The 144,179-nt window shown below is 41.6% G+C and overlaps 1 protein-coding gene across 5 annotated transcripts; it reads left to right on the top strand.

Annotated features, from left to right (window-relative positions):
- Positions 1 to 27,445: 27,445 nt before the first annotated feature.
- MED30 (mediator complex subunit 30) lies at positions 27,446 to 89,413 on the top strand. 5 transcript variants are annotated; one of them, XM_087706756.1, is made up of 5 exons: positions 27,446 to 27,506; positions 28,941 to 29,115; positions 31,845 to 32,003; positions 33,193 to 33,303; positions 53,682 to 54,723. In XM_087706756.1, exons 2-5 carry the CDS (start codon positions 28,942 to 28,944, stop codon positions 53,775 to 53,777), a joined length of 540 nt encoding a protein of 179 aa, XP_087562882.1. In that variant the 5' UTR covers positions 27,446 to 27,506; position 28,941; the 3' UTR covers positions 53,778 to 54,723. The 5 variants fall into 5 exon arrangements, with proteins under 5 accessions (XP_087562882.1, XP_087562881.1, XP_087562883.1 ...); XM_087706755.1 differs by having other exon boundaries at positions 27,454 to 27,506; positions 28,920 to 29,115; XM_087706757.1 differs by lacking the exon at positions 53,682 to 54,723 and adding an exon at positions 89,217 to 89,413 and having other exon boundaries at positions 27,466 to 27,535.
- The last annotated feature ends 54,766 nt before the right edge of the window (positions 89,414 to 144,179 follow it).

Genomic DNA, 144,179 nt, shown 5'->3' with positions numbered 1-144,179 from the left:
TACCGCCCGTGACACTGCAGCTGCTTGGCGCAGGGTTGCGTAGGCGCTGTATGCTCCATGCACATGCGCGGAATTCCTGAACAGCTCAAATACAGGTAAGGAGCACTGGTGGGCGGGTGGGTCCTCCAGAGCACCGTACCAGAACGGTACCTGGTGCTCCCAGCAGGCACCAATATGCCCATTCTGGGGCGTACCGGTCGTATCCCACCACTGCTGCCGGCTCTATGCTGTCCTATTTAGGCACTTTTTGAGGCCAGGTGCTTGCGCAGGAGGCAAGCGTGTGAGCAAAGCGAATACGCAGAAGACCAGACACATGCTCGGAAGAGGAACTGGTGATAATAAAATGTGAAACCCATCACTGATGGAGAAATGTCCCTCTGAATTAAGTGTTACTCAAGAACAGACTTATTCTTGCATCAAAAACAAAACAAAAATGAAATCAGAGACCTTTCGTTGACCTTGTTGGTTGCACAAATGATTTGTTACCTTACTAGGTAACATCATCAGTGCTAGACAATGATGATGTTACCTAGTTAGGGTAATGAAACATCTGCAAGAAAACAAGCCAGCTCAGAGAGCACCTTCATTTCAACCCAAAATATTCTCCTTTATTGTTAAAAACAAAATCATTTGTGTAACCAACAAAGTCCATCCGTGCAGTAGTTTGCTGGTTCTTCTGGGTGTAGCTCCCCAGTTGGACTGGCATGAAAATGTCCAAAAGATTTGAAATTCCTTTATCCCTTTAAACAAATTAGGGCATTAATTATAGCATCTAACATTATATCAAGGGAGGCAGGAGGCACACAGTTCACAGCTGTCTTCTTTAACAACCTGAAACCATTTTTTTCAGTGTTGGCCTACAGGAGGAAGTCTTCTCTCTATGCCTGATGCTTGGGTTGGCCATTTCTGAATCTTGATTTATGGCTTAAAGATCTTGCCAGCTTCCTATGTCTCCACATAGACTTCTCAATTAGCAGAGCAAACGTAGGTCTGTTCAGAAGAAAATCCCTTTAGATTCGTGCACGAATCAGTATGGGATTGGAACCTAAAACTTAAATATTTAATCAAAGCGAAGCACACAGTGAGTCAAATAGCAGGTATGATGTGCATATTTAATACAAGCGCATGGGAATAAGTGTTCCCATAGAGCGTTGCTCATTTTTCTCTCATCTCTCTAAAATCTGCGGCAACATTATCCCAAAACAAAGAAACTCTGTTTCTTGGTTCAGATTTTTTTTTAACCAATATGCAAATGTAATTAATAAACGTATTGCTCCATCAGTCAAAAGTCAACTGGTTAATTGATTAAAATGCCTGTGTTTGCAGTCTACAAATGTGTGAAAACCAAAAGCTTCTTTTTTTCTTTCTTTTTTCTTCCATCACAGATGTGTAAGCTTAGAAGAAAAATTCCTCAGGAGTAGAAGGCAAGTACGGACACTGCATGAAGGAAATAAAATGAAAAAAGGTGAAAGGATGCTGTAGGAAGTTAGCACCCACCCGCCTCCTAGGAAAATGAGTTGTTTTAGGAAATATTAAAAGGGCAGAATATTTCCCCTAAAAGGGAGGTAGGAACTCAACACCCCCACCCCCACTTTTGTTAATGGGCCATTAAGGCCTGGGCCAGTCTATTCTACATAACAAAGATCTACCTTCTTCAGGCAGAGCCATAGTAGGAATTGCCCAAAGCCCTTTCATTACATCATCACCCAGCAAGGCTCAACCAAGCTTGGGACTCAAAAGACAACTTATAAAGTTATCTCTACATTCCCCCTGGGAGTCTGACAACCGATCAAATTCAAACCCCAACAGGAGGCATAAAACCCAGGCACTCTCAGCATCTCTGCCCTTTTTCCCCCCAGGATCTCAAGCCATGTGATCCTGTTCATCATTAACCTTCTTTCCAAGCAACTTCCATAAATCCAGTGTCTTTTTCCCCACTTGGAACTGAACCCAGATGGAAATTTCTTCCAACATTGCAATAAAAGGAGAGTTAGTACAGTCTTGGTGAAAAGATCAAAAGAAGGAATCTTTTAAGTTACCAGGCCTTTTGAAAGCATCCCTTCTAAAGCATTCTTTGTTAGAGCTCTTTGAAGAGAGTGGGATCTTTAAGAATCGGGACTGGGAGAAAGATGTTACATTCAAAAAGGAAGGCTGGTGAAGGCACACTGAAAGTCTTCCTCTAAGAACCAATGTCTTCATGTCTGAAAATGATTCATGTAGCAGATAAGGTTGAAGTTTGGACAATGAGAAGCAAAATAGCAGATTATCAACGGGCAAACATTTTTCCCAGCTGCAAAGAAGGTCTGGATTCTGCAGAGATTTTGTGTTATCTGAGTGAATCTTGGCTTTTTTGTCAATGTGTCATTTGAGAGAGATTTCAATCATCTGCTCGCCTCAGTGAATAAGAGGAGAAAATGTGCTTCAAAGCCAAACAACAGAGGTAAAGAAATATTTTAGTATTATTATATTTTCACTCATGGAATTCATCGCGTTGAACAAAATAGGGATGGGCCGTTATCAGCACAAACAACTCAAAAGTTGCGTCCAACTTCCAAAGCAGTTGGATTTTTTTTTTTAGGTAGACTTATCAAATTGCAAACACATTGGTAGCGACAGTTAATAGAAGGCCCTGATCCAAGTTAATTTGCAAGGAAATACAATTAGTCCTCCATTTACTCTCATAATGGTACCTGTAACCATAATGGTCACACAGGTTGTAATAGCCATAAAATAGGTCAGTCGGATGTCTAAATGGATAGGAGAAGGGAAGGTTAGAAATATCTTTGGACTATATATAAAGGCTCTTAATCACAATAATAATTATTATAAAAAAATAAAATAAAACTATATCTATATACAGTTAAATCTTAACTAATAGGGGGGAAATGCTATGATATGGGATATAACTAAATAAAGAAAGGAGAATGATAATAAATTATATACATGGAGGATGAAATTCTTGGTATTAAATATTATGGATGTTTAGCTAAAACAGGATATGAGGATTTGATGTTAATGGAGGATTTTATAAATAAGTAAATGAAATGCCAGCATGTGGTTATGGATTAAATCTTTGGTAGAATTAAGGATGAAGGATGTTTAAATAACTGTAGTCAATTAAAAGTGGAGGTATGATGTTGTTAATATAGTAAACATTTGAGTTAAGATATTTGAATTAATATGAATTACCGTATTTTCACCCATATAACCCGCCCACGCAAATAACCCGCACACGCATATAACCCGCGGGTTTTCCGGATCGTGTAAAATGTTTCCCGTATACCCCGCCCACGCATATAACCCGCCCACGCATATAACCCGCCCACGCATATAACCCGCGGCGAGTAAAAGAGAAGGGAAACAGCTGAGATGGGGGGGGAAGAAACGGAGAAAGAAGCCTGCGCACGCTGGGGAAGAGGAAAGGAACGAAGGAGAAGGAAACAGCTGAGATCGGGGTGGGGGAAGAAACGGAGAAAGAAGCCTGCGCACGCTGGGGAAGAGGAAAGGAACGGAGGAGAAGGAAACAGCTGAGATCGGGGTGGGGGAAGAAACGGAGAAAGAAGCCTGCGCACGCTGGGGAAGAGGAAAGGAACGGAGGAGAAGGAAACAGCTGAGATCGGGGTGGGGGAAGAAACGGAGAAAGAAGCAAGCCTCCGATCGTGTAAGCCTCCGATCGTGTAAAATATTTTCTGTATACCCCGCCCACGCATATAACCCGCAGGGGGGCGCTGTGCATGTAAAAACCGCATATAACCCGCGGGTTATATGGGTGAAAATACGGTAATGGAAGAGATGCACAAAAACTTGTTGTAACCAGCTGATATACTTTTTTTATCACATACTTGTTGTGTTTTTTCCCCCCTTTATTGCTGTGAGTGTGTGTTTTTCTTTTGTAATTGCTGTGTATATACCAAGTATGTATGTGGGGGGAAATATAGTTAGGATAAACTAGTAAAGGTTTTTTATTCTTTTATTATGCCCCCCACAAAAGGCATTAAGAGAATCACTGCTGTCATTAAGTGAATTCACAATTGTTACATGAATGCTGCAGTCTTTAAGCAAACTAATGGTTTCCTATGGGCAGAGTTTGGCTGAAAACTGAAAGCACGTGCCACTTCTTGAGAAAACCATCATAAAATGTTGTCACGTGACCAGTGGTGGGTTACAACCGGTACGCCCCGGTATGGGTGTACTGGTGCCTGCCGGGAGCACCAGGTACCGTTCCGGTATGGTGCTCCGGAGGGCTCCCCCGCCAAAGCTCCTTACCGGTATTTGTGGGTTTTGCGGCTTCCTTGCATGTGCACGGAACGCACGACACCTTCGCAACGCTCTGCCAAGCAGCCGGAGCATCGCAGAGGCATTGCGGAGCATCGGGGGCGGTAAGTACGCATGCACGCACTGCGTGCGTTCATGTGGTGGACACCTGGCCCCATTGCACCGTACTGGTTGCACCGGGATCCGGAACCCACCATTGCAAGTGACCCCAGAATGCTGCAAATGGCCAAAAAGGAGCCATCTTGCCGAATGCCCAAAGTGCAGTCATGTGACTGTGCATGAAGGGGCAACCATCAGAACTTTGGATCCAGTTCATAAGTCCTCATTTTCAGATCTATCATAACTCCAAATGGTAAAGTTGTAAGTCAAGGACTACCTGCAGGGGTAGGCTGCTACGGATTTGTCCGGGTTTGGGAGAATCCATAGCTAACTTTATGGCCAGTTCCAAATTCCACCCCTGGATGGCCCCGCCCCATTCACCCCTCCCTGCTCCTCTCCTCCCAGGAGTCTCCACGTGGCCTGTTTTGGATGCGAGGTAAGTGTAGGGGCCGCCTGGAGGCTCGAGGAGAGGGGAAAATGGGCTTCCCTGAAGTTCTGGAAGGCCAGAAATGGGCCCGTTCCCAGCCTCCAGAGGACCTCTGGGGGGAGGAAGTTTTCGTCGCTCAAGGAAAGCCTTCAGAGCCTGGGAAGTGTGGAAATGCTGCTCCCCCCGCCATAGTGCAGGATGCCAGCTAGGCCACACCCACCATGGCCACACCCACCCAGCAACCAGGCAGAGAACCCGTTGCTGAAATTTTTGAAGCCCACCCCTGACTACCTATAAGAGTGATGGTATCGCCTTGCAGGAAACAACTGAAATATATTCTCGTTCTGTTTTTCTAGGATTCTTTTAAAAAGTGATGATCTAACACGCAAGAGAAGCTTTGGGATAACACTAGTGAAGAAAATTCAAACTGGGTTTTCCTGTCAAAGGGCTGGGCGCTGCGTAGGAGCTTATGAACACTTCGCTTCATGAGTTTTGAAATCAATGTATGGCTTGTATGCCTCTCTTAGGGCCTCTCGCCTAAACTTCAGTGTGCCTCAGGTGGAGTTGTCCAAGGTTTTGCAAAACAAAACTTGGCAAGCCTTCAGAATCAACTGGCAGTGAATTTGTAGGGCAACAGAGACTTTTGATCTTCCTTTTTTTTCTCCTCCCTCCCTCCCTCTCCTCCTCCTCCTCCTCCTCCTCCTCCTCCTCCTCCTCCCCCTCCCCCTCCCCCTCCTCCTCCTCCTCCTCCTCCTTTTCTCCTAAGGGGTTCAAAACTTCCAATTCAGCAAGCCAAGAGAAATCATGACAAATAATATCTGGTACAATGAATAATAATAAAGCCCAAGAAAGAGATTTAGGTCTAGGGGAGAATGGGGGGGAGGGAGTCTATAAAGTCAGTGATGATTCAGCAGGGCTGAAAAGCTGCTGAGCACGCAACCTGCAAGGGTGATAGATGGGCACATGGCAGCATGGATCAGCTGGTGCTTTAAAAGAATTGTCTGAATTCCGATTCCCTCGGCCTCCTCCTCGTGCTTTTTCATAGAAATTGCCTGTCAGGGCTGAGATCTGTAGAAGGAGATATATGGCATGTTCCCAGTGCTGCCTTTCCCAAAAGTAACCCCACTGCATTCAGAGGGGCGACTCTGGAGGAAACGGTGCAGTGGGGCTCCACAGACTTTGCTGGGTTGTGCTGTCAATCTGCCAGGTCTGGCCCGACAATCATAAAAGAGCTCCACGTGGACAGGATAAATGCTGCTCCAGATCGGCTTGTTAAAATGCATTGGAAGCTTCTTTGTGGTTGATTCATTTCTGTCCCAAGGCTCCCTGAGACCATCATCCCCCCACCACAAAAAGGCAATTTATAACAAGCGGTGAAATCCAGCCAAGATTTTACTGGACTGAAAGAGCTGAAAGGGATTCAAAGCTGGCAGAATCTTTCAGATGCTGCTACATGTTATAAACATCTTGCAGAATTCATCTGGTGTCTCGGGCTAAATTGGAACAGAAATTCAGGAAGGAACACCAGCAGAGAGTAAGTTACAAATTAATTTCATGTCTAAAGAGATGGTGAAATGCTTATTCTTCCTTTTATTGCATACTTGTTGAAAGCGGAGGATCCGAAATCGGGCTTGTCAAACCTACGCTGCTTTTTTTTTTATAGCACACCCAAGGTTTATTAACAAGAGCCAAATGCAAAAGCAGTACATTTTATATGAAAGATCAAGCTGATTTAGAGCATGAATTGGAAGTAGAATAGAATAGAATAGAATAAATAAATATTGGAGAGTAGAATAGAATAGAATAATTATTGGAGAATAGAATAATTATTGGAGAATAGAATAAATATTGGAGAATAGAATAAAATAAAATAAATATTGGAAAATGGAAGGGAATAGAATAGAATAAATATTGGAGAATAGAATAGAATAGAATAAACATTGGAGAAAAGAATGGAATGGAATAGAATAGAATAGAATAAATATTGGAGAATGGAATGGAATAGAATAAATATTGGAGAATAGAATAGAATAAATATTGGAGAATAGAATAAAATAAAATAAATATTGGAGAATGGAATGGAGGGGAATGGAATAGAATAGAATAAATATTGGAGAATAGAATGGAATGGAATAGAATAGAATAAACATTGGAGAAAGGAATGGAATGGAATAGAATAGAATAGAATAAATATTGGAGAATGAAATGGAATAGAATAGAATAAATATTGGAGAATGGAATGGAATGGAATAGAATAGAATAGAATAGAATAGAATAACAGAGTTGAAAGGGACCCTCAAGGTCTTCTTGTCCAACCCCCTGCTTGGGCAGGAAACCCTACACAACTTCAAAGAAATGGTTATCCAACAGCTTAAAAACCTCCGGTGTTGGAGAATTCACAACTTCTGGAGGCAAGTTGTTCCATGGATTAATTGTTCTAATGGTCAGGAAATTTCTCCTCAGTTCTAGGTTGCTTCTCTCCTTGATTACCATAGTTTCCACCCGTTGCTTCTTATCTTCATTGCTGGTTATGTTCATACCATACCTTGACCCCTGCTTAAAAAAAAACCATAGTATCTCTGTTCTGGTCAAACCCCACCCAGAATATATGAGGCACAATTATTCAAAACAGTAACAAATAGGAGCAGGTCCAGGGGTGGGTTTTCAAGATGGTGAAGGTTTTGGAAATCAGTCTTATGAGGAACAGTTCAAGAAGTGGGAATCTTTCGTCTGCAGAAAAGACTACTGAGGGCAGATGTGGCATCTAAAGACCCCTCAACAGGAGGAATGAACTCATTCTCTATTGCCCCGAAGGGCAAGATCAGAAAAAATAGCTTACAATCTCAAGGGAGAAGGTGAAAAGGAGATAACAGGAGGAACTTTCAGATTGTCAAACTGTCAATCAGTGTACAAGGCAGCAGGGGTGAGCTTCAAAAATTGTAGCAATGGGTTCCCTGCCCTGTTGCTGGGTGGGCGTGGCCATGGTGGGCATGGCCTAGTCGGCCTCTTGCACTATGGAGGTATGTGTGTGTTTGTTTTGTCCTCCCCAGGCTCTTGAGGCTTTTCTTGAGCCTCCGGGAGGGTAAAAACTGCTTCCCACAGGCTCCGGAGACCGGAAATAGGCCCATTTTTGGATTTGCGGAACCTCTGTTACAGAAGTGGGTTCCTACCAGTTCAGATTGGTTCACCGAGTAGGTAGTAACTCGGCCGGCCATGCCCCCAAACCAGTTCTATTGGTGGTGCCATAGGAGCTGCCATGTTGTTTTTTGCTTCTGCGTATGTGCAGAAGCAATTTTTCTACTACTGCACATGCGCATGTAGTGCACATCAAGCGCATGCATGCACATGCACACCCAAAGTGCGTCCCTGCGCGAACTGGCAGTAACAGAAGCCGGAACCCACCCCTGCTCCATTAGGCCCATTTCCCCCCTTCCTCGAGCCTCCGCATGGGCCCTGCATTTACCTGGCATGATGAACAGCACGCGTGGAGACTCCTGGGAGAGGTGGATGTGGCCAACCAGGGGTGGCATTTAGGGGTTCAGCAAACTGGACAGAATCCTAGTGTCAGCATTCCAAATATCATGCAGAATTAAATCAAAGTCCACGGCAGAGGTATCCTTAAAGTTCCAATTTAATAAGACAGACATGTTGGCATTGTACTGTGGAATCCCAATTCTGGAAGTTACATCGGATTCCCAACCAGTTGAAAGTTCATGATCTTGTCCCCTTACCCACAAATCCATCACATGGTCCAATCTTCTTCTTCCACACTGGCATCTCCACCCAGCTGCTTCGGGTCAGGTGCAGGGGTGCGGAGACAAAAAATGACCTTGGGCTTCTAGAAAAGAATGACAACAACGCATTCCACAATTCTACTCCTTTCTATTCCCCCCTCCCAACTACTACACTAATGAAACAGCATAATGAAATAAGAGAGAGTGTGGCAGGCCAAAGATCCTAAAAGGGATATAACTGCAGGCCTGACACCTAGCTAGAGGATTGCCCGAACCTGTGCGAACTCCCAGCAGCCCACCCCTGCAAGGCAGCCATATGAAGCCGCGTGTTCCCCTTCAAGAGAGGTCTTCAAAGGAAGGCTGAATGCTCATCTGTCAGCAGTGCTATACTTTGGGTATAGTGCTTGACAAACCTGAGGAAATGACCCAAAAGTGATTAAAAGAGTAAAAGTGATTTTTCTTTGGATAACAACACATGAAGTCCATCACGACAGGGGCATTTAAATTGACTTAAAGGTTACTGCACATAAAATACATTTTGAAAATTTCCCGAATATTCCTAATAACACACAAATAGATGAAATTAGCAATGGCAATTTGTTTAAAGGACATAAGGATCATTCAAAAATGTGAATGATGTCTTTCAATGAATGAATTCAAATTCACTCTGTAGGAAGTTAAAACCCACCCCTTGCCCAGAAATATGAAATATGCTGGGAAATATTAAGAAGGCGGAATATTATATTTCCCTGGATAAAAAATGGAGAAATATCTTTTAGGCAGGAAAGAGACTCTCTCATAATAGTCCCACCTTTGTCAATGGGCCATTAAAATGCCTGAGCCAGTCTATTCTACATAACAAAGATCTCCCCCTTCAGCTCCAGGGTGATGGGGTTAAAAATGATAGTATTAGCCCTTTACCCATCTCACCACACGGTACCTGGAAATACAACCAAGCTTGGAACTCAGAAGACACATAACCTACAAAGTTAACCAAGACCCCACCCTCACCCCTGGGAGTCTGACAACCAGTCAGAATACATTTCTTACACAGGAACAGGAAACAGAGAGGTAGGGCTGAACAGAGAGTAAAAAAACCTCAGGAACTCTCAGCAAGCCCCTTCTTAGGACCTGAAGCCATGTGGTCCTGTCCACCATTAAAACCATCTTTCCAAGCATTTTTCCATGTTTCCAGTGTCTTTTTCCCCCACTTGGAACTGAATCCAGAAGACATTTCTTCCAACAATTCAAACATGCTCCACCACTGGAGGATATCAAACAGAGCCTGGACAAACATTGGTCTGAAATGGTGTAATAACACTAGAATAATAACACTAGGTTGCACTAGAAGACCTCCAATGTCCCTTCCAGCTCTATTATTCAGGGCTCCCTGAAGTGCTGGGTCGTAGCCTCTTTGGAACTGGGCTGCAGAAGTTTATGTTAAGTTTAAGTAAAGGTAAAAGTTCCCCTCGCACATTTGTGCTAATCTTTCCTGATTCTAGGGGGCGGTGCTCATCTCCATTTCAAAGCCGAAGAGCCAGCACTGTCCGAAGACGTCTCCGTGGTCATGTGGCCAGCATGACTAAACGCCGAAGGCGCACGGAACACTGTTACTTTCCCACCAAAGTGGTTCCTATTTTTCTACTTGCATTTTTACATGCTTTCGAACTGCTAGGCTGGCAGAAGCTGGGACAAGTAACAGGAGCTCACTCCATTACACGGTGTTAGGGATTCGAACCGCCGAACTGCCGACCTTTCTGATAGACAAGCTCAGCGTCTTAGCCACTGAGCCACCACGTCCCTTCATTAAGTTTACTTAATTATTAAGTTTTCATTAAATTCATTAAACATTAAGTTTACATTGCATTCAATTAAAATTAAGACAATATGATACCCTAATCTATCCATCATGGCTCAGTGCCAACCACATACAAAACCACAAGTTATCAGTCCCATTCTAGCTCAACTAATGTATTATGCAAATCCAATAATTGACTGAAGGGATTTCCCCCCCCCCCCCAGTACTGTAACTAAATTCAGTTTACAGTCCTTTCACACAAAAATTCATTTTTGGGTATTCTGACCTTTCATTTTTCATTTTACTGAGATGAGAAAAATCATTTGTAGCTCCGATCATTAAGCAATTGAGAATTGGAATTTTTTCCTCATCTACTGAGAATTACATGGGCGTCTATACCGATAGATTCTGATCTATATTCTGTTCACACAGACTAAACGTGCTGTAAGCAGCCCAGCGGCTTTGCTATAGGCTGAATGAGCATTTAAGATAGGTCTTTGAACAGATATTTAAAATAAATGGGGATGCAATGTAGCATGGAATAATGTAATAATATAATCAATTAAAACAATTTTAGTTCATGTTGATAAAACAAACAGTGGGGCTTTTTTAAAATAAAAAAGTCAATTACTTTTAAGTCAAAAACTCATAAAAAATGCAAGTTTTTTTTATGGTTCAGTGTATAATTAGCCAAATGCTTAGACTGGATTTGGCATTTTTATCCACCTGTGGAGTCTCTTCCCAAGGACCTGTAATAGGCAGATGCTAGTCAATGATGTTAAAGATATCATCACAGGATCTAACCTGTTCCAAGTAGAGCTTACAGATAATTTACAGATTAAGAGAGTTGGAAGGGGCGTTGGAGGTCATCCAGTCGAACCCCCCCCACCCAAACAGGAGACCCTGCACCATTTCTGACCAATGGCAGTCCAATCTCTTCTTGAAAGCCTCCAGTGATGAAGCCCCCACAACTTACGAAGGCAACTTCTGTTCCATTGGTTGATTGTTTTCACTGTCAGAAAAATTCTCCTTATTTCCAGGTTGAATCTCTCCTTGCTCAGTTTCCAGCCATTATTCCTTGTCTGGCCTTCAGGTGTCTTGGAAAATAGCTTGGCCCTTTCCTCTCTGTGGCAAATATTGGAAGACTGCTATCATGTCTCCCCTGGTCCTTCTCTTCACTAGACTAGCCATGCCCAGTTCCTGTAACCGTTCTTCATATGGTTTAGTCTCCAGTCCCCTAATCCAGTGTTTTTCAACCTTGGCAACTTGAAGATGTCCGGACTTCAACTCCCAGAATTCTGGGAGTTGAAGTCCAGACATCTTCAAGTTGCCAAGGTTGAAAAACACTGCCCTAATCATCCTGGTTGTCTCCTCTGCACTTTTTCTAGAATCTCAACATCTTTTTTATGGTGTGTTGACCAAAACTGGATGCAGTATACTAGGTGTGGGACAGGGGTGGGTTCCTGCCAGTTCTCACCTCTTCTATAGAAGAGGTTCCACAAATCTACAGTGCCTTTAAAACCAGTTCTAGCTCCCTCCCCCCACCCACCCGCACATCATCAAGATGAAGAGTGAGAGGAGGAATTCTGGGAGTTGAAGTCCACAAGTCTTAAAGCTTTCAAGTGTGAACACCCCTGGGGTGTTTTTTTTTCTAAAGGGTTAGGGGTGCAAGGGTCTTGTAACTTGACAGCTTCAAGACTTGCATGCTTCAAATGCCAGTTTCTGAACCAACATTTTGGTTGCTAAGCAAGAACGTTGTTAAAGTGAGTTCCACCACATTTTACAAGTTGGCCACACCCACCCAGTCACATGGCTGGCAAGCCACTCCCATCCGGTCACATGACCAGCAAGCCACTCCCACAAAGCAGGCTACACTTACAGAAGAGGTTTTAAAAAAAATTGAAACCCACCACTGCCGTGAGGTTACTAAGGCTTGATAGAGTGGTATTAGTATGTCACTTGATCTTGATTGTATCCCTCTGTTAATGCAACTTAGGATTGCGTTGGCTGTTTTGGCTGCCGCTGCACATTGCTGATTCATATTTAGCTGGTTGTCCACTAAGACTCCAAGATCCCTCTCAGAGTTACTGCTATTAAGCCTGGTTTCACCCAGTCTATATGTGTACTTTTGGGGGTATATTTTGCCACAGCTACGTTTTGCAATTGACCAATGGTGAATTTGTCACTGCCAATGATGATCACATGCTGCTCCAGTAGTTCTGGGATCTCACCCAAAGTGCCTATTACTATTTGTACTATTACTGGTAGTCCTCCACTTACAACAGTTCATTTAGTGACCATTCGAAGCTACAACTGAAAATTGTGACTTATGACCATTTTTCACACTTATAACCATTGCAGCATCCCTATGGTCACGTAAGTTACATTCGGATGCTTGACAACTGACTCATATTTATGACGGTTGCAGTGTTCAGGAGTCATTCTGCGACTTTCTGGCAAACAAAGTCAAGGGAAAGCCCAGATTCATTTAACAACCATGTTTCTAATTCAACAACTGCAGCGATTCACTTAAGAAATGTGGAAAGAAAAGTCATAAAATGGGACAAATTCACTTAACAAATTTTTCAGTTAACAACCTACATTTTGAGCTCAATTGTGGCCATAAGTTAAGGCCTTCCTGTACCACTAGAACCAGTAAGTGTACCATTATCAGTAAATGTAGCAGCAACATAAAATTAATAGCAGTACTACAGTACTAATTGGTACTACTGGTACTACTACTAGTAGTAGTAATATAAAATTAATATCTTTTTTAACTTAATACCTGTTACAACAAATGTACACATAATAATAAAAAGCGGACATTCTCCAGATTTTCTGGGACTACAACTATATTGATTGAAGAATCCTGGGAGCCATAGTTCACAGATGTGGATGCATGGAATATTCCAGAAAGGCTGGTTTGTCATACACTTTTGTGCTTTGGTAATAATTTTGCTTTTTTACACATTCCTAGTGCAGTTTCTGATACATTTACCTGGTAGTAAATCTTATTAAATGGATCTTAATGGCCAATGACTGGTATATCAGAAGCTTAAAGCTCACTTATTGTTTTAATTGGCAGGGTAAATGAATCATTAAATTTATGAGATTCTTTAGACAGCAAGTGGGATATCAAGGTTTCAGATAAACAAATCTATTAACTAAAGCCATTTCACATAATAGCACAGGTGTTTGTAGGTGGTTAGGATTGGTTAGGGAAAAATGAGATTAGAGTAAGTCTAACCAAGATGGAATTCCTATTTGTAAACATCTGCCCATTTCTTAACATCACCCCCAGCAATTATTCTAGATGGAGACACATGTGTGGTAACCCCCACACCCACCCCAAAGATCTTAACAATCCCAAGCCACTGATAGAAGCCAGATCAATGGGATCATCACTTACCTTGGGCTGATGTTTTATTTACAGCCCAACCTGGACGAAGCAGTCTAGTGATAGTAACTGCTGCCTTGATCACTTCTTCAGCACTCTCTGGAGTCAGTTTTGAAGATGACTTGCAAGCTGCACATTTGTGGTGGAATCAACAGCTGAAAGGAAGGAGATCCCGGTAGGAGAAGTTAAGGCATATTCCAGCTTGGACTGCACAAGGAAGAGGAAGCATGTGGGATGATCAAACATTTAGGTCATATCAGGTCATATCTCAAGGAAAGACAGACAACCCGATGAGATTCTTGTGAACGGTTGAATCAACAATAAAGAAACCTCTTGACCAAAACCTTAGACTAGTAGTGAAATTCATTTTTTTTTTACTACCAGTTCTGTGAGTGTGACTTGGTGGGAAGGATACTGTAAAATCTCCATTCCCACCCCACTCCAGGGGAAGAATACTGCAAAATCTCCATTCCTTCCCCATTCCTGGGGGAAGGATCTTGCAAAATCTCCATTCCCACCCTATTCTGGGACCAGCCAAAGATGGTATTTGCTTGTTCTCCAAACTACTCAAAATTTCTGCTACTGGTTCTCCAGAACCTGTCAGAACCTGCTGAATTTCATCCCTGCCTTAGACTGTTGTGTTGTTTGGGTTTGACAAGGTGGAAAAAGTGACAGCCATGATTGCTAATAGCCCACTCTTGCAGAGTAACACCTATTTGGCATGTTGCATTGGCTGCCAGTAGTCTTCTGGACTCAAAGCACTGGTTATCATCTACAAAGCCCTATATCAGGGGTGTCAAAGTCAAGGCCTGGAGGCTGGATCCAGCCCGCGGAGTACTTAGATCTGGCCTGTGGGAAACAGTGAAGGACCGACCTGTGGTGCCTCTGCCAGTAAAAATGGAGCTTGGGAGAGCCACACTTTCCGTTTCTTACCACGATGGCCTCCTGCAGCCCTCTGCCAGCAAAAATGGAGCTCAGGGAGGATGTGCATGGCCTGCCTGGACTCTGTTTCTGACCACAGCAGCCTCCTGCAGCTCTCTACCAGCAAAAATGGAGCCCAGGGAGGCCGTCGTGGCAAAAAACGAAGCCCTGGCAGGCCACACTCCGTTTTGGCTGGCAGAGGGCTGCAGAAGACCATTGCAGCAGAAAACATAACCTCAATGAATGACGTCAAGCTGGCCACGCTCACCCTGGCCACGCCCATCCCTTCCCAGCCATGCCCATCCTGGCCATGCCCCCCCCCAGATGTCAAATACAACCTTGATGCAGCCCTCAATGAAATCGAGTTTGACACCCCTGCCCTATATGATACTGGACTGAAATATATCAGGAAATGACTTGCCAAAAGTGTTAGTCTTCATGACATGTGCAAAGAGCGTTAACCAAATGACAGTCCTTTCGGTGGGTAAATGACACACTGTGAAATACTCTGCATGGCTCTAGCTATGCTAGCATTTTACCAGACTGTGATGATCTGCTCCAGCTTGCTTTTGACCTTGGTTCCCCTCAGGAGAGAACCGTCAATAACTATATTGTAATTATGGATTTTTGCTTTTGATACTAGCTTTGTTTTGGATATCCTTGATGGGTTCTGCACTTTCTGTGAGGGCAGTGCAAATGAAATCAATCAATCAATAAATGTCTTGTGGAGGACAAAAATAGTATGGTAGTGGTGTCCGGTCAATACCCCAACCTACATTTATGTAAGAGTATAAAAAGAACTGTTACCAGTGAGATACACCACATCGTTTCCAAGTTCTGAAGAGCACTAACTTCAGATGCTTCAACACTCTCTCTGCAATTTTGGAAGCCCAATACAAAAAAAGTTCCCTATAAACTGAGATGGTATCCTTGTAAACAAGGGGCTATTGAAACTGCAGCTTGTGTCTTGTTCGATGGTGGGTTTCTATTTTTTTTACTACTGGTTTGCTCGTGCGCGCGACACTTCTGCACATGTGCAGAAGCATCCAGGTGGGTGGGCAGAGCCTCCCACTGCTGCCATTACCAGTTTACCCGATCCAGGCTAAACTGGGAGCAACCCACCTCTGGTCCTGTTATATTGTATCCTCTTAACAATTCAAGAACCTGCTTTATAAAAATCCAACCTGGTAAAACACTTGGGAAATTCTAATCTTTGTTATGTACAGTTTTGGTTATCGGATTGGTATGAAAACAATCAAGTAGATCAGTCTCTTTCAACATAGCTACATTTTGTTATATTGCCCGTCAAATTAGACAGACTTTGATCATTCACTGATGAACCCATCACCAATTTCAATATTTGATCTTGATTTTTTTTTAAAGTGGATTTTTTTTTTTGTAATTCTAGTCAGCGATCGTAATAAAAAATCTACTCTATCCTAAGAACAGCTGTCCTGGATCAGGTTCTTGGTCCAATAGTCTACCATTCTATTTCATACAATGACCTGCTGGATGCTTGGCTGCACAATGATATCCATGAGCCATGGTGGCACAGTGGTTAGAGTGCAGTACTGCAAGCTACTTCTGCTGACTGCCAGCTGCCAGCAATTTGGCAGTTTGACTCTCACCAGGCTCAAGGTTGACTCAGCCTTCCATCCTTCCGAGGTCAGTAAAATGAGGACCCAGATTGTTGGGGACAATAGGCTGACTCTGTAAACCAACTTAGGGGGGGGGGCTACAAAGCATTGTAAAGCAGTATACGGTATAAGTCTAAGTGCTATTGCTATTTCACTGATCTTTGATCCTGTGTCTGTGATCCTGACCTACACACCCAGCCTTCCAAACTACCAAAACATTAGTGCCAGAAGACAGAAATAGAAGAATGTCAGATTTGTGGAGTCAATCACTCAGAATAGAGTTGGAAGGGACCTTGGAGATCTATCTAGTCCAACACCCTGTTCAACCAGGAGACCCTGTAGGTCAGGGATGGTGAACCTTTTCGGCACTGAGTGCAAAAAAGGGAGTGTGCATGCGCACTTCTCAGGGCACAACCTGGAAGAAGAGCCGCCGGAAAATTAACTTTGCATGCATACGCACCACCTAGCTAGTCTTCCGGTTACTGGCATGCATGCAGGTGCGACAATCAGCTGGCTGGCACACATGCTCATGCCAGAAAATGGAAGACTAGCTCTTCCAGTTTCTGGCACTGCCACATGCACAATAAAAACACGCGTGCCAGGCGACATGACTCCTCATACCACTTCGGGCAGACGTGCCATAGGTTCACCATCACGGCTATAGGTTATCTTGCTTGAGCAGGGGGTTAGATAGATGCTATTTTTCAGACAGGTGGATGTCCAATCTTCTCTTAGAAACATCCAGTGATGGAGCACCCACAATTTCTGAAGTCAAGTTGTTTGACTGGTTAATTGTCTTCACTCTTGGGAAGTTTCTCCTTAATTTCAGGTTGCTTCTCTCCTTGATTAGTTTCCCTTGTTTCTTGTCTTGCCTTCTGGTGCTTATAGAAAATAAGTTGACTTCCTCTTCTTTATGACAGCCCCTCAAATAATAGAATACTGCTAGGATGTCGCCAAGAGTCTTTGATGCTCTCTGTGCTTCACAAGAAAAGAACCAAGCATTATTTTCAGGGATATGGATTTCAGTACCATGATTCCCAGCCAGCATGCCTGCTGTTGAGAATTCCAGAAGTTGAATACATCTGGAGAAAGTTTTCATTGGGAAGGCTGCTTGTTAGGATTACAGTTCCTCTTCCTTCTGGAAAAATTGCAGAGGGGATTTTAACTGGGAAAACAGTATGGATGGCACATATTCACCGCCATTTGATGTAAATATACCATTTGATTTTGTTTATAGCTGCAAACAACCAATTCACACACTGTTTTGGATATCATCTCCAGTTTATTTGAGAGATATCAAGTTTTCATCCCATGGTGTCCTTTTTCTTTTAGTGTGTAACTTTTATGGAGCACGGGTTAACTAGACAATGGGATTCCTTTCTAGCTAAAAACCAGATTCTGCCAGAAAGCCATGAAATAAATCTGATACAGTAGCCTTCCCATCATGCAGTTGGAGAATTTGGCTTGGCAACATAAACATAATTTCCATCAGATGAGAAAAACATTAACATTTTTCCCTTCCTTGGGTGCCAAATGGTTAAGCTCTTATGTGTCTTCCAGACTCACAGTTATGTGTCATTTGAGAAAAGCTATAGAAGGCCTTCTTCTAATGTCATAATATATTACTGTGTATTAGAAAAGTAATTGCCCACAGTGAAGGAAAAAAGATTATGGAGTAAGGTTTACACTTCGTACTTAGAATTTAACATCTGGTTGGTGAGAAGATCAGGATCATTTCCATGCTCCATATTTTTTTTCTTTTATTCAGAAATCAGTACCAAACATTTTCTTTTCTTTTCTTTCTTTCTCTTTCTTTTTTCTTGTTTTCTTTCTTTTTCTTTCTTATCTTCCTTCCATCCTTTCCTTTCCTTCTTTCCTGTGTGATTGTCTGTCCTTCCCTTCTCTTCCCTCTCCTTCCCTCCATTCCCTTCCCTCCTTCCCTCATTTCACTGTCAGGAAATTCCTCCTTATTTCCAGGTGGATCTCTGACAAGCTTCCACCCATTGCTTCATTTCTTGCCTTCAGGGGTTTGGGAGAATAAGTCGACCCTCTCCTGGGAGCCTGTCAAGTATTGGAAGATAGTGATGATGCGTTATCTAAGTGTTATCTTTGTTAGACTAAACATATCAAGTTCCTTTAGCTGTTGTTTTTAGGATTTAGCCTCCAGACCAGTTACCATCTTTGTTATTTTTAAGGTCTCTACATCTTTCTTGTATCATGGTGACCAGAAGTGGAAGCAGTCTTTCAAGTGTGGCCTCACCAATGTGGTATAGAGTAGTACTATTATTTATTGTGTTCTTGTTGCTGTCCCTCTGTTGCTGCAGCCCAAGACTTCATTGACTTTTTAATAAACAATGATCATGAAACCACAGAACACCTTCAGACCAGCTCTAGGTGTAAAAGCATTAACCCCTTAGAGTTGAAAGGGGCCATTGATGCTATCAAGTCAAACCTCTTCTTCAATTTAGGAATCTGAATTAAGGTTCCTACACAGAAGGAAGCATGGTGGCCCAGCAGTTATAATGCTGGACTTATCAACTGGAAGGTCAGAAGTTCAAGACCCAAGCACTACATAATTGGGAGAATTCCTGTTCTTACCCCAGCTCCTGCCCATGTAGAAGTTTGAAAGTATGCAAACGGGTGTAGATGAATAGGTATCACTTTGGTGGGAAAGTAAGTGTCCCTTGGCCTATAGTCATGCTGGCCACATAAACAACCATGGAAGTGTCTTCGGACAATGCTGACTTCCTTGGCTAGGAAGCAGAGATGAGCAGCAACCCCTAGAGTCAGACGCAAAAGGACTGGGGAATTGTTTACCTTGACTTTGTTTTTTTACCTAGATGACTTCCTAGCCACCTCTTGAAAACATGCTTGAAAAGAAAGCACACAACTCATTGTTTCCATCATCAAATAGTATACAATACTGTCAGCACTTTTGTTTTCTTAATTATATTTTTTTTCCTAATGATATTTCTAATATTTCATTGAAATCTGCCTTCCTGTAACTTAAAGTCATTACTCATTATCCTGAACTTTAGAAAAACAAGAGGACTATTTCCTGTGAGACATGCTTTCAGGTATTTGAAGAATAGAAGCAAAAACAAAACACAAAGTGATTTTGATGGATGAGGCAACTGGATCTGAAAATAAAATTGAACAAAATTAAAGTTCTCCCCTAAGGTAGCAAGTCTTTGTCATCTACAAATTTGATAAGGATCCTCTCCACCTCTTCATCCAAGTCATTAGCAAAAATAGTAAAAGGCCTAGGGCTGAACTTTGTAGAACTCCAAGATATAAGGATATTTTTTTCAAAAGTAACAAAAAACCCTCCCAATGAGGAATACTTTTTAATAATGATTTTCAGCCATTTATGTACCCATATAATTATGCCATCCAGTCCACATTCTATTGTTTACTGCCCATTATATATGTTGTGGCCTGCCCATGGCCAGCAGAGCTGGCAGCAAAGTCGGACAGTGAGGCGGTTGGGGAGGAACTCGGGCCAGTCCTGGAGGCTGGGGAAGGCTCTGACAAGGGCTCTGCATCAGAGGCAGAAGTGGGGCCAAGGCAGTCTGGCAGTTTTCAGCTGCCTTTGGAGTTAGACAGCAGTGAGGCAGAGGAACAGCTGGAGCCTGTTGCCAGTGTGTGCATGTGCAGAGCTGCCAAAAGAAAAGAACAAAGAAGCTAAGAAATCAGGGTTGACTTGGGAGTAAAGTCACAGGTATTTGAGCACACAGTGATGGCTAAACTTTTTGTTGTTGGGTGCCAATCTTGTGAGCATATGTGTGTGATAGCACGTGCTGGCACCCGTAATGCAAAGCATTCTTCCACATGTGCATGAACACACCACCACCCCACACTCCCCCCCCCATTCGCACCGCACTGCTCACCTCCAAGCTGAGCTTGGTATTTCTTCCGGTGGGGGCAGAGGAGTCTGTTTTCGCCCTCCCCAGGCTCCAGAAAAGCCTCTGGAGTTTGGGGAGGGCAAAAAAGCCTGGTAGGTCCATTTTTTGCCCTCCCAGGGCTCTGGAGGCTTTCCTGGGGAGGGAGAAAATGGCCTCCCTCAGCCCTCTGCAGAGGCCGAAAATCACCTGGCCAGCACACGCATGTGCGTGCTGGAGCTAACACCGGGCAATGGCTTGTGTGCCAGCAGAGATGGTCCATGTGCCACCTGTGGCACATGTGCTATATGTTCGCCATCACGGGTCTTGTCTCTTCTTAAAAATCTTCAGGGATGGAGTGCCCATGATTTCTGAAGGCAAGTTTTCCCCCTGCAACGGCAGTGATTCATGTAACTTAACTAGGGAGAGCAAGGCTGTAAAATGGGCCAAAATTCACTTAAGAACTGTCTCGCTTAGAAACAGAAATTTTGGGCTCCATTGTGGTTGTAAGTCAAAGAGTACCTGTACTATTTAAAAGATTTATAGCCACAATAGTGGCCCACCTTTTGCTTGAGTTGATTAATATCTACCTTCCTAAAATCCCAAGGATAGAACTGATTACTTCCACCTTTGCTGCCCTCCCTAAATGTTCCTCATTCCCAAACAATGAAAAAAGGATTGAAATGAGGTCAAGGTGTAGAGCTATCAGGCAAGGAAAACCAGACACTAATCCAATCAAGGCATGAGATATTTTAGCATCTTTCAGAGTAAGATGTGAAGGCTGAAACTGCCAAGGCTGTTTCGTCTGGTATCAGAAATATTTATGGTTACAGCTTCTTCACTTCTTCTTTTTTTATTGGATTTCAAGATAGAACACATGTGCGTTGCCTCTTGTTTTATCCACAAAATGACTCACAATTGTGAATTATTTGGGGCTGAGAGATACTGAAAGGCCTAAAGTCGTCAGCCAGTCAGCTTCATAGACATGCACATATTTGAACTTAGGAAACTTCTCATAGAAAAAGAACTGGAGAAAGAAATTGGAACTTTGGTACTATATATGTTGACAGCAGCAAGAGTATTGTAGGCAGAAAAATAGGAGGACACTTCGATTCCTAGTATGGAAGAATGGTTGCAGAAGTTGGTGGGGTGGGTGAAAACGGCAAAACTGATTACCTCAATTAAAGAAAAGAACATAAGTAGTTTTGTTTCCATGTGGAAACCACTTCTGAACTTCGTGCTTGATGTGGAAAAGAATGCAACTCTGACATTGAGTTTTATAGATTAGATTGATAGATCAGTGATGGCTAATCTTTTTGTCCTCATGTGCCAAAGCCATGCAGGTATGCCCAACAGCTCATGTGAGTGCCCACACCCACAGTGCACTGTGCCTCACCTCACTGCATATGCGTAAGGTGACCAGACGTCCCGCTTTTGGCGGGACAGTCATAATTTTTCAAAATTTGTCCCGTGTCCCACAGCATGTTCAAAAAGTCTTGATTTTCCAAAAGAAAGAAAAGACGCCAAATCATCAATTTTAAAAAGGACACCATTAAAAAAAAGTTTTTATTTCTCTGAAGTGTCGTTCCTGATGTGGCCTTTAGAAGGCAGTGGTTTCCCTCCCTCCGCTCGGCTCGCTCGCAGCGCCCAACGAGGGCAAGGCTCCCTCCCCTCCTACACGTCTGCGGATTTTATGTTAATGCCTTACGTAAGAGAGAGTTGGAAGTCAATGCTTCGTTCCCCCCCATCTTTCCTCACTTCACTTCTCCCTTCCCCCTCCTCTCCTCCATTGCTCTTTACTTTTGTATTTTATAATACTCTATAATTTAATTTAAAAAATTGTTTAGGCCTGCTTAGTTCCAGTCCAACTGTCTGTTATACCATGATAGTTTCAATTAAATTGATTTACTACTAAAAGCCTATGCACAGGAATATTCTCAACTAATTGTTGGCACCTGCGTAGAGTTAGATAAGGGTCAATGGCATTCAAGGGGGTGGGGGGAACTGGGCTTTGTCCCCTTGTGGCTATGTAGGGATTCTAGGCAGATCCCTCTTTTTACTTCACCCCCAGGTTCTACCATTCCTTCTCCTACACCAACTTCCTAGCCCCTAGGCTACCCTGGCTCTCCCACTACTCTTGGTATTTATTAAATTTATATGCTACCGATCTCACTATTGAAGCAACTCTGGGCAGCTTACAACACAATAAAATAGAATAGCCTGAGGCAAACTATTCAGGTGTTCTCCACATCCAGGACCAAGACAGAAAGCAGAAGTCTGAATTCTTCTGAATTGGTTTTGGGTCGTCTTTCAGCAGTCTTTTAAAGTTTGGCTTAGTCCAGTGGTTAGTTTATATAGGAAAGGGCAAGGGTAGACTGCTGTTGTAAGCTAGAATATGCAAAAGTGGCCTAGGAAGAAATAATACACTTTTCTAAATATGAAACAAAAGCATAATAATTATATATGCCTAAATACAGCTGCATGGCAACAAGATCAAATGTGCAACTCTAAAGGGAACTCACTGATTCTGGAAAAGATAAGAGATATAAGATTTCCATCCAAGACCTGATGTATTTTAACAAGCCGGGTTGCTGTATCTTATAGCAGCCGACCTTCAATATTAGGACTTTGATTCATCCTTGATTCTTCCGCCATCTCTACAACTGGCTGACAGTTGTAGAGATTTATTGTCTTGCTCTGGGGCAAATCTTTGAATGCAGGCTGGGTCGTCCCCAGAGCTAAAGGTTCTAGTTTGATATGCCCCAGCCTTCCTCTTTCAAGGACTAAGGGCACCTGCTTTGTCAGAATAGAATGAATTGAGTTGGAAGGGACCTTGGAGGTCTTCCAGTCCAAGCAGGAAAACCTATACTATTTCAGATAATTGACCGTCTAGACTCTTCTTAAAAACATCCAGTGATGGAGTGCCCGATATTTCTGGAGGCAAGCTGTTCCACTCGTTAATTGTCCTTAATGTTAGGAAGTTTCTCCTTAATTTCAGGTTGCTTCTCTCTTTGATTAGTTTCCAACCATTGTTTCATGTCCTGCATTCCGGGGATTTGGAGAATAATTTGACCCCGTCCTTTGTGGAATAGTGCTATTATGTCACCCTACCCCCAATTCTTCTTTTCTTTAGACTAGCTAAACCCAAATCCCACAGTCGTTCTTTCATTCAATCAAATTCAAATCATTCAAAATGATTGCCAAACAATCATTTGGCAAGAATGCAAGACACCCAGTATCCAAGATCTTCACGCATTCCAGGTGAATTTAAAAATACTTTTTCTGCAGAAGTAATAACAGGACACAAGCTTTTGCTTGCAAGTTTGGTTTCAAAACCAGAATTTTGGTTTTCTAAAGCAGGACAGTTAAAAAAAAAAGAGTTTGGCAGCTATGTTTTTAAGTCCTTTTGATATTTATAGATGCTTTTTAATGTTATAATAATATGAGATCTTTACCAGCAAAATGCATCACAGGTAAAAAGTAGTGTTCCCTATTTCTAGATATGCACATTAAGAACTGCTCAAGAATTACCTAAAAATTAAGGTTTATGAGTGAAATAGCCTGTTCTGCAGGGCATCACTAATGAAATAAATTATTCTACACAGCATGGATTTAATTTTGTATCTCAAATCTGGCACACACCCATGGTTTTCAAAGTTTGTAATTCAATAGGAAAGGCTTTGTATCTGTCATGAATTAATCTTGTGCTCAAATCCATCCTCCATTTTTCTGGGAAGTGTGTTCCTTTGAAGAGAATTTTTTTTAAAAAAAAAAAAAGGAAAGAAACCTCTCATTCTCAGGGTCCTCTTGAATCTTTTAGTTTGATTACACTACAAACTCCATCATCCATAAAAAGGTGTCTGAGGATGTCCCATGCACACAAACCAGGGATATAAATAGAGATAATAAATAAGGAGCACATGTGGAAGGCTTTTAGTGGGAGCAGAATGAACTATAGAGCTATCTGTAAGTATCAAAAATAGACCTCTTATGAAAACATGGAACATAAACAATGCATTATTCTTTAAAAAGGATGGATGAGAACTAAATAATTGATTCCTAGGATAGGCATACACGATTGCACATTCTACATCCTGTTAGTGTCAAAATCCTTGAAGTTGGGTCATTCCAGCTGGAGACTTCATCTGAGTTCATTCGAGTTAAGCAAGACACCATCAGTAGCAAACTGCAAGCATCGCCATGATACCAAGTGCCCAGGATACAGTTATTGGCATCTAATGCTTGTTAGCATTGTTTATTCTTAGATGCAGAAGGGGATCTAGTTCAGATTGCTAATTATATGTTGTATTTCTTCAAGCATCTCTGCCTCTGACAATGACGAATGTGCAAGCTTTAGCAGGGCCCAGTTTTCCAGGTACATCAGACAAGTTGAGCAGATCACGGTTAAACTTATATTCATGTTATATTTATACCTGCCTGTCCTATCTATCTATCTATCATCTATCTATCTATCTCTATCTATCTATATTATCTATCTATCTATCTATCTATCTATCTATCTATCTATCTATCTATCTATCTATATTATCTATCTATCTATCTATCTATCTATCTATCTATCTATCTATCTATCTATCATCTATCTATCTATCTCTATCTATATTATCTATCTATCTATCATCTATCTATCTATCTATCTATCTATCTATCTATCTATCTATCTATCTATCTATCTATCCATGTATCTTCTATTTTCTATAAACTCTCTCTGTCTATATATCATCTATGTCTCTTTCAACTATTTACCACTCTATCAGTCTATATTATCTAATCTATCAGTTTATCTCTCTATTTATTTTATTTTAATGATCCCATAATCGGTTGCATCTGGGTAGAGTCAGGGCAACTGAATAGAGCTGAGTGTTTGCTGGCTGGATGCCTTTCCTGTCATCAATGCGGAGTTATACTTGATTAATTATTTATCAGCTATATTCTCATTACGCCCAGAGAGAAAAATATCTACTTCTACCTAGGCTCGAACTCACAGCCTCTTGATTGTGAGGTGAACGCTCCATCTCTAGGCCACCACACCACTCAAGAGTCTCTCCCTCTCTCTCTCTCTCTCTGTCTGTCTGTCTGTCTGTCTATCAGTCCACCAAAACAATAGTACTGGGGAACAAAGAGAGTCTCTGGAGCACTGCCTGTTTACTGAATATCTAGCCATTGGTCATATATATATTTCCAAGTATTTCAATCTGGACTTAATTTTAATTGAACTGCGCATGCACGTGCACTGCGCATCCAACGCACACGAGCGAACCGGCAGTAAAGTCGTGCAGAACCCACCCCTGGAGGCAAACTGTCCTGAACAAATTGAAGAACCACCTGGATCACATCTCTGACTTGGCACATGCCAGATGTATTGAACTTCATCACCACAGGCCAACATCACGTGCATTCAAACAGAGTTTTTAAAAAAGTCATTTCACGATTCCTATTGCGGAACACAATGAATATATTAAACATAATTCCTGTATTCAAGCTTAGAATATAGGACATAGAATAATAGAGCTGTAAGGGACCTCGGAGGTCTCCTAACCCACCCATCCACCCCTCCTGCTCGAGCAGGAGACCCTAAATCATTTCATACACATGGTTGTCCAGTCTCTTTTTGAAAGCCTTCAGTAATGGAGCACCCACAACTGCCCGAGGCAAGCTAATCCTTTGATTATTTTGTATTTTGCTTCACAGGGGCAAGGCAATACTGTATATTCCCCATCTGAACCAACTCAAGGAATATACATTCTTCAAATCATTTTCTTCCCGTCCTGAGTATATTTTAAAAACTATGGTATCTCTTCAACTAAATGGACCCAGTTCACCTCCTATCCAGAAACTTTTCTGCATCTCATTCAGTGTATGGCCATCACTGCCAGGAGTTTGATTCCTTTGAGGCTCACCGGCTCAAGGTTGACTCATTTTCCCAAGATCAGTAAAATGAGTACCCAGATTGTTGGGGGCAATCGTGACCCGTCAAAAGCGCGGACGACAAAAGCGCGATCGACAAAATCGCGCCTTTGACGTCATCACAGCGCGACGAAAAAGATCGAAAAATTCAAATAAAAATTAATAAAAATTAAATTAAAGCAAGCCGATTCACATAAAGGTAAGGGTTAGGGTTAGGGTTAGGGTAAGGGTAAGGGTTAGGGTTAGCTTTAGAGCGTTAGCGTTAGCGTTAGGGTTAGGATAAGGGTTAGCGTTACGTTTTTCGTTACTTTAACGGTTAGGTTTAGGGTTAGGTTTAGGGTTAGGTTAAGAGTTAGGGTTAGGGTTAGGTTTGGGGGGGTTAGGGGAAGGTTTTAGCTTTATTTTTACATTTTTTCGATCTTTTTCGTCGCGCTGTGATGACGTCACAGCGCGCTTTTGTCGAGCGCGATTTTGTCCTACGCGCTTTTGTGGTGGAACCGGGGGCAATATGCTGACTCTGAAAACCGCTTATAGTGGGCTGTAAAACACTATGAAGTGGAATATAAGTCTTGAGTTCTATTGCTATTTCTCAAGTCTGCTTTAAGATGGGTGGAGTTCAACTATTTAAATTGGTTTTGTATATGTTTAATCCATGCATAAGCCAGAAAAAATTGGCATTGAACTTCCCCAAATATCTAACTAGTACTGGGTTAGCAAAGCTGGGTCTTAGCATTATTAACGTAGTAGTATGTTATATAGGAAAAGATCTTTATATACAAAAGCAAATCAAAGATAAGGCTTATTCCCCAAGCTGGCTTGGGAATTCTGGAAGTTGAAGTCCACCCATCTTAAAGCAGCCAAATTTAAGCAGCACTGAATTAAAGGCAACAGAATTAAACCTGCTGAGTCGTCGCCTCCCCCCCCCCCCAATTCTTCAGCTTCTAATCCAGCCTCTACAACAAAAAAGCTGCATTTTGCGTACAAGCTATAGAACAAAACTAAAAAAAAAAAAAACGTATTTTTTCCTCTTGATTTTGCGCTGTTCTTCGCCATGGAGGGAGAACCGGCAGCAAAGGAGAAACGGGGGGGGGGGAATGAAAGGGAACCCGTTTACATTATATTGCCTGGGGACAATGGGGACTGTAGTCCTCCCCATCAAAACGCAAAACGAAACGCCGAGGAAAATGACTCGATGCTGGGGGGTGGAGAGGGGGTGTGTCTGAAAAGGAGTCCCTGTACGGATGGGGGGGGGGGAATGGCCACGCCCTGCCGATGCACAAAAAGCGTCCATCGCCACAAGTCCGTACCGCGTGACGTCATCACGTCCCGCCGTTCGACGTCCGCCGCACGGTTTGCGCGCCGGGAGGAGGGACGACGCCGGCCACGGGGAGAGTCGACTACATCAAAAGGTGGTTGTTACTCGGACAACGACGGCTAGGTATCCGCGTGTCTATCGTCCTCTTTCCCTCCCGGGGACCTCCGGAGATAGTTGGACTACATACTTTATTAGTCCAGTGGCTGGGCATGATGGACCCTGTAGTCCAGGGCGAAAGAAGGAAGGAAGGAAGGCAGGCAGGCAGGCAGGCAGGCAGGCTGAGATTATAAATGTTATGAACGTTGTAAAGACCTGTTCCTGTGCCTGAGACTGGGGACGTTTGGCAGGCTGCCCCAATAAATGGCTGGTTTCATTTCTGGGAGTTTTGGGTTGGTTTGATTTTTGTAAAGGAAAATCTGGACTTGATGGGCAGAGATATTTCAGGGTTCTGTCCCTTTGGAGCTGAGAGCAAATCAAGGGCCCTGAGTGCCTGTCTTAAGTCTTTCTTTATTTGGTCTTTGGGATGCCACATGAAGTTGTGGATGCTCAACCGAGAAAGTTATTTATCCAGAATGGAAGATTCCTGCCCTGTCGGGGGTGGAGTTGGGGGGGGGGGTGGACTAGAAGTCCACTCCAAATCTTTATCCTTAAACTGTCTACCGTGGACCTCACCCCATTCCTAAGAGGTCTGTAAGAGGGCATGCATAAGTGCACCAGCGTGCCTACCATCCCTGTCCTACTGTCCCCATTTATTTGTACTCATTTCTTATGTATATACGTATATCTGCTTATACTTACATGTTTTTATGTTATATTCATACTTGTTTTCTCATACATGCTTGACAAACCAAAATAAATAAAATAAATAAGTCCTTCAGGATCCCTTTCAACCCTGGCTTTAGGGGAACGTAAAGGAAGCAGAACCAAGAATAGGTTACCAACAAAGCAGAGGTTTTAGGAAGCAAGGATGTTTTGGAAAGTCAGCTCCCAACACCTTCAAGACTAAAAGGTGTTGGTTCTTCTGAATTGGTTGTGGGTCGTCTTTGAGCAGTCTTTTAAAGTTTGGCTTAGTTCAGTGGTTAGTTTATATAGGAAAGGGCAAGGGTAGACTGCTGTTGTAAGATAGAATATGCAAAAGTGGCCTAGGGCGAAAGAAACAAAAGCATAACAATTATATATGCCTAAATATAGCTGCATGGCGACATGATCAAATGTGCAACTCTAAAGGGAACTCACTATGTTTAAGCAGAAATTGGACATGCTGTCTTTGTTTCTTCAAGGACTCCTGCACTGATCAGTTATATGCCCAAAATGAACTCTTCTGCCTCTGTAGTCTTACAAATCTGTGAAATGTAAGGTTTTGAGCGTGATAATTAATTTGTAGGTGGGGGACTTCAATGTAATTTAACTTTAATATGTCACTAGAAAACCATTAATATATTAAACATCTGTATCCAACAGATTTGTGTCCTCTTTGACACCCATTTTCCTTTTTCTACCTTAATAGTTTCATTCTCTTGCACTTCAGGATGTCTACACCGCCTTTAGCAGGGCCAGGATTGCCTCCTGGTTCATTTTCTGGGCCTCAGGGTCAGGCTGCACGGGAAGTGAACACAGCTTCATTGTGTCGCATTGGCCAAGAGACTGTGCAGGACATTGTATTCCGCACAATGGAAATCTTCCAGCTGTTAAGAAATATGCAGGTAAGTAATCACCTGTCCGAATAATGTTATTCTATTTTCTTCTCTTGTAGAAAACCTGAATTAAATTGAAAAAAAGTGCACAGTGAAAAACATCAGCAAAACAACTTTGGTATTCAGAAAAGGAAATCTTTGCCTCCTACATATTTTCATTTTAAAAAACGGCTTTTAACGATTTATCTGCCTTTCTCCCCAGATAATTTACTTTTAAAATTGGAGAATCTTAGCTTCACTAAGAATGTAGTAAAGGAGGCAGATAATTCTTTTCTAATTAATCTACTTTTGGAGAGAATTCATTTTGAGTTCAAGATTTTTTTTAGACAAAATAGGCTGCTGAAAACAGACCAATTACATATTCTAGTTAAAATATAGGTAAATGATTTATAAATTGATAACAGCAGGCATGTAAGTTTTCTCTGTTTTTTTTTACTTAATGTAGTATATAACCTTCTTGCTTCTACTTATTTTCATGTACCTTAATTGTAGCTTTACCAGATAGTAAATGTCACTTTATTATTTTATAGAAACATAGAATAACAGAGTTGGAAGGAACCTTGGAGTTCTTCTAGTCCAACCCCCTGCTTAGGCAGGAAACCCTACACCACTTCAGTCAAATGGTTATCCAACATCTTAAAAATTTCCAGTGTTGGACATTCACAACTTCTGGAAGCAAGTTGTTCTATTGATTAATTGTTCTAACTGTCAGGAAATTTCTCCTTAGTTCTAAGTTGCTTCTCTCCTTGATTAGTTTGCACCCATTGCTTCTTGTCCTACCCTCATGTGCTTTGGAGAATAGTTTGACTTCCTCTTCTTTGTGGCAGTATTCCAAGTGCAGTATTCCAAGTGTGGCCTTACCAAGGCATTATAAAGTGTTAATAGCACTTCATGTGATCTTGATTCTATCCCTTTGTTTATGCAGCTTAGAACAGTGTTGGCTTTTTTGGCAGCTGATGCATACTGCTGGCTATAGTTGATAGATTTGTAGGATTTTCCCCATATTCACTTTTATTTCTAAGAATAATTCTGCCCCAGTTTTTAATCTTTAAATTTTATTAAAATAATTACCCTAACTTTTCTTGTTTTATTTTGATTACCTAGGATTATTTTTAATATAATTCATATTTCCACTGAATTTGTTGAGAATGTCTATGTATTCAGCCAGTATTCTTTTAGCAATCTAGAGTTTTTATATGGACTGTTTTAAAAACATAGTTTACAGTTCTCCAGTTGCAGAATAATATTCTTTATTCAAAATTTAAGAAAAAAAATATCAAAGAAAATTGTTTTGATGTGCCCCTTGAATTTAACATGTATACATACATACATACATACATACATACATACATACATACATGTTCAACTGATTGCTATCAGATTCTCTTAATGCAGAAATTTTGAAGACGAAGTCTATGATCCCCTTCTGCTTTTCAGGACTTTGCGAGCAAACCTAAGGGGAATCACAAATTTGGTGGTGCCTTTGCATAAAAACATAACATTGGTGTCAGAACTTGCTCATAATATGCTTGGACAAGCTAACGACAAGATCAGAATTTTCTTTAACTCCTGTTATAAGGCAGAAATATTGATCCAGAATAAATATGAAAAGTGGCAGTGGTCATTTTAAAAATAGAATCCCAGAGTTTAGGAATAATGCAGAATTTTGCAGTCCCACATATCCCATTAAAATCTGTTTTAAATGTTCTTGTTTTATTATTACACTGTTTCAGTAACAAAACTGCCTTCCTAGGATATTACATAATAACTTTGGCATTACAGCAACCGATCCCTATCGACTTCCAAGGATCAATGGGACTACCCATAATTGTTATTTATTTGTTTGTTTGTTTGTTTGTTTATTCATTTTCTATGACTACCCATCTCAGTCAAGAGATGCTACATAATTCTTAATTCTATTAGCTAAAATAGTATTTATTAAATTATTTTCATAAAATAACTTTGGGTGTCAAAGAACACTGAAGTTTCATGAAGGCATCAATGAGCTGAAGAGCTTCAAAAGTTGTGTGTTGCCTTCAAAAGTTGTGGGTGCTTCATCACTAGAGGTTTTTAAAAAGAAACTAGACAGCCACTTGTCTCAAAATGCATAGGGTTTCCTTCTTGATGAGGGGGTTAGACTAGAAGACCTCCAAGGTCCCTTCCAGCTCTATTCTGACTACGACTAGATTGTGGACCTCTGTATTAGAGGCTTCTGGAACTATTTTTAGAAAATAGGAGTGGGAACGTGCTAATAATCAAAGTGCTACTTGCAGACTTACTATCAGCCTATATGATATGATATATAATATGATATATGGTATATTATTCTACTTCTAAATTGCCTTTGATGATTCTGACTTCTCTGATCTATCATAATATATGCAAAAATGTTCTTAAAATAAGAGGAAAATGCTTCTAGTAGGATCTTCTCAAAAGTAGCTCTGGCTATGGAATTCTTTTCCAGAAGAAATTCAACCAATATTCAAAAACATATTTTGTAGGCAAGTCAGATAATTTAATGGTGATGTTTTAATTTTTGATTATTATTTTCTATTTTGTTACATGCTTCAATGAAAGGAAGGTAGGAAGTATAGACTCAGGTAGCTTTGGAAACTAACAAAGTTTTTGTCAAAAACTTTTCATGCTTGTGGAAGAAATGAGTGAGGTTTTCTTTTGTCGTATATTCTCAAGGATGGCTAAAATTTGATTTCTTGCTATTAAATGTTCAAATATTCCAGCTTCCAAATGGTGTCACCTACCATACGGGCACATATCAAGATAGATTGGGAAAGCTGCAAGAACATCTGCGCCAACTCTCAATACTGTTTCGGAAACTGAGATTGGTGTACGATAAGTGCAATGAGAATTGTGCAGGACTTGAAGCCATTCCAATAGAAGTAAGTGAAATGGAGAGGGGAGACAGACACAAATATCTAGACCAGTGGTGGGATTCAAATATTTTTACTACCGTTTCTGTGGGCGTGGCTTGGTGGGCGTGGTGTGGCTTGGTGGGCGTGGCAGGGGAAGGATACTGTAAAATCTCCATTCCCCATCCCCACTCCAGGGGAAGGTTACTACAAAATCCCTATTTCCTCCCAATCAGGTGGGACTAGGGAGGCAGAGAATAGATGGGGGTGGGGCCAGTCAGAGGTGGCTACCCACCCAAACTACCCAAAATTTTCACTACTGGTTCTCCAGAACTGGTCAGAACCTGCTGAATACCACCTCTCATCCAGAACTGAAGAAGAGGGAAGCTGATTTGTTTCCAAATCTCATTTATTCTAAAATCCCAAAATTCTCCATGTGAAACCTGGATTAAAATGGATACACCCAAATGCTAGTAATAAGGACTGAAAAAATCTTGACTTAATGGCTCATTGGGAAAGGAGGGTTCCATTAAATACAAATGTCTGTAAAGTTCAAATTTATCTTGTTTATATCCATTTATATTGTTTGCATAATTACCTAACTGATGCAAATAGCACCATTAGCACTAAAACTTCAATTTAGTAGACAAATCCTCAATTTAATAGACATTTGTCTGCTAAATGGGATGAAGCCCAAATGAAATCTTTGTCCACTATATCTGAAGTCCACTCAGCTGAGGTCCATTAAACCAAGAGTTTAGAAATAATTCTCTCTGCAAAAATACTCTCCTGCTTTACCTCAATTCTCACAACAAAGAGAAGGGAAATGATTGTATTGCTCTTACTGTAACACTACTGAGAGCTAATGTACTGAAGATCACTGAAGGATCTGCCAGAAGATCCAGATCAGCTTACATACGGTATCCATCATGATTTCCAGAGGGTGAAACTTAATGTATTTTCTGCTTATGGCTTTGATCGTGGTTGAAAAAAAGATTTAGGGAGTTTGCAAGTTGGTAAAAGGCAAAGTATGTATTTATCGCTTGGAGACATCTGACATCCAAATAAGAGATTGTATAATATAAATGCAGTTAGGAACAAAAAACATTTTTGTAATTTCATATTTACCATAATTAACATTGTTATGACATAGCTTCTCACACCAGATTCCTCCAGATATTCTCTGTCTTAATATACGGTTTCCCCCCCATATTTATAGCAACTCATTCCTTACGTGGAAGAGGATGGATTTAAACATGATGACCGAGGAGCCACCAACCAGCTACTCTTTGCTAGTGAAGAAAGACGGGAAATCATGGAAGTTATCAAGGTAGACCATATTCTATTTTTGGGTATCTTTTTGTGTAATTGTAAGCTAAATATGAGAGGGATGCGGTGGTTCAGTGACACTGAGCTTGTCGATCAGAAAGGTCCTCAGTTCGGCAGTTCGAATCCCTAGCACTGAGTAACAGAGTGAGCTCCCGTTACTTGTCCCAGCTTCTGCTAACCTAGCAGTTCGAAAGCATGTAAAAATGCAAGTAGAAAAATAGGAACCACCTTTGGTGAGAAGGTAACACTGTTCCGTGCACCTTCGGCATTTAGTCATGCCGATCACATGACCACAAAGACATCTTCAGACAGCGCTGGCTCTTTGGCTTTGAAATGGAGATGAGCACCGCCCCCAAGAGTCAGGAACGACTAGCCCATATATGCGAGGGGAACCTTTACCTTAAGCCAAATATATATTTTTGACTCATTGAAAACAGAGATTAGTAAGAAGAGCCCAGGGCACAAATGTTGGTTTATAGTCATGAAAAAGAAATAGAACAGAATATAGAACAGAATATTCTTTATTGGCCAAGTGTGATTGGACACACAAGGGATTTGTCTCTGGTGCATAAGCTCTACGTATACAAATAAGCAACAAAGCGATAAATCATAGTATACAATCATAAATCATAAGATGCAACCAATGAAGTATAGTCATATTATACCAATAGGAGTAGGTAATAGGAAAGATGGGTAGCATAATAGTAATACAGTCCTGCTACATAGTTAGATATCCTTAGGCATAGACAGTGCTGTGGGAATTAGGTGTTTAGCAGAGTGATGGCATGGGGAAAGAAACTGTCTTTGTGTCTAATTGTTTTGGCATGCAATGTCCTATAGCGGTATTTTGAGGGGAGAAATTGAAACAGTTTATGTCCAGTTTATGGGAGGGGTCTGTAGATCTATCTATCTATCTATCTATCTATCTATCTATCTATCTATCTATCTATCTATCTATCTATTATCTATCCATCCATTCATCCATCCATCTATCTTTTTTGAACAACTGTCATTGAAGGTGCTTATACAGAGATTCTGTAGCAAACATTTCAGAACATTCCAGAACTTTTAATTTTTCATTCAATTGTTTTAATGTGCAAAGTAGCCAAGTTGGCTTATCAAGCATATTGATAAACAAATTAAAACAATTTATAAATAAATTTAGAATCCTAGAATGTTCTGAAATGTTTGCTACACGGTCTCAGCCAGTTTGGTCTAATGGTTAAGGCACCAGGCTAGAAAGCAGGAGACTTTGAGTTCAAGTCCCAACACAGCCATGAAATCCAGCTGGATGAGTTTGGACCAGTCACCATCTCTTAGCCCAACCCACCTCACATAATCGTTAATTGTGAGGATAATAGAAGGAAGAAGTATGTTGGATACATTTGCTGCCTCAAGTTATTTCTAAAAATAATAAAGGCAAGATACAAAGAAATTTCATTTTTCTCTTTCAGTTATATATTAATTATCCAGGATATTACATTACACTTTTATTTATTTAAAGGTTACATTAGAAAAATATATTCCTTCTTCTAGGGCCATATATGGCAATTCTGTATTTTTACATTTTGAGATGATGATATTCTGGATATCCTTAACTGATCATGAATTAATATTTGTTGCCAATTTTTATTAAACGCTAATTCTTGTAGGACACTATCATTTTATGTTTTGAAAATTAATTATGTGGCTGGGGAAATCAATCAAACCTTAGAAATTCTACTTAAGTCCCAAATGCTCCTCTTGTAAGTCTTTCTGGTTCTGTGCCCTCATTGTACATGCTCAGTCCTTGTAGCCATTTCATTCATTACCCATGGTCTGGATTTGTATTAATTAAAAATATTAAAATTACCCTCTTTTTTCTGTTTAAGTTGATTTGTTGGGACTCCTGGCTTATAATGGTTTGATAAATTTTGTTAGGTGCTTTATTCGTAAATTTACTGTGTGATAACCATTCAGTCATTTGCTTGGTCTTTCTATTTGTATGAGGATGGGGCTGTTTATAGCAATTAGATTTATATACCGCTTCATAGGGCTTTCAGCCCTCTCTAAGTGGTTTACAGAGTCAGCATATTGCCCCCAACAATCTGGGTCCTCATTTTACCCACCTCGGAAGGATGGAAGGCTGAGTCAACCTTGAGCCGGTGAGATTTGAACCGCCGAACTGCTGAACTAGCAGTCAGCTGGTGGCTTGCAGTACTGCACTCTACCCACTGCGCCACCTCGGCTCTTGTTTATTCATTCATGGAACACTAATTGAAAAAAAAGAGTGGATTCTTCTAAAAAGACCCATTTTCTTTCTTCAACTGGACTCTTCTATCAAATGTCCTACATTATTCTCCCTTGAATTCCTATTGTCCATTGATAGTTACTTTTTATTAGAGTAAACTATGCAGTTCTTGGTACTCTCCAAGCTTGATTGTTTGCTTGCCGACATTTTATTACCCAACCAGGCAACATCATCAATGCAAGCGGGTGTAGAGTTTTGCTGCCTGTTTATATGCAGTAGCTTATAAGAATTTCTATTTGGAACTTCAAATATCCGTATTTGTTAAGTACATATAATCCGCTAATGAGGTGGCTGGATGGATTCACTGAAGCAGTAGGGCTGAGCTTAAATGGACTCCAGGGGGTGGTAGAGGACAGGAAGGCCTGGAAGAACGTTGTCCATGGGGTTGCAATGGGTCGGACACGATTTCGCAACTAACAACAAATCTGCTAATTTGAAGATAGATTCATTTTGGGCAGAAAGTCTACAGCTTCCTCCAAAATTAACATCTGACCCTGAGGTTCGACCATCCATAAATACGTCTCTATTCCTGACATTTAAAGAAGGTCATGGATGTGCTCAATCATTTAACAACATAGATCGATTTAGAGCATTCTATTTTTTTTCCCCAGACACTATTTGTTTCCTTCAAAGGATTATCAGTTTTTACTTTTTGGAGAGAAATTGCATGTCATTTTTTTAAAAAAAAAACAGTAACAGTTGATGGGATCAAATATCTGCAGGTAAATATTTGTCCAGGGAGAGCAAGTGATTGTTAGCTTTGCATTGGTATGTTTTGCTGTAAAAGGAGGCTGTAGAGGAGAGATAAGTAGAAAGATAGGGATAGAGAGAGATATTTTCCACTTGGTATTTAAAAGATGAAAAAGAGCTTGTATGTTTCTTTAAAATAATAAGCCACGCTGAGCTGTATTCAACTGGTACCCTTGAATAAAATTCTTTATCCCCTGAAGGGAAAGCTTTTATCTCAGGAACAATTTTTTTTTATCTCCCTGTCACCTCTCTAACTTACTTAGTTTCCCCCCAGTGTTTGTTCTAAAGGACCTGAATAATTGGGTGTTGTTGCATGGAGAAGAGAAGGATAACCATTTAGGCACATCCCAATATTTATTTCCATCTCTCTGCTACCGTCAGAAGCTGCCATAAGATCAAAAAGCCATTGTCAGCAGAAGGAAGCCAGCTGTTTATAATCCAGTATATATTCAGTTTAACCTACATAGGCCTAAAATTAATTGTCGCAGTGGGCAGAGTTTTCCTTGGCTCACTGATTTAACTCGCAGAACAAAGTTTGTAGGCATAAGCATACATAAATGTTAGGCTTGCAGGGAGCAGTCATTTATGGCAGGCTTGTGCAGTGGCATGATGAACCTATAATAGAAGTAAGAAAAGCTTCAGGAACCAAGGATGATAGAAGGCCAGACAGAATAGCGTAAGAGCCCTGTTTCCCTCTTCTTGTCCATCTCTGGATAAGCAATAGCAATAGCAATAGCAGTAGACTTATATACCGCTTCATAGGCCTTTCAGGCCTCTCTAAGCGGTTTACAGAGAGTCAGCATATTGCCCCCAACAATCTGGGTCCTCATTTTACCCACCTCGGAAGGATGGAAGGCTGAGTCAACCCTGAGCCGGTGAGATTTGAACCGCTGACCTGCTGATCTAGCAGTAGCCTGCAGTGCTGCATTTAACCACTGTGCCACCTTGGCTCTTTTTAAGGCTTTGATTTCAGAGACCTTGGGAGTTGGTTGTTGAATGGTGAGGATACAGGAAAGACGATAGGAATGAAAAACTCTGTCTCTGCCCCTGAACTATTTTCTGCCAAGTGACGTGCAGTTTTGCACGGAGGGGGATTGTGTGAGTCTTTGTCATAATTTCTTCATGGCAGGAGGGAGGGGGACACACGCTTTTTATGCTAAAGATGGAATCAAATTTTCAGCTTTGGTGTTAAAATCTACAGTTGCAAATTAACTTCCAAGTTAATGCAGCTGTCAAATTAGCATTTATGATTAAGGTACTTGAAGTGTGATGTCTTTTAGCCATTTGTCTGCAAAACTGATCCTTGAGTTGACAAAGATAAATGCACAAGTAAGATGAGGTAAGGTCTTGTGATACAAAAATCATTGAATGAAAAATGGGAAATTGGGGTCCAGAGGATTTTGGCTGCAATCCGTCAAGGCAGAGCAGTAGTTTTCAGCCTTGGCAACTTTTAAGATGTGTGGGCTTCATCTCCCAGAATGCCCATCCAACATCCTAAAGTAGCCAAGGTTGAAAAATATTGGGATAGAGCAGGGTTTGGCAATCTTAAACATTCAAAGAGCCATTTGGACCTGTTTCCCATAGAAAAGAAAACACAAAATCCTTCCCATGCCTGACTATTTCCTGAGCAGCCACAAAACTAGCATATGTAGTTGAATTAAAAGTTCTGTCTTTTCTTTTGTTGGATTTATCCATGGTTGGCCTTCCGGGGTCAAAGAGCTCAATAAATCACCTTCTGGCGGGTGTCGCACATTGGCAGTTGTGACACATATTTTGAACGACAAGGAGCCACAGCAGAGGGATGAAAGAGCCACATGCGGCTCCAGAGCCGCAATTTGCTCACCCCTGGGATAGAGCAAAGATATGGATCCTTTTATGTGATTCTGTCAGCCATAATCCAGAATGGTTAACATGGAATAGCTACCCTGTGGGCGATGGCCAGGGACAAAACAATCATTTACTTGCAGAGAAAAAGGGACAGATTAGCTGTGTCATTTATCTCCGATGCCTTAAATATTCTCACTCAGTGCTCTGGGTAAGCATACATATATAAAAATGAACGGTAAATAGGAAGTCTAAAAAGCTCTGGGCTCCAGCAGTCTTATTTGCAACATCCCTGTGCAAAACTAATTTGAGTGTTCATATGGAAATGCCAGACTACAGCCCTAATTCAAGTTTGATTAGAAATGCATAGAATAAAAGGTGACTGCATTGGCTAGTTCAGCCTTGCTTTCTGCCATTTGGCCTTCCATGTAGTAATATAGACAGACACCCTGCGTGATTAAGAACCCTGATTGCATTGAATTCTAAATTGCATTGGAAACCTTCAAATTTATGGAGAATAATGGGCCAGGCAACCCAGGTATAGCATAGTCAATGAAGCCCAAAGCCACATCCCTATTCTGTACTCATGCAATTCTAACCCTGAGGAAATTTAATGCTTGAATACATCTTGGGCTGTCGGCATTTTTGTTGTTGTTGTTCATTGTTTCCTTTCTTCCAGCATAAAGATATAATTCATGCATTATATATAGTCGTCTTTTGACTGCAGACTTTTTTTTTGCCACAATAAAGCTACAAATCCCCATGCTTTTAAAAAAAATAATAATAATATTTCAGTCATTAAAATATCTCAGAAAGGTGAAAAATTGCTTTCAAAAGAACCAGTCTGACATTTCAGTTTCTGTCATTGCCAATTAGTGAGAAAAAGGGATGCGAGGAAGCATTGGATTTCAATATAAAGGAGTGCCTAAAAAAAGGGGGGAAAAAAGGGGGGGGAAAAAAAGCCAAATAGCACAGTGTGGATTTGGAAAAGCAAAGTATTAGACTAAACTAATAATGTAACGTTACATAGGATTTTACTGTAATATAAATTTATGTGAGTGCTTTGCGTTCCTTAACTGTTAATATATTTTACAATCTCTTTTGGGGAGGTTATACATTTTGCCCTTGTAGACAAATGCTGATTTGTTTATCATCCTCCTTGGAGTGATCTTGTATGAGGAATTTCATAAATGTTTATGATATAATTTAATCGCTTCTTTAAAAAGTACAGTGGTATCACTGCATTATGATTTTTGCCTTGAAACCTTACCAGCAAACCTCTTTTTGCCCTTCAAAAAAAATTGCAATATATTCTCCTGGTTTTAAAAATATATATTTTGGAAGGGCACTTTTTCAAAATAATGGGATACATATTTATTAGTTTCTACAGAGCAATCCTGCTTAAAATAAACACCCTAACTGATACCACATGAAAACCACATAAACGAGCAAAACATTTCAGAGCTCATATGTGCTGCTTTGGCTTCGGCTTTATAGTTCTATGGCTCAGTCAGTTGCATTGAGCTTAGCAGAACCTAAAACTGAATAGACATGCAAGGGCCCGTATCATCAAGCCTAAAGCAGCTTCGTATTACCTTAGGGGTCCTCAACTGTTGTGGACCTGTGCTGGGCTGCAGCATGCCAGAAACCGGGCCACTCACACAAGTGAAGTATGCAGTGGGATGCAGACCGCTTGAGAAACCACATCCACTCCACGGAAAAACCTCTTTCCATGTAACCTGTCCTCGGCATCCAAAATGTGTTATATGTTGCCACTCTTTGTAATATTTTCCAGCATAAAACCAAAGGGAAAGAAGAAAGTTGCTGCCCTGTTCTCAGAGCAGTGCTCTACCATCCTGCTCCCTCAGATAGCAATAGCATTTAGACTTATATACCGCTTCGCAGTGCTTTACAGCTCTCTCTGTGCGGTTTACAGAGTCAGCCTATTGCCCCCAACAATCTGGGTCCTCATTTTACCCACCTCAAAAGGATGGAAGGCTGAGTCAACCTTGAGCCTGGTGAGATCCGAACTGCCAAATTGCAGACAGCTGGCAGTCAGCAGAAGTAGCCTGCAGTACTGCACTTTAACCACTGCTCTACCATGGCTCTGACATTGCTGGCCTTGAAGAACCAGCTCAAGGTAGAGCTTTTCTGGAACACTTTTTAAAATTAATTGGATAACATCATAGGAATTCCTATAGATTGCTCCACTTGTAAGTTAATATTGATTTGATTGGTCCTGTTCTTTTCCATTATATTAATTATACCGTGATTATTTGTATACGCCAAGAGTCACACGATTGTAGTAACATAAAAATCCAATAAATAAATAGCGACTGTCAGATAAGGAACAGCTTCCCCATTGACTTTGCTGGGAAGATGGCAAATTAGAATCACAGAAATCTGCAACCACAATAAATGCCAGCTGGCTGCCACGTGCCTGAATTGCGATCATGTGACTGTGAGGGTAGTGCGATGGTCATAACTTTGAGGATGGTCCGCAGGTCACTTTTTTCAGTGCTGTTGTAACTTTTCATTGTAACCTGGGAAGATGTCAAACAATTTTGGCTCTCTCCGGAGAAAATAGGGCTACTCTGGGGTACCATTTTCTCCTTTGGCACCAATTATTTATTAACGTTCAATAATCCTCAAATTCCAACCACAATTGGGACCGGAAACATTATCTTTAGGCAGTACTGTCATAAAGTGAAGCATCATGTAACCATACCCAACCTATTTTGCCTCGATCATTAAGGGAATTACTGCAGTCACTGAGTGAAATATCTGAATTTCAGGACTATTGAAAGCTAATAAATAATTGGTGCCAGAGGAAGGAATGGTACCCCACAGTAGCCATATTTTCTAGGGAGAGAGCCAAGATTGTTTGACATCCTCCCAGGTTACAATGAAAATTAGGAATAGCTTTCTTACGTTTAGTTTATTTTGGATAAGTATAACAGGCAGATGGATTCAGCACATCAAACACATGACTTTTGCATTGCTTTGAAGAAAATGCAGTGCTTAAACTTGTGAATGGCATAAATTCTTAACAGATGTAAATCACCCCCTTTGTTCCTTACCTGACAGTCGCTATTTATTTATTGGATTTTTATGCTACCACAATCGTGTCACTCTTGGCGCTACACAAATAATCACGGTATAATTAATATAATGGAAAAGAACAGGGCCAATCAAATCAATATTAACTTACAAGCGGAGCAATCTATAGGAATTCCTATGAAGTTATCCAATTAATTTTAAAAAGTGTTCCAGAAAAGCTCTACCTTGAGCTGGTTCTTCAAGGCCAGCAATGCCAGAGCAAAATTTTATTCCCACGGAAAGGCTGCTCCATGATGAAGGAGCACATCTTCTTGTGAGTCATCTGAGCACCCTCCATTTCCCAGTTCTGGTCATAAATTGCTGTATTCCAGGATATTAGTATCAGACAGGACGCCGTGATGGCTCACGTGGTAAGAATCGCTGGGCCTACGCACTGCTGAGGTTGGCGGCTCGATTCCTGTGAGCAAATGAACCACGTAGGGATAAGAAAGGAGCCCCACCCCCCGATTGCCTAACACCATTCAGGCATCCCGTGGGTGAAGATAACACCGCCTGAAAAAATTCCTTTCACGGGCAGCCAGCCACCTCTGTGATTCCTGGCTAACACATGCCATGTACTAAAAAAAATTATATATCAGACAAATGTAATTGAAATAGAAGGTTATGAAAGTCCTATACAGCAGGGGTCACCAACCTCGTGGCATGCCAGAAACTGGGCCGCACAAACAAGCGAAACCCCTTCCGCAGGATGCACGCAGCACACGAAACTATACCCCCCCTCGACCATGAAAAAACCTCCCCTGGAATTGGTCCCTGGTGCCCAAAAGGTTGGGTGGGGGGAGCTACTATACAGGTAGTTCTCGTTTGGCATCTGCTCTGTTTAGTGACTTCAAAATCATGTTGGTGCTGAATAAGCAACTTTACAACCAGTCCTCGTGCTTGCAACCATGGCAGCATCCCCAAGTCACATGGTAGTTATCTGGACATTTCACAGCCAGCTTCTGACAAGTGAATCTGACTCTGAAATTGCATGTCTTGCTTAACAACTGCAAGTGGTTTGCTTGATGACTGCAATGGAAGCAAGGGCGTAAGTCTATCATAATCACATGACATCTTGCTTAATACCTTGGTGATGAAATTGCCAATCCCAGTTGTGGTCTTTAAGCAAGGACTACCTGTAAAGGATTTCATTAAGTAAAACCGAAGAGCCAGCGCTGTCCAAAGACATCTGCATGGTCATGTGGCTGGCATGACTAAACGCCAAAGGCGCACGAAACACTGTTACCATCCCACCAAAGGTGTTTCCTATTTTTTTACTTGCATTTTTACATGCTTTCAAACTGCTAGGTTGGCAGAAGCTGGGACAAGTAACAGGAGCTCACTCCGTTACGCGACACTAGGGATTTGAACTGCCAACCTTTCTGATCAACAAGCTATTTCCTGAAATAGATGTCATGGTCCCATTTCTATCAAGTCCAGTCTAAATCCGACATTCTTCTCAAGTTATGCCAGGAAAACTTTGGGGAACAATGAATGAAACCGGGTAACTTTCCCTGATTGTCTTCAAACATTCTTCAAAAAAATGGTTTTTGAACCTGTGAAGTACAACACCTAAGGGATCTGTCACTAGCAATAGTGAACACCTTTTTCCCAGCTCACCTGTAACTTGCTCACTGGGATTGAAGTGTTGAACGGATAGAGCGCTTTCCCTTGATTCTTGAATGATAATTAAAACTTCCAAAGCTGCTTTGTTGTTCCCCACACAGAGAATTTCATTTCTTCCTTAGTATTAGCTTGCACTATTATCTCTTTTGACAACCTTTTAAACTGGGATTGCTAACTTGAGCTTTGGTTGAACTAAGGCTCACCTTAGCCACAATCTGAATGGAAACTTTTCTGGGTCAGCATTTGATTCTTTGAAGGGCACTGAGGCTCTCTCTGTTCGTTGCCCTCTATGGAGGGCCAGCCGAAGTAGGCGGCATGAACCGTGTGTACCATTTCTGAATCAATATTTAATTTGCACTTCCCTGTCAATGATGCAGACATATATTGAAGTGAATTAAATTGGCTGGAAGTCAAGGCTGCTTTTCACTGTAACCTACGCAGTCCGAAGCTGATATTTTATCAGCCTTTTAGTATTTGTGCTACATTTCAAACCAGGTCACCTTAAACCAGCTTCCTCAACCTGTGGCAATCTAGATGGTTGGATCTGAACTCCCATCAAATCTCAGCCAGCTTTTTGGCAGAGGTGGCCGAGTGTGATGCGAGTTGAACCTCAGGACATTTGGAAGGTGCCAACCTGGGAAAAGCTGCACAATTAGTTGCATAATCATAGCAAATTTCATACATAAGAATTCTGTGTAAGACTATCTTTTCTTCTCCTTCCCTTTTCTCCTTTTTTGTTCAATGGCTTAGGGAAGGTCACCTTGATTCCAAGAACATTATGCACTTGTGCTAGCACTTTTCACGCGTTGTTACTGATGAGTAGGCTGTTGTTTTTGTTTCGTTGCGGGGGGAAAAAAGCAAACTTACTTCGCAATACCAAATATTCATGAGCAAATCTCTTCCCTCTCCACACCCCATTTATAATCCGAAAAGAAATCTGGAAGCCACTGAGATATTCTTGCCATCTGAATAATTTAAAATGTGTCAAGTTTCTTTTGCCGAAAGGACTTACTATTTAAATTAAAGAGCCAGATTCAGGGGAGCTGAATGGTTTTTTGGCGGTGTTGTTCTTTTTGTACAAATTACATTCTGGATGCATTTCCCTCTTACGCTTATGATATTTCTGGAATTCCAATCTATGGCATTTTTAAAAATATGTGTATGTACTTGCGCTTAAGGCGTCTCTTTTATACTACGCTGCTTGCCTTTTGCTGCAGCTCCTAAGATTTATTTTGCCCTTTCCTCCTTTCACTTTTTAGAGAACCAAGGCCAAGTTGTAGGGGTGATCTTTCATAGTATAGAAATGGGTTTGACACAGTATATAATGTTGTCAGTGACCTGGCTTTTCTCTTTGGCTAGCCTGTTGTTGATGCCTGAGTAGCATTGATGACAGCCTATATACTTAGCCAGAACTAGCTGCAGGATCTTCCACACTGCTCTTCACCTGTCTTTTTTCCTGACTGCATGGCCCTGGATTTTAACTAACTTTTACATACCAACTGTATGCAAAAGCATTTTGAATTCAGAGTATCTTGAGTTCTGAATGAGCTGGTCCAATCTTGGGTCCCTTCAAGATTGGACCAGCTCATTCAGAACTGTTTTAAGCTCTAAATGATCCTCAACTTGAAACATGGTTGATCTGAAATCAATATACTTCTGATATTTTGAACATCCTGTAACCATTTCATACCAACTAGGTCTTACACATTTACACAGAAATTTCCTACAGATTATATATCTTGTGGGTCTAAGCACAATTTTTAATTCTGTGTAATCAAAGTCTGGCTCAGCTGGTAATGACTACATGGCACTTAGACTTAGATACTGCTTCACAATGCTTTACAGCCCTCTCTAAGCAGTTTACAGAGTCAGCGTATTGCCCCCAACAATCTGGGTCCTTAGTTGACCGACCTTGGAAGGATGGAAGGCTGAGTCAACCTTGAGCCTGGTGACATTTGAACTGCCAAATTGCAGGCAGCCGATAGGCAGCAGAAGTAGCATACAGTTCTGCACTCTAACCACTGTGCTATCACGGCTCATGGGGAAGGGATTGTCATCTTGAACTATCTCCAGCAATTAGATTTTTAAGGGCAGTTTTGTAATCTACTTTGGCTCACTCACTATCAGTTGTGAATCGCTCCACGTTTTCTAAATCAGTTATTACAGTAGGTTCTTGTTAAGTGCTTTAAGGAACTATTATAACAAGATATTCTTTTAACTTAGCCAAAAGATCTGATATTTCTCTACATAATGCAAAGCTAGATACCTAGAGGTAAGGTAAAAGGTGTGTCTAACTTGCATACTTGCATTCAGTGTCAGAAAGCAGGTACAAAACGGCAGTTGTGATTTCATGCCACACTTTTGTCATTGTTGTGATTTGTTGTGAATCCCTGTAGTTTAATATGTTAAAATGCATTATATATTTGGATAGGGTCTAAACAAAAGCTTTGGTGAAGGTAATTATAGGAAGGTAAACCTCTTTCTCATATTCGCTATCCTGTCCATTACACATTTTTATATAATGTTAATTTTCATACTCTTTTTTAATTTCATTTCCATTTCTTGGTACAAGTATGTCTATTAATCTTTTCCAATCTAGGCTACACATTTTTGTTCCATATTTGTGGCAATAGAGCTGTTAGTACTTTTACTGATCTACTATTTGTCCAAGTTGCTTTCCTGTTTAATTCTAGATGTTTCTATATGTATTCCTTCTCTGCAGTGTTTCTGTTCTATTTTAAAAAAGATCTTCCTACAGTCTTTCCGTCTTTCTTCAGCTTTATTTGCCCCCATTAAGTCTCTTCCACAGTTACTTTTCACTACTTTCATCTAAAAATTGTCTTATTTTTCCTTTCTTGTTGTTTTATTTGTTAGCGTCCTTCATTAGTTTCCTCATGTTTTCTTCTTTGTGTCCATACTCAATCATCAATCCCTTCTTTGTTTTTTAAGATTTTCATATTCCTTTTTTTCTTTTTGGTGATCATGTTAACTTGTTTTAAAAACAACTTGGATATTTTTCCCTTTGAAATTTTCCACTTCCCTTCACGGATCTTGTCTCTTCAGTAGCTCTCTCTTTTTTCCACATAAATTAAGCACCCCGAATCTGTTCTCTACTTTGATTTTATATTCTGGAGAAGTACGCCCTGCAAGTCAAATCTTGCTGGTAGATTTACTTTTTTATTTTTGTTTTAATTTAACCTGTACATTTCTCTCTCTCCAGAATTATGCATGGCCTCAAACTTGTTAGCATTTCATAAGCAGACCATTACTCTAATTTGCATTTGACTTCCCATGTCTCTTTTTGGGCCAATTTTATATTCCAGTTGCCTATTGTATTGCAATATATTTTCTTGCATTTAACATCTCTTAAATGTTCATAGAATTTTTCAGTTCTTCTACAATGATATCTGCAGCAAGCAAGTATTCTTTCTAACATTGATGTTCATTGGCTGTTCGCCAATTCTAATGGATACTATCCCATTGGATTGTAAAGAGCATGGTGGCTCACATGGTTAGGATGCTGGTTTGACAAGCAGCAAGCCTGCGTTTGAGACCCAAGTTCTGCCACGGAGCAGCGTGAGCTCTCATCCTTTGCTCCAGCTGCTAATAGGGACATGAAAGGAGGCCGCAACTGGGCATGTCGTGGGCAATGGTGACATCACCGGCTAATCCCTTCCACCCAGAAACACCTTGGTGCTTCTGACACGAGTGCAATGCAATTGGCTTGTAACCAAGCACATATTCAGCTATTATGGCTTTTCAGATGTTATTTTCCCAAAGGTGCTTTGGAGTTCAGAAGAGTTCAAACATTAGCAATTGTCTATAAAGCAGCTGGGTCTTTTCCTGGGATTGCATGGCTGCCTGCCATAGCTGTTCTGAAATGCCAGGAAAAGATGCATCTGCTTCAAAAGATTGCAGACACTTTGCAACTTGTACTCTCTGAAATCAACTCAGAATTACTCATACAGTCAAATTAGTAACGCCCTTTGGAACATCATTCTTTTGGCAGTGGCCTTAATGCTTTGCACAACCACCTGATTTAAAAGGCTTCCACTTCTCCGAGTTTCCCTTACTTCTAAAACATCCACTGCGCTTTGCATCAGCTATTACAATTTATCTTTGCTTCGGTCTTTTTTACATCCCCTGTTCTCTGTCCTTTTGAGATGTAAAAACTCCTCTGGCATAATCACTACTGGTAGCTATTAAAGTTGGCAATATCGCCTCCAAACCTACTTGTGAAAAATTCAGCATTCTTCTCTGGTAATTAGAGAAGTCCTTTCAGCTTTCGTCACCTACTTGTGTAGATATTTCAGCCATGCCCATAGTGGATATTTCTTTGTCTGCAACCTTAGTTATTTCTGGGTTCCAAATAGCATCCAAAAGTAAATCAGAGTCTGAGGCAAAGGATTCTTCAAAGTTCCAATTTATTAAGAGAGCCACGTTGGTCATCTGGGAAACCCCAAATCTGAAAGCTTCCCAGTTTTCCCCACCCAGTTGAAAGTTCAAGATCCTGCCCCAACATCCCCAAGTCCATCACATGGTCCAATCTTCCACTGCCACGCTGGCACCTTCCACCCATCCAGTTCCGGCCAGGTGCAGAGACAAAGGATGACCTTGGCTTTCTAGAAATAATTTTGTTATAGCTACATATCACCCAACTCTGTATAATCCCCCCTCCTATTTTCCCACAATAGAAACTGCATAGTAGAATAATAGAAAGCCTGGCAGGCCTGAAGTCCAAAAAAGAAAAGATGGCTTGTAGGCCTGACAGTTATATGAGTTGCAGTTGCCTTCTTCTAGATTTGGTTTTGAAGTTTCTGGTGTATTGGTTTCTTTCATCCCTGCAAAGACCTCTTCTCCTCTCCCTTCTTGAACTATACTTCACTTCGGTCCTCTCCTTTTTACCTTATTGTCAGTGATGACCTCAGGTTTAAATCTACCTTGCTCTCAAGAAGCTGCTGGAGCTACTGAGCGCTCCCACCATATAAAGTCCTGATCTTCTGGGAGAGCACACGCCCTTCTAAAGTGTCTTGAGCTACTAACACTCTTTAAAGTGAGAGAACATTTAATGGTATGTTAATCAACTAGCAAAGTTAGCACTTGAGGTTGAGAAATTATACATTTGATCAGTGGAGTTTTAAAAAGCATTCTTTTCAGGTCCTAGCAAGAGGGGAAGGAATGTTTGGGCATCGAAACCTGGTATCGATCCCTCCCTCTTTCTGAATCCAAATCTTTGGATTTTTTTTTTAAAGGCCTGCTATTTGAAACAAGAGGAACACAAGATGGTGTCAGGGTTAGGGTTAGGGTTCCCCCACTTTCCCACTTTGCATTTTCCCACAGTAGAAAGTGTGGCAGGCCTGAAATCCAAAAAGAAAATATGACTTCCAGGCCTGACAGATGGATGAGTTCCTGTTTATCTGGACGGGACCTTAATGACTGCTTTGCTTATTTTTTTTTGTTTGTTTATTACTTCTCCCCTCAAAAAGATGCTATAGGGCTGTGATGGCAAACCTATGGCCCGCGTGCCAGAGGTAGCACACAGAGCTCTCTCTGAGGGCACGGGTGCCATCACCAGCTGCTCTTCCGGGTTCCGGTGCGCGCATGCTGTCATCTTTCCTATTACCTATCTCCTTTTCTACTTATGACTATAACTTTGTTGCTTGTATCTTTACGTTTTATATCGTTTTATTTAGTTTCCTAGTATGATTTGTGTTGATTCTATCACTAAGTGTTGTATCTTATGATTTATGATGAATGTATTTTTATGATGATTATGATCATGATTTATCACTTATAGCTTTTATGCACCAAAGACAAATTCCTTGTGTGTCCAACCACTCTTGGCCAATAAAGAATATTCTATTCTATTTCTTTTCTATTCTATTCTGCCATTTGTTTATTATTCATTTATTTTAGGAACTGCCCATCTCCTTCACAAAGAAACACACAGAGGCAGTGTGGAAGTAAAATGTAAAAGTGTGTGTGTGTGTGTGTGTGTGTATGTATGTATGTATGTATGTGTGTGTGTGTGTATGTATGTAGGTATATGTGTGTGTGTGTGTGTGTGTGTGTGTGTGTGTATATATATATATATAGATATAGATATAGATATAGATATAGATTTTTATTAGATTTTTACAACTCCTGGTAAGCCCCAATTATGGGAGGAAGCTAACTGCTTCCATCATCTGTCCTTCGGCTCGTCACAAGAGTCCATCACGACAGAAACCCAATATTTTTACTGTTGCCTTTGTTATATTTGTGGTTTTTTTTTATTTGTGCTGATAAATCTAGTCTCCCTTTATTTATTTATCAGCACAAATAAAATTAAAAACACACACACACACACACACACACACACACACACACACACACACACACACACACACACACACACATACATACATACATATATATATATATATATATATATATATATATATATATATATATATATATAATTTTATTAGGAGGCCAAGAGAGTTATAATTCCAAGTTAGAAGGTGAGGGAGGGGGAGTTTTCAAGGCTCCTGCATGAACCCCAAGCAAGGCAGCAGATCCAGTTCTTCAGGCATTTCTGAAAGGTTGGGAGAGTGAGGAATCACTTCACTTTAGGGTGTTTGGGTAGGATGTGCCAAAGGCTGAAGGCAACGGCACAGAAGGTCCTCTTCCTGGATCCTGCCAGTCAAAATCCTTTAATTTCAGCGTCCTTCCCTTTCTGACCAGTGGGCCGGGCTGAGGTAATGAGGCAAGGATGATTATGGAGTTGATCACCTCAGTGAAGACTGATTGTGCTAGTAAAACGTAGAAGGGCACTTTTTGCGAAGGAGGAGTTAACAAAGCTGGCAATACAGCAGCTGTAATAAAATGATTGGATTTATGTAGCCAAATGTTGCTTCCAATTTTTCTGTGTGTATGGTCCTAAAACTAGAAGCAGAGGGAAAAGTTTCCATGCCTCTACCAGAAAAAAAGGACATATAAAATCATTAACTTTAAAATTAGTTTATATAGAAACACACCTTTCTTCTCCATTTGAAGTTCTGAAATCCTTCTCTTACTGGGGCTGTGTATTAATGTGTGTTTTCTAGATTACTTCATCGTCTTCTTGATTTTCTGTTCAAGTTTTTACCTGTTATTATTTGACATGTTTAAAAAGCATCTCTCCAGACAGCTGTCCCTGTGACAAATGGCTGGCAAAAGAAGAGCTAGTAAACTTTATAGGATTTCATTCTTTAGAGCGCTTCTAAAATACGAAAGAAAAAGGTTGGCTAGATAATTTGAATTTATTTTCCACCAGCCATAATATGCAATTTTTTTTTCTCTGCTGTAAAAATAAAGTATGTTTCTCATTGTAACTTTATTGCAGAGGTTTTATTACAGCTACAGCAGCTGAAAAGTAATTAAGTTTAGCAGTTGGAAATGGACTTTTCGCCAGATATGAAAGAAATTCAACAATTTCTCACATTTAACTCATTGAAAGGAGTGGGGTGGGGGACAGGACAGGGAGAGAGCCTCTACTAAATATTTTAAGTTTCCTCAACAAAATGTATCTTGAGTTTGATCTATAACAGTGTTTTTAAAACCTGGGAACTTTAAGATGTGTGGGCTTCAGCTCCCAGAATTCCCCAACCAGTTTTGAGCTAAAAAGTTGAAGTTCCAATGTTAAAGTTGCCAAGTCAAGATCATGTGACGTATTACCACTATACAAAACCATAGTAAGACCACATCTGGAGTACTGCATCCAGTTTTGGTTCCCACGTTATAAAAAAGATGTTGAGACTTTGGAAAAAGTACAGAAAAGAGCAACTAAGGTGATTAAGGGCCTAGAGACTAAAACACATGAAGAACGGTTGGAAGAATTGGGTATAGCTGGTCTAGGGAAAAGAAGGACTGGGGGAGGTGGGGACATGATAGGAGGGTTCCAATATTTCCAAGAAGAGGGGGTCAATCCATTTTCCAAAGCAGCAGAAGGCAAAACCAGAAACAACGGATGGAAACTACTCAAGGAGAGAAGCAGTTAGATACCTAAGGGGAAACTTCCGAACAGGGAGAAAAATTAACAAGTAGAATGGTTTGCTTTCAGAAGTTGTGAGTGCCCCACCACTGGAGTCTTTTAAGAAGAGACTGGACAACCATTTGTCTGAAATGGTATAGGGTCTTCTGCTTGAAGGCTTGAAGACCTCAAAGGTGTCTTCCAACTCTGTTATTCTGTAGCTTTGAAAAGCACTGATCTATAATATGAAATGGGCTTTAGAAAGGTTTAGTACAGCCCTGTTAACTTAATATAGACATGAAATACATTGCAGTATTTGTAGGTATTGAACTATGTCAAGAGTTCCTCAAAGAAACGAAACAACACAAAGCAAAATCCATTGAGCACTATCTAGTTTAAAAGTCACAGCATGGTATGGCATTCCTGTTGCAGTCTGGAGAGAACCCCATGGGGCAGTTGAGAAGGAAAGCCACACAGTGTGTAGCACTAAAATCTAAAGAGCTGAACCCCAGGAAAAACATTCATCCGATAAAATATGCCTGAGTAGGCATGGCTCCTATCTTTAACTGCAAATTCAGATTGAGCTTGCTAACCTAGGAGGCAAAATGCTATGCAGCCGAACCAAATTGAACATTATTACTTTGGGACTGAATGTAAAATGGATTTGGGTGGAGGGGAAAATGAGTATTACATTCTTTATGCAGAGAGATCTAAGTGACATCACACTGTGAGACCGAAATTGCAAATGCCTCAGTTCTCAGTCATAGAGAAAGCACAGACTAAGCTATAATTTTTGGCCTTGGCAAAAATCAAACTGCTTCAATACCACATTTGACAGAACTTTGTAGTAACTTAATTCATCTCTACGCCAGTCATTAATACAACCTATTTGAACAATGCTTAGCGGAGGCAGTCCGGTTTTGTGGCGTTAAACAGATGGTTTTAAATTGGGAAAAGAAGGGGCTGCCTTCAGTTTTTCTAAGCTTTGTCTTCACTTACTATGGTTTTCATTTCCTTTGTTCCTTAAATATTGAGGGTAAAATTCAAGCCCTTGTGGCCTGAGATGAAGTGCTGCTCAACTCTGGGTTTTAATTTCTGAGTAGATATGGCAAACCTACTTAGAGTAATAAATAAATAAATATCAATGCATGCTAGGTTCAGATAAATTAGTCACCATCTTTTAAAACGACAGGCAAATATGGGTAAAAGTTGTCTTTGTTACTAAAATCCCTGCTGAGCAGAATGGTGCCTTAGACTTCTATTTCTAGTTCCAAGGAGTTATTGGTAGATCTTTCAAACCTAATAGAATTCTGCTTGATTATTCATTTTCATGCAACAGGATTAGTCTCAGCTGGAAATCAAGTTTATATTGGCAAAGTTATCTGCAGAGCTGGTAGGGCTCTCTCCCCCCCCCCCCCCCATGGCTCCATCTACCAGTTGTTAATCCTTCCAAGATGTAAGCGTCATTCTACTGTAAAGTAGAATCTTCCAGTGAGTTTCTCCTTCAAAGAGGCAATCGTGGGTATTGCAAAGCTTTGCTCCCATGTTTAAAACCAGTTCCTGCAGTAGGGATCATTCTGTAATCCCCCTGTACATTCTCTGCGTGGTTTAAGAACCCTGGAAAATGAAGGGCTGAACTTTTGCATGGACCCTTCACGGGTAAATAAAGAACTTCCCAGGTACTTACCATGTTTCCCCAATAATAAGGCAGGGTCTTATTTTCTTTTGACCCCCGAAATAAGTATTTGGCCTTATTTTGAGGGAGGTCTTTTTATTTTTGAGGTGCAGGAGGCAGTGAGCCTGGCCTCCTCATGGTTGCTGCTGTGTTGCAATATTATCAGGGAAGGCTTATTTTAGCGCATGCGCTCAAAAGCCCAATTGGGCTTATTATCCGGGGAGGTTTTATTTTTGGGAAAACAAGGTATTTATTCCACAATATCGAAAGGTGCCTGCTAGGGGCTAAATCAGTGTGTGGAATTTGTTGCTTTCCAGATACTACTGAATGTCAGTTTTTAGCATGCATGGCTAGCAGCGAGGCAACCTAGTTAAATCAGTAGGATTTGAATGGCAAAGGGTTTCTGTCTCTGACATAAATATAGTCTTATAATATCCTTTTTCTTTTTCTTTTTTTTTTCCTTTTCCTCTTTTCTACTCTTTTCTGCCATTGTTGACTCCTGGCAATTGCCTGGACTAATCCCTACAGTTTTCTTGGCAAGGCTGCAGAAGTGGTTTGTCACTGCCTACTTCCTGGGGTTAAGAGAACACGACTACTAGGTCATCCAAGGTCACCCAGCTGGCTTCATCTCTTAAGGCAGGACTAGAACTCACAGTCTCCTGGTTTCTTAACCACAATCCCAAACTGCCTCTCTTATCATCTTCATATTGCCTCTTTACTACCTGATCATAGCCCGTGTTTTCCTTATTTTCAGTGCTCTTATTCCTGTAGCCCCTGTATTGACATAAGCTTGCTAATGGAGAAATATCTTTTTAAGAAAGGAGATATGTGCTGTTTTATTCCAAATAGGCATAGAAGTTGCAGCCTACAGTTGGGAAATCAAGATAGGCCAAATGATGCTCTTCTTTGACTGCCTCTTAACTCATTCTCTTTCCAGACAATGGCTATCGGCTATTAATCTTGAGCTTTCTACCTTGATTTGGCACTGAGCAATAGACTTTTTTTTTTTTTTGCTGTCCTGCATACTGCCATTGCCTCAATTAAAATTCACAGTGTGTAGCCCAAACAAGCCGCGCTGTTGACAATTTATTCCCCCACCCCGCCCCCAATCTCTTTTCACAGAAACTGAAACAGAAGAATCAACAGCTGAAGCAAATCATGGATCAATTGCGGAATCTCATTTGGGACATAAATGCCATGTTGGCAATGAGGAACTGAATACGCTTTCTTTCTACCACATTGTGATATTTGATATTATTTGTTAACAGAAGAGTAACTTTTTAAAGAAGACCACGGGTATTTGATGGTACTGTAAATAATAATGTATATATTTGTTATATTTCAGTTATGCATATTTAAGCCTTGAAATTCAATGTAAGTTTTCATTTTCAGATCCAGGATGGACAACTTTTATTTCTGAGGTTTGGGCAATAGTTTCTTTTATATGAAAACAGTATAAAGGTTTTTTCATGAAGAAATCCAAAGAATACTTTGTCCTAGAGCAGTGTTGGCAATCCTTTTTGGCACTGAGTGCCAAAATGGGAGCACGCGCACAGGGGAGCACCAGAAACCGGAAGAGCAGCTTCCCAGCATGCATGTGAAAAAGCAGTTCCCCAGTGCATGTGCGCGCTGGGAAGCTGAGCTTCCAGTTTCCTGCAAGCGCATTCACTCCAGTCACCTGGTCTTCCGGTTTCTGTTATGCACGCACATGCGAAGGCCAGCTAGCCGGCGCACATGTGCACACTGGAAACCTCAGCTGGCACAAATGCACGTGCGAAAGCTCAGCTTCCCGGCGCTCCCATGGAGACCAGTTAGCCGGAGCATATGTGTGCCCTGGAACCCAGAAGAGCAACGAGCGATGGCTGGCGTGTCCAGAGAAATGGCACTGTGTGCCTTTTCTGGCAGCCGTGTCATAGGTTCTCCATCATGGTCCTAGAAAATGCATGCTTGTTCTCAACAAGAAGTGAGCTGGAACAAATAATATAATTCTGATTTCATCTTCGTACACTGCCTGGAATGTACCAATCTGCACGACCAACTTACTGCTGATGACTGGAAGCCCAGCACTCAAACAGGAAAGAGGAAATTGTCAAGGAAAACTTTAGCAGGCTGGAGAATGTTTTGTTTTTAGTAATGGTGGATATGATTTGAATTTTCTTTTCTTTTTTTAAACAAAAATAGATTTGTTTTTCTAAATTTAAAAAAATATCCAGTGCTGTTGCCTCCTTTGTTTGAACGTGAGAGCACAATTTACTTGAAGACTTCAGATTTGTAGAGGCCAGCCATGTTGCATCACAAATGGGATCCTGACAGGACAGCAGAAGCTACCCCTCCTCGTTTCCCCCAGATGTTCAGAAATGTTTCAAAACAAATTGCTAGCCTCCATTGACCCACCACCTTAACATCGTAAAAATGATTTTTTTTGTTAATAGATGACATCCTGCCTGTATTGTATTAATAAATGTATTAATAAATACATTCAAGATTGCCTTCTTAATCGGATGCCTTTTAAAGTGCCTAATACTATTTTGATAGGACTTCTTGGAAATGGAATGTTTTTGATATATTTTTAAATGCATTAAGCCCTTTTCACCTAAGGGGAAAAATATTGCTATATATCTTTTACTGTGATTCTGTTGGTTTTTTCTTCTTCTTTTTGGTCCTTTCTGAGATGGTAATAACTTACTTTCAGGAGTTTAAACCAGCTAGAACAGGGGTGTCAAACTCGAGGCCCGGGGGCTGGATTTGAACCGCAGGGTGCTTAAATCTGACCCGAGGGGCCACCCTGGAAACAGCAAAGGACCAGCCTGCAGTGCCTCTGCCAGTGAAAACGGAGCTCGGAAGGGCTGCATGGAGCCCTGCTGAGCTCCGTTTTTGCTGGCAGAAGGTTGCAGGTGGACGTCACAGCCGAAAATGGAGCTCGGGAGCCCGTTTTCATTGGCAGAGCACTTGGGCCACCACAGATGCCCCCAACACGAATGACATTGTGCCCCTCCCTCCCCAAGGTCAAACATAACCCTGATGCGTCCCTCAATGAAAATGAGTTGGACATCCCTGAGCTAGAATGCTTCCTTTTTAAGTATGGTTAGATCAGAAGCTGTTGAGTCTGCCGAAACCTTCTTCTGGCTGGTGAGATATAGAGATTGAAAAATAGTTGGACAGTACAAGTGTGGAATGAAGACCATCTTGCAGTTGTCCCATGTTACCCAACCCCAAGTTTATTGATTTACGGAATGTAGGAATTCCAGTCGGGTGTCATCCATTTGTTGGAGCTTCATGGAGATGTGTTCTGCATGTGTTGGGGTCCAATCACTGCCATCCCTAAGTAGCTCTCAAGGATGGTGGAAAATATAGTCCCGTCCCCTTCGGATGCACCAAGTTGAAGCAAACGAGAAAGCCAGCCATTGTTTAGCAGGCACTGTGATTTGTATTGATGTTTTCACAGCCTAAGAAGGCAAACAGTTAATTTGCCAAGACAAACCTTTTTATCTTCTTTGTGGGGGTGAAAACTGGCAGCTGATATATTTCTTGAGTTGTTTAAAAAAAAAAGATGGTGTGATCAGGGAAAAAATCCCCTCTATTTGCAACTAAAGTATATACAAATCAAGCTGTCTCGATGCTATGCCTGGAAGTGCTGTGGGAATTTGCAAACAAACCCTCTGACAACTAATTTTATGGAATCAGAAACAGCTAAGGAAGTAATGAAACAGCAGACAAAAATAAATGATTCTTTTAAAATTGCCATTAGGTAACTTGCTATTTAAACCAACAATTATTTACTCAGAACTAAGCCTCCCTGACTCCGGTGGGATTGCACCTAGAGAAGGTGTGCTGGATTGGGACGCCTTTCATATTTATTCACTCTAATAGGATGTAGAAAGAAAGAATCACCCAGGGCAGAACTCAAAATGTTAATAAAGCAGTAGCTCCATTGCACTCAATTGCAAGGTTTTGGATTTATAGCCGCATAACTGGGAGCAGATTTTGACTTCATTTGTTTATTCATAAGACACAGATCTTACTAGACAAAGAGCTATGCATTTCCACCTAGTCATTTTATGTTTCAAATGCTAACGGGATAAGCTTGCACAAAGAGCATAATATATCTGGAACAAGTGCACCCATTTATTTGTTTGTTTCATTTATACTCTTCCTTTCCCTCTGGGAGCTCCACGCAACGTGTTGTTGTGGTCCTCTAGCGGAGCTGGCAGCAGATTCAGACAGTGAGGAGATTGGGGAGGAACATGGCCCAGTCCTGGAGTCTGGGGAAGGCTCTGAAGAGGGCTCTGTGTTGGAGGCAGAGAGGGGGCCAGGGTCATCTGACAGTTATCAACTGCCTTCTGAGTCAGACATCAGTGAGGCAGACGAACAGCTGGAGCCTGTTCCCAATGTGCTCATGTGTAGAGTAGCCAGCCGAAGGGAACCGCTAAAGAAAAGGTTGATGAGAGTAAGTCCACAGGTGGATGAAGAATGGCCCCTCCCAGAGGAAATAAAACAGGAGCAAAAGGGAAGTGGAGTTTGCAGGGTTCTCCAAGCCAGATAAGGTCTGTGACTATAAATCCTCCCTTGAAAGACTTTGCTGAGTGTGAATGAACAGAATTCACAGTAAAGTAATAAAAAGGGGGTTTTGCCGGGACCAAGAGTTTGCTTCACTCTCTTGGGAAGCCTCGGTCAGAACATCTGTATTCATTTTCTCGTAGTTTTCCCTATGACACCAATTCTGTGAGTTCTGCTAGCCAAGACTGAGTGACTAGTTCATTTCACCCAGGGAACTTTCATAGCCCAAAGTGGATTTGATTCTGGTTTCTTTCAGACTATGTACAACACCTCCATCCCTATCTCACGCTGACTCTCAACACCCCTTCCTATACACCAAAAGAGTTCATTACTGCAGAATTGTAGGCCTTGTGATTTGAATCAATGCAATGATTACGAATAATGAAATGTTTCATTGGGATGTGAAATCAAGATTTTTATAGCTCTGTGAGCTTGATTGTTTGCTTTCCGAGGTATCATTGCCCATCTAGGTAACTTCATCAGCACTTACGATGTTGCCTACCTTGTTTCCCTGAAAATAAGACCTCCCCGGATAATAAGCCCAATTGGGCTTTTGAGCGCATGCGCTAAAATAAGCCCTCCCTGAAAACATTGCAACAGCAGCAGCCGTGAAGTGACCACGCTCACCGCCTCCTTCATCTCAAAAATGATAAGACCTCTGCAAAAATAAGGCCAAGTGCTTATTTCGGGGATCAAAAGAAAGTAAGGTCCTGTTTTATTTTGGGGGAAACACGGTAGTCTGGTAAATGACCTGTCTATAAGTAAACACCCAAGCTCAGAGAGCACCAAGGACTCCACAATTCAACCCCGAGCAACAGATCATCTCTTCTATTTTTGTAGTTTGCTGATAGGGCTTAATGAATTCAGCGTTTCACTACTTTGCCTTGAAAAGTCTGGCCTCAAACATTTTTTTCAGCCTGCTTCTACTCAACAAATCAAACTAAAGATATAAGTGTCTGTATTTTGTATTAATTTTACCTATGGATACCTAAAAACAATACTCTGAATCAGTTGTAAACAACTGCAAAAGAATGGATCATTTATGCACCCATGACCTGTATTAAATCCGTCTTTTATGCCAAATGTGCAATAATGAAACCTGAGGAATGCCTCTTTAGTTATTAAACTCCGTGAGTCTTGCTTTCAGGTAAGTCTTATAAGTCTACATCCTTAAGCTGTGGTTTCGTACTAAGATGAGAGGTGTGCTATGGTCAGAATGCCCCAGCTGGAAACACCTGGCTTTAGATTTCCACTGACCCTTAATGTGCACTGATCCATTGGATCAATCACTGCCTCACAAAAATGGAATGGATTGCTTTGAAGTTGCTTGCTTGAAGGGCAAAATCTAAATGGAATAAAGAGAGCTAGAGCCAGTTATTCTGGTTTTTGAGAGGTGGCTTTTAAGAGATTCCATCATAATAGCAGAGAATTGCCCTCATGCTGTGGTGAGAAGTTAGGTTACTTTCTATAGGAGGAATGTTCAACCTTGGCAATTTTTGAGACTTGTGGACTTCAACTCCCAGAATTCCCAGGCCAGCCATGAGAAATTCTGTAAGTGGGGGTTCACAAGTCTTTAAAATGTTGCCAAGGTTGGACGCCTCCATTCTATAGGTTCCACCACAAAACCGCGGACGACAAAATCGCGGTCGACGAAAGCGCGCATTTGACGTCAGCACAGCGCGACGAAAACATCGTGCTATGATCGAAAAATGTAAAAATAAAGCGAAAACCTTACCCTAACCCCCCCAAACCTAACCCTAAACCTAACCGTTAACCTAACGCTAACCCTTAACCTAACGCTAAACGTAACCCTAACACTCTAAACCTAACCCTAAACCTAAACCTAAACCTAACCCTTACATTTATGTGAATCGGCTTGCTTTAATTTTATTTTTATTTCAATTTTTAATTTTTTTCGTCGCGCTGTGATGACGTCAAATGCGCGCTTTCGTCGATCGCGCTTTTGTGGACCGCACTTTTGACGGGTCACGCATTCTATAGAGAGGCTTTAGTTGCATTCCCATGGAAAGGTTAGTGTGTTGGCAACCATCTGCATGTAATGCGGCTAATGGAATGTTGACTTACTGTATGTTTCTCCCTGGACATTTTTCTCCAGAAACTTTTTCCGCTTAATGTATGAGGTATGAGCTGTGGTGGTGCAGTGGTAGAGTGCAGTACTGCAGGCTACTTCTGCTGATCACCGGCTGCCAGCAGTTTGGCAGATCGAATATTCCCAGGCTCAAGGTTGACTCGGCCTTCCATCCTTCCAAGGTGGGTAAAATGAGGGGCAATAGGCTGACTCTGTAAACCACGTAGAGAGAGCTGTAAAGCAGTATATAAGTCTTAAGTGCTACTGCTAGTTTTGTTGCAATAGGGATACAACATCTCACTGATAGCACTAGCCTCTATTCCTCTTCATAGAACTTGAAACCTGTGGAAATTCCTCTTGATTGGTTCTAAGCCCTTTTGGTTGCTGCCATCAAATCAATCTCCCATAAGCCTTCCAGACAGTGGCAGTCTGCTTTAAGAAGAATATAATTTCTGAAGACAATTACTCACACCGCCAAGCTACTTATGCACTAGCAGCTGCAACTGATGCTGCAGAGTTTCATACTCATGTTGAACTAGCCAATGCAGGCCATTGACTTCTTCAGAACTAACAGAGAACTATCCTCAAAACCCAAATGTAGCAAATGAATCTTATTTCCAAACTCAGAATATTAGAGATCACAAATGGGATATAGGGCAGTAATAGCTAACCTTTTTGTCATGTGCCAAAAGCCATAATGCAATGGGCACACGCCCCCCGCACATGCACGCATGACCCCCTGTACATGCATGTGTGACACCCCCATGCTCCCTCACCCCATGCATATGCATCCCCCGTCACCCATTTTTGACTTCCAGGTTGGTGCAGGAGGTCTTCCAGGCTCAAAACTGGGCGCGGGGGGGGGGGTGGCGCACCCCACACCCCATTTTGGGCCTAAAAGGTACAAATGGGTGCTGTGCGCAGTCCGAAAATGCAGTGTGTGTGCCCACACATACAACCCACCCTCTCCCCCCCCCAAACATTTGCAGCACAGAACTGCAGACTAGGTGGCTGGTGGGAGACACGTGTACATGCGCGGTGGAGCTGGGCTGGGGCGACAGGTGGTGTGCCCGCAGAAAGGGCAGTAGGACCTTGGAGGTCTTCTAGTCCAACCCCCTGCCTAAGCAGGAAACCCTATACCATTTCAGACAGATGGCTATCCAATGTCTTCTTAAAGACTTCCAGTTTTGGGGCATTCACAACTTCTGGAGGCAAGCTGCTCCACTGACTTTCTTGTCTAGGCTTTGTTTCCACCATGGCCAATTAACTGCTTATGGAAAGCCCAAGAGCAGGATCTGACAGAAAGCTCTTGTTCCCTAGCAACTGGTTATCAAGAGGCTTTCCCTCTTTGATGCTGGACGTAACATATAGCCATTTTGAGAAGCAGTTATTGAAAGTTTTTTCCCCCTTCTGCTGCTTCGCACAGAGCCGCTTCATGATTTTCCACGGAATGGCCCAGTTTTCTACAATTTTAGACTAGTTAGATCTGAAACTCACATGAAGCTCCCTTCTGTACCTTGAGCTATATCTAGAAAAGGATAGGGGGGACGGGGACCAAGAGGAATCATGTAATTCAGAAGCTACAGAGCAGAGTAGGATCAGAAATGTTCCTAGATCTGAAAAGGTTGGAAATGACTGTCTATACCAGGGATGTCAAACTCAAGGGCTGGGGGCCGGATCCGGCCTGCGGGGTGCTTAGAACTGGCCCACAGGGTTGCCCTGGAAACAGTGAAGGACCAGCCCGCAGTGCATCTGCCATCAAAAATGGAGCTCAGAAGGGCCATGTGCCGCTGTCCTGAGCTCTGTTTTCAGCTACGACGGCCTCCTGCTACCCTCTGCCAGCGAAAACCAAGCTTGGGAGGGCCGCGAGCACTCGGGTCACCACAAGAGCCCCTGACACGAGTGATGTTGAGTTGGTCAAGCCCACCATGGCCATGTCCTCCCCCTCAAGGTCAAACATAACCCTGATGCGGCCTTCAATGAAATCGAGTTTGACACCCCTGGTCTATTCTGTTGAAAAGGAAGAGATGAAAATTCAAAATAATTAACAGCACTTCCAGAGGATTTTGCAATGCACATCATTGTCTAGTCAGATCTACAAAGTTATTACAAGACTTACAAGGTACAAATTAGCTCCTGTGCTGGTCACTAGGATGCTGTCGGAACCATTCAGTTTAATTTTAAAGCCTAAAATAGATTTTGCTGCTTGTCTCTTAGCCTATTAACACCACTGTCATCGCAACAAAGCTGTCCATCTCTCTCTATGTCCTGATGCATTTCTTCCGCAGAAATGGATGTTCTCTCTTGATGCATCTAGATTTAGATGCTCCAGTCCCTTTGGACTAGAGAGCGGGAAGGTGACAGGCTCAACTGATGACAATTTCAAAAAGCAATGTTGTCTTTTCCTCCAGCGGATCTGCTTTTTTGTTGTATCACACGAACTCCCCACGTACTGGGTTAATGGGATATGACAGAAATGACAGAAAGCATGTTAGGAATTATTAGGAAAAAAAGAGCCTAGCCCTGTACTTCTTCATTTTTTTAATCTTTGTGCGCCTCTATCTCTTTTCCCATATATATAAATATAAAAATATAAAAATAATATAAAAATATAAAAATAATATAAAAATATAAAAATAATATAAAAATATAAAAATAAAAATATAAAAATATAAAACATAAAACATAAAACATAAAATAATAATATAAAATATAAAATAATATAAAATATAAAATAATAAAATATAAAATTATAAAATATAAAAATATAAAATAGTATAAAATAATATAAAATAATATAAATAATATAAAAAAATAATATAAAAGAATATAAAAAGAATATAAAAATAATATAAAAATAATATAAAATATAAAAATTAGATATGACCTAGTTCGGTCTAGATATTTAAGAGGATCCTGGTGCCATATACATCACTTATCGGCACCCCTTCATGCCCTGACACAACCCTATATGATTTGCTAGGCTGAAAAGATACCTACCTGCCCTGATGGATACCTACCTGCCACAGGTGGCATGCAGAGCCCTCCCTATGGGCACACAAGCCATTGGCCAGCTCAGTTCCACATCGCATTGCAGGCGTGCCTCCCACCAGTCAACTGATTTTCTGGTTTCTGCCACGCATGCAAGAGGCATGTGCATGTGTGGGTGAGGTTGCGCACACATGTGCAGGGTGCGGCGCACACCCCACACCCCTTTGTTGGTCCCAGGAGGCTTCAGGGAGGCCTGCTAGGCCCAAATGGGGCATGGGGTGTGTGGCGCGCTTCCCACGCCCCGTTTTTGGTCCCAGGAGGCTTCAGAAAGGCCTGCTAGGCCCAAAACTAGGCACATGTGGGGCTGCACCCACCCCCACCACCCGTGATCCATTTTTAGTTCCAAAATGGATTTAGGGAGGATTTAGGGAGGTCTGCTAGGTCCAAAACGGGGTGAGAGGGTCACCCAGGCATGCGCAGGGGGGCACACAGATGTCACATGCACATTGCATTATGGGTTTGGGCACATGCACTGTTGCACATGCGCGCATGCTTTTGGCATGCGAGGACAAAAAGATTAGCCATCAGTGCCTACATGGCTTTCTTGTCTGATCTTCCTTCAATGCCCTGGTTGGACTTTACACTCCTTGTAAATGTTTGAGGGAAAAAATACTGCCAAGGAGAGGAGGTTCTCCCCAGAAGCCAAAAATAACAAGAGCCTCAGTGAGAACGATGGCACAACTTTACCTTTTGTTGACACACCTGGGGTGCTTGGGGCTTTGCCTTGAAAATCCAGAGTCTGCATTGCCAGTTTGTCTACAAAGCCTTCATTCACTTGATGTGTCTTCATTCTACTCTGTCAGGAACTTGGAGGAAAAAAATAGAAATGAAAGCAATGGATAATATGACCTGGATAGGCAGTCTGAGCACAGCCTCAGCTGGATGCTTCTCTGTTTAGCATTTTGCAAGCCATGCTACGATGAGATTTTACAAACACACGTTTCAGAACTGAAACGATTCTGGTTGGCTTCAGACTTTGGACCATGTGGATGCCCAGCAGGAGAGCACAAGCTGCCCAGTTCATCATAGAAATCAAAGAAGGCTTTTGACTTGAAAACAATGGCCATGTGAACAGAATTCTTTGTTTAGAGGGGCATTGGACTTTTGACCCTTAGCTTAAGAATTCATACCTAGGCTGAATACTCTGAAGGGTCCTTCATGTCTTGGCTAGATAATTATTTGACCTAGCTTAAGTTGGTAACGATGGGGGAAACTCTACTGCTGAACCCATTGACTCAGCTACTGAATGCCACGTCCAGCAACAAAACAAGATTTTGCCAGTAATTGATACAAAAGTTAAGGGACTGATATCTTCACCTCTGATTCTTTCAGTACAAGATATTCTGGGTGGATTCTTTCCAAATATATATCCTGACCATGCCCATTTAAATTGTAAAGGAAAGGGATGTTATTCATTTCAACATTAATAAACTTATCTAAGATTCTTCCAAGAAACTCATATAAAGTCTCTATATGTGAAGTATTGGAGCATGGAGTTCACATCCACTTAACTAATCCTAAGCTATTGTTTGCTGAATAACATGTTTATTCATAATTCATACATCATGATATAACTAGGGGTGACATCCAGCAGGTTCTGACAGGTTCTGGAGAACTGGTAGTGGAAATTTTGAGTAGTTCAGAGAACTGGCAAATGCCACCTCTGCCTGGCCCCAAAGTGAGGTGGGAATGGAGACTTTGCAGTATCCTTCCTCTGCCATGCCATCATGCCACGGCCGCCACGCCATACCCACAGAACTGGTAGTAAAAAAAAAAATGAATTTCATCCCTGGATATAACCATTAGTATAAACTTGAACTATACCTAGAAATTGTCAGAGTTTGTTGCAAAAATCAAATCCAGAAAGCACACACACAGAGAGATAACTGATTCAGCAGGATTCATTAACTTCTTTGCATACATAATAAAACATGAATAAATGTACAATACCAACAGCAGATTCTTCCAATGTGGTAGAGAGTTACAAGCAAAACACAGGCAAAGGAGAGATTGGTTTCCAGTTTCAATTCAGAGAGCTGATTAGATTAGTTCTCTTGCACAGACTCAGATCTACATAGGTAAGCCATGCCCAGGCTCCAAGCCGTCTGACATGGCTCTCAGTCACCAAATAGTTCCCATTGGCTGACCCAGTTGCCATGCCTATACATGCTCTATTCCAGCCAGTCCCCAATGGCTGACCTGTTGCTATGTTCTATTACAGTTCATCAATATTCTGACAGAAATGAGTTCGTTAATATGCTAAAACAAAAAGTTTTATACTTTTTGGTCTATACTCCATCAGTATAGGGAACCTACTCAATAATTTAATTTTAAGCTCACTATTCCACTTCTTCGCAATCTTATAGAGTGTTTTGAATTTTTCTAGAAGGCTAAGATACATTTGGGGGGGAAATGTCTTCTTTTTGTTCCCTGCATTTAATAAATTTAATTGCAAAATCCAATTGGGATTGTCTTTGCAAGCCATTGCAATGCGGTCCAATAATATATAGCAGATCCTACAAGGATTGCTATAAATCAAAGGGCTTCAAGCTGATCTCGAACCTTATCCTTTATACTTTTCTTCTAACCACATCAGGGATTAGAAAGCTTGTTAAAAGGCTCCCCCTCCCTAAGAAATAAAGGTATAAAAGAAGCATCTCTTCCTGTGTTAGATTGTCTTTCCACTGTCTCTCCCAAAATAAACTCAAATTGTTGTTGAAATCCAGAGAGCTCACTCATTCCACCATATTTAAAGAGCTGCCGCTAGATTTAGAAGGGAGTATTTATTTTATTGGGCTATTCAGAATTTGGGATTGTCAGAATCAAGAAATATAGTCTATTGATCTATTAGATCCAATAAGTCCTATGGATGATAAAAGGCCCCAGAAGAAAGAGATATGAATCAGAGTTTTCAGCTTGGATGGTTTCAAAATTTACCAGAAATATTTGTAATCCTGTTGAGCCATTGCTAACTGTGAAAAGTGTTTTTGCAAAGCATACACTTGTATGGATACATTTAAAATAGGAAGAATGAAATTGTTGGAAATGAGGAACTCAAAGTAATGTACACAGGTGTTTACGGAAAGTGATAGTGAAGTTGTGAAATGTTTATGTGGTTCAGTGGTGGGTTCTTACCAGTTCAGATTAATTTCGGCCAAACTGGTAGTGGTTTCGCTGGAACCAACAATGACCAGGGCCTGCCACGCCCCCGAACCGATTCTCCTTTGGCGGCGCCATCTTGTTTTTCAGTTATGTGCATGCGCAGAACAATTTTCATTGCACAAATTTATTTAGTTTCATTTTTTAACGTTCTGCGCATGCACAGACCTATTTAAGTGCAAATGCACATATGCGCAGAGCGTGCAAATTGCACGTGCACCGAATCAGCAGTAATGCTGGCAGCCACCGCCCCTGATGTGGTTAGAAAAAAAGTATATAAAGGATAGGGTTCAAGATCAGCTTGAAGCCCTTTGGTTTACAGCAGTCCTTGTAGGATCTGCTATATATCATTGGACCCCATTGCAATGGCTTGTTAATGCAACTGTATTACTGCTATTATATCTTTTATATCTGTTCATTTCTAACGTTCCAAATTATTAGAAACGATAAACCGCTGATCGGAAAGTAAGAATTATTGCTTGTGTTGTTGTCTTTGTTTCCTATTGGAATATTTTTAGGGCAGGATGTACATAAATCAAAGATCTCACTCAACATGGAACTATCACAATGCTTGCAGAACTCCTGTTATTCATGGCTGTCATGACTTCAGGTTGACTCTGGGTGATCTGAAGCAGCTTCTCATTGGCAGGACGTGCATGCTGCATGTCTCTCTTTGATTTGATAAACCCCTCACTGGGCTGTTGGAACTGCTTTGTGCAACATGAGGCAGACTTTCTGCCTTTCTCCACAACGGTCCTTTATCTATTCCATTAAAGGAAACGGTTTCTCTTGTTCCGCCTTCCCAAATGTCAGTGCAATGTGGGATTGTCAGTGCTGTCAGTCACATGCCATGACTGCTTGGCATTCGGCACAGTGCTATTTGCATGGAGGCAAAAAATAGCTGGAACAGATCTGCCCACCGCAGCCTTCTAATTTACATCAGTCTGCCAACCTTTCCAACAGAAGGAAAGCCACACATTAGTCACTTCTCTTGGCTTAAAGTGGGTGGAAGACTTGGCAGCCTGTTGGCACGGAAGATGGAGAGCTGGAAGTTCTTACTTCGGACACATATTTCCCTTTCTGAATGGCAGGGTTTGGTTGCCAACCTGGGCCACAGCCTAGAGCTTCAGAAGAAGCTGACAAAAACAGACATTGTAGCTATAACAATTGATGAAATCTCAAGGCAAGCTAAAAGCCACTCATTTTAATTTAAATTGTGAGGCAGCTTAGGGTTGCTCTGTTTTCAGGGGGTTGGTGAGGACCAATTTTGGACCTCTTCTTGAAGAAAGGGAGTTTGAGCATGGGACAACAAATCATTGTGTTATTTGGTTGGAAGTCATGTAAATTGTCATACATGGGGGATGATATTATGTAAATCTATCTCTGTCAGGGGAAGGATACTGTAAAACCTCCATTCCCTCCTCACTCCAGGGGAAGGTTGCTCCAAAATCCCCATTTCCTCCAGATCAGCTGGGACTCTGGAGACAGAGAATAGATTGGGCCGGGGCCAGTCAGAGGTGGTATTTACCGGTTCTCCAGAACTGGTCAGAGCCTGCTAAATACCACCTCTGATCATTGTGATGTGACCTTCGATGGCATCCAAAGGATTTTGATATTGCTTAGAGCTTCTTATAAAACATTTTGCTTCTGCCTTATTTTATTCTGAATTAATTGTACTGTGGGATTTGAATTGGTTTTCTTACAATTGTATCTCAACTTTCACACCAGATTAGTTACTTCTAAACAGTTTAATCCACAACTGAATATTTTAGATCCATCTGGAGGAATGAAAACTCTGTCAGGATAGCTTTCAGAATTAAATGTAACTAATACTAGCAGGATACTTTAGAGATGAATAAAAACCAATAATAATACAATCATGTAATTCTCAAAATTCCAACATATTTTCAACAAACAAAACAAATAGCTTTAGAGCTTTTTAAAAATCCTGCAATGCTATATTTTATGGTCCCTGGCTGATATTTTTCTCCCAAATTGAACCCAACAAATCTCAGATTAATAAAGTGAGAAGTATTTCCATTATAGTCCTTAAAACATGTAGATGGACTGATACGAATAAAGGCAGTTCTCCAAGTTTTTAACTTTGAAATTTAATAACGTTTATAACTTAAAAGTAGCATTTTAATTAGACTCAGACTCAGAAATGCAATGAATACTGGAGAAAAGGAAGACTATTTAAGGCATATTGGACTGAAAAATTTGGGATGGGCCACAAGATGGCAGCAACAAAACATCACAAAGCACTAACTTTTTGCTGCCATCTAATGTTTTCCCCAAATTTTGTAGCCCCAGCTAAATTTTACAGGAAAAGCTTAAAAAGCTTTAGAATAATTATCCAAATTTATCAGCATCTTGGGCCAGACTTTTAATTAGGTTTAAGGTTGGATTAGACAGATTGTAAATCACAGGTCACCTCTGAATGATTTTTGGAGCCCATTAAAAAAATCATGCTACTGAGGGGAAAAATCCACAAATATCTCAGCTTTCAGACACACAAACACACAAAAAACCTGTAAATACTGACACCCACAAATGTGATTCATCTCAGCCAAAACTGGGATGCAGAACTGCTGAAAATATAGACCCACCTCTTCACTGGGTCTCATGTTCATTGTTGTGTCTGCGTTGCAAAGAAAGAAAGGGACAAAAAAATCAGTAGTCCTAATTTAAATAACCGGCAATCAATTGCAAAGTTTTGGGTGTCTTAAAAATTGACTGCAGTTGATCAGTAGTTCTTAAGTGATTTCATTTAAGGCCAACAGCCTCACGAACTGTAAACAGCACGCATCATCTTTCTCTTCTCGCTACAGCTGAGACAAGCTCTTCTTAAAGGCAGACTAGATGTGACTTTAAATCTATATTTGCATTTAATTTGCCCTTATTACAAAACAAACAAAAAAACACACAAAAGCTAGCTGGATGGTAGGAGGAGTGAGGATGACTGGAATTTCCTCCCCTTCTGGAGCCATTTCTCCCTTCTCACCTCCTTGCTGTTTTCATTTGGGGGGGGGGGGGGAAGGAGGAGTTTTCCAGTGACTTTAACACCAGCAGAATAAATCAAATGTCTTTTTCTTAATGCGGATTGTAGCATTGTATTCAGGGGTGAGATTCTACCGGTTCGGCTTAGTTGGGGTGAACCGGTAGCTCCAAAGATCAGCTGAGAGAGACCCAGTTTGCTCCGACCTTCAGGTTGGTCTGCCTGCCAGCCCCTGGGTCCTCTGCACCTATATTTCTTTGTTTTTTAGTCCAGCTGATCGGCACAGCAGAGTGGATTGCTGCGCCTCAGCTGTTTTTCTGTGAAGTGAGCATGCACGCTAAACATGCTCTCAGCGAACTGGTTGTTTAACCCGTGGGATCTCTCCACTGATTGTATTGCTTTAAAGAATAACCTTTAGAAGATCATGTGGTATTTGCAACATTCCCAGCCGATGCAAAATATAAGTGATTAGAGATCCATGGGGTTGCAACCCATCTTATTAGCAACTTAGCTTAGAACATTCAGGAGATTTATACCTAATCACAATTTCTCTTCTGTAAGGCTGAAAAGATATTGGTTTATTGGTTTGCTTATTTGTATCACAAGCATCACAATTAAAATAAGGCATACTGCATGACACAAAATTTAAAATATTGAATACAAGACTAAAATGTATACAAATTAAACCAGAAACTAGCAATATTGAGGTCCATTAAATGTCCTTTGAAACATTTAAACTAGCAACATTGATGTTCACTGAGGTCCTTAAATGTACCCTGATCTGGGCACAAAGAGCAGGTATACATATGTGTTGTTAGCTGCATGTCACCACAATCACAAAGAGCAGAAGCCACTGAATTTGTTCAGAGTGTCTCTGGATCTTGTTGTACCTATGCGCAATCTATTCAATGATTTACATACTTCCAAGCTTTCCAGCTTTCCATATGCCCACCCAGAGAAGAGTAAAGCTGATAGATCCTGATAACAGAAACGAGGCTTAGGGATCAGTGGGAAGCAAAACCTGTGATTCTCTCTGTTAGTCAGTAGATGTCACAGAGCACCAATTTTCCAGGATCTCTGCTTGAATGGAAAATATCTTCCAAATAGCACAGGGATCTCTAAAAGAATGTTCTGAGGTACACTAATAAGGGATTTGAAAAAAGGAAGGCCTACGGTATACAAAAGACCATCCGTCAATGGGGGATTCAAAGAGAGAACTAGCCTAATTAAATATCAATGTCTTCTAATAAGAGTATTTAAAATGTTTCCTTCTTTGAGACTTCTTCATGAATTGATTCTGTGGTATCCACATAGTATGGACGAAGATGTCAAAATGGAAACTGCAATAGTGCATTCCGAGCTTCTTAAAAAAAACAAACCATTGTAGCTGCCATTTTGACTTCTTTGTCTATGCCTGAGATATCCAACCCTGGCAACTTTAAGACCTGAGGACTTCAACTCCCAGAATTCCCCAGCCAGAATTCTAGGGTTTGAAGTCCACAAGTCTTAAAGTTGGCAAGGTTGAACATCCCTTGCCTATGCTTTATGGACAACCTTGGTTGGTACATATAATTGGTGAAGGGGGAGAGAAAGGACCTAGATTAGAAAATTGTCAATTTCTTTCAAATCTTCTAAATGCTCAAATCCTTCAGCTAAAGTATACCTGCTGATTAATTGTCACTGCCTTAATCCTCACTGTCTCAAGTCTATTTTCATGTCAAATAGCCAGTTAATCCTCTACCTACACACACACACACACACACACACACACACACACACACACATTCCCAAACAATTAAAGAGATTCTTCCAGTTTCTGGCAAGAAATGTTCCCTAGCAAACAATGGGTTTGTTTGACAACTGTGGCACCCACTTAATGACCGCACTGTTCACTTTGTGACTGCTGCATTTGTTCACTTAACAAACCACCACAAGAAAGGTAAAATTGGGTGCAGTCACGTGGTGATCTGGTTAATGACTCTCATGATTTATGGCAAAATTTTGACCATGACCATGGGGATGTTGCAACAGCCGGAAGTGTGAAAAATGGTCATACGTTACTTTTTTCAGTGCTTTTGTGCTAAACAACACACTGAACAAATGGTCCACTAAACAAATGGTTGTGGATAGAGGGCTACCTGTGACCTGGTTTTAGCCTCAAAACCAGATCACAAGTAGCATCTATTGGCATCTATTTATACTGTAGAGATTAGAATTAGAATAACAGAGTTAGAAGGGACCTTGAAGGTCTTCTAGTCCAACCCACTGCTTAGGCAGGAAACCCTACACATATTTACTCTAAACATCTCACCTACTGTTCCCTTTCCTGGGTAGTTGATTATTAGAAAGCAGGGACATGCTGTCACTAGAGGCAGGGGAGGTGTGGCCTCACCAGTCATGAGGAAAAGGAAAGAATTTTAAAGAATTTTTTTTAACTAATTAAAGCCAAGGTAGTTGCTGCCAGATTCCAAGTCACAGTGACTTGGAGTCTGCTTAGTGTTAACTATAGGAGGAGGCGAGAGAACTATGGGCCTCCTGTGCATAAGGAATTTTTCGCCTTTTAAGAGTTAAGCAAGGGTTAAAAAGCGAAAAATTCCGTATGCAAAGGAGGCATGTGATTCTCCTGCCTCCTGATCTGTGAGCAGCGAATCATGCCTTGCACTTGAGCGACTGCGCAATCTAGCAGCAGGAGCCTTGCTTGTAAAACGTGCCTGTGTGAGCAAGTTCAACTCTCCACTTTGCATCGCGGGAGCCGCCAAGAGCAGAACCATCAGAAGACTTAGAAGTCTCTTATTTCAAAAACTCTCCCTTAAGAATGATTAAGTCTGCATTAAGACATTATTGTTATTATTATCATCCCCGACATGGGAAATTAAAGCAATCTGCATATGGAAACCACTTGGGAATTTATGGCCAACAAACATGGTAAGCGAATATGGGGGACTGCTGAGAAGTAAAGCCCACAGACTTAACTGCTGGGCTGGCTGCAGGCCGGGGCAGCAGGCAGGTGCGGCATCAGTGGTGGCATGAATGTCGGCCTTGGCGGCGCTGGGGTACTTTGCATTGCGGTAGCCGCCAAGCGCCTTTGCTGCAGACCCGGGTATGGTGCTGGGCTGGCCCAGGTCTGCAGCAAAGGCGCTTGGCGGCTCCCGCAATGCAAAGTGCCCCACTGTCGCCGAGGCCGACATTCATGCCGCCGCCAATGCCGCCACCCGCCTGCTGCCCCGGCCTGCAGCCAGCCCAGCACCGTGCCTCACCAGCCATAAGCTTCACCGCACGTCACTGTTAGAAAGTAAGTACTAGAGAGGAATCCTTGTACCCTGAACAATTGTTTTCTCTAGGTTATCCAGGTGGCACTCATTTTTATTCATGCTAGTGCCAGATTATAGATATTTAATAGAAATCAGCTTTTGAATGGCAGCTGCAGTGAGGTCTTTCAGCTGCTGTTAGTTTCCTATGGCTGCTGTTTTCAGATGCATTTAATGGTTTCCTTGGGTTTTTTTCCATGGTTTTTTTTTTCTCACTCTGCAAATTCCAAGTATAAATGGTGAGCTGAATTGGTCATCTCTGTCTTAATTTTTTTTAGGAAGGGAGGAAGGAAGAGAGGAAGGAAGGAAGGAAGGAAGGAAGGAAGGAGAACAGAAGGAAGGAAGGAGAGAAAGAGAAAGGAGGGAGGGAGATAAGAAGGAAAGAAAGAGAAAGAAGAGAAAGGAAGAAAGGAGAGAGAGAGAAAGAAAGAAAAGAAAGAAGGAAAGAAAGAAAGAAAAGAAAGAAAGAATGAATGAATGAATAGAGGGAGGGAGGCAGGCAGGCAGGCAAGAAGGGGTCACCTCTGCCTTATATTTGTCAAGGAAGGGAGGGAGGGAGGAAGGAAAGAAGGATGGAAGGAAGTCTGGCTCTCTTCAAAGCTGTCATTGCAACTCAATAATGCTATGTTACGTGAATCTGTCTGCTCAGTCCCCCTGCTTGATCCAATGAATGGAACTTGTGCCAATTTCAGAAGATGAGCAGCGCCCACAACAAGCCAATCTGCTGTTGATCAGACCTTGAGTGGCTGCGAGGGGGTTCTATTATGTTTAGCTGCCTTTTTAAAAAAGAAAATCCTTCTGTGGTTGGTTGGTGGCGGTGGGTTTGTTTTTTGCAACTTGTTTGTACGTGCTTGTAGCCAACAGATGTCCAGGAGCATTCCTGGGGAACTGAAAAGGGGGAAGGCTATGTACACACACTGTGTTTCCCTCTGTGAATAAGGAAGGACACAATCTGTCCATAACCTCTCATCCACCCGATTTTGGTCAAAGTGTTTCTAATCACAAACTGGGTTGAGAGATTTCCCCAATTTTATTACTTCCGCTTGCATTTCAAACATAGGGCTCCCTTATGCAATGCGAAACCTTTATTTCAGACATTACTCTTTGGGAATTTCTGTCTGTGTCTTTGTGTGTGCGCGCGTACGCTCACACACACATTCTTTTTCCTTTTCATATGAAATTGGCAGCTTTAGAGATATGGGTGTTTTGCCAGACTTCTGGCTCTCTTTATTGGCTCCTCTGAAAAGTCAGCCTGGACTGTAATCTGCAAATGGTTTTAGGTATTGCCATGCCAGCATTCTTTTTAAAAATAATAAGGAGAAGAGGAAGAAAAAGATAAAGAAGGAGAGGAGAAGGATGTTGGGAAAACTACCGTGAGAAAGAATGAATTATTTAACCTGAATGGATTAGAAATTTCACAACGTTCTTTATTTTCCCCTGTAAAGCAAACATCTTATATTTCCAACCACTAAAAAAAAACAAAAAACCTTATTCGTCAATTTCTCTGGAAACTTGGCCGGTATTATTTTGCAACCTGTTCTCCCAATCATAAGGGCTAGAAACTTGCTTTCCAAAATTGAAAGCTGAAGTGCTCAGGAAACTGCCCTTCTTCCTGCATTCTGGAATTTTCCTAAATTCCCATAAAATTGTGGGAGAGCATGCCTTGAGTGCAATGCTAACTTCCCCTTCCACCCAAAAAGTCATTATTCAAAGGGAATAAGGGAGGAAACTTGGCAAAAAAGAAAAGCAACAGAATTGTCTGTTGTCCAAAGCAAAAATCTGTTGGAATTTTCCTGTTTAAATTGTTTTTATATTTGCTGGGGTTAAGAGTTGTTGAGAACTGAACCAGCGAGACCTTTTTTAACATTGCTAGGACTCTGTAATGTGCATTATGCATTGTTAAGGAGGTCAGCATTGCTGACATGTTCATTTCTCTCTGAGCCGTGTTTTGGGTGGGGAGAAAGCATCAATCAATGGTTCTGTTTAGACTCACACACTCGGAAGGGGTCTCTGGGGTCATTATGACTACGCTGTAATTCCAGGGTGTGGGAGAGTGGGTGTGCATGCTCATGCACACATACATTTATACAGACACACAGGGAATTCCTTCTTGAAAGCAATTATGTCTTTCGGAGGTTCACGTCTATTTTGCAAACATTTAAGTCGCCCTGCCTGACCAAAGTGTCAAAATGCCAGCAGAGCAGAGAACGTTTCAGATAAAGCACCACTGTTTGTTTGTTTACGTATTTATTTAGTTTGTCACTCATGTACAAGATAACAGGAATAAGAAGAAACATGAATAAGAACCCAGGAAATGGGTACAAATAAATGGGGACAGTGGGACAGGGACATTAGGCACCCTGGTGCGCTTATGCACGCCCCTACACAAAGCAGCCCCCCAACTTGCAAACGGTCTAAGGTTCAAGATCCTGAAAACCCAGAATGAAATCCTTAGAGATTCATAGTTAGTTTATTTTTTGCATCTCTGATGTGTCAATGGTCCATCTAAATCAACGATACAAAGATACAAAGATAAATTCGCATCTGATTGGCCCGACAATTTTTATGGATCATAGTTCCCCAAGATCAGATTTCTGGTCATCTATAAAACCCATTGGGTGACTTAAGCTTTTTCATAGTTTAACATACCATTTGCAATTATTCTGGACTTAACAATCTTTTGGAGATAGGAAATGTGACTTATTGGTATAACGTACATTTTGAATGCAGACATATTTACAATACAATACAATACAATACAATACAATACAATACAATACAATACAATACAATACAATACAATACAGTAGCAGAGTTGGAAGGGACCTCGGAGGTCTTCTAGTCAACCCCATGCCTAGGCAGGAAACCCTATTCCATTCCAGACAAATGGCTATCCAACATCTTCTTAAAGACTTCCAGTTTTGGGGCATTCACAACTTCTAGAGGCAAGCTGTTCCACTGATTAATTGTTCTAACTGTCAGGAAATTCCTCCTCAGTTCTAAGTTGCTTATCTCCTTGATTAGTTTCCACCCATTGCTTCTTGTTCTACCTTCAGATGCCTTGGAAAATAGTTTGACCCCCTCTTCTTTATGGCAATCCTTGAATTTCCAGCATGTTTGGTCAAATCTCTGGATAGCTCCACATAGGGGTTTCTAAACCTCATGAAGTTTGAAGAGGGCCTCTTTAGATGACAAGACCAGATGGACAGATTCAGTCCTGGTCATTGTTGTCCAATGTGTCCCGACTCTGCATCATTAGTCTACCTGGAATCCACACTGTATATCGGACAATAATACAATTGAGCGTGTCCAGAGATATTTCAGGAGAAAAGTACTCCGCTCCTCTGCTCACAATAGAATCCCTTATGCCACCAGGCTCGAAATTCTGGACAACCTGGAACTACGCCGCCTATGGTCCGATAAGCATAGTACACAAAATTGTCTGCTGCAACATCTTGCCTGTCAATGACTACTTCAGCTTCAACCTCAATAATACACAGGTAAACAATAGACACAAACTCAAGGTAAACCGCTCCAAACCCGATTTCAGAAAATACGACTTCAGCAACAGAGTGGTCAATGCCTGGAATGCTCCATTTGACTCCATTGTAACATCCTCAAACCCCCACAGCTTCAACCTCAAACTACCGTGGACCTCACCCCATTCCTAAGAGGTCGTAAAGGAGGGGGGGGTGCATAAGCGCATCAGCGTGCCTACCATCCCTGTCTTACTGTCCCCATTTATTTGTACCAATTTCCTTTGTTCATGTCCACGTTTATACTTATATCTGTTATCTTGTACATGTTTGACAAACTAAATAAATAAGTTAGATGGCTTTAAATGGATTGAGGAGGGAGGGGGGATATGATTATACAACTTTGAAGCTAATGCAGCTTCATGAAAATTGGAAGTAAATACATTTGGTGGAATACTGAATCAATAGACATTATGTGATTGAGAAGTTCCAATAAAGATCCCCAGAGTGCCGTTGTCAGTCTCTGTTTCTCAATACAAACAGAGTTGCGATTCTACTGGCATGAGTTGTAAGAAGGAGGAATATAGATAAATAATATAAATATCATAGAACTAATTAGACCCATGAAACCCTCATTACTGCATCTCTGTGCCTGGAAAGCATGGTTTTCATGCCAGGAAAATGTTGATTTTGGCCAGTTGCGCAGCTGTTAAAAAACCTCTTTGAGTTGTAAATCCCTTGATTAGAGGCCAAGATGATGAAATAGCTGTCTTTGTAAAAGTAGAGCCTTTTGTTAGAACAACTTGAATATCTTCAAATACATTTTCACTATCATGAGGCCTATATTGATTTAAAAAAAAAATGGAAGCAGAGTGATTTGGGATTCCAGATTCTGTGCCATGGACATAATTCAACGTGCCTGGAATGAGGTATGAGATAACCTGACAAAATTCAACCCGTTTCTATGAAAAGCAAATAAAATAGAATTGAATTGAATTGAATTGAATTGAATTCTTTATTGGCCAAGTGTGATTGGACAGACAGGAATTTGTCTTTGTTGCTTATGCTCTCAGTGTACATAAAGAAAAATAAAATAAAATGAATTCATCAAGAATCATAAGGTACAACATTTAGTGATAGTCATAGGTTACTAATAAGCAATCAAATCATACTAGGAAATAGCAATAGCAGTTAGACTTATATACCGCTTCATAGGGCTTTCAGCCCTCTCTAAGCGGTTTACAGAGTCAGCATATTGCCCCCACAGTCTGGGTCCTCATTTCACCCACCTCGGAAGGATGGAAGGCTGAGTCAACCTTGAGCCGGTGAGATTAGAACCGCTGAACTGCAGATAACAGTCAGCTGAAGTGGCCTGCAGTACTGCACCCTAACCACTGTGCCACCCTAACAAATAAAACAATACAAATTGTAAAGATACAAGCAACATGGTTATAGTCATAAGGGGGAAGAGATAGGTACTAGGAAGGGTGAGAAGAATAATAGTAATACAGTCTTAGTAAATTATTTGACAGCGTTGTGGGAATTATTTGTTTAGCAGAGTGATGGCATTTGGGGAAAAAAACTGTCCTTGTGTCTTGTTGTTCTGGTATGCAGTGCCCTACAGCGTCGTTTTGAGGGTAGAAGTTGAAACAATTTATGTCCAGGTTGTGATGGGTCTGTACATATTTTCACAGCCTACTTTTTGACTTGTGCAGTGTACAGATCCTCAATGGAAGGCAGGTTGGTAGCAATTATTTTTTCTGTAATCAGTGAGCTATATGTTATTTTACAATGAACAGGGATGATGAGAATAGTAAAAGTTGAAAATAAATCAGTGACAATCAGTAACCCTTATCACAATGAACATTCAGACAGAGCCTGCTGTTATCAAAATATTAACTGGGTGTATTTTATACAGTAAAACAATTTCTATTATAATATGGTTCTATGTGATGTTTTTATATAAACATGGAAAGGGCAAAGATCACACCTTATTGAGTGTTCGTATCCCTGATTTATTACACCAAGTGTGTTATCTCATCTGCTATTTACTTACAGGCACAAATAAAAATGCTGCTCTCTGATCGTAAAAATCCAGATGCTGCATTTGATACGTTCTCCAGGGAGTAGGTGCGTCCGCACATACATTTGCTCATTTATTTCTGGCTGCAAAATTGGAAACAGCTTAGAAAATAAAAGAAAAAAAACCTCACTGATTGAACTGAGAAATGGGAGGTAAGAAGAGTTGCTATGTTGGGAACAAAGCATTAATGGGGATGGTTAGAACTGCCCCATAACTGTTTTTTTAGACCTGCTTTTAATTGAATAGTTTTAAAGGCATTTATTCCCAATTGTTTTATTGCTTTCTATGGAAGTTCGTGTTTATTGGTTATTGTTTTTATTCACTGATTAATGGATATATTCTGAAGAGGGTGTGGTGACAGAGAGGACAATGCAGTGCAGGGGGTAAAGGGTTGATCTGGACTTAGATTCCCGTCCAAGGAAATTTATCAAGTAGTTTTTGGCCAATCATTTTCTCAACCCAACCTACTTTGTAGAATTGCTATTGCGGGAATAAAATGAAGGCAATTCTCATGTAAGCGCCCTTGAACTCTTGGAAGATATAAATTTAAGTAACAGTGGGTTACTTAGCAGTAAGTAAATGGGGCAAATTCACTTAACACCTGTCCTGCTTAACAATAGAAATTTTGGACTCAATTGTGGCCCTACCTGTAGTGTGTTCTGTTTTTTGATTCCAGGACTCTGGTCATCTTCCTTTGTGCCATTTTGCTTCTCTTGTCAGAGACTTCAACGAACAGATTTCTTGTAACGCAAGGAGAGATGATCTCATGTCCCTTCTCTTAGAAGAATGCTCATGCAAATGGAATGTTGTGTGTAGATATCTGGAATGTTTAACCTACTATGTCAGCAATTCTGGTGCTGTCTTAGGCAGCGTCGGCTGGCACATATTAATGCCTCCCTGTTGCACCACTCATACATCAACTCATCACAACAGGAGCCCTCACAGCGTGAATCATCTCTCCGAGGCATGGATGACTTGACCACAAGTTACAAGCAAGTTGGGTTTGAGAATGAGATGGATCACTGCTGCTAATTACTAGTTGGGATCCACGGGCATTCAAATCAATGTTTGCTATAGTGTGCAATATTCATAAGCCAAAAACTGTGTCAGGAAGCACAGATGAAACACCGGCAATTCATACTCTCCCCTCCCATTGTGCTTTCTCATTTGTCCTGTAGATACCACCCAGTTTATCCTGTGATCAGCTAGATCAGGGGTGTCAAACTCAATTTCATTGAGGGCCGCATCAGGGTTGTGTTTAACCTTGGGGGGGCCAGGGGGCATGGCCAACTTGAAATCACTCATGTCAGGGGCACCTGTGGCAGTTCTCTGCCAGCAAAAGCGAGCTCCCAAACTCCATTTTCAGCTGGGAAGGCCTCCTGCAATCCTCTGCCAGCGTAAACGCATGCAGCCCTTCCGAGCTCCATTTTCGCTGGCAGAGGTTTACTGGAGGCCATCCCAGCCAAAAACAGAAATTGGGAGTTCACTTTCACTGGCAGAGGCACCACAGGCCAGTCCTTTGCCGTTTCCAGGACAGCCCCACAGGCCAGATCTAAGCACCCCATGGGTGGGATCTGGTCCAAGGGCCTCGAGTTTGATACCCCTGAACTAGATCCTGAATGATTGAGAAATAGACCGTATTTTTCAGAGTATAAGATGCACTGGAGTATAAGACGCACCAAGGTTTTGAAGAGGCAAATAAAAAAAAGTTTTTGCACTCTGCAAAACTCCCCAAAACGGCCCATTTCCCCCCCCAAAAAGGCATGAATAGCATTTAGGGGGCTTACAGAGTGCTCCTGTGGGATGGGGCCCTCAAATGAGCCCAAAACGGCCCACTTTTCACAAAAACAGGCCCGCATTTCATTAAAAAAGGGGCATGGATAGCATATAGGAACCTTATAGAGTGCTCCTGGGGGTTGTGGGGGTAAAATTGAGCAAAAATGGGCTGTTTTTTGTTCATTTCTGCCCTGCCCAGCCCAAGGAGCTCTGTAAAAGCTTCCTAGAGGCTCTGCACATCCATTTTGGTGAAAGGGGTGGGGTTTCAGGAGGCAAAAAATGCCGTATTTAGTGAATTAGACACACCCAGATTTTCGGCCTCTTTTTTGAGGGAAAAAGGTGCGTCTTATACTCTGAAAAATACGGTAGTCTTCGTACACAAGGTAGAGGGGAGAAGGAAGATAGAGTTAGCAAACTGTCTTTGAGAAATCTAAGAACAGATTTTCTGTGGTATCACCTCCCTGAAAAGCATGTTGATGAAATCACAGCAAACTTTTTTTTCCTGAAATCACATATCATTGTATTACACACCAATCAGGTTACAATGTGTCCTTGATTAGAAGAAATGACTGCTGGTTTGTTTATTGAAAATGTGCAATCAGTGTATTACACTTGTAGTAAAACTAGGGTTGTTGTTTTTTTTGGCTTGCTAGCATAATAAAAGTAAACAACATAAATAAATGCAACAAATAAAAATGAAACTAGAATAATAATTAAAAGGAAGCATTAAATTCATCACAAAATAAATTATGTTTTATAATTTAACAACAGCACCATTGCGCTTGAACATCTGAAAGTTCATTTATAGTAGAATCATCTAAAAAATATCCCTAAGACTTAAGACCAAATTCCTCTACATCATTTTTTTCTCTTTAACTTTCTCCTCTCCTCCTCCTCCTCCTCCTCCTCCTCCTCCTCCTCCTCCTCCTCCTCCTCCTCCTCCTCCTCCTCTTCTTCTTCTTCTTCTCCTCCTCCTCCTCCTTCTCCTTCTTCCTCCTCCTCCTCCTTTACAAATAGAAACTATATGCAAAAAATTTAGTAGAATGGAATAGAATGATGGAGTTGGGCGACGTCATAAATCATAGCAGTGTATGCAGATGAGAGGGTTGACCTATTCTGCAAAGCACCTGCGTGGAGGACAAGAAGTAACAGATGGAAGATCACTAAAGAGAGATCCAAAACTACAACTGAGGAGAAATATCCTGACAGTGAAAACAATTGGCCAGTAGAATGGCTTGCCTTCAGAGGTTGTGGGTGCTCTACCACTGAAAATTTCAAGAAGAGAGTAGACAATCATCTGTCTGGAATGATATAGGGCCGTGATGGCAAACCTATGGCATGCAAGCCACAGGTGGCACGCATAGCCATTTCTGAGGGCACAGTAGGCATTGTCCTGTCATTGTCAGTCTGTCCTCTTCAGGAGGGTTCTCTGAAGCTTCCGTAGAGCAAAATATCGCCCAACGTGCAAACCGGAAGTTCAGGAACAGACTTCCGGTTTTCTCATTGGGCTGTTTTTCACCCCCCAAAGGGAGAAAAACACCCCAATGGGCAACCCGGAAGTCCATTCCCAAACTTCCAAGGCTTCAGGGAAGCCTCCTGAAGCCTTTGAAGAGAGAAAAACAGCCCAACAGGCAATCCGGAAGATGGAAAATTGTCTGTTTCCCACCTCCAGAGGGCCTCTTGGGGCGGGGCAGCTGTTTTCACCCTCCCCAGGCTCCAAGAAATCCGTGTATGCATGCGCGGGGCAGTGGGGGAATCACATGTGCATGCCCAGGGGTGACAGCACGGGGGGCATTAAATTATGGGGTGGGCACGCACTTGATAGCACACATGCATAATTTTGGCACCCGAGGCGAAAAAGGTTCGCCATCACTGGTTGAGGGTCTCCTGCTTTGGCAGGGGGATGGACTAGGAGACCTTCAAGGCCCCTCCCAATCCTATTATTCCATATTCTACTTTAAAAGAGCACCAGGTTGGGAAAAGCTTTAGCAGATGGATTCAAATACAAGAAGAGCTCTTTGTCATCTCATAAGAAGTAATACAGTTGTTGTTTTTTTATACATTGTGGGTGACAAGTTCTCTTTGTAGCTGTTTTTTTTTTTACTCTCTGCGTTAAGCTGTGTGCAACTGGGATTTATTATTTGACAAGTTCAGTTTATTATTAATCGGTCTGTATTTGCAAGACACTTTGGGATTTTTGTCTGGTCACTTAGTTGAAGGAGAAAGGAATGTAATACGTGACTGTTTATTTTCCCATCAGAAATGAGTGAAGAATTCCCTTTACCTCCACTTTTCTTCATCTCTGGTCAGTCTGCCCAAAGTCTCCTGTAGAAAAAAAATGATCTACAAATAAACGATCGGGTAAGAATCATATTCATTGCCAACTCCACAAACTTAGAATTCTTCCCACTATGATCAACAATATGCTTCTTCAGCCTTACTGAGACATCCGACGCGCCCTAAAAAGTTGGCTTTTCCAGCAAGCCAGCCTGGCCTGAACAAAACAAATCAAAGTATTGATTATTGTTAATTTTAATTTGAATTCTTTTTTTAAAAAATGTGTCATTGTTAATTTTAATTGGGTTTGGGGATATCCTATTTAATTTCTTCTTAACTTTTGTAGTATGTGTTTCTTTTAATGAGTCCTTGGGAGAAGGGCGGCATATAAATCGAATAAACCTCAACCTCAAACCTCAACATCCATTTTCCCCCCAAAACAGCGTTTTGGCACATATTAAGATCCAAGGAGAAAAAATAGAGGAGGATAAATGAGCATGCAGCAGGTTCCAAGGTGTAGGAATTTTTTTTGGGGGGGGGGGAGATTCAACCATTAGTGCTCCTGTTCCCCTTTTGCTCATTTTGCCATCATAGATTAAGCCTTGTGAAAAACAGAAATTTCCAACCTGAGCACCCTCCAGCTAGATAGATTGTCAGAAATCTCAGCAGTGGCCACACTGGCAGGGGAGTTGTGGGAAATGAAGTCCACATATCTGGAAGGCATGTAGGGCGGGTAAAGTTGGTGAAGATTGATGTCTCCATCTAGAAAGAGTTTTCTTCGGTCTCACACACACACAGACACAGACACACACACCCCAAAAATCAGGAAGAATGCAAGCATTTGACTCTTGAGGAAAAGGATTTAGAGGTTAGCAGATGAATCATTCAGTTCAGATTTATATAGCTTTCCTGAAGCAAGCTACCTCCAGATCAGGAGAGATCAGGCAAGCATAGCATCACTCAAGCAAGACTCACAATACCTTTTTCCCCCCCATCCTCCCCACACGTGACTTTCCGATGTCCAAGCTGGATATGCTGACTTTTATTTTATTTCCTAAACTGAAGTTAGTGTGTGCTTTCTCCTCTTCCTCTTGTAGAGAAAAGAGAGAATGGCCTTGATGGACAGGAGGAAGAGCTACTATCAAGGCAACAATCAGTTAAAAGAGAACTGGATCTAGGGGAGGATTGTATTGGCCTACATGGCTTTTGGTTTCCCATCTCCCTTCTCCTCTCCTCTTTTTTTAAAAAAACATAGCTGTTGCTGAAGTCATAGTGTTGAAGGTGATCCCTGCTCACCGAGAAATCCACTAAAGCAACTCCGACAGGTGACCGTCCAACTTCTAGCTGATGATCTTCAACAAAAGAGAACTCCTTACTTGTTGTGGTAGGATGCTCCACCGTCTGGTAGCTCATACACTCAGAAAGTCCTTTCTGAAATCCAGCTAGAGCCTCCTTCCTTATAGTTTTAACACAGTGTTCATGGTCCTGCCCGCTAAGGCAATATAGGATACTGTAAGTCTACCCCTGCTTCTGTCTGACAGCCCTTCATAAACAGTCTATGAAGATATGCTATTATAGTTCTCTTCAGTTTTCTCTTCTGTCAGTTAAACATATCCAGGTCCTTTAGCTATTCCTTGTGGGAGTAGATTTCCAGACACCTCAACATCTTGGTAAGCCTCCTCTGAATGTTTCCAATTTGTCACTGTTTTTGCTTGCTTGTTTGTTTTTGACTTGTGCCCAGGCATTTTCCTTCAAATGCACTTAGTAGAGTAGAATGTCACCCATGATCTGGACTCTGTAAATGCATCCAACTCAAGGGTGGGTTGCTGCCGGCATTACTGCTAGTTCGGGGACGCGCAATTTTGTGCGCGCTCTCTTGTTTCACTTGCGTATGCTCCAGACATGAGCTCTGGGTGTGTCTGCTGTTGCCCAAAAATAGATCTGCACATGCATAGAACCTTAAAAAAGGGGGGGGGCGACATGTCATCCCGACTGGAGAACCGGTTCGGAGGCATGGTAGGCCTAGGTCTCTGCCGGTTCCGGTGACCCAGGCCAGAAAACCATTACTGGTTCAGCCGAACCAGTCCGAACCAGTAGGAACCCACCTCTGATCCAACTTAAATTAAATTTTCTCATTTGGGATTTTAGGTTTAGGTTTATTAGATTTATATGCCGCCCTTCTCCCAAGGACTCAGGGCGGTGTACAATATTAAAAGAAACACATAATACAAAAGTTTAAAAAAAATTAAATAGAATATCCCAAACCCAATTAAAATATGACAATGACATTTAAAAAAAAATTAAAATTAAAATTAACAGTGATCAATAATTTGTTTTGTTTTGTTCAGGCCAGGCTGGCTTGCTGGAAAAGCCAACTTTTTAGGGCGTGTCGGAAGGACCGGAGGTCGGGGATTATCCGAAGCTCCGGGGGCAGCTCATTCCAGAGGGAAGGTGCTCCCACAGAGAAGGTTCTCCCCCTGGGGGTCACTAGCCGACACTGTCTGGCCGACGGCACCCTGAGGAGGCCAACTCTGAGGGATCACATTGGACGATGGGAGGCTACCGGTGGCAGTAGGTGGTCTCGCAGGTACCCTGGGCCTAAGCCATGGAGCGCTTTAAAGGTCATAATTAGTACCTTGAATCGCACCCGGAAGACAACCGGCAACCAGTGCTGGCCGCCTAAAAGGGGTGTAACATGCGAGCACCTAGGTGCCCCCCTGATAACCTGCGCAGCCGCATTCTGGACCAGTTGAAGCTTCCGGGTGCTCTTCAAGGGCAGCCCAATGGACTGGTTTAATCAACCTAGAGCTTCCAAAGGTCCTGGTACTGACTTTCTGTCCTTTCCCTAATACCATTCCTACTCTATCCCAATTCCTAGTTTATGATCACATGATTTTCTAAATTTTGAATCACCTTCTTGCTTGATTTTCTCGGAGTGATTTGAGTTGCCTTTCAGTCCTAGAGAAAAAAACTTGACTGTTTATTAGATATCAGTTAAGACCAAAAACAGTTCCCTGTTTGATGATGCAGTCAGGTGTGACTCAGGGATGGGTTGCTGCCGGCATTACTGCCAGTTCGCTTTGCGCTGCTCCCGCATGCACAGTTGCTTGTAAAATATTCTGAGCATGTGTAGAACATTTAAAAAGGACAAAAAAAAAACCTTGCCAGCAATGCCAGCGGCGACCAGGTTCAGAGGCATGACCAGCCTGGGTCAGTGCCAGTTCTGCGACCCAGGCCAACAAACCACTACCGGTTCATGCGAACCAGTACAAACTGGTAGCAACCCACCTCTTGCTTTCCTTTCCCCTACCTAAAGTCCATCCGTTTGGTCTGACTCTTTGCTGCATTGATCAAGAAGATTCTAAGGTTTCTATTTGTGTACAAACTCATAAGCATGAAGCCTGCTTTATCTTGGTCCATGGACAGTAGGAACATTCTGCACGTTCTTAATTTTCATTTGCAGACTCTGCTGCTTAATATAGCCAAGGCTCAAATTGAGAGTTTTAATATAGCAGAGTCTCAAAAGCAAAATTGTCTCTGTCGCCCTATCCTTTTCTTAAACCTTCGTTTGTTCAGACATCTTCCAGAGAAAGCTAAGGTTTCCTCCATATGAATTATTGGTCCTACATAGGGGTTGACTCAAGTGCAGACATTTTAGTGATGTGCTTAATTTTGAAAGCAACTTCTTGGTTAGTTCCTCTTTCTTGCCACCATTCCCTTCTGTTTGATGTTATATTTTTTCTGTACATCAAAGTTTTAAAGAAAAGACCCATTTGTGACTGTTCCATTTAAATTTGCAACTAAATGGCCATACAGTTAAAATCGAGGAAGTTATAAGTACCCCAAACAGTTGAAGCCATCATTCAGTTTTGATGGCCAGCCAAAAATTGGGAGATCTAAGAGTGATATGACGTGAGTCCTCATTGCCCTTTTCCTGTGATCGGCAAGGAAGAACAACTATGGAACAAGGTAATTATAACCAAAGGTGGTATTCATTCAGTTCTGACCGATTCCTGCGAACTGGTAGTGGAAATTTTGAGTAGTTTGGAGAACCATCAAATACCACCTCTGGCTGGCCCAGCCCCTATCTATTCTCTGCCCCCCGAGTCCCAGCTGATCGGAGTCCCAGCTGATCGGTTGGGTCGTCTTCTGTTGCCCTGCATAGGAGAACAGAACTGGAAAGCAGGTTAGTGGAGAGGGGATGGGGATTTTACAGTATCCTTTTCCCAGGAATGGGGAAGGAATGGGGATTTTGCAGTATCCTGCACTGCCACGCCCACCAAGCCATGCCCACCCACAAAGACAAGCCATGTCCACCAAGCTACACCCACAGGACCAGTAGCAAAAAAAATTTGAATCCCACCACTGATTATAACCTGTGATGTTCCTTTTCTTAATCAAAATATATAGCTTTTTGATGACCAGGAGATGTAGCTTGTTTTATGTATTTTTTTTAAAGGAGATCTTTTTTCCCCCTCCAAAGGCTCTCAGGTGTTAAGATCTCACTTTTAAGGAAAGTTTAAAGGCCTTTTGAGACGTTAGGAAGCCAAATGGGTGCCTTAATCTTTACAGCAGATTAATATTCTCAATTTGGCTCTAAATCACTGCCTCCCCCCAAAGGAAAAAGTGATTCTAATTTTTGGGGAGATGTTGAGGGTTAAAGAAATGAAATAATGTGCTTTAAATGTCTACAGGCATTTCAAACTTGTCCCAAGTACCAGAAGAATTCCAAAAATATTGGTGTTGCCCATTCCAGCAATCTATTTGGGGCTATAGAAAGGAACTGGGGTCTACTGGTTGCCTAGGCCAATGCCAACTCTATTTATTCTCCTGATACCCTCATTTCAACCAATATCCTATATTTCAGACATAATTCAGAGGCATTTATTTCCCTTTAGATTTGATGTAGATGGATTGTCTCCCTGCAACTCCCAAATGCTCTTCCTCATTCGGGGTTACTTGCTATATTAAGTACAGTAAGCCATCTCTCTCTCCCTCCCTCCCTCTCCCTCTCCCTCTTCTTCTCCCTTTCTCTCTCTCTCTCCCCTTTTCCCTCTCTTTGTCCTTCTCTTTCTTCCTCCCTCCTTCCCTCTCCCTGCCTCTTCCTCCCTCTCCTTCTCTTCCCCCCTCTGTCTTTTGCTCTGTTTTTGAAAAAACACATGTTAAAACAACCATACTTGTTGATTTGAATGGTTGAATGAGCTATTTTTCTCCTACTGTCGACACCAATTCCTAACACTGTGACTCAGTTCACATCAAGCCATAATTTGGCCGGTTGGTTTTCGACTTAATATGTTGCAAACATATTAGCAATCAAGCCCAATTATGGCTCGTTCAACAAACCGTGTCTTTAAAGTCTTTCTTTTGGATCTTGCTAGCAAGTGAATATCTCTATGGGTGTGTGCCACTGCTCTGATAATGTATGTATAGGTGTGTCTGAGTCTGCCTGTAAACATGGAATGGAGAAAGATCAAATTCCTTTTCTCCCACACCACAATCCTAATCAAATACCTCCCACAACCCAGTTACTTTTAGGAATTTTTTTTTTAAAAAATGTGGGAACATCCAATTCTGGATGCCTTTTAGCACATTTAGTTTGGGTGCTTAATGTTCACAGCACATGATCTCTTTCACGTTGACAGAGGATCCATAAAAGGAAAGTCTATAATATTATCCCCATGTGGCAGATGTGTGTGGAGGAATGAGAAAATCACCTGCAGTAATCACAGAAGAAGCTACTGTGTGATTTTCTATCAGTCTTAAGTCATAAGCACACATACACAAAAAAATCTTGCAAAAAAGAGGACTAGCATGTAGACTTATATACTGCTTCACAGGGCTTTACAGCCCTCTCTAAGCAGTTTACACAGTCAGTCTATTGCCCCCAACAATCTGAGTCCTCATTTTACTGACCTCAAAAGGAGGGAAGGCTGAGTCAAGGCTTGAGCCAGTCAGGATCGAACTCCTGGCAGTGAGCAGAGTTAGCCTGCAATACTGCACTCTAACCACTGTGCTACCATGGTTCCTCAAACGTTGAATGAAAATCTTGAATGTAATCTCACAAGGGACATGGAAGGCACACCTGGATCACACATTGCAAGCAGCCAATAGATCCTCAAACACAATTAAAATTTTATTTTACACAGGCAGAGGTCATTTAGTACTTGCTGCCTTAAAACCTTTTGAGGCCAAAACATTGGCACAAATTCTATATGGGGCACAAACAGGAATCCTCGCAAAGAATGACTTGCTAGAAACCATACAAACCAAATTCCCATTACCATCTTAGCTGCACCCAACGGAACTCCAAATCCCCAGTTAAGAATTGAGACAGGCATGCCTCAAATTCAGGTAAAAGCCTGAAAGATGATGATCATTCATTGGCTTAAAATGCATTTCTTTCCAGAGGGACTGTCCCCTCTAGTGTTGACTGACAATTTCCCCTCCCCCTGGAAACAGGCAATTGATCACAAGCTGGGCTCTTATGGGCTCTCACCAATATTCTTAATGTCTCTAGGCTTTGATCAAGCAAAGCAAGTAGTAATCAATAGAATGAAGGACATGGAGTTCCAAGAACAACTAAATAGGTTGCCTCTCCACAGTAGGGACAGAATTAAACAGGGTGTGTGGGAATCGGCAAGATATCTAAATGACCTGATCTTCCCAAAACAAAGAATAGCTTTCTTCAGAGCCAGATTTAACATTCTTCCTTCAGCACTCCTCCAGAGCAGGTATAAGAGAACACCTATAGCCGAATGGGTTTGTATATGTGGTAAAGGAGAAGTGGAAGATAATTCACATGTTCTATTACACTGCGAGCTATATAGAGCTTGTAGGTCTGCACATATTCTCCCCTTATCAGAGAGATTGCCAGAGAGGGCAGACAATTTTTATCTAGGCTTTCTCCTCCAGGGTACAAACCCGGCTACCACGTATGCAGTGGCAAAGTTCTGTGCGGCTGCAATGTCCACAAGAAAAAAATTGGTTACAAAAATATAGTTGTCATCTTGTACCAATTATTTGGACATATCTCTAACAATTTCTGGACTATTGTATTTACTCCCATATTTATCGGCTTTGCACCCAGGTAAACCAGGGAGTGACCCGAACAATTTGAGAACATGTGTGTTATTCTCCACTTTTAACGTCAATATTTTAAAATTATATCTTAATGCCAGTACTTTTTAACATATTGTAAATGTATGTAATGTGTATTGCTGGTCTTTGATCGTAATAAAGATTTATACTATACTGAATGTAATCTCAGTTCCATGAACACCAGCAAGTGTGTCAGTTCATACTACAATAACAACATTTTTTTTCTTGAGAATTTGTATTAATCTGTAGCTTCCAGGCATACAGGTAGTAGGTAGTAGAGAGTGATGGGTTCCGGATCCCATTCCAACCGTATGGTTGGAACGGGCCCGGCATTGTCCACATGGGTGCACGCAGCGCGTGCATGTGTCTTACCACTTCCGTGAGCCTCCACAATGTTCCAGCTGCTCAGTGGATCGTCACACAGGCTCTGTACATGCCGTGCATGTGCGTGGAAGTGCCGAAGACTTAAAAGACCGGTAAGGAGTTCGGGCAGGCGGGTCCTCCAGAACACCATACCGGAACGGTATCCGGTGCTCTGGGCAGGTTCCGGTATGCCCGTACCGGGCATATTGCATGCACATATGCCCGTACTGGGGCATACTGCATGCAACCCACCACTGGTGGTAGAGCAGAAAATAATTGTTCTGAGATTTTCCTTCCTGGAAAAACTTCCTTCCTTTCCCTTTTCTTTCTTTTTCAATCACCTAACATGTCTGCTGAAGAAAGGGAGGGGAAACTGTGAACATCTGGAGCTGTATATATTCTGATGCTGAATTCTTTTGCAGTTCCACCATGAGCTCGTGAGCAGAAAGTGCTAAATAAATCACTCCATTTGCAGAAGGTAGATGGAGGAAGATGCATTAAACAGGGATGGTGAGCAGAGGACCAGATGCACAAGAAAAAGCAGTTAAGGATCAGATGCCAACCCTGAACCTGATTTTGCCCTGGAGGTTTCAACATCATTCCAGGTGAACTACAGAAGATAAGAATTACAGAAGATAAGAAGTGGCAAGAATTGTAAGAATTTTTTTGACCTGTGGTGGAAAAATTGTAATAATAATTATAGCAATGGCTAAGAAGGTTGCAATATGCCATCGTATGCAAATCATGGCACGGCTACCATTGAATCAGAACTGTTTTTGGTTTTCTCCCCCCAAGTCATCTGATAACAAGCAATTTTTTTTCAGAGAGAGGGGAAAGGGAGAGGAGGAGAGAGAGGGGGAGGCAGGAGGAGGAAGGGAGAACAAAATTTGGTGCAATTTGCATGGGTGAAGCATGACATTCTGACACTATAACAAAATTACAAAACAATAAAATAACAGTTGGAAGGGACCTTGGAGGTCTTCTGGTCTAACCCCTTTCCTAGCAGGAGACTCTATACCCAGGATGGCAAACCTATGGCACGCGTGCCACAGGTGGCACATGGAGCCATATGTCAGGGCACGCAAGACACTGCCCTGTCAGCTGGCCAGCGCGCATGTGTGCACTGGCCAGCTGAGTTCACCCTTTTTTAAAGCCATTTTTCACCCTCCCCAGGCTCGAGAGGCTTTATAGGAGCCTGGGGAGGGCGAAAAGAGCCTCCCCCGACCCCCATCAGAGCCTTCCGGAGGCTTCATGAGCTTCCCTGAAGCCTCCGGAGCACAAAAAAACAGACCTATGGGCAAACCAGAAATTCGGGAACAGACTTCTGGTTTGCTCGGAGGGTCATTTTAAGTGCACTGGAGGCTTCAGGGAAGCCTCCCGAAGGTCCCCGAAGCCTCCGGAGCGCTCAAAACGACCCTCTGAGCAAAAATTCTGAATGAATCCAGGAAGAGGGAAGAGGCAGAGGGGCTAGAAATGTGTGTGCTCTGCACAGGCTGTGAATTCTAAAAACGTCTGAATGAATCCAGGAAGAGGGAAGAGGCAGAGGGGCTGGAAATGTGTGTGCTGTGCACAGGCTGTGGGTTTTGAAAATGTCTGAGTGAATCCAGGATGAGGGAAGAGGCAGAGGAGCTGGAAGAGTGTGTGCTGTGCACAGGCTGTGAGTTTTTAAAACTTTAAGTGAATCCAGGAAGAAGGAACAGGCAGAGGTAATGTTGAAGACCGGCAAGGACAGTCATATTTCCTCTGTAAGCAGCTGTTTTATTGTTGTGTACTTATTTTATTCTTATTTAAGTAGTAAGTGCACAAAATAATAAATTTCCTTTTTTTATATCTTCTTTTTGTAGGTCATTCTTTGGGGCAAATAATTCAGTGACATCGACATGTCCACTCCCACCCAGTCACATGATCACAAAGCCACTCCCACCCAGTCACATGACCACTAAGCCACTCCCACAAAACAAGCCACACCTACATAATAGGTTCTAAAAAAAATTGAAACCTACCACTGATGAACACCCACACATGCACCTCTTTTTACTGTGCATTTACATACACACACAAACACACTTTCTTTTTACTGCGTGTGCAGATCAGGGTGGGCTTCAAAATTTTTAGCAACGGGTTCTCTGCTCAGTTGCGAGGTGGGGGTGGCCATGGTGGGTGTGGTCTAATTGGTCTCCTGAAGCACCGGGGGGGGGCATTTTCACCTTCTCCAGGCTCCAGAAGCTTTCGTCCAGCCTCTGGGAGGGCAAAAACTGCCTCCCCGGGCTCTAGAGGCCTTCTGGAAGGCCCATTTTTCCTCCTCCCCAAGCCTCTGTATGGGCCCTGCACTTACCTCACATCCAAAACAAGCCACGTGGAGACTCCTGTGAGGGGCATGGTAGAGTGGCAGTGGCGGGGCGTGGTGAGCAGGGCCAGCCAGGGGTGGGATTTGGAGGTTCTCCGAACTGGCCATTACGTTAGCTACGGGTTCTCCCAAACCCGGACAAACCCATAGCAGCCCACCTCTGGTGCAGATACAGCTCCTCCTTTTAAAAAAAATTATTTTTAGCAGCCACAGGTGTGCTGGAATGCTGAAGAATTTCATTATTTCTGCACTTTGATGCAACGGAGCTAATCTGTAGATCCCACTCTCAATAAAAAAAGATTGAAAGGCAATTCTCCCTCAAATTTCTCTCTTCTCTCCACACCCTTTTGTGTTTTGCTACACAGTTGTATGCTTCAAGGGAAAAAAAATCCGTTACATGCATCTCGATAGTTTAGAAGGAGCAACACATACAATAGCTCCGCTGAGACAGAAGATATTTAGAAATGCATATTTTTGTGAAATTGCAGATGTGAAAATATGATGGGTCAGCCTGGGGAATGAACATATATACAAATCTAACACAGGCTGGCTCTGTTCTGTACACCCGCTCCTCTCCAGGGGTGTACAGAACAGAGCCAAGTTGGGGTCTTAAGAGTCAAAGAGGAAAAGTTTAACCATGTAGCCCTTTTCTTAAATTTCCAATAAAATACAGACGCTGGTAAAGTGACTTTCCTCTTGATACAAAGAGGTTTTAATCCAAGTCCTGGATGTGTGTGGGGGGGGGATATCTAAATCCCCTCCCACTATATATGCAAAAATCCAGGAATCTTAACCCTTGAAGATAAACTAAAGGTTGGTCTTAAGAACCAAAGCATTTGAAAGCTTTTCTGACTGGTAATAAACATATTCTAACCTTACTTTGGAGATAGGAAATGGTTGGTCATTCGGATATTGTTGGACTGAAACTCCCATTTTTCCTCGTCCTTCAATAGTCTGGTTAGTATTGAAGGTCGTTGGAGTTCTCCAGGCCTTGATAGCCACAATTGTACTAGAGGGACTTGCAGAAAGTTTTGCTTCTTCATGCAATTGCTTTTGGGGAAAACGTGAACTCCAACAAAATCTTGGCAGGCATTGTGTCACTCTTATCCTTCCATGCGGTTCTAAATGATTTGGTTATATTTACGTTGCAGTTATTCTTTCCCAGACAACTCCCATACGACTTTAGCAACATCCCTTCCCCAACACAGTTCTAGGCTGCTTAAACAGAGGCATAGAATCAAGATCACGTGAAGCACTAATACCAATTTATAATGCCTTGGTAAGGCCACACTTGGAATGCTGCATCCAGTTTTGGTCCCCACGATGTATAAAAGATGTGAAGACTCTAGAAAGAGTGCAGAGAAGAGCAACAAAGATGATTAGGGGACTGGAGGCTAAACATATGAGGGGCGGTTGCAGGAATTGAGTATGTCTAGTTTAATGAGAAGAATAAGAGAAAGAAGGACTAGGGGAGACATGATAGAAGTGTTCCAATATCTCAGGGGTTGCCACAAAGAAGAGTCAAGCTATTCTCCAAAGCATCTGACTCAGGACAAGAAGCAATGGGTGGAAACTAATCAAGGAAAGAAGCAACTTAGAACAGAGGAGAAATTTCCTGACAGAACAATTAAGCAATGGAACAGCTTGCCTCCAGAAGTTGTGAATGCTCCAACACTGGAAGTTTTAAAGAAGATGTTGGATTATCATATGTTTGAAGTGGTGTAGGGTATCCTGCCTAAGCAGGTGGTTGGACTAGAAGTTCTCCAAGGCCTTTCAGAACTTCCGTGAGGTCCATTTTTTGCCCTCCCAAGGCTCCAGAGGCTTTCTTCGAGCCTCTGGGATGGTGAAAACGGCCTCCCGGGCTCCGGAGGCACTCCAGAACTTCTGGGAAGCCTATTTTTCAGCCTCCCTGAATCTCCGCTGGGCCCTGTACTTACCTGGCAACCCAAACAGCCACATGGAGGCTCCTGGAAGGGGTGGGGTGGGGTGGGTGAGGCCAGTCGGGTGGGATTTGCAGGTTCACTGAACTGGGCAGTTTCTTAACAAGATTGCCCAAACTCGTGTGAACTTGCAGCAGCCCACCCTGTCCCTGCCTTAGATGAAAAATTTCTTCCTCCTGGAACTTTTTGCTAAAAAAAAAAAAGGACAGTCTCATTTGATTCCACATTAGTTTTTGCATGCATCTGGAATGGTCTGTGAAAACGGATAGGCAAGGGTATGTATCCAAATAAACCCAGATGTGAATTCTCCACAGCCTCTCAGGCAACATTAGTACAGCACCTAATAATAGCAGCCATACCGTCTGACACTTATTTCTCTGAACATCTTCCCACAGCATCAATGGCATCTGTTGTCTGCACAGGACAAACAGGTCAGTCTCTGTGGCACAGAACAACAAATGGATCCAAATTTGGCATCCAAACGTCAACCTCCAGAGAAGAGTGAGGGGAAAACATTTCAATCCACCCAGATGTTCAGCTGCTGGCTGCAGACTTGCATATGTCAATGCAACATTTGTCAGAAGAAAGCACTAGTAGGGAATTGCTGAACTAGAACTGATCAGGGAGATTCTTTCTCTTCCCTTTATTCTCTAGATAAGGTTAACATTATAAGAAAACACCTTAGATTTATGTTCAGAATGAGTCATTCTGTTATCATAGTCATGTAACCTGTTTTGTTTTTCTACTTTATTTTATTATTATTTTATTTTATTTGTAAAGATAAAGGTTCCCCTTGCACATATGTGCTAGTCGTTCCCAACTCTAGGGGGCGGTGCTCATCTCCGTTTCAAAGCCAAAGAGCCAGCGCTGTCTGAAGACGTCTCCATGGTCATGGGGGTGGCATGACTAAATGCCGAAAGCACACAGAATGCTGTTACCTTCCCACCAAAGATGGTTCCTATTTTTCTATTTGTATTTTTTTACGTGCTTTCAAACTGCTGGGTTGGCAGAAGCTGGGACACGTAATGTGAGCTCACTCCCTTATGCAGCGCTAGGGATTCGAACCGCTTCGACCTTTCTGATCGACAAGCTCAGCGTCTTAGCCACTGAGCCACTGTGTCCCTTAATTATTTTTTTTTACAAATAACTCAAGGTGACAAACATATCCAAAACACTTTCCTCTTCCTATTTCCCCACAACAACCCTGTGAGGAGGGTTGGGCTGAGAGAGAGTGATTGGCCAAAAGTCACCCAGCTGGATTTCATAGCTAAGGCAGGACTCAAGTGTCCCGCCTTCTAGTCCGTTTTTGAATTGAATTGAATTGAATTTATTATATTTCTATGCCGCCCTATTACCAGAAGGGACTCAGGGTGGCTCACAAACCAAGTCAGGGGGGGGGAGGGGATAGAAATAGGAAAAAAAAGACATGGACAAAACAATACCACAATTTAAAAATAATCAACAGCCACACCATTCGAGCGGGGACAAGAACTCATCAGCCCCAGGCCTGTCGGAACAGCCAGGTTTTAAGGGCTTTGTGGAAAGCCTGGAGGGTGGTGAGGGTCCGAATCTCCATGGGGAGCTCGTTCCAGAGGGCCAGAGCAGCCACAGAGAAGGCCCTCCTCCGGGTGGTCACCAGTCGGCATTGGCCAGTGGATGGAATTCGGAGGAGGCCTAATCTGTGGGATCTAATCGTTCTGTTGGAGGTAATTGGCAGCAGGCGGTCTCTCAGAACATGGTTTTGCCTTTGTCCTTGCTGTACTTGCCCCTCCCCTACTCACCCATCGGCCCTGAATCACATGGCTGGGAAAAGCATCCTGAAAGGCTGTTTTAAAAGCATTTTTAAAGACTTTTAAAGCACTACTTTACAAACTGGCAGCAGAACTGCTGTTCAAGCCACCAGCAACCCCTCCCCTATTCACCTGGCGGCCCTCGATCATGTGGCTGCACTGGTGAGATCACCCCTCAGTCAGCTGGCCCTCCCCTGCACCCTTCGGCCTTACCTTCGGCAGCAGCGGTGTGATCAGAAGTGCAGCCCAACCGGAGAAATAACTAACCAGAAGTGCAGCGGGAGTGGATGCTCGCTGGAAGATAAGGCCAACAGTGAGGGGCAGGGTGAGGGGCAGGGCTGAATACCACCACTCCACAGACTGGATACTTTGCATTGGCGGGCTGTATCCGGCTCGGGGGCTGTAGTTTGAGGATCTATGCTTTATCACTTCATCCTCTGTTTAATCCCAGAATAATTGTCACATTAGGTTTCTGAGCACATCTAAGGTTTGTTGCAAGTTACAGCCTTCCATGTTCTGAAACCTCCATGGGGGCTATTTTGAGTTCAAATCATAGGTGGTTTAGTGGATCGAGGAAGAGAAGAGACGAGAGCCAGGACTTCAAGGAACACAGGTTTATTCAAAAGCAACCATGTGCAAGCGATTCAAAAGTATCCCACGCTTGACATCTATTTAAACAGGCTGTCAAAGCAGGGGGACCAATGGGCGCGCTCCCGGCGTCTGGTAACTGATGACGCTGCGCCCTAGCCAATCAGGGCGCCTCTAGCGGCTAGCAACAGGCTATACTGCGCCTCAGCCAATCAGGGCGCAGCCTGGTCTGTTGCTAGCCACCAGGTTGTATGTCGAGGAGTCCTCAACAGGTGGTATTCATCAGGTTCTCACTGATTCTGGAGAACTGGTAGCGGAAATTTTGAGTAGTTCAGAGAACCGATAAATACCACGTCTGACTGGCCCCATCCCCATCTATTCTCTGCCTCCCGAGTCCCAGCTGATCAGGAGGAAATGGAGATTCTACAGTATCCTTCCCCTGCCATGCCCACCAAGCCACATCCACAGAACCGGTAGTAAAAAAATTTGAATCCCACCACTGGTTCATAGTAAGGCTCAAATCTTGGTCAACGGTTCTCATGTGCCAGGAGTAAAACATCAGTACAAGCAACTTAAACAAACTTTTGAGCTTAATCTGCTTTGTGAATACTATCTCCTTTTTCATCCTGGGGGGGCGGGGGGGCAGGAAAGGCTAACGTGATTTTTTTTTATAGATAACAGATTTGGCAATAACTCACATATAGACACACAAAACACAGACCTTAGATTCAGGCAAGGCGACATCATGAGTTGAAATTTTCATAGTCCCAAATTTGTAGCAGCATTTTAATTGTCGGCTTTCAAATTAGTCCCTGTGAAACAGATTGAAACAAGTCAGATGCGATTTCAAAGCCTACACCCAAACATCTCCAACATCTGGTCTTTGTTGCCTATTAATTCTTTTGACAGGCATTGAATTTAAAGTGGCTGTAGGTTTAATTTTAATTAAGTATTGAAAAACGACTCTAACGCTATGTGTAGCAGTCAAGTGCAAAATAATTTACAATATCTTGTTAATATTGTTGTTTTGAAGCACATTTTGCTAGCATGGATAATCTTCATAAAGCCTGACGCTAAATTAAATTACTGTATTTTACCGTATATCAAATAAGACTAAGAGTAATGTTGGGTGTATAAAACTTGCTTTTCATTTCCAAGGGTGCAATTTTTTCCCCACTCCTACATATTTGAGATTAAATTTCACAGGCTGCATCACCCATGGTCTTCAGATCCTCCCCGATACTAAATATAATTCAGTGACAGGAAAGTTTCTCAAATGAACAAAGAACAAAAACAGTTTCCAAAAAAAATATTTATTTAAAATTGAAAAGCAGACAATGAGAAATCTTATGCAAAGATACATTTTATTCACAGAACAATAATTTCCAAAATCTGAATTAATTTTAGGCCATGGATTGTGTTTTGAGAGAGATATACCACTTTAAAGTGGTGTGTGTGTGTGTGTGTGTGTGTGTGTGTTTGTGTGTGTGTGTGTGTGTGTGTTTTCCAGCATAACTTTGGAACGCCTCAAGCAATTTCAACCAAACTTGGTACACAGATGACTTACTCTCTGAAAAGAAATACTGTGGGGGTAAGACACCCCTAAAACCCCTCAGTGGTGTTCTGTTACAGCATGTTGTGCCTTCAAATGGCTTCTACTGTACTGCCATAAAATGGATTCTACTGAACAGTGCAGTGGAGTTGTCATGGCAATGGCTTCATAGTACTCCACAAGGGGGCTCCCTCTGGTAAGGGGGAAAATCCAACATTAGAAGTTATGTTTGGTCTGGACATTTTCCCCCTATAAATAAATACCCTGGCAACACTGGGTTATCAGCACTGTTCAAAAATAAAATAAGCTTCTATTTCATATTTGGATTCACAAAACATGGACTGAATCTATTCTTAACATATTTAAAAATAAAGCCACTGAAATCAATGGAGCTTAAATTGGTCATTGTTCAGCTGATACTTCAGTGTTTCTGCTTCCAAAGATAAATCTATCAATGTGTTAAATGTGTTGAGTGATGTAACTTTCTAAAATGTAATTGTTGTTCAGCAGACAGGTGGTAAACAATGTGCAATGCAATAGTCACGGGGTTTACAAGGTGAATTCAAGACATACACTTAGAAACTTCAGAAAAACATAGAAGATAATAGTGGGTGACACACTCAGAATGTTAGAAGAAGCCATCCAAGCAAGAGATTATATCACACTGTGGAGTCATTGGATTCAACCTGGAAATAAGAAGAAATTTTCTGGCAGTGAGAACAGCTTGCCTTCAGAAGTTGTGGGAGCTGCATCACTGGAGGATTTTAAGAAGAGATTGGATTGCCATTTGTCAGAAATGGTGTAGGGTCTCCTGCTTGGGTGGGGGTGTTGGACTAGATGACCTACAAGATCCCTTCCAACTCTGTTAATCTATAATCTGAATTTGCTTTCCTGTGACTTTAGACCATCATTCTGGGTCCCCAATTTTGGCATACGAGGTTGCATCTTTTCATATCTTTCAAGAATACAACAATGTCCTCCCTCAGTCTTTTTCTTCTCAAAGCTACCATATTTTTCAGAATATAAGACACAGCAAGATTTTGAAGAGGCAATTTTTTTTAAAGGGGTTTGCTTTCCCCGGCCCCCAGGAGCACTCTGCAGACCTTCCAAACCCTCTGCATGCCCCATTTTTTTGTAAAAAAGGGCATGCAGAGAGTTTGAGAGGCCTGGGGGCTGGGGAGGGCAAAAAAATGAGCAAAAATGCCCCCCCCTTTTTTGCAAAAAATTGGATGTTCAGAGGGTTCAGAAGTCCTGCAGAGTGCTCCTGGGGGCTTGGGAGGGTGGAAACAGCCTCATGTTTGTGAAAAACTGGCCGGTTTTTCGCTCGTTTTTGCCCTCCCCAGTCCCTGGGAGCACTTTGCAAGCCTCCCAAATCCTCTGCCTGTCCATTTTTGTGAAAAATGGAATGCGGGGGTGGAGTTTCAAGAGGCCAAAAATGCTGTATTCAGTGTATAAGATGCACCCAGATTTTCAACCTCTTTTTTGGGGGAAAGGGTGCGTCTTATACTCTGAAAAATACGGTAAATATTCTCTCTTTTTTTTCCTATACTATTAAAGATGCTTCAGCAGTATCCTGATGAATCTATTGCCTCTGGTTGAACCTGTGCCAACATATCTGACCATACAATGCCCAGAACCACAATTCAGATTCAGATTTGAATATTAGGATCTGAACACATTGAATATTATAAGTATTACACCCTGAAACTTGGAAAATAATATTTCAGTGAATGCAACCTAAAACTGCATTTATATTTTTCAGGAGTCAGGCTGCTTCACTAACTCATACAAGTAGTCCTTGACTTATGACCAGTCACTTAGTGACCATTTGAAATTATGACAGCCCCACCCCAAAAAATTACTTAAGACCCAGTTTTTAAGTTCTGATGTCAGCCCCCCCCCCCCCCCCCAATGAGCATGTGATTGGGTTTCAGGCATTGGACAAATGGCTCACATTTACAGCTGTTTGCAGCACCCTGCAGTCAGGTGACTGTGATTTTGTCAGAAAGTGATGTTTACGTCTGGTTTCTGGCAAAGCTTGGCCGACATCAAACAATGAGTTTGCTTAACAATCACAGTATTGCTTACGAACTGTGACTATTCATGAATCACTGTCATGAAAAAGATCATAAAAATTGGGCCTGGTCATATGGTGAGCCATTTTACAATTGTCATGACTTATGACCATAATTTCCAGGCTCAATTGCAGTCATAACTCGAGAACTAGCTGTACTCACTGTGTGAACAGTTACAATACCGTTACCCTTTTCACAAATACTCTTATGGGGGAAATGGGACAACTTGCCACGGCCAACTCATCATGGCCAACTCGTCACAGGACAATTTAACAATTCTGTTTAGCAATTTAAAATAAATAAAAAAATATTTTAATTTTTGCCATTCACATTACATCTTCTCCCTGCTTTTGCATCCTTTCTTTAATTATTATATTCCACAATTTCTTTGATTTTAGTGTAACTCTTCTTCTGCTGTGAGTTGTAGTGAGATGGCCAGGTCAAGTTGTCCTGCAGCGAGTTGGCCATGGCCAATTGTTATAGAACCCTCTTATGGAGCCCATCATCTCCTTTCCATCCCTCCCCTGCCCCTCATCTCTCCTCCCCTCTCCTCTCCTCTCTTTTTACTGAAGAACTTAACATTTCTAGCGATTTCACTGTGTAGTTCTTCAGCTGACTTCTCTAACCTATCAGAATCATTTTGAATATTATTTCTGTCTTTCACATTATTAGCTTTTCCATGGTTTTGTGTGATCTGCAAATTTAATAAGCATTTTCTCTATCTCTTCATCCAATGCATTAATGAAAATGAAGAGTACAGGACCTTTGAAATTAATGCATTAGGGCAACCAGTAGCACCGAAGTTTTAGATTTCAGATTCAGTTGCTCCCCTGTTTGAATGTTATTTTAATACAATTTTCTGTCTGGAATTTGATTAATTTTTTCTTCATTCTGAAGCCACAGTGGTTGATTAAAAAAATACTTTCTTGCCCACCAATTCTTTGGGTGGCAAAGATCAAGGCAACTAATTTCTGTAGTTCTTGGAAAGTTCATGTTTTTTAGTCAATCTTACATGACAATCTTATCAGTAATTTACTGCTATTCATTTTAATTCACTGCAGAAAACTCCCTGGCTTGGCTTTCTCCAGTTGTATAAATAGGCTAGTTCTTTTACATTTCAACCCAGAAAAATGTAGAATCCAAAGTATACAGCAATTGTGCTCTTTTCTGCATATTAATTTGGCCAGTGTAATTTAGACCAATCGATTTAAAAATATAGAGCAAGTGAAATTCTCCAGCATTGATAATAATAAAAGAGTGGATACATTTCTTCCCGATTTAAAGATGACCAAATTATATGTTTCACAAGAGAGAACAGATGTATAATAGTTATTAGAAGTTCTGGAATGTTAAGTGAATGGACAGGCAATTAAAGGGGACAATTAAGAATTGAAAGAGATTGGGGAAAAAATGATGAAGCTGTATAAAAGGCGGTTACCTGCTGTTGCTTCTATTCCAGTTCATCATTTTTACCTGTTATTAGATATAGAGATGTCCCTTTAATAAAATAATGTTCTATTTTAAACAATGGTATTCTGTTCATTTTTTGTAAGGTGGTTCAGTGGCTAAGACACTGAACTCATCGATCAGAATGGTCGGCAGTTTGGCGGTTTGAATCCCTAGCCCTGCATAATGGAGTGAGCTCACGTTACTTGTCCCAGCTTCTGCCAACCTAGCAGTTCAAAAGCATGTAAAAAATGCAAGTAGAAAAATAGGAACCACCATTGGTGGGAAGGTAACTGCATTCCATGCACCTTCGGCATTTAGTCATGCCGGCCACATGACAAGGGAGATGTCTTTGGACAGCACTGGCTGTTCGGCTTTGAAACAAAGATGAGTACTGCCCCCTAAAGTCGGGAACAACTAGCATGTATGTGCGAGGGGAACCTTTAGGTTTACCTTATTTATGTATTTGTTTAACTTAAGTGCTGCCCAACTGCAGATTGACCCTGGCCTGGTCACAATACTAGACAAGATATAAATAACAAGCTACACAACCAGTAAACAGGTGGCAGATCTAGTCAACACATAAAACAATGCGCCCAGGTGGAGTTGCAACATATCATACCCAGGAGGAATAGTTCAGGGCTTTAAGGATCTCCAGAACACCATTGTGGTGGGAGCTACCCAGATTTCAAGGAGACCCTCATTCCAGAAGGCAGCTGAAACAATAGAGAAGGCACACTTTCTGACTCCTGAAAGAAGACACTGTTCCATTGCATCCTATTAATGGAACTGGCCCTATAGACACCGCCATGCTCTCAAAAAGCCATGCTCTAAGGCAGATAGGGCTCAGCAGGCCATAAGCAGTAATGTGCATCAGGCTCAGAAGCAAACATACATCTTGGTAGATGTATGTAATGATAATACATTATTTGCATTTGTTTGAAGCATACAAAGAGAAGGACTACACATTTTCTGGAAATAGAAGAGTAGCCAGTGGAGTCTTTTTTCTAATGGTTATGTATGATGTATATATGTGGTCCCAGTTGCCTGTCCAGCTGATGTATTTTAAACTAACTGCATTTTCTGTAGAGTACTGTTTTAGACCCATATGTAACATAGAACAGGAGTCCAAATGGAACCAGAGATGATGATGATGATGATGATGATGATGATGATGATGATGAAGAAGAAGATATATATATATATATGTGTGTGTGTGTGTGTGTGTGTGTGTGTGTGTGTGTGTGTGTTTATTTGTGCTGATAAATAAATAAAGGGAGACTAGTATAGATCTATTTCAAGCTATTTAGCTCTCATCAGCTAGCCATACCCTTACTGGGATTTGAACCTGGGCTATATTACATACTAGGCAGACATCTTAGCCATTAGGCCACAGGCTCTTATCCGTTATCAGTGAAGCCAGGGTGAAAGGTATCTATTAGATTTTACAACCCCTGGTATGCCAAAATATGGGAGGAAGATCACTACTTCCATTCTCTGTCCTTCGGCTCATCACAAGAGACCATCCAGGCAGAAACCCAATATTTTTTACTGTTGCCTTTTTTGTTACATATGTTGTATTTGTAAGATGTCTGCCTAGTATGTAATGTAGCCCAGGTTCAAATCCCAGTAAGGGTATGGCTAGCTGATGAAAGCTAAATAGCTTGAAATAGATCTATACTAGTCTCCCTTTATTTATTTATCAGCCCAAATACAACATACATACATACATACATACATACATACATACATACATACATACATATATATATGATTTTGATTTATTTGATTTTGATTTGATCTGATTTATTAGACATTTATAGGCCGCCCTTTTCCCTGAGGGGACTCAGGGCGGCTTACAATCAAAAGGAAAGGGAGTGTAGGACAATACAAAAAGAAATGTGCACAAAAGTAAATTAAACAGTAAATCTCAACATTCACTCAGCATTCGGGAGGGGCAAAAAATAAACTTATCCCCAGGCCTGATGGGCTAGCCAGTTCTTGAGGGCTGTGCGGAAGGCCTGGACGGTGGTGAGGGTACGAATCTCCACGGGGAGATTGTTCCATAGTGTCGGAGCCGCAACAGAGAAGGCTCTCCTCCGAGTAGTCGCCAGTCGGCACTGACTGGCGGATGGAATACGGCACTGACTAGCGGATGGAATATATATATATATATATATATATATATATATATATATATATATATATATATATATATATATATATATATATATATATATATATATATATATATATATATATATATATATATATATATATATATATGAGAAAGAGATGGATGATAGAGATGGATGGATGATAGATAGATGGATATTAGATATAGAAAATAGACAGGCAGACAGACAGATAGATAGATACTGTAGATGATAGATGATAGATGATAGATAGATAGATAGATAGATAGATAGATAGATAGATAGATAGATAGATAGATAGATAGATGATAGATAGATAGATGATGGATAGATAGATGATAGATGATAGATAGATGATAGGTAGGTAGGTAGGTAGGTAGGTAGATAGATAGATAGATAGATAGATAGATAGATAGATAGATAGATAGATAGATAGATAGATAGATAGATAGATAGATGATGGATAGATAGATGATAGATGATAGATAGATGATAGGTAGGTAGGTAGGTAGATAAGTAGATAGGTAGGTAGGTAGGTAGGTAGGTAGGTAGGTAGGTAGGTAGATAGATAGATAGATGATAGATAGATAGATAGATAGATAGATAGATAGATAGATAGATAGATAGATAGATAGATGATAGATAGATGATGGATAGATAGATGATAGATGATAGATAGATGATAGGTAGGTAGGTAGGTAGGTAGGTAGGTAGATAGATAGATAGATAGATAGATAGATAGATAGATAGATAGATAGATAGATAGATAGATAGATAGATAGATAGATAGATAGATGATGGATAGATAGATGATAGATGATAGATAGATGATAGGTAGGTAGGTAGGTAGATAAGTAGATAGGTAGGTAGGTAGGTAGGTAGGTAGGTAGGTAGATAGATAGATAGATGATAGATAGATAGATAGATAGATAGATAGATAGATAGATAGATAGATAGATAGATAGATGATGGATAGATAGATGATAGATGATAGATAGATGATAGGTAGGTAGGTAGGTAGATAGGTAGATAGGTAGGTAGGTAGGTAGGTAGGTAGATAGATAGATAGATGATAGATAGATAGATAGATAGATAGATAGATAGATAGATAGATAGATAGACAGACAGACAGACAGACAGACAGAGACAGAGACAGAGAGATAGAAGACAGATATACAGAAGATACATAGATGAGAGAGAGGGGGATAAGAGAGAAATTAGATGATATAGATGGATGATAGAGAGATGGATATTAGATATAGAAAATAGATAGATGATAGACAGGCAGACAGATAGATGATAGATAGATAAACAGATGATAGATAGACAGACAGACAGACTGGTTGATAGATGATAGAGAGATATAGATATTTTTCTTAATATAAAATAAAAATAGAAATAACGACAATGGAAAAAAGAGGAAGGAAAGGAAATAGAGAAGATAAAGAGAAGAAAATACGAAGAAACAAAAAGTAGTAACTTCTGACTTTTTCAGTGCAGTAAAGTACCTAATAAAGTTATAAAAGCAAAGGTAAAGCTTTCCCTTATCCATTCGTATCTGACTCTAGGGCTGGTGCTCATCTCCGTTTCTTAGCCAAGGGAGCCAGCATTGTCCAAAGACACTTCTGTGGTCATTTGGCCAGTATGACAGCAGCCTCAGCGGAGAGCGTGCAGTGAAGCACGTAATGCTAATACTTTCCCACCAAAGTGGTACCTATTTATCTACTCACACTTTTAATGCTTTCAAACTGCTAGGTGGGCAGCTGATAAGTTCATTAAAGTTATTGCATCAGTTTTTCACTTATACCAAATGGTAACTACTATCCATTTCTATAGCAATAACCCATCAAAACCCAATTAAGTCAAAAAATTATTTCTTTTTCTCTTTCACATAGAAAGTCCAGAAGCAATTTCCAAATAACCTCAAAACAATTTACATTCTTGTCCTTAATTAGTGCAGTCAACTTCTCCATCCCCAATTCCATCATTTTCCCACTCAATCCATTTGTCCATTACATAACACTATTTTCAGTTTGTGGGCATTTAGGATACTTGCAGCCATCAAGATATATTATATAGCCACAAAGTGCCCCCCCCACACCAATTTCTAACAGTTCTAGAAGAAAACTTTCCAGTTTCCATTGTAAATCCATTTTTAAGATCTTCTGGATTAAACCATGAATCTTTTTCCAAATTTTATTTGCCTTATTTCCTTTCTGATTGAGAATTCAGAGCAGGAAAAACACTCCAAACGCTGCATCTGGATTGTTCAAAGTGTGGTGGGGTTGTTGTATTATATTTTGTGTGCAGTCAATATGGGTAGTTGTTTGGGATGTGACCCAACCAAAGTTCAAAGTCTCATCATGGGAGCACTAAGCATGAAGCATATGCTGTATTTCCCACCACATCTCTCTACCTTATACAAACTCATGGGACTTACAAGTGCCTACTTTAACTGGGGCAGGCCCAATGCCGCCATTCCTTTCAGCTCAATTAGTGAATACTTTAAAAATATGTGTGGAGGAAAGAGAGAAATTGGGGAAAAAATCAGAATAAAATTTATGACCCGTAGACATGCATCACATTTTTAAAAGGTCAGGGGAGACTAGCTAAGAGAGAGAGAGAGAAACCATACCCTGTGAATTCTGACAGCTACTAGCACATGTGCAATTATGCACTCAGAAAAACTTCAGTTTCCACTCTAGACTTCGTTAAAGAATTGAAGGAAAAGAATATATATTAGCTGGAGGAATGATCCCCAGGGTTTCATTACCCTGTTCACACAAATAAAGCCCCCAGGGTTATAATATTATTATCCTTGTCTTCCTAATATTCAGCTCCTATACCTTACTTACTTTGTTTTTGAATAACAAAAGAGCACCTGGAAGTAGTCAAATATCCTGGCCCAAAGACGAGATCAACAATACTTCAAGGGGAGAAAAATATGTTGCATTTATTTATATTGGTTTCCTAACTGTGGAGGATCATGTTTTAAGCTACCGGTCGCCCACATTCTCTAGGAGCAGCTCCATAATTCCTTACATTCCCCCTAGGTGGGAATTACATATTTCTCAGAGTAGAAACTTATATGGAATGGAATAGAAGGGAAGGGAAAGGTGGGGTGGGGTGGACTGGACTGGACTAGACTAGACTGGACTAGACTGGAATAGAATAGGAATAGGAATAGGAATAGGAATAGGAATAGGAATAGTGTTCTATTCACTGTAGTCCTGTTCATTATTAACAAAACAGAAGAATATAGGGACCTTGGAGGTATTCTAGTCCAGTGTTTTTCAACCTTTTTTGTGCAAAGGCACACTTTTTTCATGAAAAAAATCACGAGGCACACCACCATTAGAAAATGTTAAAAAAATTTAACTCTATGCCTATATTGACTATATATAAAGTGTTTTTCCCACGGCACACCTTACACTATGTCACGGCACACTAGTGTGCCGCGGCACAGTGGTTGAAAAACACTGTTCTAGTCCAACCGCCTGCTCGATTCCAGACAAATGGCTGTCCAATCTCTTCTTGAAATCCTCTAGTGATGGAGCACCCACAACTTCTGGATGTAAGCCATTCCACTGATTAATTGTTTTCACTGTCAGAAAACTTCTCCTTTGTTCAAGGAGAAGTTTTGTCCACCTGTTATTTCTTGTGTTGACCTCAGGTGCACTGGAGAATAAATTGCCAACCTCTTCACCATGACAGTCCTCAAGAACTGGAAGACAGCTATCATGTCAGACGTATACAGTATGTCCATTTCTCCCATTGTCTCTAGTAGTAAGTACAGGGTCAGCCTCAATATTAGATAAGGTGAGATAGTTTTGTCTTGAGTGGCATATATTCATAACTATTTGTCGTGTTGCAATAAGGAAGACTCTGCCATCACCAAGGAGGAAGAAAAGTTCACTTTGTTAGTTTTGTTTTGTTCCTTGCCTGGTATGAAAGGAAAATGCTATTTTATTCTTTGCCTTGGGCAGAAAAACATCCTGGGCCAGCCTTGAGTAAATATCTTTTTCAGGTCTTTTGAAACACTTAAATCTGCTTACAAAAGCAAAAATAAACCCTGGACTAGAAAGATCTTTAATCTGATCTGGCAAGTTTCTTTTCAAACCACAGTGGATCAAGAAAGGAGAAGTTCCATTAGTCCATAGATGCTTCAGCTATAATCCTTTTATTCTCCTGAACATTTTGATTCTTCTCCAGATTTATCCATAGGAATCGACATTGCGCCAGATCGGTCTTTCTACTTATCCCAATATTGTCTCTCTAGCAAGAGTGAGCTTCCTTTTGTTACCCATCATTTTTGGATGAGAGCTGATCATTGCAAAGTGGGTTGGAGAGAAAGCCATGGGCGCAGGACTCTTTTGGAAGCAGGATGTTCAGGTTGGTGCATTAAAGATAAACATTCCCCTTGCACATATGTGCTAGTTGTTCCCGACTCTAGGGGGTGGTGCTCATCTCTGTTTCAAATCTGTCTCCGTGGTCATGTGGCCAGCATGACTAAATGCCTTCCCACCAATGGTGTCTCCTATTTTTCTACTTGCATTTTTATGTGCTTTCAAACTGCTAGGTTGGCAGAAGCTGGGACAAGTGATGGGAGCTCACTCCATTATGTGGCACTAGGGATTCGAGCCATCAAAATGTCAACCTTTCTGATCAACAAGCTCAGTGTCTTAGCCACTGAGCCACCGCAAACCTTAAAAACTGTGATATGCCTATTTTCACAGGTTTTCTAGCCAAATATGGAAGGAAACCATACCACTAGTCATCAGCCAGCATGGTTAGAGGAGATTCTGAGGGATACATGAAGGGGTGTTGAATATGAATTAGGCAAGATGTTCATTGACACCTGCATTTCAGGATATCAGGATTAAACTCATGCAAGGTTGATGCTCGATCATGGTTTGATAAGCTTTCTAAGTTGCATAGCAAGACTTGCCAGTTTCTCTTTCTGCTTTTAGTTTGTATCTCTGTTGAACATTTAGTCTGATGCCTTAATTTTCAAGAGGGCCTTCATAAGATGCTATGTGAAAGCGAGGGCAATCAAAATCTACATGCTTGTGTAGTCTTTGACTTATGACCCCAACTGGGCCCAAAATTTCCATTGCTAAGCAAGGTGGTTGTTAACTGAGTTGTGCCTGATTTTATGACCTTTTTGTTGCAGTGGTTGTTAAGCTAGTCACTGCATTTGTTCAGTGAATCATTCGGCTGTTCCATAAATTCAGTTTCCCCCGTTGACTTTGCTTATTGGAAGCCAGCTGAGAAGATTGCAAATGGCAATCACATGACCCCCTGAATGCTTTGTTGTTGCTAGTTGCAAAGTCGTGTTCGCCCCATCGCGACCCCATGGACAATGTTCCTCCAGGCCTTCCTGTCCTCTATCATCCTCTGGAGTCCATTTAAGCTCATGCTGACTGCTTCGGTGACTCCATCCAGCCACCTCATTCTCTGTCGTCCCCTTCTTCTTTTGCCCTCAATTGCTCCCAGCATTAGGTTCTTCTCCAGTGAGTCCTTCCTTCTCATTAGGTGGCCAAAGTATTGGAGCTTCCTTGTCAGGATCTGGCCTTCTAAAGAGAAGTCAGGGTTGATCTCCTCTAGGACTGACCGTTTGATCGCCTTGCAATCCAAGGGATTCGCAGGAGTTTTCTCCAACACCATAGATCAAAGACCTCAATTCTTTGGCACTCAGCCTTTCTTTTTTTAATAATTTATTTTATTTTATCAATTTCATATATACATTCACAATTATATGATCTCATAACTGTTATTAATAATATGTATTTATAACAATTTTTCCCTACTGTTGACAATATACTTGAAGATCCATCTTATCTTACAACGGTCCTACTTCTTCTTCCCTCCCTCCCTCTTTCCTTCCCTCGTTTCTTCTTTCCTACTCCCCTTCCTTCCCTCCCTCCTTCTCTCCTTCCCTCCTTCCTTCCCTCCTTTCTTTTCTCCTTCTCTCCTTCCTTCCCCCTTCCTTCTCTCCTACATTCCCTCCTTCCTTCCCTCCTTTCTTCTCTCCTTCCTTCCCTCCTTCCTTCCCTCCTTTCTTCTCTCCTTCTCTCCTTCCTTCCCTCCTTCCTTCCCTCCTTGCTTCCCTCCCTCCTTCCCTCCCTCCTTCCTACCCCCCTTTCTTCTCTTTCTTCTCAGCCTTTCTTATGATCCAACTTTCACAGCCATACATTGTAACTGGGAAAACCATGACTGCTGTAACGATCATAAATACATGCCAGTTGCCATGTGCCCAAATTTTGATGATGTGATTGTGGGGATACTCCAATGGTCGTTGTCACTTTTTTCAGTGGCATTGTAACTTTGGTTGCTAAACAAATGGTTGTAAGTTAAGGACTATCAGTAATCTTGTTCTCTGAGCTTGCTTGTTTTCTTGCACTAGGTAACATCATCAGTGCTAGTCATTGCATAACCACTAGCACTGAGGATGTTACCTCATTTGGGTAATGAAACGTTTGCAAGATAACAAGCAAGCTCAGAAAGTAACAATGACCTCTCATTTCAACCGTGAACTACAACTATTCTCCTTTATTGCTACAAGAATTGTAAATTCCTTTTGGGTCATGCTTATTAGCTATAATCATACAATCTGTCCAACTAGCTTTGTTAAGGCATCCTCAGTTGGGGCAAGGAAGGGGCAGATGACAAAAATGAGCATCACAATGTTGTAAATCCCATTGCTCTTGTACCTGTTTCATGACATCCCATGCTAGTCACACTGCACTGCAATGTCAAAATGCTTATTTTGTCATTTTGGTAAAATTGACAGATTTTGAATTCAAACATAGACATATACAGCCAAGTAACACACTTCAGAACATTTTTTCTCAACTCTCTCTCTCCCTCCCTCTCCCCCCACTCTCTCTCTCTTTCTCCCTCTCTTTCCCTCATTCTCTCTTTCTCGCTCTCTCCCCCCCCCACACTTTTTTGCTAAAGAATATTGAACTCTCTTTTCATTTTGATCCACTCCAACAAGCTGCTTTTTGATAGCTGCAGTTGAGCAGCCAGAAAGTAGCATCTGAGATGAAGAAATATTATTTTTTTGATACCTGAAATATGTATTCTTTCCAACTGGCAGCAATGTGAGCAGTTTACAAATGTAACTCTGACAGTTTAGCTCTTGAAGACATATTTATCTTCCATAGGCAGTCATCAAAGTGGCATCAAACTATTTCTTTAAACACAAAAACAAGTGCTCTAATCAACCACATTTAAACAAACACACGTGTATGTTATTCAAGAAGAAAATACCACTGACAGATTTTTTTCCCCTTCCTGTTGATACACTCAAAAAAATATTGACAAGACCACTTATCCTACCAAATGAATAGTCCTCTTCACCTGGAATCACTCCAATGTGAGGGAAAGATTTACAATATCATTCTTTCTAGGTCTGTATGGTTACAGAGTTGGATCCAGAATTTTCCCCTCACAAGCAATTACAAGAGACTTATAATTCAGTAAATGAATTCTACCGATGGGGGAGGAGGAGGAGGAGGAGAAGGAAATGGAAATGGAGATTTTCTTGTGACTTCATTTCTCAAAAGCCCTCTGAAGCTGTTTCAGCAGACTAAAAATTGGAATATATTTTGTTTTTAAAAGTCACATTTTTTCAGGTCCAAATGATGAATCATTTAATACAATGTTGTTGTGCAGTTCTACCACAAAACTGCGGACGACAAAATCGCGGTCGACGAAAGCGCGTCTGTGATGTCATCACAGCGCGACGAAAAACATCGAAAAATGTAAAAATAAAGCGAAAACCTTACCCTAAACCTAACCCTAAACCTAACCCTAACCCTAAACCTAACCCTTAACCTAACGAAAAACCTAACGCTAACCTTTAACCTAACGCTAAACGTAACGCTAACGCTCTAACCCTAACCCTAACCCTTAACCTAACCCTAACCCTAACCCTTAACCTAACGCTTACCTTTATGTGAATCGGCTTGCTGTAATTTAATTTTTATTTCAATTTTTCGATCTTTTTCGTCGCGTTGTGATGACGTCACATATGCGATTTCGTCGACTGCGCTTTTGTGGAACGCGGTTTTGACTTGACGGGGTGCAGTGACTTGAAGAAGTCCATTCACATTTGCTGAGGGGCATCTCATCCTATTTTGAGTAAGGGGGATATTTTTCTTGTGAACAAAAGAATAACCCCAGAGATCTCAAGTGTTTTTAAAAAGCAAATAGAAGTTCTCCTGCACTGTTAAAACGGACCAGAGAATTTAGGTCAAAAAATGCAGAGATAAATCCACAGGAACAGAAATCTATTATACAAAATAGATTGCATGTCAACAGATCCACTGATTCCTAGTGAGGAAAACTCTCAGAGCAGAGCAGCCTGAGGGTGACAGAAATCGGCCTATCTCCGTTTCTTGGTAGGAAGAATCTTATGAAAGAGAACTCTGCTCAAGGAATGTTCCCTCCAGGAATCAAATAATAATAATAGATTAAATCAGTACTTTTCATACAGGCACCTTACTGAATGGTAAGAGCATTAACCTGGCAGTAAAGAGAGCTTGCTGACATTTCTAATGGTTTAAATTAGGAGCTTGAGAGATTTATACGTCTTAGTGCTCCACATGCAACGCTGGGCTTCAAAGTATAAATAGTAATGATAGAACCATCTACAGCAGAGATGCCAAACCTTGGCAAATTTAAGATTTGTGGACTTCAACTCCCAGCCAACTATGAGAATTGAAGTTCATTAGTCTTAAAGTTACCAAGGTTGGACACACCCTGATCTGCAACATCCAATTTGCATGGATATGGAAATCAAATAATATACTTATTTTGCCTATCTCCCTTTTCCCCATGCTGATAGTTTTAGGGTTTCGAGATGCTTATTTCTATCTATCTATCTATCTATCTATCTATCTATCTATCTATCTATCTATCTATCTATCTATCTATCTATCTATCTATCTATTTATCTATCATCTATCTATCTATCTCTATCTCTCTATCTATCTCTATATCTATATCATCTATATCTACATCTATCTATCTATCTATCTATCTATCTATCATCTATCTATCTATCTATCTATCTATCTATCTATCTATCTATCTATCTATCTATCTATCTGTGTCTGTGTGTGTTTTCAGCATAACTCTGGAACGCCTCGAGCAATTTCAACCAAACTTAGAACATAGTGATTTACTCTTGGAAACAAATACTGTGGGGGTAAGACACCCCTAACACCACTCAGGGTGTTTTTCTGTTAAGATACAGCCTCTTGTGCCTTAAAATGGCTTCTACTGTACTGCCTTAAAATGGCTTCTACTGTACAGCACAGTGGAGTTGCACAGTGGAACCGCTTTACAGTACTCCACAAGGGAGCTCCCTCTGATAAGGGGGGAAAATCCAACATTGGAAATTACATTTGGTTTGGACATTTGTGAATGTGTAATACAGGATTGGAATAAACAAATATCCAGGCAACGCCGGGTTAACAGCTAGTTTAAAAAAAAAACACCACCATAACAAAACTTTGCAAGTTTTCTTTTCTTTTTTTAGAAAAAGACATTCACCTTTTATTCCTCTTTTTCCAAAATAGAATTTCCCCAGCCAGCTGCCAAATTTTGATTTGTTTCTCCTTCACTGGCTGCATTCAGAAGTGTTTCACTCCAGAGCACGTATCTAAGTAGGTAGACCATGCAAGAGCTAGTAGCCACCAGTGGCCATTGACATGAAAGAGCTTGTGGGGAGTTGAAATCTTAGATTTGATTTGAATGAAGACGATGAGGAACAAACTTTTTATTGAATCAAAGGCACCACTATAATAGAATCTGATTCAATATGGCAGTAGGAAAGGAATGTTTATATAGCAGAATAACTTTCAATGTGAAAAAACAAAGATATGCAGTGACAGCAATATTCAACTTGCTGCTTTCTCTGGTGTTCTCAACAAATGTTTACACTTGGAACTCTTGTTCATTTCTTATTAAAGAAAAGGCTTCAGATGAGTGAAGAATCTTTCATCAGCAGCATTGTTACAATTGCAATACTTGGTCTATCCATACAATATTATTATTGCACTAGAATCTGGAATGCTTTCCAAAAAATCTCAGCTCTAATACTGCAGTGCACTGTGATGTAAATAAGAGACACATGAGCCGTCTGTGATAGAGTAGAAAATGACATGTCTTGTTGCATCCAAACTTCATATACTAAAGAGCTTTATTTTCTTGGCATGTGTGGTTCCATGCTAAGTGTCTTTGGTACTGGCAAAATGGGGCTAGAGGCTTATTTTTAAATCATGTTCATATTGACGGCAAGACTGCAGTACATGTGGGGAACAAGTAAAGCTGTGGCTTTTCTTTTAGACTCACAACATTGCAAGGTTCCACGAATCTACCATCAGATAATACAAGAATAGTATCTGATGCACAAGACTATATTGATGTGTTTAGCTGCAATTTGTTGTCATGAATTAAGAAGCAACCAGCTAATGCAATGGGATCCCTATAGGTCAGCTTTGCCCTCTCATTTGCAGGAAAATGAATGACCCCTAAAATGTCAGTATTTATTTTTGGGAAGGATTTTAATTACAATAGTAAAATCTAAAAAGATGAAGGAAGGAAGGAAGGAAGGAAGGAAGGAAGGAAGGAAGGAAGGAAGGAAGGAAGGAAGGAAGGAAGGAAAGACAGAGAGGGAGAGAGAAAGAAAGAATGAAAGGAAGGTACAAAGGAGAAGAAAACTGTAGACAATAGAAAGAAAAAGAAAAGAATAGAATAGAATAAAGAAAAAAAGGAATATAAGAACAGAAAAGTTCAAACATGAGCTCCCTAGTGCTGTTTGACCTCACTTGTTCTTTTTCCTAGATCATGCTAGATCAGGATGTCAAACTTGCAGTGTCATGTTGTCATCTCATGAGGTTTCATGACTCTTTTTCCCTTCACTAAAACGGGGGTGGGGGGTGACCAGCGTGCGTGAACCGACAATTGCGCGATAGACATATGCGCGCTAACAAAATAGCGCCGATTAAAACGCGACGTCAAAATCGTGATGACAAATTCGTGATGACAAAAGCGCGACGACAAAAGCGCGATGACAAGCACAATAAAATCGGAAACTTTTTTAGGGTTAGGGTTAGGGTTATAACATACGTATATGCATCCCACTATGTTAAAGGCCCAGCACACTCACTGGGCTCTCTATAGTTTGTCGATGACGCGATTTTGTTGGCACACACTTGTCGGTGCACTATTGTCAAAAATCAATTAGCGATTTTGATGGTGCTCATTTGTCTGTTGTGGTTTTGTCAGCGCGAATATGTCTATCATGCATTTGTCGGTGAACCAGCAGCATGTAACGCATCCGGCTGGCGGGCTGTGAGTTTGACACCCCTGCTCTAGATGCTTCTGTTGTTTTTTGTTGAAAAGCTACTTAGTGAACCAAGAAGTCTGTATATATTGTAGACCATTAAAAAATTATGGAATCATAAGACTGGAAGGGACTTTGAAGGTCCTCTAGTCCAGCTCCCAGCCCAGGATAGGAGTCTTGGACAAATGGTTGGCCAAACTTTTCTTGGAAAGCTTTAACGATGGAGTGTCCACGAGTCCAGGAAGCAAGTTGTTCCCTTGATTAATTGTTCTCACTGTCAGGAAATTTCTCCTTATTTCCAGGTTGGATCTCCCTTCCTGTCCTGCCTTCACGTACTATGGAGAATGAATTGACCCGCTCTGCCCTGTGACATCCCTTCATGTGTTTGAAAAACAGCTACATTCTCTCTCCTTCTTTTTGTTAGGCTAGACTTACCTAGTTTCTTTAATTATACAGTTTGTCTGAGACAAGAGCAACAAAAATGAAAAGGGTTTGGAGGCTAAACTGTATAATTAAAGCACCATTTTTTTATTGTGGTGGCCAGAACTGGACTATGTATTCCAAATGAGGCCACACTGATTAACAATCACTTACAATCATTACAAACAATCCTTATTGTGAGCAAGTGAGAAGTCTATTTGGACCAAAAAGAAATACACTTTCCTATCTAAGCTCTATCTGAGATCATCAACCAGCATGATCGATGCTATTTCTGTTCTAGAAACTTGGAGCAGTAATACTAGCAAATTATCTGCTCCACAGAAAAGTTGAAGGGCATACTTAAGTGAGAAAATTCAAAGAAGATAGCCACAATTTGCAAAAGAATGTGTTGCATTGGAGAGAAGTAGATTTTCCATTCCTTGAGAAATTGTTTTTGAGGCACAGACTCCATTTTGTTTTGTCTCTACTCTTCCAAGCCTCACTTAGATGTACCCAAAAGGGGTAAGTAATCTACAGTATATTCAAGAATCACGTGATGTTTTAAAAAGTTGAAATGGTATTGTGGGATAAGCTTTGTGGACTTCAGTTCACTTCGTCAGATTCATAAATCCACACCCAAAATTGATGAAGTTATATAGCATGATTCATAGGCAGAATCAATAATATTTTCCCAAAGATTTAGAATCCTGCACAGTTTTAGCTAATGGCATTTCTGCTTCATTTTATTTTACAAAGGAACTGACTATTTCTGATTTGTCTCTGATTGAAACTTTAATTTATGTACTTCTTAGCAACAAAAATTGATTTATTTCTTCTGCCTAGCCTTGGAGAATATTCTTGCTTGTGTGCCAGACTTCGACCCTCAATGTGGCCTGGTGCTCAAAGATTTAAATAAAAGCTCTTGAAAAGAGAGCTTCATGTGGATGGACACCCTTATGAATGTTCTAGTGAAGAGTTGTTATCGGTTATCTCTGTATCTTCAGAAACACATGACAGAAAGGGTTTTGCAGGATCACAGCTAATATTCCTGTGTCTCTTTAATTTGCCTTGTTCAAGGAAAAGAGTCAACTAAATAGATATATGACAGGGGTGTCAAACTGACACCCTGCAAGCCAGATGTCTCACCTTTCTAGGTTGAATCTCTCCTTGATTTCTTTCCATCCATTATTCCTTGTCTGGCCTTCGGGTGCTTTAGAAAATAGCTTGACCCCATCTCTCTGTGGCAGCCCCTAGTTTATAGTTTAATATAATTAAATAGTTTACATAATATATAGTTTAACAGGCCTTACATCCAAGTAAACCTTCTGGTTAGGTATTCTGAAAACAGCAGTCTCAAAACATCAGGCAGGTGCCAGGCTGAAAAAGGATTTATAAAATAAATGCACCCAGCTGTTGATTTTCATATATGGAGAAGGAGGGGTTACTAAATCCTCCTTTTAAACCAAATCTTGTTGCTCTTTTAAGGGTTTTCATGATCCTTTGCTAAAGGAATGGACCTTATACCCATCATTTCCTCCCCTTAGATACAGAGAGAAGCAGGGGTGGGATTCAATTTTTGTTAGCAAGGGGCTCTCCGCCCGGTTGCTGGGTGGGCGTGGCCATGGTGGGTGGGTGTGGCCTAGTCAGACTTCTGCACCATGGGGGGTGCATTTTTGCCAGTGGTGGGATTCAAATAGTTTAACAACCGGTTCTCTGCCCTAATGACCAGCAGGGTAGGTGGGGCTTGGTGGTCATGTGTCTGGGTGGGCTAGGCCAACTCCCTCCTTTTGAGGTCAGTAAAATGAGGACCCGGATTGTTGGGGGCAATATGCTGACTCTGTAAACCGCTTAGAGAGGGTTGAAAGCCCTATGAAGCGGTATATAAGTCTAACTGCTATTGCTATCATTCACGTTGATGGGCGCTTCACCTTAGCTGTTACAATGTAATAAGGGTTAACCAGAGAGGCAGTTTCTGTAAGCAGGGCAATAAAGTTTAGGCTAGAAACAACACCAGAATGTGCCTCCTTTCTGCCTTTCTGCCTTCCTTACAGGAATAGCCCTGTAAAGTGGGGAAAAAAGAAAATAAGATTTCTTCCAACAACCGGTTCTCTGAACTGCTTAGAAAGTTACCAACTAGTTCTCCAGAATAGGTGCGAACTGGCTGAATCCCACCACTAATTTTTGCTCTCCCCAGGCTCCAGAGGCTTTTTTTTGAGCCTCCAGGAAGGCAAAAACGGCCTATCCGGGCTCTGGAGGCTGGAAACAGGCCCGTTTCCTGCCTTCCCAAACTTCCAGTAGGCCCATTTTTTACCCTCCTTGAGCTTCTGTGCACCCCCTGCACTTACCTGTATCCAAAACAGGCTGCGTGGGGACTCCTGGGAGGGGCAGGGTGGGCGGGGCCAGCCAGGAGTGGGATTTGGGGTTTCTCTGAACTGCACAGTGTCTTAGCTAGAAGTTCTCCCGAACCCCTGCAAACTCCCAGCAACCCACCCCTGAGCTGGAGGATCAAAGCCAAGCTATTAACTGATGCCTTGATAAAAGCCATCTGCGTGCTAAGAAAAATAAAAGGCCCACCTACAAAAATAGGGCCACATATAATTATCATGTAACCTATTAAAGAAATAAACCTGCTACAGCCCAATTAGACCTTTGCAATGTACAGTGAAATAGTTCTTAAACAATTCTTCAAGAACGGAATAAACCTGTCACCAGAGGAAAGATATGTAGTTCATCAAGGGTAGGCAAGCAGGAAATCTCACTGTCATCAGGGTCCTGCTGGCAGTAATTCAAGTTGCAATTAGAAGAGTCCTCAGAGTGCACAAGGTGGGTGTCCTTGAAGGTCTGATAATCTGCAGCAGAATGAGCAGGATGAAAAAATGCTTCTAAATTGAGGCCACTTGAGACAAACTGACATGCAAAATAAGATTGTGTGGAAAACCATCTTTCTCAGTCTTGGCAACTTCAAGATACCCGGACTTCAACTCCCAGAATTCCCGAACAAGAATTCTGAAAATTTCTTTATCAACATTTTTAGAACCACCCATTTTCCTCACAGAAATCTTGAAGTTGCCAGAAATACTGTTCTGTTGCACAGCGGTCACCAACTGGTGATCCATGGACCACTGGTGGTCCATGAGAAAAGTTTGGTAGCCCGCAGAAAAATTATTTGCATTTTTTATATTTTAAATCAGTGGTCCTCAAACTACGGCCCAAAGTGGGCCGGAATGCTTATGTTGCTGCAGAGAGTCTCCCCTTCGGGATCTTTTTGTGCTGGTTGGAGGGGGGCAGAAATTCTGACTTGGGGTCTGCTTCAGCCTCCTAGTGCAGAGCTTTGGGCGAAGGCTGGAGGGAAGTGCCACTGGTAGCAAAGAGCTGGAATGCCTTCTTCCCGTGGGACTGTATCATGGTCTGGAACCGGCTGACCATCTCATCTTGCTGAGCCTCCAGGTGCCAGTACCTGACCTTGCACTCCGGCAGGTCTTCCCTTTGCTTGGAAAGCCTATGCTCCTAGTCCTCAGTGAGGTCACCTCCCTACGACCAATTAGATCCCACAGATTAGGCCTCCTCCAAATTCCATCTGCTAGCCAATGTCAACTGTCGACCCCTCGGGGGAGGGCCTTCTCTGTGGCTGCTCCGGCCCTCTGGAACGATCTCCCCGTGGAGATCCGGACCCTCACTACCCTTCCAGCTTTCCGCAAAGCCACTAAGACCTGGCTGTTCCGGCAGGCCTGGGGCTGATGAGTTCCCGGCCCCACTTAATCTGATGTGACTGTTGCGTTGTTTTTAACTTGCTTATTTGTCTCTTGTTTGTATTCCCGTCCCCCCCCTGCTTGTTAGCCACCCTGAGTCCCTCGGGATAGGGTGGCATACAAATATAATGAATGAGTGAATGAATGAATGAATGAATGAATGAATGAATGAATGAATGAATGAGGTGCTTCTGTTGAGCCTCCTTCTTGGTCATATCCAATTTGAACTGAGCCAGCTGTTTTGCCAACTCTTTCTCATGGTGGCTGCTTAGATCCAGAAACTGCTTCCTGTTGGGGCCCTAAGGAACCCGGACAGGCAGGCAAGGAGTGGCGAATAGAGGCTGTCAAGACGCCCCTCGATGTTGAGTTGGCCACACCCACCAAGTCACAGGACCACCTTGACACGCCCAACCAGCCAGTGATTAGGCAGATCATTAGTTGTCCACGGGATTTAAAATTATGAATTTAGTGGTCCCTGAGGTTTTCCCAATATTTGCAATATAAATATCCTGGATTTAGAGGAGAAGTTTATTTCTGGATAAATGGATGTGTTCTGGGAACTCTGAATTTCAACTTTAATATTTCTTTTTATTAGATGTGTATTTCTTCCTCCAGGAGCCCAAGGTAACCTACATGGCACTCCCGCCTCCAGTTTTTTCTCCATAACAACTCTGTGAAATAGGGAGGGCTGAGTAATGACTAGCTCAAACTCACTTACTAAGATTCTGTGGTTTATGGTGCCTTTGAACTTAAGATTCCCAGTCTCAGTAAAACATCTTAACCACTAAGAGCAGAATAGTTGTCTTATAATAAGTACGATTATTTCCCACCTTTCAATTTTAGTGAGTAATAACCAAGACCAATCAAAACAAAACGAAAGTAATTCTTAACACAGCAGCTCCTTGCCAAATAAAGTACTATCTCAGCTGGCAGTCCAAAGGCTATAAAGCAGTGGTGGGTTCCAACCGGTTTGGACCGGTTTGTCCAAAGCGGTAGTAGTTTGGCGGCCTGGGTCGCTACATCCGGCAGCAACCCAGGCCTGCCATGCCCCCAAACTGGCTCTCTGGGTGGCGCCATAGGTGGCGCCATCTTGTTTTATTTTTCTGCACATGCGCAGAGCATTTTTTATTGCATTGTGCATGCTCACGCACATGCGTGTGCCCATGAGCAAACCGGTAGTAGTGACTGCCAGAACCCACCCCTGATATCAAGGTCTATTGTATCGCAGCCAACAAGAACAAGGCAGTTTCACCATCCAGTTTCTGCTGTGGTTCATTCATCAAAGCTTGAGTGGATCATCTACCAGAATTTCCATAAAGCATCAAATCCTGGCCAATAGCCTGATTAAAATGTGTCCAAATAAGTAGTATTATTCAGATGTTATTTGTTAGAAAACCTTTCTAATTGTTGCCATTCTAATATCATGCAGCAAAAAAAAAACCTGTTTTCCAGTTGCATGAAATATGAGGAGGAGGAGGAGGAGGAGGAGGAGGAGGAGGAGGAGGAGGAGGAGGAGGAGGAGGAGGAGGAGGAGGAGGAGGAGGAGGAAGAAGAAGGAGAGGAAGCATATGGATGCCCAAAGATTTTTCAAAGACTAGAAAGTAGAATTGGCTGCCAAAGGATTGCTCTATGAATCTTATTATTTTTCAAATCTTATTTTTCAAAACTTACGTAGTTTGTATAGTAGTTAGAATATCATGTTTTTTTCCAAATTTGGGCAATCCAAATTCTTTCTAAACCTTTGTGATGTTATCCCAATTACAAATGGTACCACTCACCTCTTCTTCCAAATCTTTGCAATCCCTGCTTGCACATCTTAGCCTTTTGCAGTCTTCTCCGATTCCTTGTCTTCAAAATGTCTGTCTCTTGGAAAGGCTGCATCAATAAATCAAGCACGGTTCTTTTCAATGTCAGTAATATTTGATGCGCTATATTCCAGGTGTCGATCAGGCTGAATTGTAAAATGCCATAACATTTTTGCTCTGTCATTTTCAATAACTTTATCTGATTTCTTCTTTCCAGTAATTCTTATTGATTCTGAATCTGTTCTACATAAATGCCATGATTATATTTTCCCAAGTCAATTGCCCGCCCCTCTTTTTTGAGTAGCCAAGAATCAATTTGTGTATTTTTGCTGCAACTAGTTATTATATAATCAACTGCTTCAGCCTGATCTCAGCACAATCAGCATTTAGCATCCAAATAGGTATAAACAGAGGTGGCATTCAGCCTGTTCGGGCCGGTTTGGGCCAGTTCAGACCTGTTCACCCAAACTAGTAGCGGAAACCATGGATGGGCCTGCCACTCTCCCTGGCTCTATGCTGTCCCATTTAGGCATGTTATTGAGGCTGGACGCATGCGTGGAAGGCATGTGTGCAAGCAAAGCACGTGCGTGGAAGACCAGGCGCATATGCAGTGAACTGGTAGTAACAAAATGTGAAACCCACCACTGGGTCTAATGTTTGTTGGTGACATTTGTATATGGTACTACTTCTTTTGGCAGCAAACAGCATTCCTTCTATTTCCATTTTTAATGCATGTACCTAAGCTATTTCCATATTCTGGCATTGTCTAATTTCCCTTCAGTATCTTGCAAGAAAGGACCAGGGAATGTTTTGGTTTTCCAGTTTTGTAATTTCATTTTAAACTGGTGCTTTTTCTTATACTAATTTGACTAAACATTCCAATTTTAAAAAAAAGTAATAAAAGTATGAAAAATAAAAAATAGAAAGAAAATACAAAAGATGCAAACATTAAAAAAGGGAAAAAAGAAAAAAGACATAAAATAGCAAGGAAAAAAATATATATAAATGACTTCCCCTTTCATCACTGCTACAATCAGTTTTATTAACTTAGCACCATCTCTTAAAATACAACAAATTATCTCTTCCTCCCATGTCATATCTCTTATCTACCAATCATTAAAAACCTCATTGTTCACTCCTAGTCAGCAAACGTCCATTAATAGTTACCAAAGATAATAACATCTATTTTAACCTTTATCAAATAAACCAACTGACTATAATTTTTGATGTTTTTTTTGCTGAAGAATGGGTTCACACTTATGACCATGTGACTTCTTAACAACTGTATCATGTAGACTTACAACTGCATCATTCATTTAACAACCACCATAAAACTGGTGTAAATTTGGATCCTGTCACATAGATGCTTCAATTAATGACTGTCACAACTTAACAACCTAAATTCCAGTCCTAATTTCAGTTGTAAGTTGAGGGCTACCCAAAAAGTGGAAATTTGTATAAAATTGATTGTGAGATATATACATATACATATACATACATACATACATACATACATACATACATACATACATACGTACAGTACATACAGTACATACATACATATACATATACATACATATACATACATATACATACATACACACACACACACACACACACACAGACATACAACTGTTGGTATGTATGTTCAATTAATGACTGTCACAACTTAACAACCTAAATTCCAGTCCTAATTTCAGTTGTAAGTTGAGGGCTACCCAAAAAGTGGAAATTTGTATAAAATTGATTGTGAGATATATACATATACATATACATACATACATACATACATACATACATACATACAGTACATACAGTACATACAGTACATACATACATATACATATACATACAAATACACACATATACACACATACACACACACACACACACACACACAGACATACAACTGTTGGTATGTATGTTCCAGCATAACTCTGGAACGCCTCAAGCAATTTCAACCAAATTTGGTATACAGATGATTTACCCTCTGGAAACAAATACTGTTGGGGCAAGATACCCCTAAAACCCCTCGGAATGTGTGTTCTGTTAAGATACAGCCTGTGGTGCCTTAAAAAGGCTTCTACTGTACTGCCGTAAAATGGCTTCTACTGTGCAGCGCAGTGGAGTTGCCATGGTAACGGCTTCACAATACTCCACAAGGGGGCTCCTTCTGATAAGGGGGAAAATCCAACATTAGAAATTACATTTGGTCCGGACATTTTCCCCTTATAAATAAATACCTGGGTAACGTTGGGTTATTGGCTAGTTCCACTAAAAAAATGGGGTGGAATAGAAGAGGAAAGGAAGGTGAGAATCATCCTCCAATCTTTGGGTTTGTTGAGTTCCAGCTGAAAACAGCTTAGGGGAAAAGGGACAGAGCATAAGCTCAAATATTGTTTGAATCCTTGTCTTTAGGCTGCCAAATTCTCTCGAGGTTTATTACTCACCGCCCTCTTTACCAACTCTTCTGCGCCATGAATGAAACTGTTATTTCTTAATTGCTCATGCAATAGAGTGATAATTAGCCTCATTTTCTTTGGAGAACTTTTTTCAAATGACCCAATGACATGATTTACAGAAGGGATCCATCCTGTGAAAAACACAGCAGGGTTTAGTTGTGCCGTGTTGAAAATGAATGATGCCACCTCTCGCCCCAGTTACCAGTACGTGTCTTTTTCTTTCTGCCCCACTTGCAAAGAACAATTGTTCTGAATAAACACGATTCCGGAATCATTCAGCGTTTAAAAAAAAAGAAACCAAGTTTCACTTCGGAGCAATTAAAGGCATGATCAGAAATCACCAGGCTACTTAAACAGGGCAAGTGAACCTAGTTATCCTTCTGCTGCTTGGAAGAAAGCAAAGCGAGCAGGGGGTTCATGGGAGTGTGAATTGTCATATAATTAAGCTTTCATGGAAATATTTATGAAATGAAGATGCCTCTGGAATAAATCATCAGTCTGTGTTAGTATTCAAAAATGACGCTAGGGTCCAGATATTACCCAGCAAGCCTTGATTGCTAGCTTGGATCTGTTTATCCCAGCCAACAGTGTGCTTTGCTGGAATACCAAATGGTAGGAAATGTTCTCGTGCTTGCCTAATTGTTATTCCTTTGTGGTTTAGTGGCTGAGGCAGCAATTTGCAGGTTTGTTTTGGAACTGAGGAAGCTTCCCCTTGGTAACATTTCCATCTTGTTTGGCCAACATGAGAGTCAATGCCTCAAATGCTGAGTCCCCTGATGACGTGATTGGTTCCTAATTGTCCCTTCCTGGCCTCTGAGCTTGGTTGATTTCTTGCAGATGTTTCATTACCCAACTAGATAACATCAGCAGTATTAGACGGGAGTAGGGGTTTGCTCTCTGTTCATATATAAGTGCCTTGCCCATCAATGTTGGTGTGGAATGTTCTTGCTGGTTCCTAGAGGTCCCACGGACACTAACAGGAAAGTCACTTATATATAAGCAGAGAGAAAAAGCCTACTCCCTTCTAGCACTGATAATGTTACCTAGTTGGGTAATGAGATGTCCGTAAGAAAAACAACCAAATTCAGAGAACATCAAGAACTCTTCTCAAGAATGGTATAGATTGGCTAAATGTTGTAAGTGTAAGCAAACATCTGGTTCATATTACCACATGTGGTGGACATGCCCAAGAGCAAGGAAATATTGGAGAAAAATAGACGCCTGTAAAAAATGATAAAACTACATATAGACCTGAAGCCAGAGATATTTTTGTTGGGCATATTACCAGAAAAATACAATAAAAAGACTGCATATTTGATTTTGCATATATTAACGGCAACTAAAATTGTATTTGTGCAACAATGGAAAATGAGATTCCATCTGAGGAGAATGTAATTTAAAAAATATTAGATTGTGCAGAAATGGATAGATTAACACTTGCTATTAAGGATAAAGAAGAAAGTGAATATTTTTTTGATATGAGATACATTTTATCAGTGGCTAGATAATAAAAACAGAAGTTAGACAGGAGGAGCTATAAAGGGAGATAATGGTATAGAGGAGAGTTGTTAAAGAAGATGATGTTAAATGTTAAGTATTAAAATTAATATATTATAATGTTATTATTACTATGATGGTGATGATTAAATATAATGAAGATGTATAAACATGACAATCTAAATATAATTGTACTGAGAATACACACTGTTTGATGAAAATTGAGTGCTACACAAATAAAACAAATAAAACATGAAAAAAAGAACTCCACAGTTCAGCCCTGAGGCACAAGTGTTCTCTTTTATTGATTCTCATAATTATATCTGCTTTTCAGAAAATGTTATATATTTTTGCAAGCATTTTTGGAGGGCGATCATGTGGCTTTTTGTTTCAAATATGGGAAGTTATTTGCTAGCAGCAACTACCATATTTTTCAGAGTATAAGACGCACCGGAGTATAAGACGCACCAAGATTTTGAAGAGGTCAATTTAAAAAAAAGTTTTTGCACTCTGCAGACTTACCCAAAACAGCCCATTTTTTTTTGCAAAAATGGGGCTCATTTTTTGTCCAAAAAAAAGGCATGCATAGCCTTTAGGAGGCTTATAGAGTGCTCCTGGGGGCTGGGGGGGGGGAAATGAGCAACAAATGGTCTGTTTTTCACTCATTTTTGCCCTCCCCAGCCCCCCAAGAGCACTCTGGAAGCCTCCTAAAAGCTATGCACGGCGATTTTTGCAAAGAGGGCAGAGTTTCAGGAGGCCAAAAATGCTATATTCTGTGTATAAGACGCACTCAGATTTTTCACACTCTTTTTTGAGGGAAAAAGGTGCAACTTATACTCTGAAAAATACAGTACATATCCAGTGGCCTTTTATTGGCTGAAGGAAAGTAGATGCTAAAAGTTTAGATATACTCTATTCAATAAGTCGCTGCTGCTTCTGGGACAGCCACAACTTTTCTGCTGAGGGAAGTCACCCCTCCTAGAAGAATGAAATATTTTGAGAAATATTTAAAAAGGAAAAATATTATATTTCCCTAAAGGAGAAGCATGTTTCTAAAGACAGAAAGCAGCTCCCTGCCCCCAGCAGATGTTTGGTGCCCATTAAGAAAGACTGGGTCAGACAAAAGACCTTCCGCTCCAGGGTGATGGGATTAAGACATGATTCTCCAGGACATAATAAAATTATCTAGCACCAAAGCACACTGCATTGCAAAAGCTCCTAAGGACATTACATCAGCCCAAGCATCAACCAAACTTCTCAGACAACCTATAAGATTAGCTATGATCCCTACAACATCCAATAGAATGCATGCTCTTGCACAGGAACAGGAAGCTCAAGTTCAAAGCCCAAGAGAAGGTATAAATATCCCTGCCTCTCCACTTCATGTGGTCAGCTTCCGAGAACCTCCCATGTGCTTCTGCTTCATCAATAAATGGACCCTCTTTCCAATTAGCCTAGAGCCTCCTTTTTGTCTCCAGTGTCTTTCTCCCAGCGTGGAACTGAACCAGATGGATATTTCTCCCAACATTGCACATGTATCCTCCAGACCTTTTGCAAACTCCCCTGTTGCACTATCAAAATGGATTGGTGCAGTTTCCTTCTGTTGTTTTATAGGATAAATGATCAGAAGCATCTGACAATGCTTCACTTTTTTTTTTTCAACGATAAGCAAAGCCAGACCTGTTCAGTGCTGATTGGCAGACTAACAAGGAACCCCAGGGCAGGAACTAAAATGAAATTAAAAGAAGGCAATGACAAACCACTTTTGTATTGTTGTCACAGTGGAAGTATCCATGAAATCACAAGGAACAAAAAGCAAATGTATTGATTCCCTAATAAAAGAGAAAATTTATTAAGCAGAATAAAGTGTCCAACCATCCTACTGCATTTTTGTTTTGCAGGAGGAGAAGTATAAGGAGGAGAGGAGGAGGAGGAGGAGGAGGAGGAGGAGGAGGAGGAGGAGAGGAGGAGGAGGAGGAGAAGGAGAGGAGGAGGAGGAGGAGAGGAGGAGGAGGAGGAGGAGGAGGAGGAGGAGGAGGAGGAGGAGGAGAAGGAGGAGGAGGAGGAAAATGAAGAGGAGGAGGAGAAGGAGGAGAAGAAGATGAGGAAAATGAAGAGGATGAGGAGGAGATGAAGAAAATGAAGAGAAGGAGGAGGAGAAGGAGGAAGAAGAAGAAAGTACAAAGGAAAGTGAATGAAACACAAGGGTGATGAGGTTACGTTTTTTCACCAGAGTGAAATTGTTTTCCCAGGCGATCAATAGTCCGTCTTACAATGGAACCAACAAAAACTCCAGCTGTCTAACAAGTGAGGCATATGAGGAGAGCAGGCTGAAGTGGAGGGGAGCTTTATCCAGCCTGACTGATCATTTTATTTGTTTGTCTGCTTTACATAAGACTATTGATCTCCAGGGGAGGGAAGGAGGGGTAGAGAGAGAGAGAGAGAGAATCTGGATGCTTCCAACCCCATCACAGCATACATTATGAAGAGTAACTGGTGATTTCTCCCACTAAGAGGTGATACTGGATAGGAGAATCCACCAGCTGCTTCCCTAATACTGTCCTTAGATCTAAAGAAGAGCACCACTCTTGAGGGTTGTTGCCAGGAGACTATGAGTTCTAGTCCATCTTAAGCCATAGCCAGCTGGGTGGCCTTGGGACAGTCACTCTCTTTCAGCCCTAGGAAGTAGTTAAGGGCTAACAACTGCCAATGACTAGTCTTGACAGTTACCAGAAGTCAACATTGACTTTGAGGGTTGAACTAGGACACCTTCCAACTCTGTTATTCTGTTCAACCACCTCAGTTTCTGGAGGAATACATTTGAAGGCAGCTACAAGGCAGAGGTGGTATTCAGTATGAGCCGAGGTGGCGCAGTGGTTAGGGTGCAGTACTGTAGGCCACTTCAGCTGACTGCTATTTGCAGTTTGGCGGTTCAAATCTCACTGGCTCAAGGTTGATTCAGCCTTCCATCCTTCCGAGGTGGGTGAAATGAGGACCCAGACTGTGGGGGCGATATGCTGGCTTTGTAAACCGCTTAGAGAGGGCTGAAAGCCCTATGAAGCGGTATATAAGTCTAACTGCTATTGCTATTGCTATTCAGTAGGTTCTGGCCAGTTCCGGAGAACCGGTAGTGAAAATTTTGAGTAGTTCAGGGAACTGGTAAATACCACTGACTGACTGGCCCCACCCCCATCTATTCTCTGCCTCCCGAGTCCCAGATGATCTGGAGGGAATGGGGATTTTGCAGTATCCTTCCCCTGCCACGCCCATCAAGCCACACCCACAGAACCGGTAGTAAAAAAAATTGAATCCCACCACTGCTACAAGGGAATGCCTTCAACAAAGATTAGATAGCATGATTGGGGATGCAAGAACAAAATCCTGCACTGTTCAGTGGGATAGTCTGGATTTAAGGAACACTTCTAATACTGATTGTTTTTAAAAAATATATATATCTAAGTTACAGTCGATATTTTCCTTTTTGTGTATATACATAAAATTAGTAAAATTGTACCATTGTAATTGAACCTCATTACTTTTTGAGCCTAAGTAGCTGTGAGATCTGAGCCATGTCAATGTAGTAGCAAAGGCACCAAGCTATAAACTAGGAGACTGTGAATTCTAGTCCTGCCTTAGTCATGAAGCAAGCTGGGTGACTTTGGAAACATGTTTTAAAAGACAGAATAGTTCCCTGCAGCTTCCTGCCCATCCGCCTTTGTCAATGACCCATTAAAGCCTGAGCTGGTCCACTTTACATAATAAAGAGTTCTCCCCTTCAGCTCCAGAGTGATGGGATTAAGGCATGACTAGCCTTCACCCACCCACCCATCACATGGCATCTGAGAACTCAACCAAACCCAGATTCAAAACACAGCCTAGAGAATTGCCCCTGCATGGCCCCATGGGAGTCTGACAACCAATCAGAATACAAACTCAAGATCAAAGGCCGGAGAGGGCATAAAGCCAGGGACTTTCAGCATCTCAGCCCTTCCTTCTCTTTTTCTCCACCAACATTGAAGCATGTGATCACCTTTCTGTTCAGGGCTCAAGCCGTGTGGTCCTGTCCACCATTAAAACCATCTGTCCAAGCAGCCTCCATGTCTCCAGTGTCTTTTTCCTCACTTGGAGCTGAACCCAGAAGGACATTTCTTCCAACAATCCAAAACTCTCTGGCTCCCACAAAACTCCGTTCAAGAACTATTCCTTTCGGTATGTCCGTTAGATGCCAATTTGAGTCCCTAAGTCTAAAGCAAGTTAAAAGAAGGCCATCTCTGTGTTTTCCAGAGCTGCATGCAGGAGTGGAATTCTACTGGTTTGGACTGGTTCGGGCGAACCGATAGCTCCAACGATCAGCTGGGAGCGAACTGGTTCTTTCCGACGATCAGATCTGACGGACAGGCCCACCAGCCTGTCCATTCTATTTTTACCTTTATCTACCTTTATCTTTTCAGTAGATTCGTGCAGCAGAGTGAATTGCTGCGCCTCAGCTGTGTAACTCCTATGAAGAAAGGCAGAAGTAAAGACTGAAAAATGGAAGGATGGAATGTTGATTTAACTATGGAAATATGAACAACCAAATAGGTGGAAAACATGTCTTTGAATATTATAGCAATATGAAAGGGGGGGGGAATTAAAATAGGGATAGAAAATAGTGAGGGTGATAATAATTATATATTAATATGTTGATACGCAAAAGGACAGAAAGATGGTTCAGAAAGGAAGGGTGATAATAAAAGATATGTATAAATAATATGAAACAATGAAAATGAAATGTAATATTTAGGAATAATAAGACTATGTTTACGTGTACTGAAATATGTTACCCAGTTACCACACCATTCACACAGTGGTATTTTTAAAGAATATAACAAATAAAATTTTGATTAAAAAAATATTTATTTAAACCAGGGGTAGTCAACCTTTTTATACCTACCACCCACTTTTGTATCTCTGTTAGTAGTAAAATTTTCTAGTGGGCGGTAGGGACCAGGTTGACTACCACTGATTCAAACTGTGCACGCACAATCATTGAACCGGTTGTTAAATTGGTAGGATCCCACCACCGGCTGCGTAGTCCTCTTTGAAATAACAGCTGCATTTCTTTGGGTTCTGCTCCCAATCACTATTCTCACACCTGAGCCTTGCAGCCACACTCCACACAAGCTCTCGGGCGTGCTTATTGTGTGCCAAGGCATGTGTACAAAGCCAACTCTCCTTTATAGAAAACAAAGAATAAGGCTTATGTTAAGTCCACATACCACAACCTGTTCAGTACCAGCAAGAAACCCAGCTGTAAAGGAAGAACTCAAGAGCTACAGGATGCAATCAGTTTAATTACAATTGCAGGAAATTAGCTTCATTCTCAACTGTTCCATTTATTAATGCATTATTTATATTCTTCTCAATGAGAGGGCCCAAAGGGGAAGCACAGTATGTATAGGAGGATGGAGGTTGAGCTGGGAAAGAACTTTTGTAAGAAGATAGAGAAAGATGAAATGGAAACCTTTCCATTTTTTCCATCTTCCTATTAGGTATTGAAGGTGGCTCAGCGGCTAAGATGCTGAGCTTGTCGATCAGAAGGTTGGCAGTTCAGCGGTCCAAATCCCTAGCGCTGCATAAAGGAGTGAGCTCCTGTTACTTGTCCCAGCTTCTCCCAACCTAGCAGTTCGAAAGCACGTAAAAATGCAAGTAGAAAAATAGGGTTCACTGACAAATGCGCGCCGGAAAATGCGCACCGACAAAACCGCTGTGACAAAACGGCGACATTGAAAGCGCGCCCACTAAAGCATGCCGACAACACCGCGCCCACAAAAACGTACCAGCGAAAACAACATGAAAACAATGGTAACAACATTAACAACCCTAACCCTAACCCTAACCCTAACCCTTACCCTAACCCTAACCCTAACCCTAACCCTTACCCTTACCCTTACCCTTACCCTTACCCTTACCCTTACCCTAACCCTAACCCTAACCCTAACCCTAACCCTAATCCTAACCTAAAAACCCTAATCGTGCTTTTGTGGGCACGGTTTTGTCGGTGCGCTTTAGTGGGTGCGCTTTTAATGTCGCCGTTTTATCACGGAGGTTTTGTCGGTGCGCATTTGTCGGGCGCACATTTGTCGGGTCACGGAAAAATAGGGACCCTTTTGGTGGGAAGGTAACAGTGTTCCATGCACCTTCAGTGTTTAGTCATGCTGGCCACATGACCACGGAGACATATTCGGAAAGCGCTGGGTCTTTGGCTTTGAAATGGAGATGAGCACCGCCCCCTAGAGTTGGGAACGACTACCACATATATGCGAGGGGAACCTTTACCTTTATTAGACATTGAGAGCCAAGGCCTCATGTGCGGATGGAAACAGATCCATACCAATTTCATTTTTCTCTTTCAGCTGTGCTCCTCTGGTGGGGGACAAAAGAAAGAAGAGGAAGATATAAAGACAGATTTTTTCTATTTCAAGAGAAATGGCCCATCACACCTCCTCTCCATTCACTGGTATCATTCCCCCCCTTTTTTAAAATAAAATGCCATTTTCACACTTCACACCCACACAAAGAACACAAAACAGTCATTAAGGCTGCAACACTCCTTCGCAAAGTTCTCATCCTGCTCTACCGACAGACTCATCTAAAAATTACTTATTTCTCTTTCAAATGGCTGAGGAAGCTTCTGGCTGGCATACCTGAATTGGTAATGCCCAAAGAGTGAACACATCACTCAGGTCAACCAGCCCTGCTAGACAATGTAACTTTAAAAAAACAGCTTGGTACGTTCTTTCAATTTTGTCTTCAGTGTTCTGACCAAGGCTACCCAAGAGCATGAAGCAAACTCCTGGTCCTGACAAAAAACTTTTTTATTAATTGACTGTGAATTCTGCTCATTCACATCCTGTAAAGTCTTTCAAGGGAGGATTTACAGTCACAGACCTTATCTGGCTTGGAGAGGTGCCAGGCTGATATCTGCAAAACTTGGCAAGGAGTCTTGGAGAGTCACAAATCAATTAAGTGAACTTATTGTCTCCTGCAAACTCCATTCACCTTTCATGCCTCTTTTATTTCCTCTGGGAGGGGCCATTCATCGTCCATCTGTGGCCTTACTCCCAAGTTGACCCCTGTTCTTTAGCTGTTCTCTTCGTCTGGCAACTCTGCACATGCGCACACCAGGAACAGGCTTTAGCTGTTCATCTGCCTCACTGATGTCTGTCTCTGAAGGCAGCTGGTAACTGGCATACGGCTCTGGCCCATCTCTGCCTCTGACACAGGGCCCTCATCAGAGCCTTCCCAGCCTCCAGGACTGGCCCATGTTCATTCCCAACCTCCTCACTGTCCGAATCTGCTGCCAGCTCCGCTGGCCACTGGCAGGTCACAACATTGAGATTAATGACATCTGGGGAGGTAATGGAGGAGAGGGGGCCTTGTGGCATTGTTACCGAAGCTCCACCCATCTTTGTTGAGTCATTGCATGGATGCCCCAAAGGACTTGAGCCTCTGATGAGCTGCTATAATGCTGCTTTCATCAATCTGAAATGAAACATTGAGCTCCTATGAGTGCTGCTGCTTGAAAATGGTTATGAACAGAAAACTTGACATAAATGAGGTGTCAAAATCATCAATTTTGTCATATTGCTGTACATTGCCTTGGCGATTCTTCTGTTAAAGCCCCCGCCCCCATCTTTCATTTTTTTTTTCTGTATATAAATTTTATTTTCATTTTTTCATACACTCACATGTATACTGTAGATAGCCAACACCATACAGCATTAAACAATAATTGCATCAATTCCTCTTGTCAACAAAATAGAAACCCAATATAACTCTTCCACTCTCCATACACCTCTTTCTTCCATCACCCTCCAACTTTCTATCTTCCCTCCATCATCCCCCTCTACCCTACTTCCCCTCCCCCTCTACCACTCCTCTCTCCACATCCACTCCCCCCCTTCCTTCTCACCTTTCCCTCCCCCCCTCTCTCCCATCCCTCTCTGCCCATCTGCCCTACTTCCCCTCCCCCTCTACCACTCCTCTCTCCACATCCACTCCCCCCCTTCCTTCTCACCTTTCCCTCCCCCCCTCTCTCCCATCCCTCTCTGCCCATCTTTCTTCTTTCCCACTCCTCCGCTCCTTGGTGTATTTCCGCTACATATCAATATACTTGGCCTATCCTATTTTTAAAGAAAAATTAAAAAAGAACAGTATGCATGTGAAGTCACATTACATTGAGATCTAACACATCTTGTCAAGCCTAATATATATCCATCCCTCCCCCCACCCGATCCCCCAACCCCTCGACCCCCCTCATCCTTCCCCCCCCCCCGACTTCCCAGAACCCGTACATGGTATAGATTTTTAACAAACAGGTCTAAAATATATTGAGAAGAAAAGAATAAGAAATTAACAACATCTCTACATTGAGCTTAGCTCCTTCTTGCTAAGCTATCTTTAAACAATTTAAATCATTCCTGATCTTAAGCATAGGCTATCTGGAATTTCTTAGTCCCATATTTATTTTGTATATAATCAATCCATTTTTTCCAGTCTTGTTTATATCTTTCATTTGAGTGGTCTTTAAGATATGCAGATATTTTAGCCATCTCGGCTAAATTTGTGACTTTCAATGTCCATTCTTGAATTGTAGGCAAGTCGTCCTTCTTCCAATATTGCGCCACCAACAGTCTTGCTGCCGTTATTAAATGCAAAATCAAGTTAATCTCTACCGCTGTAAAGTCAGTACTTATACCTAACAAAAATAACTGAGGAGTAAACTTTATCCTTCTTTTAAAAATATTTTGCATAATCCACCATATCTTTATCCAAAATGCCTTAACCTTTTGGCAAGTCCACCATATATGGAAATATGTAGCATCAAGAGAACCACATCTCCAACATTTGGGTTGTAAATTCGGGTACATAGAAGCCAGCTTTTTAGGATCTAAATGCCATCTATAGAACATCTTGTAAAAATTTTCTCACAGGTTTTGAGCTTGTGTAAATTTCACATTTCTTACCCAAATTCTTTCCCACGTATCCAACATTATTGGTTCTTCAATATTTTGAGCCCACTTTACCATACAATCTTTAACTAATTCTGTTTCCGAATCTATCTGTATTAATACATTATATATCCTCTTTATATACATTAAACTTTGGTCTCCCCCCCCCCCCAGCATCTTAAAGTTGCTAGAATTGAATGTTGAATGTTGAATGCTGATTTTATTTATATGCCGCCCTTTTCCCCCGAAGGGGACTCAGGGCGGCTCACAACTCAACCAGGGAAGGGGGATACAAACAAAGAATTTAAAATGACATAAAAAACAATGCATAATTAAAACACAACAGTCATACCAATTCGAGACGGGGGCAACAGTTCTTTAGCCCCAGACCTGTCGGAACAGCCAGGTTTTAAGGGCTTTGCGGAAGGCCTGGAGGGTGGTGAGGGTTCGAATCTCCACGGGGAGTTCGTTCCAGAGGGTCGGAGCAGCCACAGAGAAGGCTCTCCTCCGGGTAGTCGCCAGTCTACACTGGCCGGCGGATGGAATTCGGAGGAGGCCTAATCTGTGGGATCTAATCGGTCTAGCGGAGGTAATTGGCAGCAGGCGGTCTCTCAAGTACCCAGGTCCAATACCATGAAGGGCTTTATAAGTGATGACTAGCGCCTTGAAGCGTATCCGGAGACCAATAGGCAGCCAGTGCAGCTCGCGGAGGATAGGTGTTACGTGGGTGAACCGAGGTGCACCCACGATCGCTCGCGTGGCTGCATTCTGGACAAGCTGAAGTCGCCGAATGCTCTTCAAGGGCTGCCCATGTAGAGCACAAGTCCAAAACATCCTGAAGATATTCATTCTGCTGGGCAGCAGGGCTTCAGGGTGTGCAAAAGGGATATTGGGGCTCCAGATAACCCATGGATTATAGCTTATTAACCCAAAGCCATACTGGCTATTGCGATAGAGACCCCATAGCCCTGTCTGCCATGATGAAGGTCACTTTTGGCCATTCTGACTAGAACTGCTTTAAATTGAAAGCCAACAACATTTGGAACTCATTTGGGCAGCGTCCTTATCCCCAAATTCCCAAACTTAAAATAGTTTTAAATCTAGTAACTATAGCAAGTTATTTCGGTTCCACCACAAATGCGCGTATGACAAAAGCGTGTGTGTCTAAAGCGTGGTGACAAAACTGTGCCGTCAAAACCGCGGAGATGAATGAGTGCTGAAGCGCGCCGACAACAGCGCGCCGACAGAAGTGCGCTGTAACATAACCCTAAACCTAACCCTAAACCTAACTCTAAACCTAACCCTAAACCTAACCCTAAACCTAACCCTAAACCTTACCTTAACTTAAATCACACTTCTGTTGGCGCGCTGTTGTCGGCGCGCTGTTGTTGGCGCGCTGTTGTCGGCGCGCTTTTGACATCGCAGTTTTAGCGCCGCTGTTTTGTCGGCACGCTTTTGACGTTCGCGGTTATGTCGTGCCACGCGTTATTTCATATGTTGCTTGATTTTCCATGCTTTTCCCATTTTCTGTGTGCGTGTGTGTGTGTTTCTTGCCACGTCTCACACAAAATGCTTTCTGTTGATTAATAATGGCTATAATTAAGAATCACAGTGAAAACATTTCCTGTCTGTAAATTTGTACAGATAACATTGCTCATGCTTTCATTTTTCAGGTTGATTAATGCAAGCTCCTTTTTCCCCACTTACCCTGCTTGTTTGAGAGTTGCTGTAACCAGTTGATGACAATATCCACTGAAGTAAAAAGCTTTTGGAATAAGATGAATCTCCTCTGAATTAATTTACCGGGAAGGTTATGCTATCGCCATAGCCAAAATTCCACATTGAGATCCACAACTGGAATCCAAACTGAAAATTTTTGGATGACCAGTACATCAGAGGCCCCCAATCCCTAGTTCAGTGTTTCTCAACCTTGTCAACTTGAAGATGTCTGGACTCCAACTCCCAGAATTCCCCAGCCAGCAAATGCTGGCTGGGGAATTCTGGGAGTTGAAGTCCAGACAACTTCAAGTTGACAAGGTTGAGAAACACTGTCCTAGTCACTGGTCCACAGCATGCCAGAAACCAGGTTGGCCAAACGCCCCATCTGTGGGATGCAGGCACCATGCGAAACCACACCCCCTCTGGTTCGCAGAAAAACTTCGCTCCATGGAACTGATCCCTGGTGTCCAAATGGTTGAGGGCTGCTGCACTAGATGATATCAAAAGGAGTTGTACTCTCAGCTCATAGTAGGGCTTCCAAATATGGACTGTAAAAATTGAGATGATCACTAGATGGCATCAAAAGGAAAGAATTCTATACTGTTTTTGCTGCCATCTAGTGCTGAATAGAATGTTTGTGGCTCAAGTACCAGCAGTCCTAGAAACAAAACAATTGCTCACATAAAATTTCGTCAGAATCAAACTCCACCCTGGAAAGCCAATCTGGTTCTCTACAGAGGCTTTGCTTTTCAATTGTCATGAACCTCCTTGTCAGACCTGGAAGCCATCTTTTTCATTGGGCCTTCAGGCCTGCCACATTTTCTGCTCTGGGAAAATGGGAGGGGGGCATGGGTGATATATAGTCAAAATAACATTCTTTCTCAGGAAGTAAAGGCCACCTTGCCCTGCAACTGCAATGGTGTGACTGGGAGACATCTCCAGTTTTGGACAGTGCCTGATTGGATCATGATGGACATTTGGGTGCTGGAGAGGGACTTGAACTTTCATTTGGGTGGGGAAAACCCAGAACTCTCAAATTTGGATTTTCTCAGCTGTGCCAATATGACACCTCTAATAAAATGGAGCTTTGAAAAAACTCAAGCCTCGGAGTCTTCCTTTCTTGGGGGGGGGTGTTACTTGGAATCCTGATACTCCTTCAATATTGGGAGTGGTAAGAATTGTGGCAGTCGTAATGAAAATGTCTTCAGGGACCACTTGTTTACTTTTGACTTCATTTCCAAAGAGCCAAGGAAAAATCTAAGCAGAGAAGCTTTGGATAATAGCAATAGCAATAGCAGTTAGACTTATATACCGCTTCATAGGGCTTTCAGCCCTCTCTAAGCGGTTTACAGAGTCAGCATATTGCCCCCAACAACAATCCGGGTCCTCATTTTACCCACCTCGGAAGGATGGAAGGCTGAGTCAACCTTGAGCCGGTGAGATTTGAACCGCCGAACTGCAGATAGCAGTCAGCTGAAGTGGCCTGCAGTACTGCACTCTAACCACTGCGCCACCTCGGCTCTTAGAAATAATACAATATGTGAACAAGAGACAAAAACACCAAAGATCGTACTGAATACAAAATGCAGACATTCACGCAGAACCAGATGGCATTAAAACTGCACACTGCCAGAAACACAAACTTGTCATATACGGGAGCTGTGGTGGCACAGTAGTTATGCATCATTGCAGGCTAACTCTGCCCACAGCCAAGAGTTCGATCCTGACCAGCTCAAGGTTGACCCATCCTTCCAAGATTGGTAAAATGAGGCCCCAGATTGTTGGGGGCAATATGCTGACTCTGTAACCCACTTAGAGAGGAGTTGTAAAAGCATTATGAAGTGGTATATAAGTCTAAGGGCTATTGATGTATGCACATATCACAGTAGATGAGTTCAAAAGATGATACCATGATTGCTGGTTCTACAATTGTGAAAAATCCATAAATCAACCCGCTAGGAATGAATATGATGACCAAAGTGTCAAAGAAAAAGATTATGATGACAATGTCATCAACCTCCAAAGAAGATACTTAAATAAAGTACTGTAAAATCAACAAATTCATTCAGCAATCCTCTTAGTTGTATGAAATATTTATGCTTCAAGGCCATATACATCCAAGGGCCAGAAGCCAGCAGGAGAGAACAGGAGAATAGAAGATTATCAACCTTACAACGTGATTGTAATTTCTTAATAATATTTTGATTGCTCATGGCAGAAGAAAAAGAAATGTGGGCGGATTTCAATCTGACTGAGCAAGTCAGTTCTTCTTCCGCTCCATGAGTTAAATAAATCATTTGTATTTTAAGTTTGTCATTCAGTAAGTGATAAGCAATGTTGCTGTTCATGAAATCAAAGATTGTTGGAATTGAAGATCATGTAATCCAACCTTTTGCCCAACCTTTTGCGGAAATCCATAAGAACATCTGCTAATAGGTTTAGATTAGGCCTTGCAATAAAACAGAACAGAGTTTATTCTTTGGATGTGCACATATTTCTTGCCTAGACTCTATTTTGGGTTTGCCTTTATGTAAAGGAGGGGGGAAAAGTTTGAAGTTTTTGCATATTGAAAACTGACAGTAATTGCCTGCTAAAATAGTGATACCTGAAAGTCACTGGATTTGCCCCCAGGGTCTTTGAAAGTACATTTAAATGAATCAATCTTTGCTGCAACTTAGGAACCATTTTTCATCCAAGGTCTAAATGAGACTTAACTTTTGGCCAGAGAAATATTCATGGGGCACTCCACTGCAGAGTTTTCATAGACACCTGTCTCCCATATCTACACCAGCCAAGAATTAGCTATACTGCTCAGCAGTGAACGTGTAACTAAGCTGCCCAAACCCTTGGTAGTATCTAAATCAGGGGTGTCAAACTCAAGGTTCGGGGGATAGATCCGGCTGGTGGGGTGCTTAGATCTGGCCTGTGGGGTCTCCTTGGAAACACTGAGGGACTGGCCCACGGTGCCTCTGCCAGTGAAAATGGAGCTTGGAAGGGCCACATGCGCCTCTCCCAAGCTCCGTTTTTGGCTGTGACAGTCTCCTGCAGCCCTCTGCTTGTGAAAACGGAGCTCAGAAGGGCCACACGTGCCGCTCCCAAGCTCCGTTTTTGGCTGTGACAGTCTCCTGCAGCCTCTGCTTGTGTAAATAGAGCTCGGAAGGGCCACATGTGCCACTCCCAAGCTCCATTTTTTGCTGTGACAGTCTTCTGCAGCCCTGTGCTTGTGAAAAGGGAGCTTGGAAGGGCCACACGTGCCGCTCCCAAGCTCCATTTTTGGCTGTGACAGTCTCCTGCAGCCCTCTGCTTGTGAAAACGGAGCTCAGAAGGGCCACACATGCCGCTTTCAAGCTCCGTTTTCAACTGTGACAGTCTCCTACAGCTCTCTGCTAGTGAAAATGGAGCTCGGGAGGGCTGCAGGCAGCTGTCGCAGGTGAAAGCAGAACCAGTGAGCCCACTTTCACTGACAGAGCACTCAGGCCACCACAGGCGCCCCCGACATGAGTGAAATTGAGCTGGCAATGCCCACCCTGGCCACCCTCCTGAGGTCAAACACAACTCTGATGTGGCCCTCAATGAAATTAAGTTTGACACCCCTGATCTAAATGGTCTTTCAGCATCTGCCTTATAAGATTTGGTGGCAACTGCCTTGCAAATCTCTCCTAAGAAGCTGACTTCTTACCTTTGAAACATCCTTCATGTGTTGTTGGGACCATGAATTGCATCTCTCATATGGAAATAGCATTGTCTATTTTAAAATAATTTCACACTCAGTAAGAACAGAAGGAAAAGGAGATGGAATTCTTCCATACGAATGTATAAGGGGGTGTTAAGGAAAGAGAACATTGGCCGGACAAACTAAAATGTTAAACATGACAGCTGTCATTTCCGTCTCTGGTAACTGTTTAATGATAGAGACATATTCCACCCCTTTTTATAGACATGTGTTTCTTCTTCAGTCTGCATTGTGAGATTTTTCCTTGGAAGAAGAAATGAAGGAAGCAAGAATTAAGCAAGAGAGACAGAAACTGCCCATTTTCTATTTCTGCCTTCCTCATCCCTCAACTTATCATTTTTTTTTCTGAATGCAAGTCAGGAGTATCTGCAGGAAGTGAGTCAAAAAAGTGAAGGAGATGGCCAAGAGCAGGTGATTACAGCCCCCTTTTTTACATGTGAAAGAGGGTGGGGCTTTGATCTCGTGCTTGTGGCTGCTATCATGTCAATGATAGCAGTACTGAAGGAGCTGTCACAGAGAAGAAGGGGTTGACCTACGCTCTAAAGCAGTGGTAGTCAACCTGGTCCCCACCGCCCACTAGTGGGGGTTCCAGATTTCATGGTGGGCGGTAGGGGTTTGCTGTAATTCTGCTTTATAAATTTTATAAAGTTACTTCCCTACTTAAGAAATCACCATTATTGTGGAACTGGTGGGTGGTTAGAAAATTTTACTACTAACAGAGATACAAAAGTGGGCAGTAGGTATAAAAAGGTTGACTACCCCTGGTCTAAAGCAACTGAGGGCAGGATAAGAACTAATGGAAGTTTATCAAAGAGAAATCCAACCTAGAACTAGAGAGATTTCCTGAAAGTGATAAGAGCCGAGGTGGCGCAGTGGTTAAATGCAGCACTGCAGGCCACTTCAGCTGACTGTTATCTGCAATTCAGTGGTTCAAATCTCACCGGCTCAAAGGTTGACTCAGCCTTCCATCCTTCCGAGGTGGGTGAAATGAGGACCCGGATTGTTGTTGGGGGCAATATGCTGACTCTGTAAACCGCCTAGAGAGGGCTGAAAGCCCTATGAAGCGGTATATAAGTCTAACTGCTATTGCTATTGCTATAACAATGAATCAGTGGAACAAAGTGCCTCCAAAAGTTGTAGGTGATCCGTCACTGGAGGTTTGAAAGAAGGGATTGGACTGTTATTTGTCTGGAATGGCATAGGGTCTTCTGGTTGAGCAGGGACCCAACCCATTCTGTATTCTGTGTGCCTCTTCACTTCCTTGACCCTTTCACTGTGGACATCCTAGTGGTAACTCTGATCAGCAATGTTTGCTGACAGTCTGTTGTTGTTGTTGTTATTGTTGTTGTTGTTGTTGTCTAATTTATTCATTAAACATGAAACTCAGTCAACTGAACATTCAAAAATGCATCACAAATACCATTGACTGGTGCTAATGGTTGATATGGGTTGCTGCCAGTGTCCTAGGTATCAATCAAGTACCTTCTTAAAATATACGATATTCTGAGTAGCACCGTTTTTTGCAGTTCCACTGGTATTATTGCAGGAAGCTGCAATTTGTTGATGTATCTTATAAAATTCTTGGACATGGTGCCAAGTGCCCCGATGACAATGGGTATCATTGTTACATGTTGTTGTTGTTGTTGTTAGGGTTTGTCACATAATCAGCCAGATGTTTAGAGTGGACTTGGCATTTTTATCCACCAATCATGTCATTCCCAACATCTGGGATAGGTAGGCATGGTTGCTTGATGGCGTTAAAAGTATCATCGCAGGATGGAAGCTGTTCTAAGTAAAGTTGCCTTCTGCAATTGATTGATGGTGGTTATGTCCAGGCTGAATGGCATTCAAGGGGTGCTCCAGTTGTTTTGGAAGGGCACTTATTATTATTGGTATTATCTTTGCTACAGTCTTTTGCTACAGTCATTCTATTTATTATTATGAATTTATCACACAGCTTTATGTATTAAAGTCTTCTTTAACACTTCCTTCCAGTCATCCAGCTTGTTTCATTCACTTCTTTTCTAATTGATTCAACTTTTTGCAGTAATGAAGCATACTTGTTCCTTTGTGAGCAATTTGGGGGGTTTCCCTTCCCCCTTCCATTTTTTTCCCCATAAGTACGTATATTTTGATCAAATATACCAAAATTCGCCTTAGGGAATGCTATCTAACCTGCCAATAGAACCCTCTTGTGACTGGATAGTGCAATTTTAGCTATTTTAGGATCAGCTTCCTAATTTGCTTAAATGTGTCACTGGAGAGAATAAGCAGAGGCTGTTGGACATGTATTTGGGTTCTTATTGGTCACTTCCTGCAAAGACAGCATTCCGTTATCTCACTCTTTCAGCTAGGTTTGCATCCCCTCCACCCCATGATTTCTGATCATGCACACACCTCACTGGTTGTTATCTTGAGACTGTCCTTTTCAAGATTTATGGTATGCTAACAAGAAGAAATATAAGGAGGAAGAGCAAGAAGCCAGCATCTTGTAATGGTTTGTGGGAACAACCTTGAGAGATGGAGCAAAGAGATACTGCCTAGAGCAGTGGTGGCTAACCTTTTTGTCATTGTGTGCCGACAGCACCCATAATGCAATGTGCGCATGACACACACACCCATGCGCCCTGTCACTGTGCATGCATGCACAATCCCCCACGCTCCCCGCACCCACCCCCGTGCATGTGTACATGACTCCCCGCACCCTGTTTTGGGTTTAGTAGGCCTCCCTCCTAGGACCAAAAATGGGCCGCAGGGGAGGCATGTGTGTGCATCTCATGCATGTGCCCCGCCCCCCATGCATGAGTAGCAGAGACACGAAAATCAGCTGGCCGGCAGGAGGCTTGCATGTATCAATGGCGGCGCTGAGCTGGGGTGATGGCTTGCATGCCCGCAGAGAGGGCCTTGAGTGGCACCTGTGGCACACGTGCCATAGGTTTACCATCATAGACCTAGAGAATGATCAGATAAAAGAGAGCACAGTCCACAACTGCACTGTGGGAGGAGCAAGAGGATCTCTTTTTTTCTTTTATGCACACTGAAAGCATTTGTACCAAAGACAAATTCTTTGTGTATCCAATCACACTTGGCCAATAAAGAATATTCTATTCTATTCTATTCTATTCTATTCTATTCTATTCTATTCTATTCTACTCTACTCTACTCTGTTCTACTCTACTCTACACTACTCTATTCTCTACTCTACTCTGTTCTATTCTACTCTACTCTACTCTACTCTACTCTACTCTACTCTACCTTATTCTACTCCACTCTGTTCTATTCTCTACTCTACTCTGTTCTGTTCTGTTCTATTCTATTCTATTTTAGACCCTGCCTAGTATCTCAGAATGTAAAGGTGATGGCGGGAGAATGATACTTTCAAACTTGTATGATTACGTCAATGTAGCTTTACAATAAAGTAGAATTAGATTATCTGATCATGTTTCCTATCTGGTCTGCCTGGTAAGGCTGACACATCTTGACAGAAGACTAAAGAAATATATAAGCTTGTCTACCCACAATCCTGTCTGTATAAGGACACCTAAGCAACTTTGGACATTATTGTTATGGCTAGAACCCACCCCTGACCTATGCATGTAATTGTCCATGAAGTCATCAGAAATTGAGCTCAACACAGAACAGTTTTTGCTCATGACATTCTGTTGAAATTGCAGAAATACGTTCCACAGTTGTTTCAGTACGAATCAATCAGTATTTACATGCAAGCTCATATTCAGGTTTTTTTCTTTTCTTTTAAATCTGATCCTTATTCATTTCACTAAAGGGACTGAGTAGTATAGATCTTATAAAATGGTCTCTCCTTAACCTGAGTATCGTCCAGATTTGTTAAATTCAGATACCACAGTTCCTGAGTCAGTAGGGTCATTGCTAAAAATCCTGGAGGTAAAGTCCAAGCATCTGAAGGACATCAATATTTTGGAAGTCTGTGCTAAGATTACCTCATTGCAGCCAATTTTCTTGGCTCTGTACAAGTGAATATATATTTTGTTGTGTGTATATATATATATATGGAAGTTGTCCAGTTTTTCTTTCCCATGTGGCCAAATTACAAAAGTGTCAACTTCCTCACACATCTCAACAGCCTATACCCCAAAATACAATTCACTATGGAAATAGAAGCTAGCGACCAACTTCCCTTTCTGGACATCCTAATCTACAAAAAACCCAATGGCTCCCTAGGACACACCATCTACCAGAAAAAAAAACCCAACCACTACTTAAATGAACCATCCCATCACCACCCTGCACAGATCAACTCTGTAACCAAGACCCTCATCTCCAGAACTAAACGCCTAGCCGACAAAGATCACCTGAATACTGAATTACACACTCTCCCAAACGTATTAATCTCCAATGAATTCCAAAGAAAAACAATTACCAACCTAATCCAAAGGGAGACACCCCCCAAGAACCGAGACACAGAACAGGAAAATGGCATCGCCCTCCTCCCTTACATCAAAGGCACCACAGATAAAATCAGCAAAATTCTCCACAAACACAATATCAAGACAGCCTTCAATATTGACAAAAAATAGCCAACATCTTAAGAAACCCCAAAGACAAAATCCAGCTAGAAAACCAAGGAGTCTATGAAATACCATTCAAAATCTGCCCTGCAACATACATAGGACAAACTAATAGGAGAATAAATGCACGCATTGCAGAACACAAGAACGCAGTAAGAAAAAAAGAAAAAAAAACTTCCTCCCTTTTCCAGCACCTTAAAGCGACAGGACATGAAATTGATTTTGAAGGAACCAAATTAATCTCCAAAACTGAACACTTCAACAAGAGAATAATTATGGAAGCTATTGAAATAGAGAAACACCCCCACAACATGAATAAACGTGACAATACCTCCCGCCTACCAGACATCTGGAAACCAGCCCTAGTCTACAAACGAGCCCCACCCACCACCCAGTCCATTACAACACAAAACAACCACGGACACACAGCCAGCACTAATCAGCACCAATCTACCAATCATGATACAACTACACAGCCAATCAATCCACTTACTGAAACAACCCCAGCACTCCACACACACACCCACCAAGATTTATAGAAAGGCGGCAGCTCCGACCACGCATTGCTCACACAAACATGAAGCTGAAAACACCATCCTGAAGATGGCGAGTGAGACCTCGCCGAAACATTGCCAAGACAATCTCAATCTTACACAGGAAAAGACCTGAATACAACAAGACCAGAATACCTACACCGTGAAAATCTATGAAAACATACTGTACACACACACACACACACACACATTTTATTGTTAGTTGCAAAGTCATGTCTGACCCATCGCGACCCCATGGACAACCTTCCTCCAGGCCTTCCTGTCCTCTACCATCCCCTGGAATCCATTTAAGCTCACACCTACTGCTTCAGTGATTCCATCCAGCCACCTCATTCTCTGCCGTTCCCTTCTTCTTTTGCCCTCAATCATTCTCAGCATTTAGGCTCTTCTCCAGTGAGTCCTTTCTTCTCATTAGGTAGCCAAAGTATTTGAGTTTCATCTTCAGGATCTGGCCTTCTAAAGAACAGTCAGGGTTGATCTCCTCTAGGACTGACTGGTTGGATCACCTTGCAGTCCAAGGGACTCGCAGGAGTCTTCTCCAGCACCATAGTTCAAAGGCCTCAATTCTTTGGCCCTCAGCCTTTCTTATATCCAACTTTCACAGCCATACATTGCAACTGGGAAAACCATAGCTTTGACTATACGCACTTTTG

Source organism: Thamnophis sirtalis, unplaced genomic scaffold (assembly GCF_051295495.1).
Source record: "Thamnophis sirtalis isolate CommonGarterSnake01/CBP01778 unplaced genomic scaffold, rThaSir2_p1.2 scaffold_2, whole genome shotgun sequence".
NCBI classification, from domain to species: domain Eukaryota; kingdom Metazoa; phylum Chordata; class Lepidosauria; order Squamata; family Natricidae; genus Thamnophis; species Thamnophis sirtalis.
This window is presented reverse-complemented; position numbering and strand designations above follow the sequence as displayed.

Coding starts and splice junctions, on each gene's coding strand:
- MED30 (XM_087706756.1), top strand. CDS start 28,942: ATGTCTACACCGCCTTTAGCAGGGCCAGGATTGCCTCCTGGTTCATTT. Junction 29,116..31,844: donor AGCTGTTAAGAAATATGCAG/GTAAGTAATCAC, acceptor CAAATATTCCAG/CTTCCAAATGGTGTCACCTA. Junction 33,304..53,681: donor AAATCATGGAAGTTATCAAG/GTAGACCATATT, acceptor CTCTTTTCACAG/AAACTGAAACAGAAGAATCA.